This window comes from Anolis carolinensis, chromosome 2 (assembly GCF_035594765.1).
Source record: "Anolis carolinensis isolate JA03-04 chromosome 2, rAnoCar3.1.pri, whole genome shotgun sequence".
NCBI lineage: Eukaryota > Metazoa > Chordata > Lepidosauria > Squamata > Dactyloidae > Anolis > Anolis carolinensis.
In genome coordinates, this window is record NC_085842.1 from 33,284,202 (window position 1) to 33,386,070 (window position 101,869).

At 42.6% G+C, this 101,869-nt stretch overlaps 1 protein-coding gene across 2 annotated transcripts; it reads right to left on the bottom strand.

The window, feature by feature from the left end:
* Positions 1 to 425: 425 nt before the first annotated feature.
* On the bottom strand, positions 426 to 91,865 carry lhfpl4 (LHFPL tetraspan subfamily member 4). Of its 2 annotated transcripts, XM_003217911.4 has the most exons (4): positions 91,031 to 91,861; positions 13,158 to 13,394; positions 8,486 to 8,502; positions 426 to 4,269 (listed from the first exon to the last, which is right to left on the bottom strand). In XM_003217911.4, the coding sequence occupies exons 1-4, from the start codon at positions 91,434 to 91,436 to the stop codon at positions 4,261 to 4,263; spliced, it is 669 nt and encodes a 222-aa protein (XP_003217959.2). In that variant the 5' UTR covers positions 91,437 to 91,861; the 3' UTR covers positions 426 to 4,260. The 2 variants fall into 2 exon arrangements, with proteins under 2 accessions (XP_003217959.2, XP_008103755.1); XM_008105548.3 differs by lacking the exon at positions 8,486 to 8,502 and having other exon boundaries at positions 91,031 to 91,865.
* Between the last annotated feature and the right edge of the window lie 10,004 nt (positions 91,866 to 101,869).

A 101,869-nucleotide genomic window follows, 5' to 3' on the forward strand; every position in this document is an offset into this window, starting at 1 on the left:
CATCTTGGGTTTCCACCTTTAAAATGTTGTTGAATTGAAGTTGTGTTGTAAGTAATGGTTGAATGCACAATTTCTGTTCAGGAAAAATTTCACTCATATAATCTGTATGGATGGATGGATGTTTGTGCAATGAGATTTTTCCATGAAGCCTTGTTCAAAGGCATTGCACTTTGCTCTCTTGCAGCAAAGAGCTCTGAAATGTTACTTTTTTGGACCAGAACTCCCAGAATCTCACAGCCACCACATGCACACATAATTACACACACACAAATCTGACCTGTTTCAAAGTGCTCCTTTCCCCACAGGCCTCATAAATCCGTAGACATAAGGAGGAATCAGCAAGCTGTTGGTACCATGCCTCCCGCCCCAAATCCAAAAGTAAAACAAAAGGACTGTTGTTTTTCCATGAATGCAAGAGGTCCTGGTCCAGTCCAATCCATCTTGAATTTTATGTTTTCTGGTTAAGGTTTTGTGAAACACTGTATCAAACTTTGTTTTTGTACTAAAATACAGATATATATTACAGCTACTGTATTCCTTCCTCCACCAGCCTTGCCATTGTCAATCAGCAGCAATCCCATTTCTCCAACATGTTACACATTTGCATCTTGCCCTCGCCCTCCCTGCCGCCCACCTCCTCCTCCTCCAGCATGGAGTAATTTTACACCCAGGATGCCAGAGAGCCCAGGTAGCCTGTGGAGTTGCCTTCTTCATGCCCCTCCCTCCCTTCTGAGCTCCTTGGTCCTTTCCCAAGGTGTTTTGGACCTCCTTGGAATGACTGAAACCAAAGCAAGATGTGTGAATTATAAAGAGGTCATGTGTACGGATGGACACAACTGGGTCCACAAGATAGGCCAAGTTTGTCTCTCCCTCCCTCCCCATGTAATAATGATTCCCTGATGTTTTGGGAGTCTACATTTTACAGTCCAGCCTTGTGTTTTAATCTGAGTCCCATTGAGTTAAGTAAAGATGACTCCCAGCCCAAGCATGCATGTCAGAGAGTAAGGCCAGTGGCAATTTTTGGTTCTGGATGTAATGGTCTTAGTGGGGACTGCGTCTAACACTGTTCATTTCAAACTGTTCCAAGACAGCTCTACTTCATCTGTGGCCTCTCCTATGAGTGGGTCCCTAGACTTGTGACCTAAAATCTTGCCCTGGAGATACCACTGACAATAGCTTTTGTGAATGGGGATTGGAGCAGCTCAGTCCACATACATTGCCTGCACCCGTTGGTTGCTTACATTCCTCAGTTCGTGTAATTCTGCTCTGGATGTGCTTTAGGACGTCAGGGAAAGAGCAAACGCCTTGAGCTCTTCCAGATGGCATCTCTGCCCTTAGCAGCCAGTTGTCAGTGCATTCAGATGTATTAAAACAAGCTGTAAACTCTGCTCAAAGTGGGATCATGCACTGCTCTAATTGTGAAGGGTCAAAGAGCTCATGGGTTGGCAAACCTAGTGACTTGACCAAGACACTGTTGCTGCTGTGCAAATACACTGATGAAGCATCCTTCCCAAATCCATGCTGGCTCTTTCCCCTGGGGACAAACAAGATATTTTCCTAATTGCCAATCTTTCCACAGTTTAAGAACTGTGTGTGGAAATCCAATAAATGACCATGGTGTCTGGGGAATGGGGTTAACTCTTTACTTCTTTTACTTGCTGGAAAATACCCTCTGAAGCAGCTGTTTATTCTGGTGAGAGGGAACATATTCATCTCAGCATCAAACAGTAGCTTGAGGAGTGGAGGATTCATCAGGGAAGTGCTCTCCTAGCACCAGTCTCCAGCACCGTCTCCCTCCCATTTTCCCAGCAGCTATTAAACAGCTTATGACTCTACCACAGGTCTCGTGCTGTCACTTCATATAGAGGTCCCTGGACCTTAATGCTACATTAGGGTTTTATGCAGATTTCCTTTGCTTGAAGGGTTAGGTTCTAGCACTGTCCAGAGACTTGGTGAGACATCGACTTGTTGTAGGTTATGCACTCCCCAAACTGAAATGGATATCGGTCCACCTCCAGTTATGGAAAAAACATATTTGGATGCAAAAGTAACTAAAGTGCACACAGTGTTTTAAGGGGAATAATGTGTTTTCTGGAGGCTTCCAGTAACAATTCCTTTTAAAGTGTATATTGGAATGGGAACTTTGGGTTGTGTGTGTGTGGACTTCTTAGGCCTCCAGGCAACACAAAATTAGACTTGAGCACTGGATCAGTGGAGAGGTTTGCGGGCTAGTGCCAGTCAACGAGCCACTTGCCAATCTGCAACAATTTTCCAGTTTCCAACTGTAGCCAATGTGCACAAATATGATGCTGGCCTTTTGCTAGTCTGCTGCATTGGATAGCTTAAGAAGCACTGCTTCAGGCTCTTTTTTGTGTCTGTAAATTTACACCATTTGCCAAAGGTCCTACTGCCTGACAAGGGTTAAGTAGCTCACTTCAGGCAGCCGATTTAGGATTTCTCTTAAAACGTTTGACAAATGGTCAATTCAGATTAGTTTTACTAGCATTTGGATTTTCTGCCTTGGCTATTAGAATAAGCTTAAGCCGTGTTGGCATTTTGTTCTGACCTCTCCTTTGGTTACCTGATCTCCCCCCCCCCCCCTCTTTCTCTCTTTCTTGACTCTGACAAAGAAAAAAATGTTTTCTCTACCTCTTCTATGCCCGTAGTGTTCTTGGCTCTGTGAAAAAGATATTCTTGGGGATTGTTGCCAAGGCAGCTGTGCCTTGTGCCACAGCCATATAATGCCAATCCTTACTGTGGGGAGGAAGCTGGGCGGCAGTGTGACCAAGGAAAGGGACACCCCACAGGTTGAAATACTCTGCAACACTAGTCTATGTTTGGCCTCACCTTGGTAGGGAAACTTCCCCTGCACAAGTTTTGACATCTACCTGATCAGGTACCTGATCAATATTCACCCAAAACTGTGGATAGGGGTTAGGCTTTGTTGGGACATGGCTGTCTGGAGGAGCAGACATCTGGGACAGGACATCTATGTCCTATTTTCCAAGAATGGATGGGATGGTGGCAGCTTTTGACTTTTGCTTCTCCTGTCCGTTAGTCCACAACATGGGATATGGTGGAAACCTACTTCTGCAGGATGGACAGGGTCTTAGGACCACATCCTCTCACTTCCAAAGGCATGGAAGTGAAAGTCCCTAATATGCCCAATTTTCTTCAACTCTGTGTCGCCTAGTTGCTTCCACTCAGGAGACAGAGCACCATGTGGTTGAGGTAGGTGGAGTGAGGCATATGCCTCAGAACCAACCTGTGACCACAACCTAGCAAGTTGTCATTCCTGTCCACAGCTAAGAGGAGAGTCTTGCTCCTTACCCGTTACCTCTTTCCTCCCCATGTTCTCATGATTGGGTGGGGCCTGGTCAAGGGTTACATTCAGTGTTTGAAAAGTCTCCCCATCCAAGTTGAGATGCTGGAGCTCACTATAGAGAGCAGAGCCAAAACCAGACAACCAATCCTTCAATCCCTCCACTTTCCCCTCTGTATGCTTGAATGTACGGATGCATTACCTGGGCAGAATGAGTGGAGAATGCAAAGTTCTGGTGGCTGAAATCCCCGAAGAGAAGGGGATTCGGTGCTCACCGTTACCCTGTTCAGAGACGATTTAATTTACACACAAAAGTATATCAAATGGACCAGTCTTAGGTGCTGGGCGGCCCCAGAAGGCTGTACGTACAGGTGAGCAAAGTTGCTGAAAGGTTAAAAATGGGGGGTGGGAGGAGGAGAGATGAGGCAAAGAGGTGGCCCTGGTGGAGTCTATTACAACAGTAGCATCTTGGCACCAACTCTTGATTTTGGGAAGTGAGGAGGGCACTGCAGGGTGGGGAAAAGGGGGGCTGGAACCTGTTGAGAAGACTTGTCTTTAAAAATCCCAGGGGGGCATCATTGCTTTGAAACACAACAGTCGGTGTTCACTTTTCCTTTCCCCCAAAGCGATCAGGTTCATGGTGGGGTTGCATTATCTGTGTGTCAAACTTCCATCCAGCAGCCGATCAGCAGAGGGGAAGGGGGGCATGAGCCAAAGCTGGCGAATCAGGAGGGATGGATGAGTCTCTGGAGGAGGCGCTCGTAGGTGAGGAGGTCAGAAAATTCATAGGCTTTTGAGTTGGGTGGTTTCGTCTTTTGTGTTTCCCTCCCCCCAGTTGGCAGCAGCAAAGGAAAGGCAGTGAGGGAGGTGGGCAGGGATGGAGGGAGGAGTCCAGTCCAGATACCAATGAGTGTTGGGGCCCTCTTGCCTCTTCTACATTATATCCTCTGTGGAGAAAAGACAGAGTGTCAGCGATACATGCTCTGCACAATTCAGGAATAGGCAGTACTAGCTAATTCTGCATGGTAACAAGAGAGCAGACAGGTAAAGTTCTACTTGAGCATGACCCAAATTCGGCATCAAGAAAAGCTGGATCTTTCTTCGTCACATGAAAGAGAGCCTTCTCGGTGGCTGCTCCCACCTTCTGAAACTTGTCTGGTCCCCACCTGCTTTTCTTTCGCTGGTAGTTGAAGACATTCCTATTTAAAATGTGAGTAGGGGTGGGCTTTTTGGGGGCATATTTTAATCTTTCTAACATATTTAAGTGTTTTATACTGTTTTATGTAGTTTCAATCATTTTAATATTTATTGTGCATTTTAGAAATTATTTCTGAAGCCCCCTTGGGTCCCATCCTGGGAGAAAGGTGGCAGACAAATGCAATAAATAAATGCACAGTTTACTGATTTACTGAGTTTCCGGGCTCAATTCAAGGTGCAGGTTATTACCTATAAAGCCCTATATGCTTCGGGCCCAACCTGTCTTTGAGACCTTATCTCTTTCTATAAACTGGCTCGGGCTTTAAGATCGGCTTCTCTCGGTCCTACCACCATCATATAATATAATGATGATGATGATGATGATGATGATGATGATGATTAATAATAATAATAATAATAAAACTTTATTTATATACTGCCCTATATCCTCGAGAGGACTCAGGGCGGTTTCCAACATAGCAAAGAAACCATACAACAAATTAAACATAATAAAGAATAAACATAAAACAAGAACATACAATTCAAAACAACCACAAACCTTTAAAAAAAACCAGTTACAAAATGCTCCATCAGCGGGGCCAGATATGACGACCAGGGCTTCAGAATGGGCAAGGCCAACAATAAAGTGCTAGGCAAGACAAGTGCAACAGAAGGCTGGGAATTGGGTAAAGTGCTGAGCGAGGTCCTAGTTAACAACCTGGGGAGGGAGGCTAGGACTAATCTTGCTCAAAAATATGCAGGAACCACAAAATGTTTGGATCCTTGTGGAAAGAGGATAGTGTAGTGGCTTGTTTGATCTCTCTGGGGAAGGCATTCCAGAGTTGGGGAGCCACCACCGAGAAGGCCTTTCCCTCGTTCCCATCAGCCGTGCTTGTGACGGTCATAGAATCATAGAATAGTAGAGTTGGAAGAGACCACATGGGCCATCCAGTCCAACCCCCTGCTAAGAAGCAGGAAATCGCATTCAAAGCACCCCCGACAGATGGCCATTAAGCCTCTGCTTAAAAGCCTCCAAAGAAGGAGCCTCCACCACGGCCCCGGGGAGAGAGTTCCACTGTCGAACAGCTCTCACAGTGAGGAAGTTCTTCCTGATGTTCAGGTGGAATCTCCTTTCCTGTAGTTTGAAGCCATTGTTCCGTGTCCTAGTCTGCAGGGCCGCAGAAAACAAGCTTGCTCCCTCCTCCCTATGACTTCCCTTCACGTATTTGTACATGGCTATCATGTCTCCTCTCAGCCTTCTCTTCTGCAGGCTAAACATGCCAAGCTCTTTAAGCCGCTCCTCATAGGGCTTGTTCTCCAGACCCTTAATCATTTTAGTCGCCCTCCTCTGGACGCTTTCCAGCTTGTCAACATCTCCCTTCAACTGTGGTGCCCAAAATTGGACACAGTATTCCAGGTGTGGTCTGACCAAGGCAGAATAGAGGGGGAGCATAACTTCCCTGGATCTAGACGCTATTCCCCTATTGATGCAGGCCAGAATCCCATTGGCTTTTTTAGCAGCCGCATCACATTGTTGGCTCATGTTTAGCTTGTTATCCACAAGGACTCCAAGGTCTTTTTCGCACACACTGCTGTCAAGCCAGGCGTCCCCCATTCTGTATCTTTGATTTCCATTTTTTCTGCCGAAGTGAAGTATCTTGCATTTGTCCCTGTTGAACTTCATTTTGTTAGTTTTGGCCCATCTCTCTAGTCTGTCAAGATCGTTTTGAATTCTGCTCCTGTCTTCTGGAGTGTTAGCTATCCCTCCCAGTTTTGTGTCATCTGCAAACTTGATGATCGTGCCTTCTAACCCTTCGTCTAAGTCGTTAATAAAGATGTTGAACAGAACCGGGCCCAGGACAGAGCCCTGCGGCACTCCACTTGTCACTTCTTTCCATGATGAAGACGACACATTGGTGAGCACCCTTTGGGTTCGTTCGCTTAGCCAATTACAGATCCACCTAACCGTAGTTTTGTCTAGCCCACATTTTACTAGTTTGTTGGGTGGTGGGAGCGAGAGGAGAGCCTCCCCAGCAGATCTCAGAGCCGGTGCTGGTTCGTAAAGGGAGATGCGATCACGAAGACAGGGAAGGCCTGAGCCGTATAGGGCTTTATAGGTTATCACCTGAACCTTGAATTGGGATCAGCAGTTTATCGGCAGCCAGTGGAGCTGCTTTAGTAGGAGCGCTATATGCTCCCTGTAGTTAGCTCCAGTTAGAACTGCCTATCTTTGAACCTGCAGAAGTTTCCAGGCTGTCTTCAAGGGCAGCCCCACATAGAGAGCATTTCAGTAATCCAGTCTGGATGTAACAAAGGCGTGGACCACCGTGGCCATGTCCGACAAGGTACAGCCACAGCCGACGCACAAGTTTTAGCTGTGCAAAAGCCTTCCCGGTCACTGCTGACACCTTAGGATCAAGCATCAGCGCTGAATCCAGGAGGACCCCCAAGCTGCGGACCTGCACCCTCAGAGGGAGTGCAACCCTGTCGAGTACAGGTTGCTACCCAATACCCCGAACGGCCCCATGACTGACCAGGAGGACCTCTGTCATGTCTGGATTGAGCTTCAACTTGTTAGCCCTTATCCAGTCCATCACAGCTGTCAGGCACTGGTTTAGGGTTCGGGAAGCTTCCTTGGAATTCAGTGGAAAGAAGTAATAGAGTTGAATGTCATGTCTGGCTGGACCATGTGGACATAAACGCAGCACCACAATGTATGTGGCAAGGTGTGCGAGACCACATCTAGAGCCAGTCTGGATCATTTCTGCTCCAGACTGACTGAGGATTTACAAGACCATGTAAACTTACAAGGTGGTGGTGGTGGTGTTGATCTCAGTTCCACCACCTTCACAGACACATTTGGTGAAGGCTTTGTGGATTCACCCAGACTGTGACCATTCAATGCAATTGAAAGTGGTTTTGAATAGTAAATCCTGGGTGGTGATTATACAAACCATAGAGCACTGATATTTATTAAGGGCTTTCTTTCATGTGTTTTTATGAGAGTTTGTTGTTTGGCCACCGCAGTTTGTAGCTAGCCTCAAACTGCATTAACTGATCAGTGTAGATGGGTACTGTGGAGGTCCTTTCTATGGGAAGTCCAGTTTGCCCTTCCTTCTCTCTTTTTGCTGGCATATGAAATATCTTCATTTAGTCAAGCTTTTAAATTGTGAATATTCATTATGGACCTTTTACATATGTTAGTGGTGGATTGTTTTTTAATCTTTTAACTCTATTATTGAAATAATAATGGTAATAATAATAATAATAATAATAATAATAATAATAATAATAATAGATACCTCAATTTTCTCTCAAGACTGGAACTCAAAAAAGCAAACCTTGATCTTGCCATTTTATATAAGAGGCAACATTTTATAACACCATTATATATAATGGGACTTGTGCATCTATGGATCTTGGTATCCATGAGCAGCCCTGGAACCAAATCCGAGTTCATACCAAGAGGCCTACTGCATTTAAATTATTGCAAGCCACCTTAAATCTCATTTTGGGAGACAAAGAAACAAATAAAGAGTGTTGAATGGACAACTGTAACCCTGGGGACCATGGGATCCAAGGGTTGGAGCCACACAAGCCAGAGCTTCTGTGACGTGTGACATCAATTCCATAGATAGTAGAGAGAGACAGACAGGGGTTGAGACAACTCATTCATGTGCATCTATTCTGCCTTTCACTCACTGCACTTGCACTCAGTTTCACACGAAACTTTTTTCATACCCTTCTCTCTGTCACATTCGCTCTCGTTCATGTACTTATTCATTCACACTGATTTTCTCAGCCACACGTCTTTCTTCTCCCTCTGGACAAACAGTGCTACAATCTCCTCTGGACATAATACAGACATGTGAAGGTGGGACATGACAAAACTAAACTAGGACGCCCCACATACACTAAAGGGAGGAGGGTAACAAAGAGGAGGCCACATCAATACATAAAACTTACCGCAGTGCCAACAAAATCTGTTGAAAATATAAAAAGAGAAAATTAGGATGCCATGCTGTTGTGTCAAGGTCCTCTAAGGCCCCATCTACAGTGCCATATAATGCACTTTCAGAATGTGGGTAAACTGTATTGAACTGGATTATATGGCAGTGTAGATTTATATAATCCAGTTCAATGCAGCTCAATCTGCATTATGAGTCTACGGCTGGATCTACATTGCCATATAATCCAATTTCTGAATCCAGATTGTCTGCTTTGGACTGGATTATATGAGTCTACACTCTCAAATAATCCAGCTCAAATCATGATGGCCTTGAGCTTCTAATCCCAGCAAATATGGAAGGCTGACTGTATTTCCACACTCAAGGGTTTCCTCAGTCTCCTGGCTGCCATCTGGAACATGTCATAGTTGTGCCACAGGCTCTCACGGGATGTTACCTGGGATAGTTTGCCTCCTGGCTGGTCCACTCTGACTTCAGACCTATCCCATGCCATATTATTTAGAAACAGAGGCTGTGGAATTCACTGAGCTTCACTCCTGGTAACTATGGCTGAAGCATGTAGTCTTAGTTTAAATTCAGTAGCTCTGTACAGTCGGCTGGGATTAAAGCAGGCATGGGCAAACTTCTGCCCTTCAGGTGTTTTGGATTTCAACTCCCACAATTCATAACAGCTTACTAAGTTTGCTGGTGTCTGTTTTAATGAGTTTGTAAAATTGCACTGGAAGACCTAGAGATTCCCAGAGAGGTGTTCTCTTTAGGAGTCTCTAGGACAGTGGTTCTCAACCTGTGGGTCCCCAGGTGTTTTGGTCCACAACTCCCAGAAATCCCAGCCAGTTTACCAACTGTTAGGATTTCTGGAAGTTGAAGGCCAAAACATCTGCGGACCCACAGGTTGAGAACCACTGCTCTAGGTCCTCCAGACTAACTGAAGGAAGTTGACAATGGAGGACCTAGAGATTCCTCTAGAGAATAATTTTTACCATAACCATGAATAATAAAACCCACAAAAGTCAAAACTGCAAATGCTTTACTGGATAAGCACTTCTTTTATTCACGTAGCCCCCAAACTTGGGCTTTCTAATGATCTTGGACTACAACTCCGAGAAGTCTCAGTCAACTTGGCGAACCATAAGGAATTCTGGGAGCTGAAGTTCAAAACAACTGGAAGACCAAAGTTTGGGAAACACTACCTACAACTCTAGGACTCTAGGAATCTGAGCCTGGCTACAAGGATCCTTTCACACTGCACAGTTATGGCACAATAACTTTAACTGCCATGGATACATCCTGTAGCATCCTGGGATTTGCAGTTTAAGGAGGGTTGCTTAAAAAACCATCTGGCTGAGAGCTCAAGTACCTCAATGAACTACATAGGATGTAGGGCTAGCCACAGGGGGAGGTGGGTAATAAAATAAGAATAAGAATTATTATTATTAAAGGCCCCACCTACAGTACCATATAATGCAATTTGGAACTACTGTACATTATATAGTCAGTAGAGACACATATATCATAGTTTCACTTCAGTGAACTGCATTATATGAGTCTACACCAGGCATGGGCCAACTTTGCCCCTTCAGGTGTTAACTCCCAGAATTCCTAACAGCCAGGAGGCTGTTAGGAATTGTGGGAGTTGGAGTCCAAAACGCCTGGAGGGTCCAAGTTGGCCCATGCTTGGTCTACACTGACCATATAATGCAGTTTCAAATATGGCAGTGTAGATGGAGCCAAATTGAAATCATAACCTTAAAAGAAGGGAAGCAGCAATAGAACAGTAATAGTAATTCATGGCATCCTACAGCCAGCACATCCATATTCTGGAAGTTGTAGTAAAAGGAGCAACTTTACCAAGTTCTGATTTATTTCCAACAGGACTTCAAATCTATTACATGTTGGATATGACTGGCACCTCTTCAGCCGGGCTCCTGTTGCTCCAACTTTGACAGCAATTTAATCTGCATGAATTTCATAGTTGAGGCTTCCAGAGCAGGAAGACAATGGCAGGAACATGAGAGGCTGCCACATACTGAGTAAATCTACTGGTCTTTTTTAGTTGCTATTGTCAGCTCTGACTGACAGTTACTCCTCAGGTTTTCAGGCAAGAGTCCCTCCTTGCCTAACTAGAAGAAGCCAGAGACTGAACCTGGTATTTTCTCCATGTAAAGCATGTTCTTCCCAGCTAAGCCATGTCCCTGGAGCAATCATTATTACCAATTACTTGTTGTAAATCAAGCTTCCATTAAAGGCCTGGAGGCGGATTCTGGCTGGAATGCTGGGGACTGATAACTGTATGGATATCATGCCCGCTCTTTCTTTCTTTCCTTCTTTCTTTCTTTCTTTCTTTCTTTCTTTCTTTCTTTCTTTCTTTCTTTCTTTCTTTCTTTCTTTCTTTTCCTTTTTTGAAAGGAATGGGAGGATTTCTCAGAAAGCTGGCATGTGGTTAGAGCAGACAAGGGCAAACTTGGGCCCTCCAGGTGTTTTGGACTTCAACTCCCACAATTCCTAACAACCTCATGTCCCTTCCTTTTCCCCTTGGCCGCTTAAGTGGCCAAGGGAGAAAAGGAAAGGGTCTGAGGCTGTCAGGTGGGAGTTAAAGTCCAAAACACCTGGAGGGGCCAAGTTTGCCCATGCCTGGGTTAGAGTATACATTCCTTCTTTGCAAAAGTCCTGCCAAGGTTCTGGTTTTTAGGGGTTATCAGGTAGCAGTAGGCGAATAGTTAGAGTGGCCTTGTACGCTGCCAAGAAATAGGACAAAAAGAGGCATGGATTGTATACAAAGAGCAGATGTTAATGTGCATATACAGCTAGGACTTAAATAGAAATACAGTCCAACTCTCCTTTCTTGGAAAGCTTGGAACCAGCAACCAGATATGTCTGCTTGCTCATTCTCCTGCGTATAGACAAGGGGAGGCCAATAGCTGCTCTCCTTTCTTGTGATTATTTGCCTTTAGGCCAAATGTGGACCAGGCAATCTTTCAGATAGAAGATGAAGGCAACTTGTCTTCTGATGGTCTGGAGACAAAGGGTACTTCTGTAGAATTAAGCTTGACATCACTTTAACTCAAAGCTATGGACTTGTGGTAGTTGTGGTTTGGAGAGGGCACCACCAACATTTGAGCAAGGAGGCTAAACATTTTATAAACTAGTTTCCATGATCCCATGGCATTGAGCCATGGCAGTTAAAGTGATATCAAACTGCACTAATGCTACAGTGTAGATCTACCTAAGGCAGTGGGTCCCCAGATGTTTTCTCCTCCAACTCCCAGAAATCCTAATAGCTGGTAAACTGGCTGGGATTTCTAGGAGTTGTAGGCCAAAACACCTGGGGACTCAGAGGTTGAGAAGCACTGACCTAAGGACATGAACAAATAGATTCAAATTACAGGGAGATCCTCCTAAGCATTTTGAATGATGTCTTGATGGTCAGGATTCTTTCCCAGTGGAACAGACAGCATCAGAAAGGATCTTTGATGGCCTTCAACAAAGGTTGGGTGGCCTTATTTTGGAAATGCTTTAATGGCCTATATCTACATGGCAGAAGATGGACTAGATAGCCTTTTTCCTGAGAGTCCAAGCTTCCTTCTCTTCTCCACAACATACACTCATACACAGTGGATTCATGGGTTTGTTGCATATTCCTTGACATCCACACAGTCTGGAGGTAGGGGAATCCATCTAAATCAGTGGTTCTCAACCTGGGGTCCCCAGATGTTTTTGGCCTACAACTCCCAGAAATCCCAGCCAGTTTACCAGCTGTTAGGGTTTCTGGGAGTTGAAGGCCAAAAACATCTGGGAACCCTGGGTTGAGCACCACTGTTCTAAGTGTTTCTTTTGATCTGGTTGTTGCTGGCCAGGTAGAGGACAGTTTCACTCATCTCTTGGTTCCCTCCCAGCTTTACTCTTTGACTGTTGCTCCAGCATTTGGGTTCCTGCTGGCGAGGCTGCCTTTCCTTAATCTGAACAGATGGTCCCAACCCGAAGGCCAGGAGATTTCTTCTGATTAATTACATTTCCAATTAGGCACCTTAGGCTGTCCTGGCTTCAACCCAAGCCCCAGCAAAACCAGGGGAAGTGAAGCAAGTAAAAGCAAGGACCTGCAGCTCCAGTTCCACATGCTGCCGCCTAACAATCCAGGGATGTAGTTACAAGGGATGGGGGAAAATTAGAGTATTTCCTCTTCAATCACCAAATTTCTAGCATTGCAGGAACTTAAAACTTCAGTTGAGCATTTAGATACATAGTGTAGGTATCCAAAGTAATGAGGTACGAAATGCTACGAAGGGAACGCAAACACACACACACTCACACAAAATATGACTGAACAATGTTCAGTGTGTTGTTTTCTGCAATGTGAGAGGACTGAACAGAAATGCTTATGGGGGGGATATCATTTGGGGAAATTCCCTCATATTCTTGCCCCAGATTTACACTCCTGCTGGTTCTACCACATTTTGGCTGGGTGGGCTATCGAACCTGAAACTCTCCATAAAGGTGTATTAGCAAGGGCTGCAGGAATTACTGTTGGGGGGGGGGGGGGCTACAGCTCCCAGAATCCTCAGATGTGTAATGAACAGCTGGGGATTCTGGGAATCAAAGCTACTCCCAAAAGGAAATTTTAAAAACCCTTCTGTGGTGGGTGGGTGGGTGAAGATTCAGCAGGTATCACTCACCTTTGTTCTCTGTTTTGAGTTCTTCATGAAGCAGGTCGTTCTGCCGATTGCCAAGGACAAAGGCCAGGAAGGAGAGAATGAGGGCATTCAAGATGCCAATGATGGCTAGGATGTAAGCCCAGCGCACAGAGCAGTCACCCAGTGAGTACTTTCCCGTCTTCTCCCCACACATGTCCCTCACGGTCTCTGAGTCCCAGCCATCTGGGAATATCATGCAGCCCAGCACCAGGCAGAGAGCTGGACAGATAAAAGAAACAGGGAAGGAAAGCAGTTAGTATCAGAAGATTGAGGTCAGAAGATTGAGGTTCAGAACAAGGGTTCAGCGGTTTTTTTAAAAATGCAAATATACACAAGACAATGTCCAAAGAGGATCCAAACATGTAGGCAAAACTCTGAAATTCATTGGGGCACTCCAAGATCCATCTTATGCTTGCAAAATGATCCCTAGTGCTTCTTCCTTTACTGAACCCAGCTTGGGTATGTCATTTCTTGCTCCATGTATCCACTGGTCAATGTAAACCCTGTAATTTATCTCTTCTGAAAAAGGAAATGCAAAATGTGGTGAAATGCAAAAGCTTAGTTTATCCTGGAAGAATTTAAAAGAAGCATCAATCCCTATTCAATCCACTGTGGCACCACTTCTGGCCTTCTTGAATGCCTGGGTGGGGAAATCATAGTGGTGGCCATGGATGGTTGGCCCCAAAGTAGGATAGGTGTTTTCTCCTTTCCACAAAATAACCCACAATTTACCTGCAGGCCATATCAAAATCCATAATTTTGGTCCCAAAACCTGCCTTTGACTTATAGTTCTCATCCCGGTACATAAACAGATAAACACATACATTTAGGGTTCCAACTCTATTTCTGTCACCTTTTACTTTTGCTTCTCATCTAATGTAGGAGACCTTACCAGTAGCACTGCTCTCATCAGCATAGCTTTTTGCCTTACAGGAACACCCAATCCCATCATCACAGAAAGGTAGTACATTGGTAAATGTTAATTACTCAACTAAAATATATATTACTTCCAAGAAAATTTGTCGTTTATTTCTCTCTCTCAATCTCTCCCCGCCCCCCATACACACACATAAAATGGTAATTCCTATATCAATGGAATATGGAATCAATTCTAGATTTTAATCTGAACTTTAAGGAGCTATCCAAGGTGTTCAGCCCTATTCCCCAAATAAGTACAATAGAGTGGATAGTTCCTTTACAATGTGGACTAAAACCCAGAGTGGATTCACTGATTGGCTGATCTTGGAGCACCTAGGCCCCTCTGCAACTGCCCCTCAACTAGGAGGATTGGAAAAAACAAAGAAAGGGTGGCCAAGGACACTCTTGTCTCTGCAAATCCAAAGGCCCTGTGTTTCAACTCATGAGCTTGGCCTCCAGGGCATCCTTGTTCCAGAGCAGTACAGGTGTGATCAAGAGTCTCTCCAGCAAGGCTGTGTATAAACAGAATCCCCAACATGTGCCTGAAATAACCCAAATTCTTCTCTAATAGGAAACTGAGTTCTGCTCCCCGCCCCACGACCAAATTATATACACATCAAATACATTTTCCATGCACGTGTGCACATATTCTCATGCTTGCTGGAGGGAAGAGTAAGGCACTTTTCTGAGCATTCGCATCTTGCTACCCTCTCATCATGAGAAGCCTTGCTAAACTCCCATGGATGCTTTCTTTTGGGTACTCCTTTTATATCCATAAGGGTTAGAGAAGTTATTTTTAAAGGATAGAGATGAGCATCTCAGAGTGCTGCATGTGTAATGATGTTGCAGATGGATATGATTTTACAGCAGAGCTCGGCAAATTGTGGCTTTGCATTCACCCCAGGACGTGCTGGCCATCTCTAATGGAAATTACTGTTCAAAAAACATCTGGAAGGCCACAGCTGCTGAACCTACGTCTATATCCGGTGGCTTTGCAAGACAGAAACCCCGTGATACACTGCAAAAGTATATTTTTCAGTTGAAAATAAGCTGAAAAATACTCCCTAAAAGTGACTAAAACTTGTTTTATGTGATTTTATCTGAGTTGGTTGAATAAGTGTTGGTTTAATTCTATTTTAATATTTATAGTAAGTAAAGGTAAAGGTTTTCCCTTGACATTAAGTCTAGTCATGTCCAACTCTGGGGGTTCGTGCTCTTCTCCATTTCTCAGCTGAAGAGTCGGCGTTGTCCATAGACACCTCCAAGATCATGTAGCCAGCATGACTGCATGGAGCACTGCTACTTTCCTGCCTAAGTGGTACCTATTGATCTACTCACATTTGCATTTTTTTTAACTGCTAAGTTGGCAGAAACTGGGGCTATCAGAGGGAGCTCACTTCGCTCCCTGATTCGAATTGCCAACCTTTTGGTCAGCAAGTTGGAGCAGCTCAGCGGTTTAACCCACTGCATCACTGGGGGCTCCAATATTTATAGTAAGTTTAAATAATTGAATTGTTTTTAATGTTGCAAGAGCTGCTTTGGATCTTGAGCAAGAGAGGAAAATAAGGTCGTCGTCATCATCATCATCATCATCATCATCATACACCTTGGCATACACACAAGCAAAAGATTTTGAAACAGTTGAAAAGCAGCTCACTAATGCCTTGAAAGATCTCTCCAGCTACTACAAAGAGAACCACCTGAAGCCTAACCCTGCCAAGACACAAGTGTGTGCTTTCCACCTATGTAACCGCGAAGCCAACAGGAAACTGAAAGTTACTTGGGAAGGCCAAGAGCTCGAACACTGTTTCCATCCTAAATACCTTGGTGTTACCTTAGATTGAACACTAACATATAGGAAACACTGCATGAACACCAAGCACAAAGTAGCTGCACGCAATAACATCCTGCGGAAACTGACTGGCAGCGCATGAGGAGCAGACCCACAAGTAATAAGAACATCAGCCCTGGCCTTGTCTTTCTCAACTGCAGAGTATGCCTGTCCTGTTTGGCACAAGTCTGCCCATGCAAAGCAGGTGGACATACCGTGTTTCCCCGAAAATAAGACAGTGTCTTATATTAATTTTTGCTCCCAAAGATGCACTAGGTCTTATTTTCAGGGGATGTCTTTTTTCTCCATGAAGAAGAATTCACTTTTATTAGTGAACAAAAATTGAACATTTTATATATACTGTACAGTAGTTGTCATCACAAACCAGCATGACCAGACAAACTGTGAATCCTATCAATAATTTCTTGTTACTACCAATATTTCCATGTACAACACTCTATGGTACGTACATTTACCGACCCTGCATGCTCTGGTGTTCTGTTTGGTGGGCATGTTTCCAAACAAAAACTTTGCTAGGTCTTACTTTCGGGGGAGGCCTTATATTTAGCAATTCAGCAAAACCTCTACTAGGTCTTATTTTCTGGGGATGTCTTATTTTAGGGGAAACAGGGTAGCACTGAATAAAACATGCATAATCATCACAGGATGCCTTAAACCTACACCTGTTGATAAACTCTACAAGTTAGCTGGCATTGCCCCTCCTGACGTGTGACGGGAAGTTGCTGCTAACGGTGAGAGAAAAAAGGTTGAACATTGTGAAAGCCACCCACTACATGACTATCACCCTCCTCCCACCAGACTCAAATCAAGGAAGGGCTTCATGTGAACCACCACTCCTCTTGATGTTCCTCTAGCAGCAGCAAGGGTGTCTCTCTGGGCAGCTAAACCTGGCAATTCTAACTGGATCGCCCCCCAAGAGGGTCTTCCTCCAGGGGCAAACCAAGAATGGGCAACTTGGGAGTCCCTGAACAGACTCAGAAGTGGAGTGGGCAGATCTAAAGACAACTTGGCAAGGTGGCACTACCTGGAGGAATCCTCCACCTTGTGTGACTGTGGAGCTGAACAAACAACTCAGCATATGTATGCTTGCCCACAATGCCCTGCCTCATGTACGGAGGAGGAGTTGTTTAAAGCTACAGACAATGTGGTTGCTGTTGCCCGCTTTTGGTCCAAAACTATTTAGTTGCTTGTGATTTCTTTTATTTATTTATTTATTTCCATTATTTGAAATGTATTTGCTGTACAATGCTTTTGACACGAAATAAATAAACCTTGGCAACACTGGATATATATGATAGTTTTTAGATATGAAAAGCACTCACAATTTTAGGACGCACCCCATTTTTAGAGATGTTTATATGGGTGGGGGATGTGTCTTATATATATAAAAATATTATTATTATTATTATTATTATTATTATTATTATTATTATTATTATTTCTTACTTGCCTCTCCCCATGGATCAAGGCAGAGAACAACAAATAGACAAAACATTCCTAAAAAAATTCATAAAACCAGATAAAACACATAACATCCGTGTAAAAGAACATGTAAGGCCAATACAGGTTGACCCCTTATATACTTCCACAGCTCACTTCCTGCAGTCAGTCTGCATACATCAAATTCAAATTCAGTCCATGTCCACAGGAGGTTGATGTTGCCTCCTGCCATAGTGATACCTGGCTCTGCATCCCTGATCCCTCTGTGAGCATTTGGCCAGCGTCTTTCTGCCATTTCCTACGTGCAACGCAATGGGAGCAGAGGAATTTCTGCCTTGACCTGAATGGAGGAATGCTGCTGGCATATTAAACCTGCCTTTTAAAAAGGTGTGTAGAGCCCAGACAGGTCTGTGAGTCATCGCAGCTATTCTTAACTTGAGCAGATACTTACATGTGCATGCAGGTACAACACAGAGTGAGAGGAGGAGGAGGGGGGAATCTCTTTAAAAACCTTTACCAAGAAAACTTGGGCAGAGGCGGAGAAGATGGGATGACAGGCAGAGTTAGACTATTATTATTTTAAAAAATCTTTTGCGGCAGCTCTCATTCTTGAAGATTGTTTTTTCCTCCCGCTCCTAGCAATAATAACAGGGAATTTTCTCTTCCACTCATTCTCATTGTGAAAAATGAGACACCAGTGCTGTTTTCCTAGTGTACACATCTGTATTTTGACTGTTCACATTTGATATACTGAAATGATTGATTCTGTCTGTAATTTCCATGCCATGAGTTGCATTTTACCTTTAATTTTAACCCTGTGTATAGGAAGGTGGGGGTGTATATTATAATTCAATAACAACAAAAGCAGTGGTTGATCCTTAGTAAATGATTATGCCATTAATGTATACAGTCTACACAAGGACATATTAACGGGGTACCTGGTCCACCATCTGGTGTGGTGGTTTGAGTGGTCGATTAGGACTGGAGAAGCAGGGTTTAAATTCTCGCTTGGCCATTGGCATCCTGACCTAAGGCAAGTCACACACTTTCTGCCTCAGAGAAAGGCAATAGTAATTTCTCCTGAAAAAATTCTGCCAGGAAAACCCCATGATAGGCTTGCCTAAGGGTCACCATAAGACAGAAATGATTTGAAAGTCACACATCAACAACAATAACACCAATAACCACAACAGAAGGCTAAAGTTTACACATAAAGGAAATGCCACCCAAAAAGGTCAAGAGAATTGCTGAATGAACTGTGCAGTATATATGAATTGGCTGGAAATGGGGAGGTAGGATTCCAGAAAATGGCAGCGAAACACTTTACTTGAGCAGGTCCCTTTGCCTCACAGAGAGCAGGTGCTAAATCCAACTCATTGAGATATGAAAACTGCAAGAGAATATTGCAATTGCTGCTGGCCAGTATTGCAACTCGCCATAAGATCCAACCAGTCCATACTCCAGGAAATAATGTCCGGCTGCTCACTGGAGGGAAGGATATTAGAGGCAAAGATGAAGTACTTTAGCCACATCATGAGAAGACAGGAAGGCTTGGAGAAGATAATTATGCTGGGGAAAATGGAAGGAAAAAGGAAGAGGGGCGGACCAAGGGCAAGATGGATAGATGGTATCCTTGAAGTGACTGGCTTGAACTTGAAGGAGCTGGGGGCGGTGACGACCGACAGGGAACTCTGGCGTGGACTGGTCCATGAGGTCACAAAGAGTAGGAAATGACTGAGTGAATGAAGAAGAAGATACCTCTCTTCTAATTTCTGACCATTGAGCAGTAAAAGAAGATCTTGGAGAAACAGACTGCTCAGACCCAGCAGATTTTTGCCTGTCTTCCTTCCCCACTGGGAAAAATGCAACTGCTAGAGCAATCTGCCAACAAGATTCTTCTTTCCATTCCTTATATTTCTCTCTAGGCTATCTGGCGACTCTCCCACTTTTGCTCCCCTGCAGCTGGTATCCAGGAGCACACAGCCTCTGCACAGTGTGGTTCCCTTTTGCCTCAATGGCTAAAGATACTCAGATACATCCAGTTTTAGGCAGATGCAACTGGGCTGTCAGAAACTGACTTCCCTCCTCACTCCCTCCACATGACAGCCTTGGGAAAATGCCTCACAGAAGGTCAAAGGTGACTGCTCAATGAATGGCATGGTATACAGTATATGAACTGGAGGAGAGAAGTGCTTTCCTTCATAGAAGGCAGAATGCTTCTGGGAATGTTGCAATTTGAAGTGTGGCTATTTGGCATTCCAGCCACTATACCCTCCCTCTGATTTTTTTTTCTAAATATGTTTTGTATGAATTTGTTGAACACAACTCTACCCTTTTATGTTCCTGAGCTTGGACATGAAAAACCACAGAAAGTAGCAAGCCCCATTGAAAGGAAGGACCTCTGGCCCATGAATTGTGCTGGAGGACCTAGGAAATACCTAAAGAAAGTATAATTTGTTGGATGTAGATTAATGAAACCATGAATACAGTATTAGTTCCTTGGATATGATGGTTATACTGTGCATACGTAAAGAAGCAAGTCACCATTGCATTGAATTAAAAAAAAATCCAGACAAATCTGTATCTACAATGAGATTACAGGGGAGGATAGAATATGAGGGAAAATAATAGCTAGGGATAATTATTAACAAATCATTGGTGTGTACTTAACTTAATTCATCTGGAAATGAAAATTGTGGGGTTAAGGGAAAAGTCTTTTTAATTCCCTTTGCTGTTGCAGTCTTCTGATGATTCCATGCAATTGTTTTGACACTCAGTCCTGAAGCGGGGACAATTCTACTACTGTAGACTAAAGATAGGCTTCAATGGCTGCTTACCAAACCCTTGAAGCATTTTCTACATGTATACGTCATTCCCTCACCATTCAAGTAGACATATTTTGGGAGGTGGTGCTGGGGCAAAGATGCCCAATAACATTTATGCCATGATTGGGCTACTAAGAGGCGGCCCACAAACCTCCATTCTGGATTTACCTATTCTCCAGACCAAAAGACATTTAGAAGCTGTTCCCATTTTTCTTGGGTATTGCTACCTCCCCATTTCCAGCCACAAAGTAATTTATCAATGTATGGTAGAACTAAAATATCAGCCCTGCAGTATCCTGCCAGGTGGGTCACAAATCTGCAAATGATAACTTTGGCCAAAGAAGCCAATTATGTTTTTAGTCCCCGGCTTACTAATAGTACTGGTTGCAATAGATAGTTTGTTCCAAGCATCCGTATTTCATAGGATTTCGCAATTACAAAGAAAAAAGTGCACATGAGCAATAAATATCTAATGCATAAATGGTAATTTGTACCTAAGGTTTATGTGATCTGCACAGAATAGAGACATCGATTTTTATAAGGATGATATCAGGGTCTGACACTGCTGCCATAACATCTGATGGGGTGGCCCTGGGCACATGATATTGCAGTTACAGCACTTCTAGCATAATACAAATGGCAGAGTTCAGCCAAATAATACAGGCCATAGGTGAGGTGTCAGCTATTGTCAAAATGGAGTTAATCAGGGTAATTACAACAGACTGGCCTAATTTGTAATTCTTCCTTCATGCCAGCACTATGACTCATTTATTTAAAGTATTAGGGGGAAAGTGGTTGGTAATCTTTGGTCCTCCCCAATGTGCAGGATTTCAAATCCAGAAGCTCCAGCCAATGTAGCCAATGGTTGGGGATTCTTGGAGTTTATGTCCAAAATATATGGAAAGGCCAAAGGTTGCAAACATCTCATTCAAATCAACATTTTTAAATGGCGGAGAACCATGTTATTTCTAGGGATTACACCAGCCTTCTCTAGGCTCCCTGTGTCAGTGACATGGTTTACCACCTTCTCCTTGATGCCATCAGATCTTGTCCCCTTTGTCAACTCCCATCTGAGGCTTCTCCATGTAGAAGGGAGGCACAGAATCCCATAACATTCTCTTCACGAAACAAAAGGATTTAGCCAGTTCTTGGCAGAGTTCCTCCAAGTGCCAGCCAAATCCCTTCATACAGAACATACTGTCCCATTGTTGGCTCATGGCCTTATGTGGACTCTTATCTCACCTTTCCAATCCATTTGTATGGATACTGATCGGAGAGAATAGTAAGTTTCCCCCTCAAGGTTATCTCACTTGCCAACTAAGATAGCAAGTATTGGAGGTGAGTGAAAATCCCAGTGTTATCACTGAGTGTACCCACAGTGGCAGGACTCCCTCATGTTCTGATAGTCATTTCATTTAGGAAGGTGATCTATGCGGGAAGGCTCTCAGCTTCAGAAGGCTAGAGAATCTCCAGGATACTTTGAGAATAATGCAAATGATATGAGGGATGCATTCTGTCAATAGTCTTTCTGACTCTTCTACAAGGGTAGTCTTGGAGAGAGCATTTCACAATATTCATGTCCAGATGTTGTTAGAGAATGTGCCCCTACGGCCAAGTCCCTTCCCCCTGGACATGGTTGCAAATGACATTGGAATTGAAGATGCTACAAAATACTCCAGGCTACTTCTGTCATCTGTGATTCTCCAAAGTTGATGATACATCTAAGGGCCATTTCACACGACACAGTTACAGGACTATGACTCAACTTGAACTGTTGTGGCTGCATCCTATGGAACCCTAGGATTTTCAGTTTATGAAAGTATAATAAGAATTTTTATCCAGAGAGCTCTACAGCCTCTGGATAATTACACCCTTCATACTTGGTTAATAGACATTGGTTCTTTCTCTAACCCCGGGTATTCCATGGAGATAACACACACACACACACACACACACACAAATACTCCACTTGCTTTTACCACCATCAGATCCTCTGAAGATGCCAGCCACAGATGTAGTCAAGATGTCAGGAGAAAATGCTGCTAGAACACGGCCATACAGCCTGGAAACCACACAACACTCCAAAACAAAATGAAACAAAACACAGCTATGAATAATCAAAACAGTACTAAAGTACTAATGCAGTTAAAGATTGATGCAAAACTGATATGCTTCTATAATTAAATTAGCATGATTGAGATGGGATGGCAGGATTTTGTGATAAAGTCTGTGATCCTTCATGAAGGGAGTGATTAAGCAATCTCCCTACATACCAACTGAATTCCTCAATCCAGATCAGTAGACTTTTCATTCAAATTACTTCCACCTCGCCTAAATTAATCTGGAGCTTTTACATCCACATTTCCAAACTGCCTCCAGTTCCAGTAGAGTTCCAGTAGGTGCCACCCTTGAGGCCACCTACCTCATCCCAAGTACTAGCATCAGCCTCCATCCTTCCATTGCCCATGTCCCTGCAGGTGGTGATCTTAATGGGACACCAGTGATTAGGAGTTCATCTCCTAATCGTATTATCCACAGCTCAGCTGAGCCATAATATCAATCTCAGGGCTTAGCCAGAGATGTTCTTAGCATGGGAGTGGGAACTGGCTATGCTGTCGCACAACAATAACAACCTTTCAATGACTCGAGCTTGGAGGCCAGCCTGCCGATAACTCCAGGATTTATAAAAAACACAATTACAAACATTTAAGATATAAAAACAAACAAAAGGGCTTGGAAGGAACAAATTACATATGATTTTATTACTTGACAGGGAAGGCAAGTGAAAATCCCAGGAGCAAACAGGCACATCCAGGGATATTGTACTGCTGCATCCATGTTAAATGATCAAGTGGTAGACTACTCACTTCTGTAGCCTTTTCTCATATCAGAATCACATCAACAACTCTGTTCACAGTTACACCAACTTTGTTGCTCATTTTAATAGTGTCTATATGTTGGATATATGCTAACCCTGTGCATTCCATTGGGTTTGCTTTGGCAAGGAATACTCACAAGTGTTGTTTACCACTTCTACCACTTCCTTTCTCTGAAATATAGCCTTCAGCACCTGATATTCATTGTCAGTCTTTCATCCAAGTACTAACCAGGGCTGACTCTACTCATCTTCCAAGATCAGACAGAATGTGGGACCTTCTAGATATGGAATCATAGAACCATAAGAGTTGGAAGAGACCTCTTGGCTCATCCAGTCCAACCCACTGCCAAGAAGCAGGAAAATTGCATTCAAAGCACCCCTGACAGATGGCCATCCAGCCTCTGCTTAAAAACCTCCAAAGAAGGAGCCTCCACCACACTCCGGTGCAAAAAGTTCCACTGCCGAATAGCTCTCACAGTCAGGAAGTTCTTCCTAATGTTCAGGTGGAATCTCCTTTCCTGTAGTTTGAAACCATTGTTCCATATCCTAGTCTCCAGGGCAGCAGAAAACAAGCTTGCTCCCTCCTCCCTATGCATTCCCCTCACATCTTGATACATGGCCCTCATCATGTCTCCTCTCAGCCTTCTCTTCTGCAGGCTAAACATGCCCATCTCTTTAAGCTACTCCTCAAAGGGCTTATTCTCCAGACCCTTGATCATTTTAGTTGCACTCTTCTGGACACATTCCATTAATATAGTCCACCTATTAATAGATCTCTTCCTATTTCAGACTTCTGTAGACACATGGTTTTTTCTTGTTCTCTTTCTCTCTTTTTCTATTCTGTCAGTTATTCGATATACTGCATTTCCACATTGCTATCAAATATGCCTTTTCTTATTATTTTTTATGATTTAAAAAAAATGTATTATGGTATATCCTGTCCTCTATAAAGATCTCAGGGTAGTGTGTTATACACCCTTTTTAAAGCAATATAAATAACCATGTTAGTTTCACAGACTATAAAGAATTAAACAGTTTAATATGTTTTTTAAAAGACCTGTTAGACCCAGTTTGAAAAAAAAACCCAGAAACTTTTATAAAACCAATTAGGCCTTAAAGGCTTTTCTAAATAATCATGTTTTCACCTGCCATGAGAATGACAGCAACATCAGCCTCCAAGGAGAGAATATGCTATAATTTATCACAAGTGTTATATTTATATATAGTTTTTCTTCCATGGTGCAGTTAAAGGTGGCATCCATGAATTTTCTGGGTTGCTGTCCATCTATATTCACATATTGAAATAACAGTGATGATATTTCATCCTCGAGTTGCTTAAGTTTCATCCTTGCCCTGTTTAGTTTCATCAAAGTGAACATATTTTTACCTTTGTATCTAGTGTGATATTGGTTGTTCACATAGGAGAGTAACGTAATTGTGCAATCATTTCTACAGTTTCTGTTATTCCCATTTTATTTTTTGAAATTGGAAGCTATAAAGGTAGAGCATCTCTTTTCCAGAATCCTGAAATCTGACATACTCCAAAATCATCCAAATAGGTGGCTAAGATAGTGACACCTTTGATTTCTGGTGGATTGAAAGACATAAACTTCTTTTCATGCACAAAATTATGTGTAAAATATTGTATAAAATCATCTTCAGGCTATGTGCATAATGTTTACATGAAACACAGTTGAAATTTCTGTTTATACTTGGGCCTCATCTCAAAGATATTTCATATGTGCACCCTTGTGCCGGCAAGGCTTCTGATTTGAAGGTTTGGTTGCTGACCTGCAGGTTTCTGGTTCAAATCCAACTCTGGAGATGAGGGAGATGAGCTCCCTCTGTCAGCTCCAGCTCCATATGGGGACAGAAGCCTCCAACAAAGATAGAAAAACATCAAACATTCAGGCATCCCCCGGGCAATGTCCTTGCAGACAGTCAATTCTCTCATACCAGAAGCGATTTGCAGTTTCTCAGGTTGCTCCTGACCCGAAAAAAAGTGCATGAATGCAAATAGATACTCCTAAATCCAAAACAAAAAAAAATCAAAAAAAAATCAGATGCTTCTGGTTCTAAGCATTTTGGATGAGGTATACTCAGCCTTTACTGAGTGTTCCTAATCTGTGGGCCATTATTTCTCCTCCTTAATTGTTTACAATTTTTATTAGAATTTGTATATATTTTTGTCAATGTAATTTGAATCAGCCGTATTGGTATGTGATCTATTTCTGGTGATTTCTTTTATCCCAAATACCTTAGGAGCAGCTTTTAATTCACTTTCTAAAATGGTCATCCTTTCATCTCTTCTATATAGTTCTTTAGTGCATTGCTTCTATTTTCTTTTTCATCCTGATCATATAATGTACTCCACTATTTGTCATGTATCACCACTCCTCTTCTTTTAAATTTCCCTTTTACTTTTCAGATCCATTATTGTCTTCTTCTATTTCTGGGCACAGATTATTATTATAATCATGTTCTTTGTCCCTATGCGAGAGTCGCTGACCAGTTGCCTGGACATTTTACTTTTGCTTCTTCCATGTCCTTAACTGTTTGAAGTCTTTTATCTGTCATCCATTGAGAATCTTCTTGGGTTTGGGATAAAAATATATTATATTCTTTTGCATTCTTCCCTGAGATCTGTGATCTGAATCCAAATTATTGCTAGCTTCCTGTCAGGGCCGGCCCCACCATAGAGGCCACGTGAGGCGGCCGCCTCGGGCGCAGGTCCCCGGGGGGCACCGTCAGGCTTCCCCCGCCCCTGTGGGGGGGCGCTTTTCCCCACCCCCTGCGCGGCGCCGGCGGGGGGGGGGGCGCTTTTCTCCACCCCCGCTTAATATTTTAAATTATCTCCGGCCGGCCCTGCTTCCTGTCAATTGGGCTTAGTAGTGCAAGTTTGTTCTTTAGAATCATAGAGTTGGAAGAGATCTCATGGGCCATCCAGTCCAACTCCCTACCAAGAAGCAGGAAAATCGCCCGACACATGGCCATCCAGCCTCTGCTTAAAAACCTCCAAAGAAGGAGCTTCCACCATACTCCTGGGCAGAGAGTTCCATTGCTGAACAGCTCTCACACTTAGGAAGTTCTTCCTGATGTTCAGGTGGAATCTCCTTTCCTGTAGTTTGAAGCCTTTGTTCCCCATCCTAGTCTCCAGGGTAGCAGAAAACAAGCCTGCTCCCTCCTCTCTATGACTTCCCCTCACATATTTATACTTGGCCATCATGTCTCCTCTCAGCCTTCTCTTCTGCAGGCTAAACATGCCCAGCTCTTTAAGCTGCTCCTCATAGGGCTTATTCTCCAGACCCTTGATCATTTTAGTCGCCCTTCTCTGGACACCTTCCAGCTTGTTAACATCTCCCTTAAACTGCAGTGCCCAAAATTGGAGACGGTATTCCAGATGTGGTCTAACCAAGGCAGAATAAATGACCTTCTCCATATTTGGCTTCTAATTATGTTTTCCATTTGATTTCTATATTGGCCAACCAATGACATCCACACAAACCAATCTATTTGGTTGCCTGAAAAATGGAATTAAAATAAAGTTGGCATCTTATGCCTCTTAACAGGATGCTGGCTGCAATGTAGTTTGGCTTGCAAGTTTGTATAATAATAGAATCACAGATTTGTAGGTAACCCCAAGGGTCATCCAGTTCAACCCTTTTTTGCCATTCATGAACATCCAATCAAAGTATTCCTGACAGATGACCATCTCCAGAGATGGAGATTTCACTATACTCTAAATATTTTTCTAACATTTAGATGGAATCTCATTTCCTATATTTTGAATCCATTGTTCACAGCCTGTTTGGTAGAGTCTCTTTTCTCTGGAGGTTTTTAAGCAGAACTTGGACAGTCATCTTTCAGGAGTGCTTTGATTGTGTATTCGTGTATGGCAGAATGGACTGGATGGCCCTCAGGGTCTCTTTCGACTCTATGATTTGTTACCTAAGATACATTTTATAGGTCTTTTGTGTATGCAAACTGGAGGATTAAACCTGGGACTTTTTGCATGCATAGCACGTACTCACTCACTAAACCATGTCCCCCTCCATGCACCTTGCCTCTCCATCCTCTATAATTCTATTCACTGTTATCCATCAGTAGAAATGAAATGGGCAAATGGAGAAAATGTGTGCAAAATAAACAAATGCCAAGTTCCTGTAATGCGAAACATCTTGCTGTTTTTCTGTTTTTGAGAGAACGTTTACATATAGTGCTGCTCTAGCTCTGTTCCGACAAAGCTATCATTTTCCTGATCCTGCAATTTCCCTCCACAAGGTGTTCCCAAGGTGTGTGTGTGTGTGCGCGCGTGTGTGAGAGAGATAGATTCTCCCTACTCCCCCCCCCCCCCCAACACCTTTGACTTGATTTCTTGATGATTCAGCACAACCAAGCTCCTTTCTCTGTTGGCAAAGAGCTGGTTATAAATGACTAAATAGATCGCTCCACCTCCACCACACATACACAACACATACTCTTTTGTGTTTTGGAGTGATGGCAGCCAAGTTAGAAGGTTGCATTGTGCAAACTTTGCTGTGGTCATATTCACCCCCAATGCAATCTCTTTTCCTGTTTTCTCTGATTTCTGTTTCTTCTCAAGCGCAATTCTCTGGGGCGGGGAGTGGGCAGGGAACAGACATCAATGCGATGCTCCCTGCCTGGCTGCAGTCAGCACAATGTCCTGGAAAACATTTCCCCACCTCCCTGCAGTAAAGAGTGACATTTACACAAACAGAAGAGAAGAGACTCACTGGATGCCTGCAGCATAGGTGGCAGGGAGATGCCAGCTGAATTGAGGAGGGTGTAGAGATGGAGGGATACAGCCCTGCCAGTATACTACTTCTTCTTCCATTCCCATTTCTTCTGTGGCATGCAAGTGACTCCAAACATTCACTAGCTACCATAGGAGAAGGCACAATGGCCACTTAACAGCAATAAGGTTCAAAATTGTAGAATGCAATGCTAACACTATTTTACAAACAAAAGTAAATCAGGTTTGGATAATTGCGGTAGGTTTGGGGGGCACTCTTCTATCCCTGAAAGCTACCAGAGACTGCAAAGACTATGCCGCTTAAAAAGGAAAGAAAGAATTAACCAGAATCCTATTTCTGCTTTTGAAAAAATGTATTTTAAAATGTGAAACAGTGCAAAGAACCCCCGCAGCCTCTTTAAAAAGAGTCGCTTCTCCTGGAGGCTCCCAGGAGAGAGAATTCGCTTTTAAACAGGCTGGAGCCCTCCTTCCTGCTCTGTTTAACATTAAACGCATTTTAGAAAAACAACTCCTTGCAGTTTTGTGGAGAGGCAGTTCATTCATTTCAGCCAGCAAAAGAGTAATCTGGGGAACCTGAAAGTGTCAAGGACCACAAAAGCAGCCTTGAGGGACACATGCAGCCTTACGGCTACATTTTGCCCAGCCTGACTGTAACTTGATCAGTTGTTCTGTCCCTTCTTGTTCCCCCATCTCCACCTCAGGTTCCTCCTGTGGCTCTTTGGTGCTATTTAGATGTGTATATAAGGCTCCCTGACTCACAACCTGGGTGTGAGTTTTCAGTTTTTATGGATTATCTTTAGGCTACAGACATGGTGCAAAGTCTCCTATTTTGGTGGTCACAGTTCCAACTAAGAGGAAAGGGCTGAGTGCAAATTTCTGGCTAACTTAGGTGAGCACCAGCTTCCAAGGCTTTATTCATACCTAGCTGCAACTTGCAAACACTCTCCAAAGGCTCTGGTTACTGTACAACCCCCGTATTTGTGGGGATTACATCCTCAGACTTTGCATGGCTATACATAACCACAGATAATAGTTATCCCCTTTGAAATGTAGGGATTCTGGCTCAAGAATGTCATAGAGCTGCACTGGGGGACCTAGAAAATGTTTACAGCTGGTGTATTTTGTTGTACATGGAAAAATGAAACTGTGGACATTGGTCCCATGGATCATAATGTATTTACTTAGCTTACTCATTTCCTCTGAGTTTTATGATGCCAAAGCTCACCCTCTGGCCTGTGGAGAATCTACTTTCTGGCTAGAAGCAGGGAGACTAGGTTAAATGTTCCTAATCCCATCCCTCAAAATAAAAGGGAAGGAATAATCCTTTCATTTCATTTTTAGACTTTATCACATGAGGCTGATAAAGCACAATTATGAAAAGATAAAAATGCCTCTGGTTGGTGCTTATTGTTCTATGTTGCTAGGATTGTGATTGGGTCGTCTGTTTTCATTGACAGGGAAAGCCTATCAATTAATCTAATATCATTTCACTTCACTTCACTTCACTTTATTTCTTAATTAGTCGCTCTCCACCAGAGTGCTCAGAGCGACTTACAATTTAAAATATCATTCCACAATATAAAAATATTCAACATGAAAACATTCAACAGTGACTATTTGGCAAATTAGATCTGATTTACTTAAATGCACAACCAAACAGCCAAGTCTTGAGCACTTTTGCAAAAGGTCGCAACTCCGACATTGCTCTAACATATGGAGGCAATGAGTTCCACAGGATTGGAGCATAGGTCGAAAAGGCTCTACGCCTTGTAGCTTCCAGGTATACCTCCCTAGGTCCCAGTACATATAGGAGATTTTCCTGGGAGGATCGAGGTGACCACTGATGAATAAAAGGAATGAGGCGGTCCCTAAGATATAATGGTCCTTGGCCATTTCGAGCTTTAAATGTTAGGATCAGTATCTTGTAAGAGATCCGATGTTCTATTGGTAGCCAATGCAGTTGTTTCAGAATCGGTGTAATATGGGATCTTATAGATGATCCCGCTAGCAGCCTGGCCGCCGCATTTTGGACCATTCGGACCATTGCCTTCGGAAGGCCGGCATATAAGGCGTTACAATAATCCAACCTAGTGGTGACTGTTGCATGTATTACCGTTGCCAATGCTTCTGTCGAAAGGTAGGATGCCAATTTCTTTGCCTGGGGAAGATGAAAAAAGGCCTGCTTACTTATAGCAGTGATCTGGGCCTACATTGTCAGCGATGAGTCCAACACAACCCCAAGGCTTTTAACAGTAGCAGACGGAACCAGAACTTCCCCATCGAAATCAGGCAGTGACTGGATTAACTCGGTGGCTGGCCGGGCCAGAGTATCTCAGTTTTTGCGGGATTCACTTTTAGTCTACTCGCTCGCAGCCAACTCATCACTGCTTCCAAACATAGCTTAAAGTTCTCAGAAATCGTGGTTGTCCCAGGTTCGAGATGCAAGAGTAGCTGGGTATCATCTGCATACTGGTAGCACTCTATGCCAAAGCACTAGTCCAGCAAGTGGTCGGACGTAGATGTTAAATAACAGGGGTGAAAGGAGAGCACCCTGGGGAACTCCACAGCAAAGGCAGGACTGTTTCTTCCATCATTATTTATTGTGTAATAATTTCCTTCCTCTGCAGTCTTGACATTTCGAGACGGAGAAATGTCATGCAAGAATGTTAGAAGTGTGTGGCTGCAGAGTTGCAGCAAAATAGGGGGGAAGACACTGCATGCATCCACTGGTGAACATTGGTAATACATGAGGTTATGCAGTTCCAGTGAGGTAAATAAGTAATTTTTCCAATTATAGTTATGTTTCCATTTGCTTAAACATCAGGATTGCCATGAGACAAGCTGGTGTGATAAAGCCCTTTATCTGGGAACAGCCCTTTTAACTAAGATTTCTTCCTTAATTTCTAAACAGGGATATATTCTTTGTGAGCATTGTTGATGAACAAGCTATAAAGAACGGTGGTTGGTATTTATTGCATAGCACTTAATGACATTACCAGGAACTGCCCCCATGTCTTTGGAAACCTCAATGCCTGGGACACTCATCTACTGGCAGTTCTTTGTGTACACTAGCAGGCAGTTAATAGGCTATATTTCTACAGGGTGCCACTCCTAAACGAATCGATAAGTATAACAACAATAGGAAAAGAACACTGGCCAAGTCCAACAACATCTAAAGAGTTGCAAGATTCCCAGACTTGATTTAGAGAACATGCATCTTACATTTTGTAAGAAACCACTCAGTGAAGCTTGCAACATCTAATAATCAAGCACAGTGATAAATATTTCATAAGCAACCTTATTTTTAGATAGGTCAATTGTGCATGTGCCTTCAAGTCAATTCTGACTTATAATGACAAGAAGGTGAATATATCATAGGGGTTTCTTTGCTAGATTTGTTCAGAGATCAGTTGCCTTTGCTTCCTCTGAGGCTGGATCTATGCTGCCCTATATACCAGGATATGATCCCAGATTATCTGGTAGTGTAGACTCATATAATCCAGTTCAAATCAGATAACCTGGGATCTGATCCTGAGATATAGAGCAGTATAGATCCAGCCTTACTCAAGGTCACCTGGTAGATCTCCATGGTTACGTTGAAGCCTGATCTCTAGAGTCATAGTCCAATGCTCAACCACTATACCACTCTGGCTCTCATGGTAGTTTGAGCTAATTTAAAAGCAACTGTGAAGAATCTCGACAAGTTCTTTGGCATTTGTTAGATTCCAAAGAGTTTTAAAATGGGAGCAAGATGATAGTGTTATATTGTTTGTTTTGCCACTGTAATGTACTTTAGCTGCACCCTATTTGTTGTTGATACATGCCTTCTCAATATAACTTTGACTTGTGGTGACCCTCTCCTAGGGATTTCTTGGCTAAATTTATTAAAAGGGATCTTGCCAATGCTTTCTTTGAGGTTGAGAGGGCATGACTTGCTCAAGGTCATTGAGAGGGGTTCCATGGCAAAGCAAGGAATCAAATCCTGATCTCCTGTAGTCCTAGTCTAACACTCAAATCTCTTTATGATCCCCTAGAATAGATATATTGACTGAGGCAGCTGCCACACTCTACCTAGTGGTAGGACCTGTCTTATTCTGAAATCAGAAAATCCACCAGAAAATAATCTCGATACTGCCGCTATACATAAAGAAAACATGCCCTGGAATTCTCCCAACCTTATGCCCCAGTTCTGACTTACTAGGTGGCAGCAGCTATAAACAGAGGTGTGTTGTCCTGTTGACTGGAATGTAGCAGATTGATATTTTCACCCTGTTTCATGAATGTTCTTTAGTGTGAAGAAGAATTGTGATCCTGTTTCTGATTGTTAGACCAAAGATATTGCTCACATGGGGTGAGTGCTATGTCCTGAGTGAAAGTACAACAGACTTTCACCGCTCACAGCTGTTGCTGCCTGGTAAATCAGGATTAGGGAACTTTTATATTCTTTACATTTTCCTTACACTATTGAATAAATAGGGATTGTAAATACAAATCAGTTCTGAATGAGTTACGTTACTGGCTAGAGTAAGTACTTCTCTCCCTGACTCCTCCATTAAGAGGAGATGCCAAGGAAGAACTTTGCACAACTGCTCTCCTTAAATTGTGATCCTTCTTCTCTCACAAGCACAAATAGACATAGGTTTTGCCAGAAGAAAGTGTATATTGAGTATCCCTTACCTTAAATGGTTGGGACCAGACATATTCCATTTTTTTCCATATTTTGGAACACGTTTGTTTGCATATACATAATATCTTGGAGATGGGAACCAAACCTAAACATGAAATTCATTTACTCGATGTACTCATGCACATTGTAAGTCTAGAAATAAGTCTAGAAAAATCAATCCAAAAAAACCTGGGTCAACTTGTCGACAGGTCAGGTAGTTAACTCTTATGTATAAAAATAGAACCATTCCCTTCTCTGAATAGAGTGGCAAAGGGCAAGCGCTTACTTTATCATAGGTGAACCTAAAAGAAGCACCAACTCCTTCTATTATCTCAACTGTGGTGCCAGTTCTGGCCTTTTTGAATGCCTGAGTGAGAAAATGGCAGTGCTGGCCAGAGGCAGCTTGCCCCCTGAAGCAGCATGGTGCTCGTCTGTGGGATGAGCCTTGACCTATTCAGGGGTCATCTCAAAATCCATAATTGTGTCCAAAAAAACCCCTGCCCTTGATGTATACATGAAGTTGAGTTATAAATGAATGTATATATTTCATATAAACCTACACGCATAGACAGAAGGCAATTTTATACAATGTATTAGAAGAACTTTGTACATGAAACAAAATTTGAGTATACAGAACCATCAGAAAGAAGAAGTGTCACTACATCAGCCCCCCATTTGGATGACCTTGGAGAATGTTGGAGTTTGCAATTCTGTATAACTTGTAATTAGTTGTATTAAACTTGTAGCAGCCAAAGGACAGTTAAGAAAGCAATCACTGCTCTCTCAAGTGACTGAAACTGTCCAGTCATCTCTAGCCATATTTTTCTGCCTCTTCTGCCTGCATGAAGTTCTTCCTTTCTGTCTCTTTCTGAATTCTATTCATCTCTTGAGGACGTCCAAACACATTCATTTACATTCACATTGCCTGGCACACCAAGGCCGAGGTACTGGGTCTGCTTCATACCCTCTCTTTCATAAACATACAAATATAGACACAACCACATATTCTTTTCAACTTAATGGTTGGTTTTATGACCAGCATGAATCATCAAAGTGAAAAAAAAATTAGGTCCAAGAGCAAATCAAGCTTGAACTCTCACTAGAAGCCGTAATGACTGAACAGATACTATCATACTTTGGACATATCATAAGACAACATGGCCCACTAGAAGAATTGATACTGTTCCATAAAGTGGAAGCTGTGGGAAAAGAGGAAGACCACATCACAGATGGATTGATAAAACTACTCCTGAGTTTACAAGACCTGAGCAGGGTTGTTGATGTCCAGGACTCTTGAATTGTCATAAGGTGAAGCCACCAAGATGGCAAATAAAACCCCCCAATACCATAGCTCTTACAAATTCTGACTACAGTCAATACTATGGGCAGAATAGTTCCCTCAAATGATTCCCCACTTCAATACATGCTTTATACTGACACGTCTGAGGGTGGGGAAAGGGAAAAGGATTGTAATCCTTTTCTGTACTACAGCAGCGCCACAGCATATCCCCTTCCCCCCACAGCTGCAGTAACCAGTTTAAAACCTCACAAAAGTTCTTTTGCCTTTCTTGAGATTCCTGCCAATTTCATTTATTACAGGATTGTGAGCTCTGCAACTTTGATTACATTTCTGTATTGCCTAACAGTATTATGGGCAGTTCTCAAAATGAAGCTAAAAAGAGAATGTGTAAAAACCAAGCAAACAATATTAAAAAGAACACAGCATAAATATAAAACCAAGGTACAGCCTATAGCACAGCAAAAATCTAAAAAGCACTAACATCATTAGGAAAAAGAAGCATACTCTTGGAAGAATAAAAAGGCCTTCGCCTGACAATCTAAGGATAACCACCAAACAAACCTGTCTGGGAAGATCATTGTGGGTTGCCATTAGTGGAAAGACATCCCTCCTCAATAGTCTCTTCTTTCACCTCACCTCATTTGCTGGAAGATCTAGATGACCTCTTGAAGGTCTCTCATTCATGCAGCTATGATATGTCAAAGCCAACTTAACAGTAAGAACCACAAACACAACTCCAGATGAAGCCCCTGAAGACAATCATCTTTTTATTCACTTTCTTCATGCCATACATATTATTTTAAAAAGCTTGTAATATCCAACATAAGCCCTACTGAAAGCATATTTCAAAACCTTACTACGTTTGATTACCCTGTTTTCTGCACTTTCCCCATCCCTTTTATTTTTTGAGTTAGAATGACCAGAACTGTATACTCCATTCCAACTGCAGCTGTATATGTATGATTCCGAGTCCCTCTTCCCAGTCCTCCACGTTTCCCAGCGTGGCCCGGCTGTAGCGGAGGCAGAAAAAGGAGCCTGGCTGCTCTTCCAGGCTCCTCTTGCCGCCCTTCCACCGACCACCCTCACCCTTTTACTCCTCACTCTCTCACCCACCCACCCACCCACCCTCCCTGCCTCGCTTGCTCACTCACTTACTGGGCGGAGCAACGTTCCTTCTTCCCTGGCTGCAGGAGCAGAGGCAGCCAAGGCAACATGGCAGGCACGAAGCAAGGGGCCCGTCGGCGCTGGTAGGAAAGGCTTCACTTTCCCTAGGGCTTGCAAGGGGGAGAAAGGCCACTAAACTATTAAATAATGTTTAAATATTAAAATAAAAATAGTGTCTCTACTTCACAGATTTTCACTTATCGTGGGTGGTCCTGGAACATAACCTCCGCGATAAGTGAGGGAACACTGTATTTATTTATATTAACACAAAACCTCAGATGAGAACAAATGGTATATTGATTTGGACACTGGGAGACAAGGGTTCACATCCCCCTTGGCCATGGAACTCACTGGGTGGTCTCAGGTAAGTCACACTCTCTCAGCCTCAGAAGAAGGCAAAAGCAAATCTCCTCTGAATTCTGCCAAGGAAACCCTATAATTGGTTTGCTTTAGGGTTGCTATATGTCATACATTGCTTGAAGACACATCACAAAAACAGTATCTTCCCTGGCTGCATCCCAGAACCAGGACCACATTGAAATGGGTGATGAAGTGTCATTCACGTTCTGCCTGTCTATCCCAAAGGTTTGTTGCGAGGATAAGGGTGGTGATAGGGAGGATTGGTGAATAATTAAGAAAAAGACAAAACATGCGCACTCTGTTCTAAAATCCTTGGAGAATGGGGTGAGTAGCCTGTGGACCTCCAGATGTGATTGGACTGTAACTCCTTTCAGTCTCAGTCCAAATTAGTCAGAGGTTAGTGATGATGTGAGCAAAGGTTCCACAATATCTTAGACAGCCATTTGTTTGCTATCTCTGTCTTGAGAAGTCTGCATCTCAAAGGAAATTTCATTTAAAGTAAAGGACTTTATCACAGAATGCTGATAACGCACAATTATGAAAGGATAAAAGCACCTTTGGTTATGGTTTATCACACAACGTTGTGTCTGTCCCATAGTTACACTGTGCTTGAGTCTTGACCAAATCTTCACTTTTGACAGGAAAAAAATGAATTCAATATAATTGTAGTTTGACTACTATTTCTTATGCTATAGTGTCCTTCTGCTGCAGTCCTAATATTGCAAAAAAGAGAAAAGTCTAATAACAACACCAAAACTGCAACTGTGCAATTGCGGAAAAACAATACAGTATGCATGTGGTGAGTAGGGCAAACACAGGCAGAAAACAGGGCTGTGTGGATCACTGATTGTGGGAATTCACATAACTAAACTATCAGCATAGTGCAATTGCATCAAGATGTGAAAGTGATTGTTCCAATAATGGTATGTTCTCTATTTGCTTAAAAAACACAATAGTGATGAGACTTCATACTGGTGTGATAAAGCCCTACGCTTCACTGAAATCGGGTAAGTTTTTTTGTTTTGTAAAGCTTTGATGGCTGAAAGCGTGGAGGAGTTGAGGAACCTGCTAACCAAGGTGAAAGAAGAAAGTGCAAAAGCTGGGTTGCAGTTAAACATCAAGAAAACCAAGATTATGGCAACTAGACTAATTGATAACTGGCAGAGGGAGAAAACGTGGAGGCAGTGACAGACTTTGTATTTCTAGGGGCGAAGATTACTCCAGACGCAGACTGCAGCCAGGAAATCAGAAGATGTTTCGATATCACCAATTGTATGAAAGATACAAAAAAGATATGAGGGTGGGTTTCGCAACCAAAAAATCAGAATTGGAAAGAATATGGGGAAAGGGAAACAAAGGGTTAATCTCCAGATTATACAAATACATATTAAATTACAACATGGAGAACAACAGAGTCAAGACAGTAATGATATCCTGGGCCAAGGACTTAGGTAGACCAATAGAATTGGATAACCGGGAATACCTATGGAACAAAGAATTCAAATTTACACTCTTTGTATCAATTAGGGAGAATCAATATAAAATGTTTTATAGGCGCTTTATCACCCCAGCAACATTGGCAAAAATAGACAAATCACAACAAGGTATTTGCTGAAGGTTTAAGAAACAGAAAGGGACATTCTTCCATATGTGGTGGACCTGTGTGACCATACAGGCATTTTCGGATAAGGTAATCAAGGCGACAAATAAAATGCTATATAATAAGATTTTTAAAAGCCCAGGATTGTGTCTATTAAGTTTACACAGAGAAAACAATAATCAAAAGGACCAAGAAATATACCAATATAGCTTTGCAGCAGCAAGATTGACCATAGCCAAAGACTGGAAAAGGGGGAAAAGGCTTAACTAAAAAGGATTGGAGGGAAAGAATGCAGGAATATATGCTAATGGCTAAACCAACCAATAACAGGAGGAACAAAAGTAATGAGGACTTTTTAGAAAAATGGAAGTTGGCCATGACATATCTGAATAGAGAGTCAGTAACATAGAGGAGCTCTATTAGGAATTTAGGATTACTATGAACAATGAAAGATAAATTGGCTTAAAGGCTTCATAGTGCTTCAGTGTTGGAAGTCATGGTGAAGGGTGTACTGGTGTGGGGAAGAGGTTTTGTGTGGGATAGGGGTTTTGGGGGTGTGTGTGGTCTGTCGTGTATAATATGTTGTGTTGTTGTTGTTTAAATGTTATGGTGAACTCTTATATTTAATTTTTAAAAAAATAGGTAGAAAGCTTAGATTGAAAATAGTGAATAACATATAGAAATAGCAAGTCTATATGTTTTAAGTTAAGTTACTGATAATAATAGGTACTCAATGTTAGAATTAACTGGTTGATTGACTAATGTAGATAGGCATGTATACTTCAAAATTATTGTTACCTGGACATATCTGCTATGATTTGTTGTTCTATTATGTAACATAACTACAATAAACTGTTTACCCTCCAAAAAAAGAAGATGTTTACTTCTTGGGAGGAGAGCAATGACCAATCTCGATTAAATAGTGAAGAGTAGAGACATCACATTGGCAACAAAGGCCTGCATAGTTAAAGTAATGGCATTCCCCATAGCAACCTATGGATGCGAGAGTTGGACTATAAGGAAGGCTGAGCGAAGGAAAATAGATGCTTTTGAACTGTGGTGTTGGAGGAAAATCCTGAGAGTGCCTTGGACAGCAAGAAGAGCCAATCAGTCCATACTCCAAGAAATAACGCCCGGCTGCTCACTGGAGTGAAGGATATTAGAGGCAAAGATGAAGTACTTTGGCCACATAATGAGAAGACAAGAAAGCTTAGAGAAGAGAATGATGCTGGGGAAAATGGAAGGAAAAAGGAAGAGGAGCCGGCCAAGGGCAAGATTGATGGATGGTATCCTTGAAGGGACTGGCTTGACCTTGAAGGAGCTGGGGGTGGTAACGGCTGACAGGGAGCTCTGGCGTGGGCTAGTCCATGAAGTCACAAAGAGTCAGAAGCGACTGAACGAATAAACAACAACAACAACAACAACAAATTACTTAGGGATGGGGCAGGGCAGGCAAGGAACTGTGTATGGATATAGTTAGCTTGGAAGGGTTGATCGAAGAAATAGCTTCATTTGGAGGACATTAGATTAAAGTCCTGGCAAAAGTGGGATTGCTTTGACTGCCAGAGCCCATTGCAGAGCTAAATAAAACAGTCAACATCAACCCTTGAAAAGGCAAGGCTTTAAAACGGCAACCAAATTCACTGGGCAGGACAAAACCTGGGTCTTCTCTGCATCCCACCCATGGCATTCCCTTGCTCAATGTGGTCTTGCTTTCTTGATGCCAATGCAGTGGAGAGAGCATTTGGGTTACTAGAAAGATTTTCTCTCTCCAGGTAAAATGCCTCTTAATCCGTCTCTCCATGGCAACAGCATGCAAGCTGAATGGCCACAGCCAACATGGTGCAGTCTCCCACCTTGCCAGTCTTTTTGCCACTCCAGAAGCGACTTGCAGTTTCTCAAGTCGCTCCTGACACGAAAAAAAAGTCTTTTTGTTACTCTCCTGATTTCTGGCACTTTAGTCACCAAAGACATGGAGACATCCTGGTGACTGTGACTATGAGGACAATCAACCGAGCTACTCCTTGCCCCAGGGATCTGCTTGTTTTCACTGCTTTATCAAAGAGTATTAATTTTAAAGTGTAGAAGCACCCTAGGTCATGATCCAGCCTTCCAAATCTTGGTCCCAGTTCCACAAACGCCTTTGATAGTTCTGTTCTGTCTTCCTAAATGTCTGAAATTCTAAACAGTTTCTAATTTGGTATCTTTGGAGTCTCTCGGTGTAGATCTTATTACAAATGTCCCACTGAAGCCACAGAAGAGAAGCTCCGGGTGTGTGAAAAATCTGGCTCTAGGATTAGGAGAGATGTCCAACGCAAGAGAAGGAAAAGACTACAGACCTAGTGAAGCCAGCTGAGCCACAGCAGGGGGACAAATTGGGAGAGTAACAGCCCAACCTCCCTGTTCTTCAGGGTTCTTTGAAGCATCACTGCCTCAGCCCACAACGGGAGTGCTCTGGGCCAGTGCAGTGAGACATGACAACAGCTACCTCTTTTAAAACCTGAGGAGTAGCCACACAATTAGGCTGTGGGAGCTGTGGGCAGTGACCGGAAAAGTGTACCTGGTCACTAACAGAAACAGCAGCAACTTCATCTCTTGAAAATCAACACTGCGTTGTCTAGTACAAAGACTTAATCTCTCACTTGAGACATTTTGGTTGATGCTAGGAATGGTAGTATCTAATTGTAGCTTCTTTATTTTGTTCCCTTCTACAGTGAGTGCATCTACATTGACCACTTAGGATGGTGCAAAGGCAGATCAGCCCTGTGGTGCCTAATTGTTGCATGGCGCTGATCCAGCATAACCCAAGACAAAGACATTTAATTCAGCATTCTTCCACGTTAAGCTACCTGTTTCTGAGTTTTGGTTGCGCCCTGTGTTAGGGGCAGTCAAGACAGCTGGCTGAGTCCCAAGCAGAAATGGCAACAGCTTCCTTGACAGCCATCCTGTGCTTGCTGAGCTCAGGCATCCCCTTCCCCCATGTCAGCTACGACAAACATACCTACCTGTTCCAGGGCAGTCTGACAGCCATCAGCCTGGTTGCGTCTTCGTTAAGGAAGCTGGGCAGGGAGAGAGGAGGAATTTCTCCCTTCCCCGCCAAGCCACCTTAGCAAGAGCATCCCGAAGAGAGAGAAAGGTGTGGTGTCATAGCTGTCACAAGCTGAGGCTTGGGAGGAGAGGGGATCTCTTTTAGGGTTCCTGCTCAGCAGCTCTGAACCATGTTGCCTCCAAGATCTCTGGTCCATCCACCAGCATCCTGTTCAATTGTAAAATAAGTAGGCATTCCTATTTCCAAGTTTTAAATAGAAAGTCACACAATACTCAATCAACCCATTAGCATCTGACTATGTCCTTGCAGCCAGACGTGAAATCATTACATCATCTGTTGAGGTCTGCCAGGGTCCTTCGGGGGTCTCAGCAGATTATGTAGTCACTTAACATGTGGCTATGGGGACAATGCCAGATGCTTCACTACTCCCCCATCACTCTCTCCTAGAGATGCTGAATAGCCAGCTGTACTATAGTTCTGCATGGAGAACAACTACATATGCTGTGACATGCAAGAATCCAGCCCATGTCTGCAGGGGACAAGCAGAACAGTTGACAGTCCTACAATCCCATGCTTAAGAAATGAGGGCCTCTTAGTGCTAGCTATTATCAGAAGTTTCTTTCACCTAATAAGAGATAGTTCCTCTTTGACTTTAGACTGAACTGCAGTAGGTAGGTGAGAGCACTGCTCCCTCAATAGGAATTCATCCCCAAAATGATTTTTCTTTTAGTCCTCAAAATTAGAATATTGCAGAGAAAGACACTGAAAATCATTTCCACCTAAATTCTTACATTTTTATTTGCGTTTTCTTGATACCTTTGACCAAAACTGTTATTTAGATGCTCGAGCTGGAGTTCTAAATACTCAACTGAAGGTTGTCATTTTACATTACTGCAGTGCTAGAAATGTGGGGACTAAGTAAAAATTTCTTTGAGGCAAGAGTTTTCTTATGAGGGAAAATGCCTCAGGTCCTCATCCTATAATTACATTGTGATTGGCCATGGTGCTAGCACTAACAGGGAGCTGCATCTAACCAATCTTCCAGAATGCCCTTAAATACAACTAGATCATGGAATTATGAGAAATTAAGAGTGGCTAGCATTACAGTTTGAGTTTCCCTTATCCAAAATGCTAGGAACAGAAGGTTTTTAGATTTTGGAATATTTGTATGGATGAGTGATGAGAGAAAGGAGGCTGGTCAAACATCCAGTGCCCACTGCATTTTATCTCAAGGGGTTCTGATATGGGAAAGAAAAGAGGGAAAGGTACCCATTTACACAAGGCTATCACCACATTCATCACCCTTTTAACGAAGTAGCCAAGAAAGGAAAGGAACAATGCCAAGGAGTTTCCCATGCCACACGCCACTACTGGTCAGCACAGGATATGTGACTAGCTTCCTTTCGCCAAAGACGGAAATGGGCAGCTGGCAGCAAAAAGTTTTAGTTTTTGGAATATTTTGGATTTCAGATTTTCATATAAGATACTTATGCTGTATCTGCTTGATACCACTAGGATGGTGGGGGCCTGAATGCTGCTAAAAACATTTGGCACCCCTTGACACTCTGGGTCCTGCTATGGCTTGAAGTGCTCCGTTTTTGAACTCTAACTCCCAGAAGTCCCCAGCCAGCATGTGCCTTGGAGTCCTAAAAGAAAATCTGAGTCTGACGTCTAGAAAGCAGAGAGAAGATGCATCTACAGCGTAGAATTAATGCAGTTCCACTTTAACTATTATGGCATAATGATGTGGAAATGGAACAGGGTGAGCTTCCACTGTTAGCCCTAGCTCCTGCCAACCTAGTAGTTCGAAAATATGCAAATGTGAATAGATCAATAAGTACAGCTTTGGCGGGAAAAGGCAAAAAGATGTTGCAAGTGGTCATGCCAGCCAGACGACCAGGAGATCTCTATGGACACAGGCTCCTCGGCATGGAAATGGAGAAAGAGCACCTCCCCCAGAGCTGGAGATGACCACCGCCTACAGAGCCAGAAATTAAAGGAGTTGCCTTTGTCTTTATGTATTTGTGTCTCATTGTATGTCATTTGCAACAAAGCATTGAATGTTTGCCTGTGTCTGTTTATATACTGTAATCGGCTCTGAGTCCCCACGGGGAGAAGAGTGGGATATAAATAATAAGCCCCAGTAGTGATTGGCACACTGGGTGCAGTGCCTAAAGACCTAGGCCTGCACTTAAACACAATCGGCGCTGACAAAATTACCATCTGCCAACTGCAGAAGGCCACCTTACTGGGATTTACACGCATTATTCGCCAATACATCACACGGTCCTAGACACTTGGGAAGTGTCTGATGTGTGATCCAATACAATAGCCAGCACAGTGTCTGCTGTGGACTCATCTTGTGTTTCTAATAATAATAATAATAATAATAATAATAATAATAATAATAATAATAATAATAATAATAATAGGTCGGTGAGGTGTCAGCATTCTTTGGCAGAAAAGGATAAAGACTTTGCAAAACTCATGATTCCATAACACTGAACCGTGGCAGTTAAAGTAGTGTCAAACTGCATTAATTCTACACTGCAGATGCACTCAGAAATAGACTGAAGCCCCATGTACAGTGCCATAAAATGCAGTTTAAAGCTGCATTATATGGTCAGTGTAGACTCATGTAATGCAATTTAATGCACATAAACTGCATTATATAAGTCTACACTGAAGCTAGGCTGCTGCTTATCCTTCGGATTTAGTTGAAGCTGCTTTGGTGTGGAAAGGAAGGAAAGGAGAGCTTTCCCGCTCTCTTTTTCTGCTGCCTTGCCTGGATTTCCTCCATTTTTTTTTTTGCTGCCACCTTTTCATGTTCCTTTGGAGAAGGAGAGAAGTGTTTCTCTCTCTCAGTGCCTTTTCTTCTCCAGCTTTGCAAAACAAATTAATAGGAGGGGATAGGGTTTTATGAGTCAGGCACAAACAAAGGGAGCCGGATTTCAGCAAATTAGAACGGGGAGGTTCTTTGTGACAAGATGCCAATCCCCATGGTGGAAGGTGCACTTTGCTAATTTGGAGCATCTTGAGGACGTCTCTATGTGTGTGTGTGGCTGTGTGGCTGTGTCTGGAGAATCGCAGTAGGACGTCAGAGCCAAGCAGCAGCTGCACAGAATTGGCAGGCCTGCACCGCAGGGATTGCAGAAGCGGCTGGCAGCCAACCAAGACATCTGCCTGGCATCCCCGGAAATCGAAGCAGAGCCACAAACATCCCCTTGGGATGTACCCCAGCCACCACCCATGGCAGACATTTCAGGGAAATGCACAGTGTAGTATAGGGTGGCATTCATGGGAAGTAAAAATCCAATTGAAATTGGTGGGAATTTATTTCAAAGAAACATACTTTCCCCAGCCCGATGATTCCCATATGTGATGAATTACAATGCGAGTCTTCTACGTTAGCCCAAATCTATATGTAACTGAAGGAAAGGAAGGAAAGAAACAGATATATTCAAATTATAACCAACCTATTATGCTTCAGGCTGTGAATTGTGAATCACTAAAAATCTTTTTAAGGGAACGTTCTTTCAGCACAATTCTATGCCTGTTTATTCAGCAGTAAAGTCCACTGAGTTCAATGGGCTTCATCCCAGGAAAGCATGTAAAGGGCTGCAGCTTTATTCAGTTTCCCGATGAAGTGCGATTTGTGGCACATTAGGTTTCTAAAATTCATCTATACAGAACTTTAAAAAACCACATTTGTCATTGTGGAGCATTTCTACTGCTTTTAAATGACAACCATTGCTGGTTATTGTTGTGTGTCTTCAAATTGTTTCCAACTCTCGACAACCCATGGAGCTTTGTTGACAAAATTTGATCAATAGATTTGCTATTGACATCCTTTGAAACTGCGCGAGTGTGCCATGTCTAAGGTCATGTTGTGAGACTCCATGGCTAAGCTGAGGATTTGAACCCAATTTCTTGCAGGGCCCTAGTCCAACATTAAAGCTGCCACACTGCCATCATTTATATGACATTTTTCACATGTAAAGGGATCCATAATCATTGTTGTGGGTGCTTTACCTTTCGTCACAAATAAGGTAAGTTGTTATTATTCCCATTTTAAAGGGAACGGAAGCTAAGAAGATGGGACCCAAGTCTAAACACGAAATTCATTTATGTATCATATATGTATCATTTATGTATCATACACATAGCCTAAAGGTAATTTTGTACAATATTTACTATAATTTTTGCAAGAAACAACATTGTGTACTTTGAACTGTTAGAAAGCAAAGATGTCACTGTCTCAGCCATCCATTTGGAAGATTTTGGAGTATTTCCAGATTTTAGAATTCTAGATAAGGAATGGTTAACTTAAAAATCAACAGACAATTTGTACAATTTTAACAAGGAAAGTCAAACAACCAGCTATTCACATCAATTAATCTGAGAAAGTAATTAAATAAGCAGGGGAAAGAACTTTTGAATTACAGTCTTCAGAATATTTATTTCCCTCTTACCACCCAAAATGCATGTTCTTGCATCTGGACACCACAAATATAACTTTCAAACTATTGAAGTTTGTAGAAAACAATACCAAATTCACTGAGGGTTTCCATTCACACTTTTCTATATTTCCCTTCTCCTCCCTTTGATCTCAGAACGAGTAGTATGAGATATTGTTCCCTGGTGAAGCAAACTCTGGTAGCTTGAAGGCTGGGGAAGCATGGAAGAAACAAGTGTAAACAAGCCCTAAGGCAGACCTATCATGGAGTTTTTTCAGCATAATTGTTTGATGGGAGTCACCCTAAGAAAACGGACTTGCCCAAGATCACCCAATAGGTTTTCATGGCAAGGATTTTAATCCTCATTACCCAACCACTACACCATGATGACTTTATTCACAACATTGAAAACTATGTATACTAGATAGATAGATGATAGATAGATGATAGACAGACAGACAGATAGATATTTCACCAATGGTTTAACAAGCAGTAATTTTTTTCAGCTGGTTAGAAAATGAGCTCCACTCCTGTTACCTGCAAATTCCCCATATACCTCATACTCACTGCACAAAAAAATGAGAGGGTGGGCACTGAGTATGAAGTTGTATGCCACTATGAGCAAATAAGGATGGCGGTTGATGTGAGGAATTATGTGTATTATATGAGTGTTCAGAGCTCAACCAAAAAAACAAAGATGCTGCGATTATGACTAAAGGAGAGTCACTTCAGGTCACTTTATGACTAAAGAGGGTCCCCAGAGTTTTAGCTAGCTGGACTGTTCTTCTGCATCCCGTGGCTCCTCCCGCCTCCGCCTTCAGTGCATATTGCCAAAACGACCTTTTAATCTCTGTTCTATTAGGAATGGGGTTGCAACCCATCACGTGGAGGTTTTAGACTTTTAAATGACACATCTGTTAATTCTGCACCCAGAACATCTGGAACTCTAAAAGTCACTTCCTTCCACAGTAATGTAGTTTTTTTTTACAGCTAATGCTTACCCCTCAAGCCACAACACCCCCTCAAACCCCACAATCTCTTTTTCCTCCCCCAAGGGAACAGCAGGAGAAAAGGAAGGAATATATATATGGCATTAGAGAGCAGGGGGAAGATGCCTAAGAAGATTCAGAGGACTCTGCTTTGAAACATTCAAGATTAAATGTTTAAAAAGCAGACTATTTTAAGAGCTTCTGTTACGATTACTTTTCATGCCATATAATAAATGGAAATGCAGATTCTTCAGAAGCAAAAACACATGGGGTCTGAACCACAGGGAAGAATGATAACATAGTCTCCTTGCTTCCGTGCCAACCCTCCCTAGGTGGTATTCCTGCCTGTTGGCAACAAAAGATGTCTTTGCTATAGTTCTGTATGAAAGCAGTAGATAAGATCCTCAATTCTGATTTGGATGGATGTGAAAGTTGCACAGTGAAAGAAACTAACAGGAAAAGAATAAGCTCATTTGAAATGTGATGCTGAAGTTTTGTGGATTTCACAGACTGCTGAATAATAATAATAATAATAATAATAATAATAAGAAGAAGAAGAAGAAGAAGAAGAAGAAGAAGAAGAAGAGGAAGAAGAAGAAGAAGAAGAAAACAACTTAATTTCTAGACTGCCCTCTCTTCCCAGAGGGACTCAGGGTGGTTAACAAACATATAAATGGCAAACATTCAATGCCACAATTTCTTCATTAATATCAAAAGTATAAAATGACATTAACATACACGTTATAATAAAATGAGACCTAGAGCAAATAAACTCTGAACCCTCCTTAGAAGTAAACAGAGTAAAAACTAAGGCTGCTATACTTTGGACATATCATGAGATGGCATGACTCATGGGGAAAAATATAAATGCTTTGTAAAGTGGAAGGCAGTGGGAAAAGAGGGTGACCACATCATAGGTGGATCAAGGAAGTCATAGTTTTTAGTTTGCAAGATCTATTAAGCAAGACAAAGTTGATAACTGGGGATCTTGGACTGGATCTACACTGCCAAATCATTTATTTATTTATTTATTTCAATTATTTATACCCTGCCCTTCTCACCCGAGGGGACTCAGGGCGGCTTAAATAATCCAGTTTAAAATTAGGATTAAATGCATTGAACTGGATTATATGGCAGGACATTCTGAAACTGCATTACATGGCAGTGCAGATCCAATTCTGAGGATTTCCCATTCACAGGCTCACCAAGTCAAAATCTACTTGATGGCAAATGGCAACATATATGTGGGAAGTTCATGGCAGCTTTTTTACAGGATCAAATTTCTTGGGAGAATTGAGAATAGAACTCTTAGGCTCTCTGTCATAATACACTCTTCTCTCAACTTGGCATCTCCTGAGGCTTTGAAGGTGAAATTAATCTGAGACAGTGCTGACTGGAGATATGGATTTTAGATATCAGGCCTGGGTAGGGCTGTAATAATCTGTTTAGAAATGTACAACACAAGTACGTAGATGTTTTAGGGATGCAGAATTGCAGACAGAATTGGTACCAGATTCTAGGACCTTTCAAACTATAAATTTCTAACACTTTGATTCCACTACAACTGCCAATGGCAATATCTTGTGGAGTCCTGTAATTTGCAGTTTAGGGAGGGTTATTTAGAATAATCAGGCAGAGCTTTTGTGGCTCACTAAACTACAGTGCATCCTGGCTTCATCATTATGAGTCTGGCTAGGAATATACCCAGATGTTTCTTAGCTTCCTCCTGATAGTAAATGTTGGGCAGGAGGTGCAGAGAAAGAAAATGTTCCCAATGCAGGAGGAGTGGTGTGAGGCAGAGTTCCACTTGGCCAATATTTATGCTCAACCACATGATGTAGAATTCCAGTTTTGGGCTGTGTGCCAAAGGTAATAATCACCAATAGGAACATAGGACATAGTTCCATGGTATTTTGCTTTGATCAGATCCCACCTGGAATACTGTGACCTGTTCTGGCACTACAATTTTAGAGGGATATTGACAAACTGGAACGTGTCTAGAGAAGAGCAACTAAGATGGCCAAAGGTCTGGAAGCCAAACTCTATGAAGAGCAGCTGAGGGAGCTGGGTATGTTTAACTTGGAGAAAGAAGGTTGAAAAGTGATATAGTAGCCAAGCCATGTTTAAATTTTTGAAAGGGTGTCACATTGAGAAGTGAGAAAGCTTGTTCTGCTCTGGAGGCTAGGACACAAAGCAATGGATTCAAACTGAAGGAAAAGAGATTCCACTAAATATTAGGATGAAATTCCTTATTGTAAGATCTCTTGAACAATGGAGTATGATACCTTGAAACATGGTGGAGTCTCCTTTTCTGGAAGTTTTTAAACTGACGCTAGGTGGCCATCTGTCAGTACTGCTTTGATTGAGTATTCCTGCATGACAGAATGCAGTTGGACAGGATGGCTTTTGGACTAGATGGCCAACTGTATTATTCTATTAATATTTAAATATGCTTGTTGTAAACAAGCTAAGCAAAACTCTAACTTACATAGACATAAGCGTCAGTTATTTGGGGAAAATTAGGCCATGGGCACTGGTTATGCTGGTGGTAGAAATATGAGATTCATTATCAGTTGTATTATTTTAAGAGCTGCGATTTCTTATCGCAGCTCCAATGTGGCCGAAGAGGTTCTCTCACAAATCCTGCAACAACAAACCAGGGATAAGCTTGCAGCACTGCCTAGTTTGGAAGAAGTCAGCAATGCCATCAGCCAACAAAAAAACAACAAAGCAAGCAGACCTGATGGGATCCCTGCTGAAATCTTCAAAGAGGGTGGACCTGAGCTGATACAACAATTCCACCAGCTCATTGAAAAGGTGTGGGTGACTGAGAAAATCCCAGCAGACTTCAAGGATGCCACCATCATCACCCTTTTCAAGAAAGGGGATGGAACAGACTGCAGAAACTATCGCGGTATCTCCCTTCTAACCTCCGCTGGGGAGACCCTTGCAAGAATCCTTGCAAACTGCCTTCTTCCTGTTTCAGAAGACACCCTCCCAGAATCCCAGAACGGCTTCTGCCCCTCCACAGGAACAGTGGACATGATCTTTACTGCACGACAGCTGCAAGAAAAATGTAGGGAACAAAATCAACCTCTGTACATGGCATTCATTGACCTTGCAAAGGCATTCGACACAGTGAATCGCAGCGCTCTCTGGACCATCCTCCAAAAAATCGGGTGCCCTGACAAATTTGTGAACATCCTGCAGCTCCTCCATGATGACATGATGGCAACAGTCTTGGACAGCAACAGCTTCCAAAGTGACCCATTTAAGGTGGAATCAGGTGTCAAGCAGGGATGTGTTATTGCCCCTGTCTTATTTTCCATCTTCATCGCTATGATACTTCACCTTGTTGATGGGAAGCTTCCCACCGGAGTGGAAATCATCTATCGGACAAATGGCAAGCTATTTAACCTCAGCAGACTGAAAGCCAAAACCAAGGTCACCACAACATCTATTATAGAACTCCAATATGCCAATGACAACGCAGTCTGTGCGCACTCGGAAGAAGACCTACAAGCCACTCTAAACACCTTTGCAGAAGCATACAAGAAGCCCGGCCTCTCATTGAACATCAAGAAAACCAAAGTGCTCTTCCAACAGACACCAGCCAATCCTTCTGCAATGCCAGGAATACAGCTTAATGGTGTCACACTAGAAAACGTTGACCATTTCCGCTACCTTGGCAGCCACCTCTCCACAAAAGTCAACATCAACACTGAAATACAACACCGCCTGAGCTCTGCGAGTGCAGCATTTTTCAGAATGAAGCAGAGAGTGTTTGAGGATCGGGATATCCGTAGAGGTACCAAGGTGCTTGTTTACAAAGCCATTGTCCTCCCAACCCTGCTCTACGCCTGCAAAACATAGACGGTCTACAGACATCACACTCAACCCCTGGAGCGTTTCCATCAGCGTTGCCTCAGAAAAATCCTGCAAATCTCTTGGGAAGACAGGAGGACAAATGTCAGCGTGCTGGAAGAAGCAAAGACCACCAGCATTGAAGCGATGCTCCTATGCCATCAACTCCGTTGGACTGGCCATGTTGTCCGAATGCCTGATCACCAAAGCAACTACTCTACTCCGAACTCAAGAACGGGAAACATAATGTTGGTGGGCAGGAAAAGAGATTTAAAGATTGGCTTAAAGCCAACCTTAAAAACTGTGGCATAGACACTGACAACTGGGAAGCCCTGGCCCTTGAGCACTCTAATTGGAGGTCAGCTGTGACCAGCAGTGCTGCAGAGTTCAAAGAGGCACGAACGGAGGGCTTAAGGGAGAAACGTGCCAAGAGGAAGGCCCGTCAAGCCAACCCTGACCAAGACCGCCTTCCACCTGGAAACCAATGTCCTCACTGCAGGAAAACATGTAGATCAAGAATAGGTCTCTTCGGCCACCTAAGAACCCACCCCCAAGACACCAGAGATGGAAGACAATCGTCCTCGAACTACGAGGGATTGCCTAAGTGAAGTAAATATTTTAAGACCTTCACAAATTTAGTAAACCAATTGTGGAGGGAGGAAGAGAACAATTTCCGTAGGTGGACACAACTTTTGCTCCTTGCTAATGGCAACAAGGGGTGGAGGGGGAGTGACAGTGGCCACCTACACTAGACAGCTTACAGAATAATATACTTATTAATTTATACATTTGATTGATCATATAATTGTCAGCTTTATATAATGATTTCTGTTGGTGAGCTAACCATGCTTTTTTAATGAGTAACTACTCAGATATCATTTTGCTTATTCTCCCATTGGCAAAACTTGATTGAACAAATGGAGCAACCCTCCACACTTGAAAAAAAAGTAACATAGTAAGGAGCCCATGCTCTAAATGCATAAGGCTCCAGGTTGAGATCCTGGCATTTCAAAAGAGATGAAGTAGACCTTTGTCTGCTTAAGGGAGTCAGTGCTTCCTTTATTTTTCCAGGATGGGCTAAGCTTTTGCATTTTGCCATTCTATTCAGAAAAAGGGTTGGGGTTTTTTTGGTAAGAATTAGGGCATTCACATGGACCCGTGGATAAGTCAAGCCAGGATTTTGAACTGGATTTTTTCACAAAATTTTCTGGACTTATGCATGAGTATATAGCATGCTGGTGGAGGCTTGCTCCCTTTTTTAATTTATTGTGTCAGAAGCAAATTGAGAATACAGTTGTATATATGTATAGAGAAACCACAAACAAGTAAAAAACCTGGCATTATACTAAATTTCCTTTGAACAGGAGCTGGCCACTTTAAGTGCTTCTGGTGTCGCTGTAAGAAGGTCCTCCATTGTGCATGTGGCAGGGCTCAGACTGCATTGTAGTAGGTAGTTTGTGGTTGTTCTACTCGATACTCACATGGGGACTATGCTTTGTAGCTCTATTTCTTAAGATTGGCTCTACATCTCGAGGTCCCAGAGCACAGTCTGTTCAGTGCCAAGTAGCTTAGTCTTCTGTGTGTCCAGGGGAGAGTTTCTCATCTAGTATCAGCCACTGATTGAGCTTCCAGGTTTTAACCTGCCACTTTTGGACTCTCGTTTGCTGAGGTGTTCCTGCAAGTATCTCTGTAGATCTTAGGAAGCAATTTCTTGATGTAAGGCATTGACTTACTGGCTGATATCCAAACAAAGGATGGGCCAAATATGTCAATGTTTTCCATAGAATAGTAACACATCCTGGTGTCTCCTGGGCAATGTCTTTGTAGACGGCTGATTCTCTCACATGAGAAGCAACTTGCAGCATGCAACCAAACAAACTTGCTTCCTGGCAGTGTGCTTATTAGATTTTGACCAATGACAGCTTGTTTTAAGAGTAGGAGAAATTCTACAATAGTACTATTTAAAATTTAAGAATATTGAGCAGAAGTGTACAACCAAGGTTGCACCTGGTAGAGGTCTCATCGCTATAGTCCAGTGCAAAACATGGGGAGGGGAAGTTATGATCACAGCAACAGTGTCATAATCATGAATAAGTAGTTATAATGATTATGGAGCAGTTAACAGGTGAATAAATCTAGGTAACTGTTCCATCTTCACAATAAAAACGCGCTTGATGACCTTGGACAAACTATACTCTCTCAGCTTCACAGAAAGGTAATGACAACCCTCCTGTGAACAAATCCTGCCAAGATATCCCTGTGATAGGCTCACATTTCAGTCATCATTGTCACACAACAAGATGTAACAAAGAACACTGGTCATGGTTTATAAAGAGTTAAAAGTTAGAAATTTGTATTATGAGCTAAACTCTGCTCTTTAGATATTCTTCCTCTCTGCTTTTCAGTTTGGGCTGCATTCCTTACCTAGAAGCATGTCATTTGTCAGCAGGAAGAAATAGGGTTTTGGCATTGTCATGAAGACTACAAAGGATTGGGTGTTTCCTGCTAAAGTATAAAATAAAAGCATAGCTTTAAATGATTTGAAAAGATATCTATTCCAAATGAACATTTCACTTGAATTTACTATATTCATAAACGTAATAGCTATTTTACAACTTTTATTGAGTCTTGGTGGTAAAGTATGAAAATAGCTTTAGAAAAATAGAAATAGTGCTTTGCATGCTATAGTTAGCTGGTTGGCAAGCCACCTAGATGGGAATCCAGGAATAATACCTGATTTTTCTAATGTGTGCCCGGTTTTTCCAGGGTTTCCAGGCAAAAAAATCAACCCAACAACCAACTGCTTTCCACAAGAAAGTTGCAACTGCTTAATCAGTCCTTTATATTGGGGCCGGGCTGTGGCGCAGCTGACTAGTAACCAGCTGCTATAAATCACTACTGACCGAGAGGTCATGAGTTCGAAGCCCGGGTCGGGTTAACCCTCCGACCATAAAAAAAAAAAATAGCCCCGGCTTGCTGTTGACCTAGCAGCCCCGAAAGACAGTTGCATCTGTCAAGTAGGGAAAATTTAGGTACGCTTTATGCGGGAGGCTAATTTAACTAATCTACAACACCATAAAACTGCTCATGAGGAAAAGAAGAGGAAGAACAGCCACCAATGGATGGTGAAGCAACAGCTCCCCCTGTGGCCGGAATCGTGAAGCTGGAAAGATGTTAAAAAAATGCCTCTGTGTCTGTCTAAAACTGAATGTTGTTTATCTGTTGGCATTGAATGTTTGCCATATATGTGTTCATTGTAATCCGCCCTGAGTCCCCTTCGGGGTGAGGAGGGCGGAATATAAATACTGTAAATAAATTATATAGCACTGTCAGGACCCAGGCTGCAGAACACCAATAACCATGCGCAGAGACCAGAATCTATCTAATATCTTTATTAAGGAAATATATAAAGTCAATAAAAACAAGTGTAGAATATAGTTCAGAAGTAGACCTTTCAGGAAAGGTCAAACATAGTCCAGGAAAATAATGTCCATATGCAATATTAAAGTCCAAAGTTATAATCCAATAACCGAAACACACACTTTGCCAAGCAAAGTGTGGGGAAATGACAGGGTCCTTTAGTCCAATGGAACTTGACAAACAAGGCTGGAAGCAAACTAGATTCTTGGCAATCAAGGCTTGATACGTGGCAACAAGAGGCAAGAAGCAAGGGCTAGGTCCGTGGCAAGGTCCGTGGAAACAAGGAAAGCTTGATGCTAGAACAAGGTCCGTGAAACAAGGCTTGGAACTTGGTCCTGGAGGCAAGGAACCGGAGTAGCGTAGTCCACACACGATCTCACTCCACAAGGTGACGAATTGACTCCACCAGGATTTCCTTGCGGGTAAACACCTATATAGGATCTTGTTTTCCTGCCAAGGAACACTTTCCCTGGGGAACAAGAAACAAAACCCATACTGTGTCCAGATGCATGACTCCTTAAGATTTCCCAAGGGAAACAGGCTTAATCAGCTAATTGTCTGGCAGCAATCCTGACGCTTCTGCGATTCGCCTCCCTAGCGCCTCTATCTTGATTATAATAATCCCGGCGAGAAAATGGGGGAGATTTCTGCTCAAGGCTTGTTTGGCTGACTTCTTGTGGGCAAACATCTTGCAGGTGCGAGGGCTCCGTTTCTGGCTAAAACGGTGGGAAACCCAAGTTTTCCTCTTCATCTGTCACAATAGTACTAGGAACGGGACTACATGGCCCATGAGTCATCACAAGCACAAATTAAATATTGCAAGCTGTTTTGACTCTCAGCTTTCAGAAAAGGGTGAGATACAAATAAAACTAGGTCTAAATACTCCAAAAGCATTAGATGCCATCTGATCTTGGAAGCTACGCAGGCTCAGCCCTGGTTATGACTTGGACAGGACATCTCCAACAAATATCACATGCCATGGGCTATATTTTAGAGGAAGAAACTGGCCAAACTATATCTGACTACTTTTTGCCCAAGAAAACCCAGTTAAATTCACGTGGTCGCCATAAATCGATAGGTGATTAAAAGCACACACACAAATAGAGCAGTATGATATAATATAATAAATTTAAAGCATTTCCTTTGATTGTCCAACAAGCTAGAAAATAGAGAGGTCAAGATAAGACTATAAGAAAAAGTATTCAAAAAGGGATTTAAAAACACCTCCTAAAGTATTTACTTTCTCTTTGTCCTTCTTCTGAACTTGTTATATGAACAAGTTTGTTTTTGGGATGGAATCTAAAACTGTGGTGTCTAATATTGTATCAAAGCCATGCTGACAAAAAATACACCAGTAATGTAATCTCTGGTATTCATAACAAGTTTTCTGAAAATGTGACCTTTACATTGCCCGTTATGTAAGGTAGCACGTTCTGTGCATGGAGGAGGGGTGACAGGAAAGGTTTTTTTCTGTTCTCTTCTCCTGGGCCAGTCCTGTCATTTTCTCCACCAGCAAATAAGGAGGAAGAACAGGTGGCCATTATGTACCTCCTCACCATAAGTTTAATTTTAAAATGTAGCTGCTGACCTAGTAAGAAATACTGGCAACAGGACAGATTTGTCATCCAAATAACGTAGTTTTTCAAAGCTCTGGCTTCTATTGTCCAATGTATAAACATCTTTCTTTTCGATGTGTTGTCGAAGGCTTTCATGGCCAGAATCACTGGGTTGCTGTGAGTTTTCTGGGCTGTGTGGCCATGTCCCAGAAGCATTCCTTTCCTTGGACTAAGGCATATTCCTATGCTTCTAGATTACAATACGCACTGCTTCCTTTGCTTCTAACGCTTCTTGTCTTACAACACTTTTTAAAAATCAGTAGTCTTTTCACATTTATGGTGGTTAGAGATGTAGGACTACTGTCAAAATGGACAATGCAATTTTTTTAAAATGGTGAAACACATGTATAGGCATCTCAAGGTCCTCCAAGATCAACTTTCACTCTATGGTCAACATCCATAGAATCAGGATGCAAATAATATCTGCAAAAGTTAAACCCAGAAATGTGGAAGACTTAGTGTAATAGACACACCTTCTGAAACCTAACTCTGAAAAACAGGATGGGAAACCTTTAGGAGGCATGGACAATACACTGTGGAACCCATGGAAGTTGCAAAAATGGTTAAGGCAGAGGAATCACTGTACTTAATCCAACAAATGTGGCTGTTTTCCAACTGCTGATATATGCTGATATGTTCCATCAAATAGATTTTTATTTATGGCGGTCCAATGAATGAGAAGCTTCTAAGAGTCCAAGTCATGAATAACCCTGCTTAGGCCTTTTAAGTTCCTTTCATGTTCATCTACCTGCAAGGTAGTCTTCCTCTTTTCCTACTGCCTTTATAGATGTTTTTTTCCTCAGTGAATCACGTCGACTCATGATATGTCCAAAATACAACTGCTTCACCTTTTCATCTTTTCCAGTAAGATTAGGGTCCAGAAACCAATTATTATTTTCCAAGTGAAGAATGTTGTCTTGTGATGTGTGCAAAGTACAAGAGCATTTTGGCTTCTAGTGTATTTAGACTAAATTTGGCCTTTTGGCTGTCCTTGAAATCCATAACACTTTCCTTCAACACCACATTTCAAATGATTTTCTTCCCATCAGCTTTTTTCATTGCCAGCCTTCACAACCACACATTACTGCTGATATTAATGTTGAATTAACTTCTATTCATGGCAACCTTATGACTGAAAGACCTAGAAGACATTGTTATTCATACTTTTGCTCAGGTCTTGCAAACTCAGAGCCATGGCTTCCTTCATTGATCCCACTCCTCCTTAACACAGCCTTCGTGTTCACACAGCCTTCAACTTCATGAAACATTGTCATCTTTTTAATGAGTCATGTCATCTTATGATATTTCTTAAATATGACACACCCTTACATAGAAATTTTTAAAATGCAATGATATGGATCATTCTGACTTCAGTACAGCATGACCCCAATATCTGCTGGGGATACATTTTGAAATTCAGCTTGAAAACAGGAAAAAATGATAATAGTAAACTTTTTTGAAATGAATAATTAAAAGGGTACCTACTCTAGGGATTTGCTAGATCCCACAGTACCACTTTGGCCCTCCAGGTGTTTTGGATTTCAACTCCCACAATTACCAGCAACTGGATGAAGTTTGCCTCTCTACACATTCAAACAGGAAGCAGGGAACCACTCAGATGGTGAATCCTATTAAATGGCCACCTGGTGTGGTGGTGATTCCCAACCTTTGGTCATACAGATGTTTGGGGCTTCAACTCCCAAACATCCCAGTTGGCTTGGCCAATTATCAGTACTTCTTGGACCTGAAGTTGAAATGTTGGGAACCACTAGTCTAAGACCAAGAAAAAAGAGGCTCAGGGATCTGATCTGTTTAGAAACATCATTGTTATTGTATGCCTTCAACTCATTTTCAACTTATGGCTTCAACATATGGGCTTTTCTGAGATGGAGAGCATGTGATCTGCCCAAGGTGACTCATGGCCAAAAGTCATCTATCAGGTAGTGGTCTGAATGATGGACTGCAGTTCTGGATGCCAGGGCTCAAAATGCTGCTTTGCCATGAAAACCCAAGCCCTGGTCCCCAGAGTACTAGTCTAACACTCAGACCATTATGGTGGGTAACTTTTAACCAGTCATTCTCCTCCTCAGTTCAATCTACTTTATAGGGTTACTGTGAGAATAAGATGCCATGGTGATAAAAACTATGGTCGCCATCTTGATTTCAATGCTGTCTGGGAAATTCTAGAAACTGTCTTTCAAACAGTATCTTTTCCAAGTTTTGGTTTCCTTGGTAGCAAGGAAGGATAGGAATTAGAGAGCAAATTAGCAGTTAAGGTAGTCCCCTACCAAGGGAGTTAATTCAAGGAGAAAAGTAGGCAGAACATTTTGACCTGGGGCTATGATATGGAATATCAGCTGGAGGAGAAGGGAGAGATGCACAGTTCCTAGAAGTAAATCAGAGTCTCCGCTGGGTCACCAAGACATAGAAGGAGCAATTAAGGGAAAAATGCATACACGCTGGAGAGTGATTACTTTGCCCTCAGCCACAGAGGACAGAAAGAGCAAGAAAGCTTTGTTTTTCCTTCCTGAGTGACAAAATCAGAATCAGGTGTTAAGCAGTTGACGCTGAGCAAATGAGAAATAAGCCAGCAACAAGTCACGGAGGCCCAGAGGGCAAATCCAGGGCGTTCTGAAAGAACAAGCAAGCGGCACAACCTTCCAATCAGTGTTCTTGGCCCCTGTGGTTTTGTAGCTGCATGATGGGGAAAATAATGGCCCTAGCTTTTTACACAGCACTGACATTGCTTTTCTTTCACGGTGCAACAATGACAGGCAAGGGCAGGCATCTCTATAATGGTAGCCCTTGTTGGCTTCCTTCCCTCTCCTCCCCCATCAACATCCAGTCTTTGTCAGTTATAGGGCCTTTTCACATTACAGGTAGATGTCTGCACTTGCTGGGTTTAGAGGCACAGGGCCCCTGCAAAAGTGAAAAACCATGAATAAATAAATGTTTTTTTTTCAATCTGAAAGAACACCTCTTTAGGAATTGCTAGGTTCTTCAACACAACTGCAGTATTAACTGGTAGCTGGCCATAAAAGGACACTGGAGAATTTGATCATATTAATCAAATCTGCAAATAATTACCGTAAGTCCCCAAAAGTCAAATCTGCAAATATGGAGGGCCGGCTAGACAGTTAAGTGTACAATTCGCAAAACTTAGTCCAATGCGCTAACCGTTACACCACACTGACTTTCTCTCTCTAATGCAGCCATTAATCCATACTAGCAATGCTAATGACACCCTCCCCCAGCCAAATAGTACCCTTTTAGGGGTTTCCAGAGATTTACACAAGTAAAAAACGCAGGCACTGGAGCCTTTTGGATCAACTGATATGGCTGTTGTATTAGGATGGTGTGTGACATTATATTTTAGTTGGCCCTGTCATGTTGCACAATCATAAGATTATGAACCCACTTTAACTACCATAGCTCTGTCCTATGGGATCCTGGGGTATGTAGATTAGAAAGAGATAATCTGAATTCTTAGCTTCTCAAATGACAAACCCAGGATCCCATGGGATATAGCTAGGACAATTAAAATGGAATCACAACACTCAATTGTGTAGTGCAGAAGGGTTCCTAGTCTTGACTGCACTTTTTTCCAGGCAATGTCATACCCTTATTTTGTAGAGATTATATATTATGATTGCCACTGTTGACACATTTTTGAGCATTTGTATAATGTCACTCCTCGACTGATCAAAGTTTATTTGAAAAATGTTTTGTACAGATCTGAAATAGATGCATCTTTCCTATCTCCCCTTTTCAAATGTGCATATTTTTCTGGAGACAGTTGTGACCATCTGGGAACATGAAGATTCCACAGCACAAAGGCAGTTCAGGGAAAACAAACTGAGACAGATCTTGAAAAAATATTGTTTGGAATTTTATCTTCCCAGAATTCTATTTACAAAAGCAAACTTTCTAAGCTTTGGCTAAGATACGTCCGTTGAACTTTGAATTGTAATCAGATTCCTCAGCCAACCCTTCTGACTAGAAAGGCCCCACAGGTATCAGATCTGGAATTACCCAGATCTGGAATTACCCTATGAAGCCAAGCATTGCCAATCGGATAATCAAGATAAATTCTTCTAGTCAGTTACAGTTTCAGACACAATGTTTTAACTCCATGGGAAACTGCATGGAAAAGATGGCATTGCCCACTGATACTACTTTTCAGCATGCAAAGTCAAGACTGGACCAGACAAGACTGCCAATAGTCTGTGGTCCAAACTGGGAGGGCTCTTCCTATCACAGTGGTAGAATGTAATGTCCCTTTTGGTAGGACAATGAAGCCTACCAGAAAATTCTAAACACAGTGGGCCCTTGGTATCTGCTGCAGCTTGGACCCAGGACCCCCTTTCCCCCATGTTTATCAAAATCCATGGATGCTCAATTCCCATTATATATGGTATAGTGACATAGAAAATAGTGTCTCTTACATACAATGGTAAAATCAAGGTTTGCTTTTGGGAATGTATAAAAATACTTTCACGTCATGGATGGTTGAACCTGGGCATGCAGGGTCTGTGGCTACAGAGAGCCAACTGTATTTGTCTCTGTTTCTGTTGCCCTTGCAACCACATCATCACTTGCACAAGCATTTTGGATTGAAAAAATGTATTTTCCTTATACATAGCTGCACCTGAGGTAGACAAAGACACTTAGTTATGTGAACTTCTTGGATGCAAATACGACTACCAACACATCTTATTTAAACAGTTCATCTGTATATGGTATTTTGGGGGGGGGGGGGGGAGTGATCAACATAGTTATAAGGATTTTTAAAGATGCATCTATTGATGTTCAGAAACAGTCATCTTATCATAGTGAAATAAATATTTATACTTGGACCTTTTTGATTTTGTCTTTCTTGGTAATGGTTTTTACCATTTTAATTTTTTAAAACAAATATTTATAAGAAAAATAAAAATTAAGCGCACCATTCTCAGTGACTCCTCCAATCCAAATTAGGCAGAACCAGGGCCGTAGCCAGAAAAAAATTTCGGGAGGGGTTTTGAAAATTTCAGGGGGGGGGGGGGTTAACCCCTAGCACACACCCCTCCCCGCTACAAACCTGTCAATATCTGCTTGAAATAGTGCCTGGAGGGACTCTTAATGTTTTGTGTCTCATAGACTTAGCATGGGGATTTGGTTAACCAGTTAAATTTCATGAGTAAACCAGGTTTTTTTATAACCTGAAAAATTTCGGGGGGGGGGGAGGTTGAACCCCTAAAAAAAAAACCCTCGCTACAGGCCTGACCTGTGACTGGAATTTGACTTTGTGTTTAAGCAAAGGGAATTTAAATTCCACCCTCAGCCACAGATTCATTACATGACCTTGGTGTGACAAGGGACACAAGACAGATAGAAAAGCACTGAGAGGGGGATGGAGAATGTCTGAAAATGCTATTAAAAAAGTAACTGATAGGTAGAAAGTAAATACTATTCTTCATACCACGTCTGCAACTATTCTCTCTGACTAATTTCTGAGCTCTGGGCCAGACTCTCAGACTCATTCCCTTCTCTGAGACAGGATATTGTGTTGCACAAGAGGAGATCATAAACAAACGGTGCCTTTGAAATCGGAGAAAAATCTGCAACACTGCAATTTCAGGCAAGCATTTTCTCCCCAACCCAGCCACTTTCTTCTTCTCCTCCCTTTTCCCTCCTGCTCTTGCGGCAGGTTCCCTGCTTCGCTAGCACTCCCCGCTGGGTCCCCAGAGAAAGTGTGCATTTATTTTTCCAATCTGCCCCCCTCACCGCGCATCTCCTTGTCAGAGCAGCCACTGAGAATAAAGCAGCAGGCAAGGGATGCTGGTGGCTTTTTGTTGTTCTTGTCTTATTGTAGTTGTTTTTAGACTGTGGTGCCAATTCTTACACGTATCGTAGCTACTTCCCCACCCCAAATCCTTCTCCAAAGGCTATGGTCAAGTTCCCTAGCATCTGGGGCTGTGTATTCAAGGCCCAGATGTGTTTTGTGTGTGCCCATGCATGTGTGTGTGCGCGTGTGTGTGCAGGGCTCTAACCCTGATGCCAACTGCAGAGTGAAATGCTGTTGGTCTGAATATAGCAGTAGGACAGCAAAGCTGGCTGTTCAAAATCTATGCTGATTTTTTTTCCTCCTCTTTCGCTCTTCCATCTCTGTTTCTCCCTCTTTCTCTGAGGTCCGATTGCCAGCTGTAATCATCCAAGTCTTTCAAGTCTTTTACTGCAGAAATAGCTGCCTGACCTCCCTATGTGCCTGCAATGAAGCAACCCCCTTTAAAAAAAAAAAAAAAAAAAAAAGATAAATAACAGGGCTACAAAGGAAAGCTACCAGCAAAGGGGCTGACATGACTCACCTGCTGTTCCTAATATATTATAGGCAGCAGACCTCACTGATTACCAAGTACTGGAGACAAAGAACCTAGTATGGGCTGTAGTTTACTAGCTGAGCACATACTAGGAATGCAAAATGTCCCAGGTTCAGTTTCTAGTATGTGTTTCCAGGCTGGACTGGGAGATACTTGGTACAAAAGCCTAAAGCCGTGGTTTTCAATTATTGGCTCTCTGGATTTTTGCACTCTAGCTCCCTGACCATTGATAATGATGGTTGGACCCTGAAAGCGCTAGAGGGCTAAAAGTCTGAGCGCTGCTCCTCTTACTTTAGCAAACCAGTCTTGCTCTTCTTGATGTCCTTCAGATATATCATCATCATCATCACCATCATCATTTAATTACTTATTAATCGCCCTCCATCCACGATGCTCTAGGCGATTTACAAGATAAAATTGTAAAAGATAAAAATACATACATACAAATATTGATAAAATTAACATAGATTAAAAGCTCTAGTATATTGAACATTTCTAGCCAGAGCAATTGGAAGGCACTGGGTTGGAAATGTTGGTATAGACCAGAATTCAGCCTTGTTGGGTCTACTGTGTTTAAGGGTGCATCTACTCTGTAGAATTAATGCCGTTTAACTGCCATGGCTTAATGCTATAGAAATATGGAAGTTTTATTTGGTGAACTCTTTAGCACAGAAGTCTAAAGACCTTATAAAACTACAGCTCCCAGGATTCCATATTATTAAGCAATGGCAGCTAAATTGATGTCAAACTGCATTAATTCTACAATGTAAAGGCTCTCTTAGTAAGCCTCCAAGATTCTCCAAAGACTAAGAACAAAAGGAATTCAGGAGCAGGATTTATCTGAGCTTAATTTGGAGTATCAAAACAGGACAGAGTTCTCAGCATTCTTTCATAGAATACATTTCTAGTTATCCCAAATTCTCTTTATTTCAGAAATATAGTTTAGAAGTAAAGGGCATTTTGTTTGTTGTCAACGAATTGGTAGTTAGAAACTTTACCAGTTCACTGCAAATCACCAGTTATCTAACAAATATATCCAGACCTGCCATTAGCCATGTAGACCTGTAGTTCCCAACATTTGCTTCCTCAAGGTGTTTTGGATTTCAGCTCCCACAATTCCAAAGCTAGTAATCTGGTTGGGATTTCTCAAAATTGAAATCCAAAACAACTCGAGGACCAAAGGTTGGGAACCATTGATAGACCCATGGCTGGCTCCCACTTTTAGTCTTTCATAGATTTTACTCTTAAGTTCCCATAAGCCCCTAAGAGCATTATCAAATGTCAGAGGGCAAAGATTGAGGCTCATTGCTCTATATCATATGGAACTAGTGAGAACCAAGAATCTGAGTTGATAGAAGACATAAATGAATTTTTTAATACCAATAATATTTAATTCTGTTTTAATGTTTGTATATTTGTAGATTTTAAACTGTATCAAAATGCATTTAATGTAAGCCGCTTTGAGTCTCCCTGTGGAGAGAAAAAGTGAGGTATAAATAAACATAAAACATAAAAATAATTATAATTTTTCATGTTAATGTGGATGGGCAGTTTTGCTAATATATCTCACTGGTCCACCTTTGCAGGAAATCCCAGCTGGATCTAAGTCAGTAGTATGAATCAGGCAGCCTTCCAGAAGTTGTTGGACTGTGTATTCCAGTCTTGCCAGCTATCAGAGTCAATGTTAAGGAATGTTGGAAAGAATCGTCCAGCATCAGGATGATTGCACAGTTCCTACCATTGAACTCAGTAGACCACCAAGCTGCTTTAGCACAAAAGTTTGTATATTTTTAACATGCATGTCCAGTTCTGTCAAACATATCCTATAATTGTTCTGTAGTTCACAAGACTTGTTCAGAGAAACATATAATTGTGGTGACCCTAAGAACTGGGCCGCTGGGAAATGATATCTTCAGTCATGGAGTAAATCACAAAGAGGCACCTGGCGTCTCCCAGAATTGCTAGGCCATGCTTGTTTGGGAATTCAGGAAATTTTAGTACAAAAAGCAGTGTTTCCAAAATCTGGCAAGGGAACAGGCAACTGGCAGCACAGTGTGCTCAAATCTACCTCTCTGAAACATCCCTATTGGTTTCCACCAGGGCAAGCCCAAGGCATTCTGCTGCCCAAGTCATATGACCCCTTCTCACTTGCCTCCCAGGGGGAACTGCATGAAAAACTAGCTATTCTAACACCTTTAGCAGAAAATTCCACCAGTTTTTCATGGTGCAATTTGAAATACAAAAATAACTGAAAGGGCAGAATTATTTGATGCTTCTTGCTAATGCCTAAAATCTGTGTTAGGTTTAGGTTCAGAGAACCAGAGTAGCTGTCACGACCCAGGCTACAGAGCACCAATAACCATACGCAGAGGCCAGATTCTATCTAATATCTTTATTAAGGAAATATATAAAGTTAGTAAAAGCAAATGTAAAAGATAGTCCAGAAGCAGACCTTTCAGGAAAGGTCAAAATTAGTCCAAGGAAATAATGTCCAGTATGAAATATTAAGGTCCAAAGTTGTAATCCAATAACCGAAACACTCACTTTGACAAGCAAAGTGAGGGGAGATGACAAGGTCCTTTAGTCCAGGAAACTTGAGCGAGTCTAGAAAATAACTTGATACTTGGAACAAGGCTTGAACGTGGAACAAAGGTAACTAAGAACAAGAACAAGGTCCGTGGAATAACTTGATAAATCCGTGGAACAAGGCAAGGATTGATCCTGGGAAACTAGGCAAAGTCCGTAGATAAACAAGGCTGGGAACCAAGGCGAAGGCTGGATAGCAAGGCAAGGCTTGAGCAGGAGCGAGGCTTGAACCGGAGCGCGCTGTCCAGACACAACTCGCTCCGTAGGCTGACGAATTGACTCCGCGAAGTTACTTCGCGGGTAAATCACCTATATAGAGTCTAACTTTTCCCGCCGAAGCAGTTCTCTGGGAACCAGAAACGAAAGCTAATCTTTGAGACCAGATGTTTGACTCCTTAAGGATTCTCACGAAAAAGGAGACTTAATTGGCAGAATTCTTGGCTGCTATCCTCGCACTCCTGCGCGAAGCAGCTTCCAAACCTCTCTGTTGTTTACAAAACTCCCGGCGCAAGAATACGGGAGAAGTAGGCTCTGGGCTTGTTTGACATACTTCTGGGAGACAACTTTCTTGCAGGTGCAAGGTTCCCAGATCTGCCTGGGAAAGATCTGGCTGAGAGGAATCCAGTTCAGACTGGGAAGGTAAAAACCCCAAGTTTTCATCTTCATCAGGAATTACCATGTCCTGAGCAGGACTACAAGGCCCATGGGTCATCACACTATCCCCCTCCTCAAGGCCCCTCCCAAACTGGGGCCCTCTCCCCGAGGCGCGAGGTCGCGGTTTGGTGGGATAGGTCTGATGAAAGCGACGGGTTAGCTCAGGAGCATGGACTGTGGAGGCGTCTTCCCAAGAGCGTTCCTCAGGGCCAAAACCCACCCAGTCAATGAGATATTGTAGGCGGCGGCGGTGAAAGCGAGAATCCAAAATGTCCTCAACCTCGAACTCCTCCTCCCCATTCATCAAAACAGGAGGGGGGGCCGGTTGGTCTGTATCAGGACGCACACCATCCGCCGGAAGGAGCAGGGAACGGTGAAACACTGGGTGAATGCGCATTGAACGCGGAAGTTGGAGTTTGAAAGTCACAGGGTTTAATTGCGCCACCACTGGATAGGGGCCAATGAAACGGGCATCTAACTTCCGGCAAGGGCGGTGGGAGGGCAGAAAGCGAGTGGACAGAAAAACCCGATCTCCTACCTTGATTTCGGGGCCCGGCTGGCGATGTTTGTCAGCGTGGCGTTTATAGTCCTCCTTGGCTTGGTCCAGTTGCTGGAGCAAAAGTTGTTGTACCGCTGTGAGTTCCTGCAGCCAATCCTCTGCTGCGGGAACTTCTGAAGTTTCAATGACAGGGGGAAAGAAACGTGGATGGAAGCCGTAGTTTGCAAAGAACGGCGTTTCTTTAGTAGAAGCTTGAACTCCATTGTTGTAGGCAAACTCAGACAGTGATAACAGAGAAGCCCAATTGTCCTGTTGGTAGTTTACATAACAGCGAAGATACTGCTCCAAAGTGGCATTGGTGCGCTCCGTTTGCCCATCTGTTTGGGGATGATGAGCTGAAGACAAGCGAGAGTCTATGCCCAATAGTTTTTGTAGCGCCTTCCAAAAACGAGAGGTGAATTGAGATCCACGGTCTGTGACTAAACTCTTGGGCAATCCATGTAGTCTGAAAACATGTTGAAGGAATAGATCCGCAGTCTCTTTGGCCGTGGGGAGGCCTTCGCAGGGAATGAAATGGGCTAACTTGGTGAAAAGGTCCACCACCACTAAGATCGTGGTGAATCCACAGGAAGGTGGTAGGTCAGTGATGAAATCCGCAGAAATTATTTCCCATGGGCGAGATGGGGTAGGAAGGGGGTGTAAAAGCCCTGAGGGCTTCTCCCTTCGTATCTTGGAGCGCTGGCATACTGGGCAGGTGTTGACATATTTTTCCACATCCTTGCGGATCTTGGGCCACCAAAAATCCCTTAGGATCAGATGCATGGTTTTAAATAGTCCGAAGTGTCCTGCTGGTTTGCAATCATGACACAGACGAAGCGCTTTTTCCCTGCCCGGTCCGGGTGGGATATAAACATGATTTCTATAGCAAAGCAGCCCATCCTTAAGCGAAAAGGGAAAATGCAGACCTTGGCGAAGTTGGTCCTGCGCCCAGGCATCTGCTTGCTGACTAGCCCTGATTTCTTGAGCACAGAGGGGTCCTGGAGTAGGGGAAGTAGAACCAATGGGAATGGATTTGGTGTTCCCCACTGTGAGCGTGGCAAAGTTCTCGGGTTGTAGTAGTTGGGATTCAAAGGTCTCCTTGCGTCCTGCAGCGTATTCTGGTTTACGTGACAGGGCGTCTGCTTGCTTGGTCTGGGCTGGGGTCACATAATGAATCTGGAAGTCAAAACGTTCGAAGAATAAAGCCCAACGTTGCTGCCTCTGATTTAGTTTGCGGGCAGTTCTTAGATGCTCTAGATTACGATGATCAGTGTGGACTTCAATGGGAAATTTGGCCCCTTCTAGCCAATGTCTCCAAGTTTCAAAGGCTGCCTTTATGGCCAGTAGTTCTTTTTCCCAAATGGTGTAATTCCTTTCTGGTGTGGTTAGTTGACGAGAGTAAAAGGCACAGGGATGGAGGTGATCTCCCACCGGTTGTAAGAGTACAGCCCCAATTGCCACATCTGAGGCGTCCGCTTGCACAACAAAAGGGGTTCCAGGATTTGGGTGCTGTAGAATTGGCTGGGAGGTGAATAGTTTCTTTAGTTGCTGGAACCCTTTCTCTGCTTGATCAGTCCAGCGGAAAGGCTGCTTTCCACGGATGCAGCTAGTGATGGGGTCGGACCAGCGGGCAAAATCTGGAATGAACTTGCGGTAATAGTTCGCGAACCCCAAGAACCGCTGCACCTCTTTCTTGTTAGTTGGCGCCTGCCATTCCAATACTGCTGAAACCTTGGCTGGATCCATGGAAAGCCCTAGAGGCGAGATGCGGTAACCAAGGAAATCTACCTCTTGTAGATCAAAGGCGCATTTTTCCAGCTTGGCATAAAGTCCATGGTCCCGCAATCGTTGTAACACCATTTTGACGTGGTTCTCATGTTCTGATTGTGATCTAGAAAACACCAAAAAATCGTCCAGGTAGATTATCAAGAACCTGTCTAGATAGTCCTGAAAAATGTCATTGACAAAATGCTGGAACGTTGCGGGAGCTCCGCATAAACCGAAATTCATAACTCGGGACTCGAATAATCCGAATTTGGTCTGGAAGGCGGTCTTCCACTCGTCCCCTTCCCTGATGCGAACTAAGTTGTAAGCCCCCCGAAGGTCCAGCTTGGTGTAAACCTTGGCTCCTCGAAGCCGATCCAGTAGATCCGAGATTAAGGGCAGGGGATAGCTGTTCCGCTTGGTGATATTGTTCAATGCTCTGTAGTCCACCACCAAGCGTAGTTCTCCTGACTTCTTCTTCACAAACATCACTGGGGAGGCGGCTGGGGATTGAGAGGGTCTGATGAATCCCTTGCGAAGGTTTGTCTCTATGAATTCCCTGAGAGCTTCTTGCTCTGGTTCAGTCAGGGAGTAGAGATGCCCTCGCGGGATCTGGGCCCCCTCCACCAAGTCAATGGCACAGTCATAAGGTCTATGTGGGGGTAATTTTTCGGCTTCTTTCTCATTGAATACATCCCAATACTCGGAGTACTTCTTTGGCAAGGTGATGATGGGCTCGGTGTCCGTGGCATGGCAGACCTTGGCTACGAGGCAATGGTTTTGGCAGTACGGTGAAGCAAACTGCAGTTCTCTGTTGGACCAGGAGATGTTAGGGTCGTGGAGAGTCAGCCATGGGATTCCCAAAATCACAGGGAAATGGGGAACCTCGGTAACAAAGAAGGAAATCTCTTCCATATGTTCCCTTATCCACATCCTGGTGGGTTCCGACCACTGACTTACGGGGCCCGTCTTGAGGGGGCGGCCGTCTATGGCTTGCACCACACGGGCATTCTTGAAATCATGATATTGTAATCCCAGAGAGTCGGCATACTCTCTATCAATGAAATTGTTGGTAGCTCCAGAGTCTATCATGGCGTGGATCATGACGGGTCCCCTTTTTGCTGACCATAATGTGACCACGAGAAGGAACAGGACCCCGGTTGGCGGCTCTTGAATGGATTTTTTGACCGGGTTGGCGAGCCTCTCTACACCCGGTCGTTGGCTTCCCCCGCCGGCTGTGTGCCAGTCGGCTCAGACGCCTTCGTCTCCGTGGAGGACGCCGCCGCAAGACGGGCGGCAGGCTTCCCTTTGGCTGGGCACTCTCTGGCGAAGTGGCCCCCGTTCCCGCAGTACCAACAGAGGTTTAAGCGTTGACGACGGGCCTTCTCGGCGGCATCTAGTCTGGGACGCACATTGCCCAACTGCATCGGCACTTCCTCGCCTCCTCTGGGGTATGGGGTTGGCGGTGGGGGTCTCCACACTGGACGTGGCTGGACGCTGGCGGGAGCGGGGGGTTTTGCCCCGGCTCTACTGCCCTGGCCTCGAACCCACTGTTTCCTGTTGGCAATCATGACTTCAGCCCGTAAACATTGATCAATGAGTGCCTCGAGGGTCTGGGGAGGATCCACCTTGGAGATTTCTTCCAGCATTTCAATGTTGAGACCCTCCCGGAATTGTCCTCTGAGGGCTACATCGTTCCAGCCGGTGTTGTGGGCCAGCACTCGGAACTCGGCTATATACTGAGACATAGGTCTGTCTCCTTGGAAAAGGCGACGGAGTTTGTGACCGGCTGCCTCCAAATTGTCCTCGATTCCCCAAGTCTCCTTGAGGTGGTCCAAGAAGTGTTGCGCTGATCTTAGGTGTGGAGAGGCTTGGTCGAACAGTGCCGTCGCCCAATTGGCCGCTGGCCCGTCTAGAAGACTGTAAACCCACGCCACTTTGATGTCTTCTTGGGGAAACTCGGCATCACGGGCCTCTAGATATGCTTGACATTGGCGACGGAAAACATGAACCTTAGAAGCTTCTCCAGTAAACTTGGTAGGCAACGCCATGGCCGGGAGGCGGATTCCGCGCTCCCGCAAGCCCTTTATTTCTCCATCCTGGGCGTTGAGTCTGTCGCGGATGCGATCCACTTCGTCCTTGCTGATGGTGTAGCTCAGTGGCTGCCCACCGGGCACGGTTCCGGTAGACATTCTGGCCGAGGTTAATTGGTGCTTAGGGTGGCGGAGTCAAACTGTCACGACCCAGGCTACAGAGCACCAATAACCATACGCAGAGGCCAGATTCTATCTAATATCTTTATTAAGGAAATATATAAAGTTAGTAAAAGCAAATGTAAAAGATAGTCCAGAAGCAGACCTTTCAGGAAAGGTCAAAATTAGTCCAAGGAAATAATGTCCAGTATGAAATATTAAGGTCCAAAGTTGTAATCCAATAACCGAAACACTCACTTTGACAAGCAAAGTGAGGGGAGATGACAAGGTCCTTTAGTCCAGGAAACTTGAGCGAGTCTAGAAAATAACTTGATACTTGGAACAAGGCTTGAACGTGGAACAAAGGTAACTAAGAACAAGAACAAGGTCCGTGGAATAACTTGATAAATCCGTGGAACAAGGCAAGGATTGATCCTGGGAAACTAGGCAAAGTCCGTAGATAAACAAGGCTGGGAACCAAGGCGAAGGCTGGATAGCAAGGCAAGGCTTGAGCAGGAGCGAGGCTTGAACCGGAGCGCGCTGTCCAGACACAACTCGCTCCGTAGGCTGACGAATTGACTCCGCGAAGTTACTTCGCGGGTAAATCACCTATATAGAGTCTAACTTTTCCCGCCGAAGCAGTTCTCTGGGAACCAGAAACGAAAGCTAATCTTTGAGACCAGATGTTTGACTCCTTAAGGATTCTCACGAAAAAGGAGACTTAATTGGCAGAATTCTTGGCTGCTATCCTCGCACTCCTGCGCGAAGCAGCTTCCAAACCTCTCTGTTGTTTACAAAACTCCCGGCGCAAGAATACGGGAGAAGTAGGCTCTGGGCTTGTTTGACATACTTCTGGGAGACAACTTTCTTGCAGGTGCAAGGTTCCCAGATCTGCCTGGGAAAGATCTGGCTGAGAGGAATCCAGTTCAGACTGGGAAGGTAAAAACCCCAAGTTTTCATCTTCATCAGGAATTACCATGTCCTGAGCAGGACTACAAGGCCCATGGGTCATCACAGTAGCATAGTGTTTTTGTCAAAGGTCAGACGCCAACTGAGAGCAAAATATAGTTTATTTAATTAACAATTCAAAAACAGTTCAGTAAATTGTCCAGAAGCTTTAAACACTTAATTTTCAGTGTTATTAAGCAGTCAAAACTGAGAAAACGCCAAAAGTGCAAACTGGCGTATAATCCGGAATATCCAGAGATAAAATCCGGATTAAAACTAAAATGCTTGAACTCAGCTCAAAATCACAAAACAGGCTCAAAACGGCTAAACACACAAAGGTAAATAGTTCCAAGGACCCAAAACTTCCCCAAAATCCAGAAGTACAATAAAAATCCCAAAACTAAAGAAAAAACCCAAACTGGGCTAAAGCTCTTCGCCGAAAGCAGCACAAGCAAGCAAAGCAGGAAAACGCTGAAGAGATAGCGGCAAGCCGCTGCGGAGTCAAAAGCCAAGCCGGGAATTAAAGGAGCATAGCGTTGTGACGAAGTCAAGCCGGTCCAAAGTTGGGATAAGGAAACAGCGCCAGAGTCGAGGACGAAGCCAGCAGTCAGCAACAGTAGATAGCCATGGAGATGAGAACGATACCAAGCCGAGTTTGGGAGCGAAGAGATATGCCAAGTCGAATTCCAGTCCAAGGTCCAAGGGGTGAAGTTGTCACAATAAGGTCCACATCACGGGATGGCACAAAAAGCCAAGACAATGAAGGCGAACAGCAGATGGGTTGCAAAGTCCCAAGCCAGTCTTCAGAATCACGTACAGGAAACCCAATGGCGCCCAGCAACACCTTGCCACACGCAAAGAATAATGGCCAACAATCCCCAATTTATTTAGGTTCCTTTGGGCGTCCAAACCTCCAACGCCCTAGGGTCAGGTGTCCCAAGTTCCTCATCAGAATCTGAACTCCAAACAGCCAACACCCTAGGATCAGGCATCCCAAATTCCTCATCAGAATCAAGATCACCCTGTCCACACCCAACTCTATCCACACCTGTGGAACTGCCCTCATTCCTCCAGGTAGACCATGTGGGGTCTACTTCTGAAGATACCCAAGCCTCTCCTGCATCCACAGCATCCATGGACCCAGTTTCCTCCCCAAGATCCTCCGGAGCCCGTGCCCAGTCTATGCCAACTTCCTCTGCCACTACCGGTTCCTCAGCATCCATTTCCACCTCAGGATCCCCTTCCAAATCCTCACATGAATCCTCCTCAGAAGACTCCCCATCTAACTCCCTGATTCTCTTCCAGCGAGCCCTCCTTGTGAGGGTTCTTCCTTCCCCTCCTGATCCCACCATTATCACTCACAGTCTCAGAATACCCATTCACAACAGTTTTTGAACTAGGACTACTCAGGAGCCCTGCTTGCCTATGGGAAATCCACTGGGTGACCTTGGATAAGTCAGGCTTCCTCAGCTTCAGAGGAAGGCAAAAGCAAACCTCCTGTGAATAAACATGGCCAAGAAATCCCTACAATATAGTCACCATAAGTGGAAAACAACTTGAAGGCACACAGGCACAAAATCTGTTTCCTAAGGTGCTTGCCCAATGGTTGGGCTGGCTCTTTTCAATGACAAGCCCATTTGAAGTATCTTCCCAATATGCAAAGGCAGGTGCAATGCCATATCCACGTCCTTTAGATACCACTTCTTTTCAATAGTTGTTAACTGGGTCAGCTTTAATGGCTGCTGTTTTGCTACCATAATTCCTTTAGTTTCAGGAATTGTTTTGGGGAACTAAACCCAATGGTTTGTGCCAACCAAAATACACCTACTGCATCCACGGGACATGTTAAGCCACCACTTTGTACAAATCCCAATTGATTAAATGAATCAACTATAGTTGGGACTAACAATTGGATTTAAGCCCACAGTCCAAAATGAAATTTTTTACAAGATTAAAACAGAAAGAGTTAAAGTAGCACACAAAGCCTCTGATATTAAAAAGCACAAGGAGGAGAATCAGAACAGAGAATAACATTTGTATGCTGCTGACCTATAACATCCTCCAAATGGTTTGCAATAGATAAACAACCTGTTTAATTATAAAATGAAACACTAAACCGCAAAATGAAAAGCAGCATAAATGCAAAACCAAAAAGCTTCACCACCCTAGAATGCTTGTTAAAATGTGCATGCCCAGAATGCTCAACGGGCTGGGATGAATGCAAAGCTTTTTGTTGCTAGCTATTGGTTGGATTTATAATTTGCTTTTCTCCCAGATTGGAGTCCCTTTTTCTGCCAAAGAATGCTGGTGCCCCACCAAACGACAACTCCCGGGATTCCATAGGATTGATCCATGGAAATTAAAGTGGTGTAAAACTGCTTTAATTCTACAGGGAAGATGCACTTGTAGTCCAACATTCAAACCATTATGTCACACTAAATCTAATGCGAAGATGCTTAGAATGAAAAACAACATACACTCAACATTGGTTCTTCCATGAGTGGGATGCCATTAAACAGAAAATACCTCATCCCAACAGTTACCCATATCACTTCATTTGGAGAAATCAGGGTCTCTGGCAATTATATGATTTAGATAAATAAGAAAACAATTTGACAGTACTTTGGGAAATCAGTTCCAAACTATATAGAGCTTTAAAGGTATTTTAAAAAGTTTAAATTGACCCAGAAATGAGGGGGAAGCTATGGTGTGATTTTCTTGGCAAGATTTGTTTAAAGGTTTGCCACTGTCACCCTCTTAGGCTGAGAGAGTGTGACTTGTTCAGGGTCTTCCGGTGGTTTCCAGGGCTGAAAGGGGATTCCAACACCTCCGTCCAAAATTCAAACTATTACACCATGCTGGCTATCATGCATGCTATTCTTTCTCTTTTGCTCAAACTGTATTATTTGCATTCTTTGGCCGATGATGTCACCTCAGCAATTAGAATACTTGTGAATACTTTATGATAAACCTAAGAGGGCAGGGATTGTCATGGCACAACACAAGAAAGATTTGGCTTCTAATACTTTTGTAAGAACATACATTTCTCTAACTTCAGTCTCAAATTGGATCTACACTGATTTATAATCCAGTTTCTGAATTCAGATTATCTGCTTTGAACTGGATTATATCAGTCTACACTGGATTCAGAATTGGATTACATGGCAGTGTAGATGGGGCCTCAGTAAACAGAAAGTATGAGGGCAGGGAAGCGGGAGCAAAAAAAAAAATCTTATCCTCAGTTCCCTATAGCTCTGTCCATACTGCCCAGGCGTGGTGGTGCTCTGTATAATATCCTGCCTATATCAAAAAGTAAAGACTGCTTTTTCAGACCACACTTTGAATACTTGGTGGACACTAAGGGACATGATAGTCATGTTTAAATATGTGAAAGAATGTCATACTGAGGAGGGAGCTAGCTTGTTAACTTTTGGGCACCACATGTTAACTTCTGGGCACCACATTTCAAGAATGACATCAACAAGCTGGAACATGTTGAGAAGGGCAACCAAGAAGGAAACCCTATAAAAACCAGCTTAGGCAGCTAAATAAGTTTGTGGAAACTAAGCCCTATGATGAGCAGCTTAGGGAACTGAGAATATTTAGCCTGGAGAAAAGGTGAAAGTTGATACAAATGCCATATTTAAATCCCTGAAGGGATATGATGCAGGAAATGGAAGCAGCTTCTTTTCTACTGCCCAAGTGACTAGCGTATGAAGCAATGGATTCAAACGGCAAGAAAGTACATTCTACCTAAACATTACCCTGATGGTAAAAGTTGTTTAATAGTGGAAAAGAAAGCATAAGAAAGTGATGAACTCTCCTTCTGAATCTTTAAATAGAAGTTGAGCAATCATAATACAGAAATGTTTTTGTTGTATATTCCTGTACAGTAGGGAATAAACTAGATGACCTTTGGGATAACAATTAGGTCTATGATTATATGAAGCAAAAACATGCAGCTACTCTGTGTTTCTGCTCCAGTCAATATGCAATATACAGAAGCTCAAAACCATAGATCTCCCTAACATTTGGAACTTACTGGAGCTTACCCAATGCCTAGGGATTTCCTTCTGACAAGATTAATGGGAATACTTCTACAGCCTTACCTAGAGAACATAGCTATTGATCCACCTAATGCACTAGTGTCTATATCAGGGGCAGGCATGGTTTTATCAGAGTGAAAAGTGACTCCTTTATCATTAAAGGTTGTGTGGATGAGGGAATTTCAGCAGGGGTTGCTTGTGACCTGGTTGTGTGACAAGCAATGACCACTGAAATTCCCTTTGCTATGTAATCATTAAAAATACAGAGACCATTTTCAGTCTTGCAGTTTTCACTTTGGCAATGGGTGGGTAACATATAGTTGACAGGCTGTGTACATACATGCTGGTTATTTTTGTGCCAACTTGTGGTCTTCTTTTAGCCATGTCTGCCACATTCACACTGTTGGAAAACAGCGATGCCACCACAAAACACCTTCTCTTTGGCATTACTGCCCACTCCAGAAAGGAATTAGACAATCTGCCCTCTTTAGAAGAGGATACTATGGTGAGAATGGGCACTCTGACATTTTCTTGCACCACAGAGCTGTCCCTGTAAATTAGGAGGAAATCTGGTGTAGCTGGAGCCTTGGATGTAGCAGCTGAAATCCAGCAGAAATCGTGGCAACTCAATGGCTTATGTGCATCCAGGTCAGCTGCCACATACCCGACATAAACAGCAGAAGTTGCAAGAGTTACATAATGTCTTTTGATTGCTACTGCTTGGAGGCATCTGCCTTGAAGTACCCCAGGGTCAAGCTGCTTGTCCATTTAGCCCAGTGCCATTTGCTTTGACTGGCAACAATTTCACAGAGTATCAGGCAGAGGGGAGACCTTTCTCACCATCTGCTACCTGCTCTTTTTAGTTAACAATGTTCAGGAATCAGTGCAGGATCTTACGCTGCCGATTTTTTGTGTTTTGTTCACAGTATCCCTATATCCCACCCTTCTTAGTGTGGCCCAAGACAGCTAACAAGATAAATCATTTAGAAAACATCAGAAATAACAATTTGAAGAATAAGAGAATGAAAAATCAACAGCACTATAAATATCACAGAGGTGGAAGGTTTGCATGCTGGTTGAATCAATGGTGCTGCAGATAGGATGGATGGACTCCAATGCCCTTTATATTATTCCTGCTCATGTAGCATACTGTCTGGGGTCAATGGTAGTGGAGTCCCACAACTGTTAAAGGCTACGGGGTCTTTTCCTCAGTAAATCTTACAGTACAAGGACTTCCCAAACAGGAGTATCCAATCACTGTGAGAGTCAGCATGGACTACGGTTCGACCATAGAAACTCATAGGGTGAACGATGGGAAGTCACATTCTCTCAGCCTCAGAGAAAGGTAAAGGCACCCCCCCCCCCGAAAAAAAATCCAAGAAACTCCCATGATAGGTTCACCTCAGGGTCACCATGAGTCAGAAACAACCTGCAGGTACACAATGATAGCAGCTGAATGCATGTCCTCTTCCACTGAGTTACACTCTTTCCCCATTTCTTCTGGATCAAAGAGTATAACTTTTGGTAAAGAGCAATGATAATGGGAAGCTATCTTGTACAGGGTCAGATCATTCATCCATCTAATTCAGCACTTCACTTATTCTAAGTGGTTGTAGTTCTGTACTTTCTCTCTTTCCAACTCTTGCCACTTGGGAATCTTGACCCAAAGACCCACAGCTCCTATCTATCTATTTATATACTTTACAGGATGTATTCAAAGACCCTTTCACATGATAAGGTATATTTTTAATCATATATAACAAAATTTTAAACCAAAATAGCAATGTTCTCTTATACAGGATGAGGTTTTTTATCCCGAAATCCAAACTACTGTACTTCAAAATCTTTTTGCTACCAGCTGCCTATTTCCATCTTTAGAGAAAAGGGGTAGTTGCATGCCCAGTGCTTTCTAAGTTTTTCCTAAAGGTGCCCTGGTGGGAGAAAGATAATGAATAATACTTTTCAGCTATTTTGTGATAAGGGGAGAAAGTATGCTCACAAGCCAAGGAATCATTTGGAATATCTCATTTTTGTAGGGGGCTTGTGTAAGTGGACTTCTCTTTCCCCCATGAGGGCTCCTTGAAGAAAAACTCAGTAGACATTAGACATGTGATAAGCCCTCCTTCCTCCCTATACTACATTCACTATATATATTAAAACACAGGCATTTCAAAATCCAAAAAAATTCTGGTCCCAAGCATTTTGGATAAGGGAGCCTCAACTTGTAGTGGCATGCAAGTCACTCAAAAGTGAAACATTTTTGAAAGGAAGGGAAATACTGAGTAGTCAAAACAATGCCTTAATGTTAGACTGTGTTAAGAGGATTGTTTCTTGTGCCCACTGTAATGTTAAAAAGTGTTGTGTTCATTAGAAACATTTGTTAAAATGTGATGTTGTTTATGAGAGAAATTATGGTAAAACATGTTTATGGATATCACTTATTTTATGTGAATGAAATAAGAATTGGTTCAGCAAGGGGTGAAAGTAGGAACTGTTGGAGTCAACTGGTGATTGGCTGAATGCTTGATGAGATTCAGAGGGAGACTGTCAATATTAGAGTTAGAGTTAGAAGAAGAGATAGGGATTAGTTAGATTGAGGACAGTTAATTAGGTTCAGCTAGAATTATGAGGTAATAGTGAAAGAGTTAGTAGAGTCAATTAGGATTTAGATGTGTTAAATAAGTAATCTTTAACTGAATGTTGATTAATTATTTTGGCATTATACAGCTATGCTTCTGGGAACACTATAATATTATTGTTGGTTGAATTCAGACACATGATGTCTGTGGTTGTAGCAGTAGTTCAAGGATGGTGGTAATGGCTAACTATGGGGTTACAGGATGAAAGAGTTTTACACAGGAATCAGAAGGACATCTAAAATGACTTCCCAAGTGATAATGACAGCAATGGGACATGTGGAGATTACCATATTTGATGTCATAGTGGGGGACACTAAGTGACATGATAGTCATGTTTAAATATGTGAAAGAATGTCATACTGAGGAGGGAGCTAGCTTGTTTTCTGCTGCTCCAAAAATTAGGTTATGGAGCAATAGGTTCAAATTACAGGAAAAAAGATTCCACCTAAAAATTATGAAGAATGTCCTGCTGGATTGTGTGTTTTCCGGGCTGTATGGCCATATTCTGGAACATGGCCATACAGCCCGGAAAACACACAACAATCCTGTGATTCCGGCCATGAAAGCCTTCGACAACACAATGTCCTGCTGGTAGGAACTGTTAGATAGTGAAATCAATTTCTACAATCCTGTATGGCTCTTCATAGCATAGTATGTCTGCATGTGGACTTTTGCTAAGTTGAACCACAAATCTACCAAAAAGCCTCTGAAGCCCTTCCTCCAGCACTGCCTTTCCTTGTTTCACATGGAACAGGCAGAATCACAGAAGCATAGTCAGGTCTGAAATGGTTATCGCAGCACGATATCTTCAAAGGACCCTGATGGATCTCAGTGCTGCTGCCATCATTTCATATTTGGCTTCTGTGATCCCACCCAGGGGGCTTTAGCAATTGGATGCTGTGGAGGAAACCAATGCAAACTCCCACAGCCCCCCCCCCCAAAAAAAAGACATACACAAAAGTAAGAAAGAAGAAAAACATACCCAAGTGCATGTCCTTATCAGGATACCAAAACCAAGTAACTGGGCTCTGCAGCATTAGAAGTTTCCAAATCATCTCCAAAGGAACCCCCATATTAATTTCATTATGGTAATCTAACCTAGATGTGAGTAGCATATCAAAGACTGCTTCTGCTTGATTTCAAGAGCCACGTTTTTCATGTGATCTCAACACAAAATGACCAGAAAAGCAATTACTAAATATTGTAGTATAGTTATGCTACAGCATTCCTGATCAATGTTCTCTTACCACTTCTCTTCTTACCAATGCTCAAAGGACAGAGAAGACAAAATCCTGTCTGACCCAAGGCTCTGAAACAGTTTGAGGTACCAGACACCTGGAGCATGCCAAAAAAGTACACAGGGAGCCAGGGTTGTATGGTGGATTATTACTCTGGAGACCAGGGTTCAATTCCATGCTCTGCCATGAAAATCCACTGGATGGCCTTGTGTGGGTCACATACTCACAACCCTAGAAAACCTTGTGTCATGGTTACTACACATCAAAGCAACATGAAAGCAAACAACAACAACAACAACAACAACAGACTTTTAGAGCCGCACAAGTATATTTTTCAGCAGGGGGCAAAAGGCAAGATGGCAACTCCACCCATGGCTCCACATACATACAGAAATGAATACTTGAATACTTCCTTACTGCATCATAACTCAGAGCAGCAATACAACCTTGTGGCACAAACAGTTCTACCCTACAATAATAATAACAATAAAAAATAATCTTTCCGTGGTCTGCTTGCCACCACTATCCAGCAGCATCTCATATATTTTACCATCCCCCCTGTCTGTATTTATCACAATGTTTTTGTTTTGCAAAGACATTGTAGTTTATTATAGGTTCCATTTTTTAATACCTGTCACAAGTGAGGTATAAAGCCCCTTCCACACAGCTGTATCAACTCAACCTTGAACTGGAGCATATGGCAATGTGGACTCAGATAATCCAGTTCAAAGCAAATATTGTGGATTATCTGCCTTAATATTCTGGGTTATATGGCTGTGTGGAAAGGCCATAAGAAGCACCAGGGGATGGACTTGATGAATTTGGTATGTAAATGAATAAATGAAGTATACAGAAATATTGGTGTTAGAGTGTTGCTACACTGGGTCCTAAAGTAAGTCCAACTCTGAGTTCCTTTCCCACATTATCAAGTTACCACCACAACCAGTCACCTGATATGAGTGAGAAGTGGAGGTTCGGAAAATGTATTTATCTTTGTATTTGTAACCCCCACCACTACCTCCTCTTTATATACACACAGTTATCCCGCCACATATGGAGGTTTAATTTTTTTTGGATCTGATTATTCACAAATTTGATTTAAATCTCTAGGAATCTCTAGTCCCCCAGTGTGACTCTATAGTCAACTTCCACAGGAGGATCTAGAGAGGAAACTTCTCTAAATATTTGTAGGTACAGTACTTCAGTGCAATTTTATGGTCAACCTCAGGTGGAGGTTTGCTATAGTAAAATTGGAAGATTATAGCTCTTTCTACACTGCCATATAAACCAGATGATCAAAGCAGACAATCTACACTATCTGCTCTGAATTGGATTATTTGAGTCTACACTGCCATATAATCCAGTTCAAAACAGATAATCTGGATTTTATATGCCAGTGTAGAAGGGGCCCTAGAGATTTCTAGAAAGGTGTTCTCGCAGAGAAAAAATATAAAATATTTTATTTGTGGTTTTTCACTTTTGTGGGTGGGGGGTGTTGTGCCCTTATTCCCAGCAAATGTGGAGACATAACTTTAAATAATGTTTATTTGTTTGTTTGTTTATTGGATCTGTGCAGGAATTTGGGAATTATGGTTCAAACAGTTAATTGTGCCTGGTTTTCCATTCTGAGCCAGCTGGAACTCAGCCACCTAAGCAGCTTCCCAGATAACTAGAGAGAAATGCAGCTGTCCCTGGTTTCCGTTGCAGAACTATGCCAAGGTATAGACTATGATATGTGCATATGGCTGTGGCCGTTCCCCTCTCAGTCCCGCTAGCCACCACTTCTGTCATCACCTACTGCATCTTGGTGTGTTCATCCCCAAAGGCTCACAATTAAAGATGACAAGTGGTATCTGTGGAGGAAGAGAAGGTGGGGCAAGGAGGACTCTGGCAGACAGCAGTGCCATGTAAGAACTTGGGCTTGCCATTCACTTACCCAGAAAGAAGACTCCAGGTGTGGGACTCAAATTAGGACATGGTCACCCATTTGAAGATTTCCTCCCCCTCCCCAAAACCACCTCTCTCTCCTTTTTCATCCTAGAACATGGCCTAGCATCTGGCTGTATAATAATCAGCAGGATTTTATGAAGATCCCCAGACCTGAGTTACTTGGGTTTTGGCTTTTCGGTTTTTGTTTGAAGAGGGCAGATGGCTTGGTTTTTCTGTTTGGAATAGCAGAGCATCCTTCCTCTTAATTAGATTCTGCTTCCTTTGGGGGGTAGGGGAGGCAGTTCTTTTGCTGGAGTTTTCTGGGAAGCCCTAATTAGAGCCTTCCCTGATTTGTTGGGCACTAATTAGGCATCAAAGATTGAAAGTGTTTTCAAACAGAGATGGAGGCAACTCAGTCTGAGGTGGCAGTAAACCGGACCCCATTCCGCAGCTCCAATAAGAAATAACCTCAAAGAAATTTGCATTCTCAAAATACTTCCATGTTCCCCCTCCTTTTTGCTAAAGCGATATTTCCAAAGAATACTGATCAGAAACAAAATCTGTGTCCCTTTCTGTTTCCCATCTATGGACAGGTGCTGTTCAAAACACAATCCCACCAGCCAAAGACTGGACACATCAACCCACCTGCCAAAATCAGGTGCACAGTATCCAAAACCAATCAAGTTATTTTATACCAGGGGGCAGAAAGTCCTATCCCTTGCAATAAATACATACAATAATGAAATAAGAAAGACTTCTCTCTTATTTTTTGACTGCTCAAAACTCCTGCCTGAGAGGGCTACCTCACATTTCCTAAGAATAGGGTTGGTCTTACCAAATTAGTCAAAATTATCCTGCTCTCATTATTCACAGTTTGTTTTTTCTTGAAGTCATCTTGCACATAAAGCCAATTACCACTGGAAAAGAATAATGCAAGGTTCCTTGCCACTAGCAGCTGGAAAGATGGGACTAGGAATAGCTCACAAAAGGAATCCCCCCCTTGTTGTTGATTATAGGTCTCATCATCCACTTTCCAATACCGTTAGTTATTAGAGTTTGTGGACGTTAAAATTCAACAGAAACGAACCTGCAGTCAGGCACTAATGGGTTGCTAATGCTGAATTTGCCCCCTGCTCCCCATGTACCTCACTGCAATAATCTGAATATGGATTTTGACTTTTTTCCTTTCTTTTTGAAGGTCTGGTAATTAGTTTTAGAAGGAAAATTAGGGATACTATGGAAAGAGAACCTCACAGGTACAAAAGTATGCAAGTGGGATACTGAACTGCAAATATTACCCTCATCCTCTGCCCAACAACCATGCACACATATATACACACTTTCTTATGATATTGCAGTGGGTCTGCCTTGTAGTTCAGTGTAGCTTGCCATTGATTTCAGGGCAGGGATGTGATATCCTTTGAAGATGGATAGATCCGACTTCCAGTCTGTATATACTGTATATATTCATTTTGTTTCTTAAATCTTCCTTTTATTTTTAAACTTAATTTTATTTTTAAAAATACCTAGCTTCACCTTGGACTACAATAGAATGAACTGTTACAACTCCTCATTTAGATAGAACAACATTATCTTAACAAAACACAATACTATTTTCTTACATGTTTATATGCACATTTTATAGCAGCATTGGAGTTGTCCTGAGATGAAACATGGATGATTAGTGCAGGGTAGAATGAATATTTTCATTTCTATTTCCTCCATATTGATAACCTTGACCTAATATGCACCAAGTCTTTTCCTTCAGGCTGTTATCTCCATGGTCATATTGTCCTACCTCAGTCCTTACAATGATTTATGCAACTGCTAAGCATGCTTTATATATTCTCAGCCACACAAGTTCTCAGACTTTTGTTTACCTTCTGATTAACTGGATGAATAACTGCTAAATCACTCAAATCGGCATATTCTGCAGGACAATTTATCCAGTAAATAAAACAGAACTTTATGAAATGGCTGAAGTGTTATTGCAAACAAATTTGTGTATTTCCCAGCACAGTAGAACATTCAGAAAAAAATACCTGTCCCCTCCTCTGCAAGAAAAAAAATTGTTTCCCTGGTATTTAGGCAAAGACAAATCGCTGCCTTTGGTAGGTATTCGGAAAATAACACTTCCATTGCAGAACTGCTTTATTAACTATCACTGGCTCATTAATCACTTAACTGGTTAGAACAAAGTGGTTAATGGGCTAAAAAAGAGATGTTATCATCTGATAGTTGGACATCTGGCAGGCCATTTTCATATCTTTTCAGCAGTTCTCTTACCTGTGACTCTACCAAATTCTATATTTTTGTTACTTTCCTTCTCTGCGACATCTTTGGAAGCTGAAATTAGTAATTTCCATTATTAATATATTTTATGATAGATTTTTAATACATTAACTGAGGAGGAGAAGGAGGGGTTTGGGGCAAAAGCATGTGGTTACTCAATCCTTGGGGTACATCTACATGTGAAATTAATGTTGTTTGACACCACTTTAAGCGCTATGGCTCCATGCTATGGAGTCATCAGAGTTGTAGTATTTTGAGATCACTCTCCTTCTGTGAGAAAAAGTATTGGTGCCTCACCAAACTACAACTCCCATGACTCCATATCACTGACCCAAGGCAGTTGAAGTGATAACTATGACAAGATTCAATGGCTCTCCCTGTTTAGGGATAGGACTTTATTGTAGGAATCCAGTAAGAATTTACAAAAACATGATATGCTATTTGCCGCACTACAATGTTCAACATTCTAATCTAAAAACATTTCTCTCTCTAACCCTAGTCATTGCATTTTCTTGCTTGACAGGGGCAGTGGGAACAGCATCTATTCCTAATTTAACTTAATTTAATGTGTAGTCAGCCCTCTGTATCCATAAATTTTTCATCCATGAATTCAACCACCCACAGCTTGAAAATATTCAAAACAAAATCCAGAACAAAAACCTTGATTTTTCTATTTTATATAAGTGACACCATTTTACTACAGCATTGTACATAATGGGATTTAAGCATACATGGATTTTGGTATCCATGGGGGTCCTGGAATAAGATCTCACAGACACCAAGGCCTCATTGTAATGTATTAGTCACATTTAAAACCCCTCCTTTTCTCTGAAAAAATGAAGATAACATACATGACCCTCTCTTCCTCCACTTAATCTATACAGCAACCTGTTAGGTAGGACAGACTGATCAAAGGCCACCCAAGTTAATTTCATGGCAGTATCAGCTTGAACCTGGGCTTTCCCAGCCCAGTACGCTTAACTAGTCGACCAAGACCAGTTATTTGCCATTTATTTTCCGAGCCCAATTCAAGGTGCAGGTGCTTACCTACAAAGCCCTGAACGGTTTGGGACCATCCTACCTCCGTGACCGCATCTCCGTCTACGAACCCACACGTTCACTTCGGTCATCTGGAGAGGCCCTGCTCGTGATCCCGCCTCCGTCGCAAGCGCGGTTGGTGGGGACACGAGACAGGGCCTTCTCCGTGGTGGCCCCCCGACTCTGGAACACCCTCCCCAAGGATCTCAGACAGGCCCCTACATTGGCAGTCTTCAGAAACAACTTGAAGACCTGGCTGTTCCAATGTGCCTTCCCAGATTAATAGGAAATCTCCAATACCAAGTCCTATAAGCACTTTATTAGAACTTAGATTGCATATCGCACCCTGCACTTGCCCTATAAGCCTTATATTTCACCTGTCACATCAGCACTTTTAATCTTGTACCCATTACTCTGGCCCGGCCCAGTTTTATTGTGTTTTAGCATATTGTTTACTGCTTGTTGTTTATACTGTTTTAATTGTTTTAATTTGCCTTTTGTTTTGTATTGTTATATTGTGTATTGAGGCCTTGGCCTTTGTAAGCCGCATCGAGTCCTTCAGGAGATGCTAGCGGGGTACAAATAAAGTTTAATAATAATAATAATAATAATAATAATAATAATAATAATAATAATAAGACCACACTGGCTCTTGTTCTGTTCTCTCTTTTGCACTATACGTATTTGCTAAATAGAAACTTAAAACTCACATCAACTCTCTTCTTCTGGCTTCTGGCCTCACTGCTCTCCTAATCCTCTCATCACATCAGGAGGGTTTTGCCCTACAAAGGATCCAAGAAGACTGTTCTGTGGGATCATGTTTATTCCAAAAGACAAATGCGAAAAAGAAATATCATTGATTGTTGAACTACAACTCCCATTATTCCTCACTGTTTTCTATTCTGATGTGAGTTGTGGGTTAATAACACCTAGGGAGCTACACAGTTCTCATGCCTGGGTTAGAATCACATTTCTTTTTGTTTAAACAACAAAGTTGCTTCATTGGTCACTTTAGATTTAAAGCCATTTCCCCTCTATCTGACAGATAAGATGAGGCCAACAAACTCTCCTATACACATTAAAATCAGAGTTTATGAGAGAAATGGACAGCTACAGAGAGGAAAGAGATTAATATTTGAACACACATACACACCCAAGGAGGATGCAATGATGCTTGCAGTGTGAGTGTAAGTGACGTTGTGTCACTTTTGATATTGATTGTGGCTCATTTGGGGGCATTTTATGGTAGGCTTCAGCTGGAGCAAAACTGTTGTGTTTTACAATGGTTTTAAGCCATGAGGGGGTCATTTTTTAATTTATGAGATACCTGGAAGCTGTAAAAGTGGCACTTTGAGTCCTACGCCTAGTCTATAGGCATGTTCGCCCCCAAAGGACACAAACAACACCTCCTGGATACAACCATTTCTCTCTCTTGTTGACCAGAACCCTTTCTTAGCCTACAGAAACTGCTGTACAAGGAACACAAACTATAATATCTGCATTTTTGGTAAGGTAGAGAAAATACTCCTTCCCATAATTTAAAAATGCTTGCCATGGGGAACAGTCAAACCCCAGCAACACTGGTCCATACTTCCAGATTTAGAAAAATTCTAATAATCACAGACATATAGTTTTCTTGGACTGTCCTAAGCTCTTTTTTAGACATTCTCATTCCTGCTAACCAAGCATTAACTCACCGCTTCTTCCCAGAATGCTGAGCTAGGCAGCTTGTCTCATTTGGGATTCAGGTCTTTCTTCCTTAGGCTGGCCTGGCTGCTGGGTCTGAGCCCAGAGCGTAAACTTGAAAAATGCCCTTATAACAAGAAGAAGGTCTTCCTCCATTTTGAAAGGAAGACACCTTCATTCTCCTTGTTTTCATTATACACCTGCTGAAATCCCCCAAAGTTGTATACAGTAATTTCCATGTCTTATTTTTAGAAATTTGGCCCATATGCCCTATAGTGATCAGGAAATCTTACTCCATGTCATTGTGTATGTGCTATCATGACTTCAAAGCTTTCCCAAGCTTTGCAACCAATTAACATTTTCATTTGTCTCTTTCTCCCTTCCGCTCCCTTTAGCAACATGGACAGCGGCAGTAAGGAGTTTGACCAATCCTGAGGATTATGTGTCCAGCTCCCCATGGTGAGGATTTGGTCTTTGAGCTCATTTTAAATCATTAAGTCTTTGAAACATTCATAATTAAAGTCCGAGGAATTTTCTAGTTAAGCCGGAGACAGTTTGTAATCATTTATCTGAGCCCAGAAAAAAAATTACAGGCATATCAGGGCTTCCTTCAGCCCTGATCTGAGCTAAACCCAAGATCAATGGTTCTCAAGATTTTGGTCTTCCAGATTTTTTGGACTTCAGCACATTGATTTCAAGCCAACATGATTTTGACTAAAGGATTATGGGCACTGTAGGTCAAAATATCTGAGAATCAAAGTTTGAGAACCTATTACATGCAATTTCATCAAATATTTTTCTCATTTCACAGCCTATTGAAGATTGCCAGAAGAGAAATAATATTCCATCCCATGACTCATATACATATACATGATGCAACTATATTTCACATGCTATCTAAACAATTCTACTCCAGTACTTGCCACTTAAACCACGGCAACCTGGAACTGCTGTTTGTTCAGTTTTGCAAAGAAAATACTCTGTGTAGACTTAGAAGATGAATGCACATCATCTAGCCATTCCAATGCCAATAGCATTCCCAGAATTCCTTACCACTGGCTGGCTTGGTTAAAGTATTTGCCCCTTTTCTGTCAAAGAGTGCTAGTGCCTCTTCAAATTTCTACTCCCATAATTCCATAGCACTGATCCATGTCAGTTAGTGGTGTCTGGCTGCATTAATTCTACAGTGTAAGTGTCCCCCCCCCCCCATGTGCGTCCACCTTTACCAAAATAATCAGACCATATACCCAAATCCATTCTTTTCAAACATTTTGAGAATGCTCTGTATTTAGGTTTCCATTCTAAGGCATAGAATTAAACTATATAATGAATACAGTTTGACACCACTTTAAGTGCCATGGCTCAATAGTATGGAATCTTGGAAGTTGTAGTTTACTAGGTCTTCAGACTTCCCTGCCAAAGATTGTTGGCACCTCACCAAAACTACAACTTTCATGGTTCCATAGCACTGAGCCAGTGTCAAATTGCATTCATTCTACAGTGTATAGAGGCCCCATGTTTGACCACTACCAAAATTACCAGATGGCATACTCTTCTGGATGCCCAAGCCCATTCATTTCCATACCCTTTGAGGCTGCTCTGCATTTAGGTCCCAATCCAAGAGGGTGAAGTGGTCCCATTATCTCTCATTTAGATTTGAGCTTCTTCCTTTTCCTCCTTGGTATTTGTGCGAACTGTTGGGGGACATTTGGGACTTTTAAGGGGGTGGTAACAGCAGTTCAACCATGGAATATACTGACTGAGAGTGCAGTGGTGTTTCTTTCTCTGGAGGTTTTAATCAGAGGCTGGATAACTATCTGTCAGGAATGGTTCAACTGTATATTCCTGCCTGGCAGAATGGAGCTGGGTTGGATAGACCTTATGGTCTCTTCCAACTCTAGGATTGCCAATATAGGGCTGCTCAATATAGGACTGCACAATATAGGGCAGCATTCCCAACTCAAGGCAACTAGCCATGAACATGATATGATGCAAACTAAAAAACAATATAAGTACTTTTAAAAAAAGAGTGTATATAAGGTCTGTATGTGGTTGTCATGCTTTGGTTCCTACCTGCAAGCAGCTGGATCCAGGCACACATTTTTGATTTCTTTCCTTTTCCTCCTTAGTTAGGTCTGTCTTTATTTGTCTTAATTTGCTTTGAATGGTTGTATTTCAATATGAATATCAATTCAATACTGAGTTGATTGGTATGGTATAGTATGGGAGTATATAATATCAGGCCTATTTTTAATTGCAAACAACCAGAAAATACATTCATCTAGCATTTACCAATCCCTGTGGCTGCTGGGTAACTAAGAGCCTATTGTGTGTGTGTGTGTATGTATGTATATGTGTATGTATGTATGTGTGTATGTATGTGTGTGTGTGTGTGTGTGTGTGTGTATATATATATATATATATATTTATATATATAGCGCCTGCAAGTCAGTGCGGGTGTCATGCTTTGAGAAGGATACTGACAAATAATAGTGTGCCCAGGGAAAGTGACAAGAATGATCAGAGGTTTGAAAGCCAAGCCCTGTCAAGAGCAGCTTTGGGAGTTGTGTATGCTTAGACTGGAGAAGGGAAGTCTGGGAGAGACATGATAGACATGTTTAAACATCTGAAAGGATATCACATTGAGGAGGGGTCAAGCTTCTTTTTTGCAGGAAAAGAAATTACACCTAAACTTTAGGAAGAACTTCCAGATGGAAGTGGAATATGCTGCCTTAGTGGAATATGCTGCCACAGAGTGTGCCGCAGTTTCTCTCTTTGAAGGTTTTTAAACAGAGGCTGTTGGGAGTGCTTTGATTGTGTGTTCTTGCATGAAAGACTGGGGATGGACTACATGGTCCTTGTGGCCTCCTCCAGCTCTGTTATTCTAAACAGGCTGAAGAAACATCAATGGCCGAAGCAAATAACCATAAGCCTCTTCAAGGACTTGAAGAAGTTACTCGTACTTTTTGGAGAACAATATCCAACATCCCCTAGTTCAGATTCATAACTTAAAGCTCTGGGTTGTGATAATAAAGTAGATCTCTCCATAAAAATTTTAATGGCAGTTTATAAATCCAAACAATTCCAGATGGTGAAAGAAGCTAGGTAGCTATATCAAGGAACTAGACTCTCAGTTAACTGGCATCTACCAACCCCAATGGGTGTTGGTTATCTGAGAGTCTACTGTGTAGAACAACAACGACAACAACAACAACAGAATCAGAGAATAACGAAGACCATGCAGTTCAACCTCCTGCCATACAGAAAGACACAATCAAAGCCCTCCTGACAGATGGCCATCCAGTCTCAGATTAAAAACCCCATTAGGAAGGTTCTTCCTAATGTTTAGGTGAAATCTCTTTACCTGCAGTTTTAATCCATCGCTCCATGTCCTAATCTCCAGAGCAGCAAGAAGCAACCTTCCCCCCTCCTCAAAGTGACATCCTTTCAAATACTGAAACATGGATGTCATGTCACCTCTCAGACTCTTTTGCCAAGCTAAACATACCCAGCTCCCTTCAGCTGTTCCTCATATGGCTTGGCTCCCAGACCTGTAATCATTTTGGTTGCCCTTCTCTGGATACATTCCAGCTTATAAAACAGTGTTATTCCAGATGAGGTCTGACCAAAGCACAACCGAGTAGGGCTAGGACAGGCATGGGCAAATTTGGCCCTCCAGGTGTTTTGAACTTCAACTTTCACCATTCCTAACAGCCTACTGACACTAGATTCCTATTGATGCAGCCTAGAATCATATTGGCTTTTTTAGCTGCCGCATCCCACTGTTGGCTTGTGTTCAGCTTGGGATCGCCGAAGACATTGTCCAAGTACTGGATAAAGATGTTGAATAGCACTAGGCCCTTTTGTGGCACCACACTGGCCATTTCGCTCCAGGATGAGAAGGATAATAACAACAACAACAACAACAACAATAAGAGTACACATAAGGCATGGAAGGCAACGTGTGCCTGTCCTGGTTTGGGATCTGATAGCACTGACTGGGCCCTTTTGTGGCACCACACAGTGGTGGAAACTTTTAAAGAGAAGCTGGATGGCCATATGTCAGGGATACTTCAATTGTGCTTTTCCTGCATGGCAGGGGGTTGGACTAGATGGCCCATGTGGTCTCTTCCAACTCTATTCCTCTATGATTCTAAGGCACAGAAGTTAACATGTGCCTGTCCTGGTTTGGGATCTGATAGCACTCGTCCTTTTTGTGACACCACAATGGCCATTTCTCTCCAGGATTAGGAGGATAATAATAATTACAACAATAACAATCACAACATGAATACACATAAAGCATGGAAGGCAGGTCCTTGATAAAGATGTTGAATCGCACTGGGTCCATTTGTGGCACCACACTGGCCACTTCTCTCCAGGATAAAGAGGGTAATAGCAACAACAACAACAACAACAACAACAACAACAACAACAACAACAACAACATGAGTACACATAAGGTACAGATGAGGAGGATAATAATAATAACAATAACAGTAACAACAACATAAATCTCCATTGGTTGCTGATCCGCTTCTGGGCCCAATTCAAAGTGCAGGTTATTACCTATAAAGCCCTATATGTTTTGGGTCCTGCCTATTTACGTGATTGCATCTCTCCTTATGAACCTGTTTGGGCTCTAAGATCAGCCGGGGAGGCCCTCCTCTCGATCCCACCTCCCTCACAAGCGAGGTTGGTGGGGACGAAGGAGAGGACCTTCTCGGTAGTGGCCCCCTGACTTTGAAATGCCATCCCCAAGAAAATTAGACAAGCACCCACTCATAAATTTTAGGAAGGAGTTGAAAACCTGGCTGTTTAAGCAGGCTTTTGATAATGGCTATCAGACAGGACTTTAAATGGTTAGAACTATAATTTATAATGCTGGATACCCCAATTATAGGAATTGGCTGGTTTTATACGGCATTTATATATATACTGTTTTGGAAGGCTTAATAGTCTGTTAAACTAGTTATTTATTCATGTTTAAATCTTTGTGTTATTTTGTTTTTATTCACTGATATGTGATTATTGTCATAGAATCATAAAATCATGGAGCTGGAAGAGACCTCGTGGGCCATTCAGTCCAACCCCCTGCAAAGAAGCAAAAAAAATCACATTCAAAGCACCCCCGACAGATGGCCATCCAGCCTGTTTAAAAACCTCAGAAGAAAAAGCCTCCACCACACTCTGGGGTAGAGAGTTCCACGGCTGAATAGCTCGCACACTTAGGAAGTTCTTCCTAATGTTCAGATGGAATCTCCTTTCCTGTAGTTTGAAGCCATTGTTCCACGTCCTAGTCTCCAGGGCATATTTATACTTAGCCATCATGTCTCCTCTCAGCTTTCTCTGTGCAGGCCAAATATGCCCAGCTCTTTAAGCCGCTCTTCACAGGGCTTGTTCTACAGACCTTTGATCATTTGAGTCACCCTCCTCTGGACACATTCCAGCTTATCAACATCTCCCTTCAATTGCTGTGCCCAGAATTGGACACAGTATTCCAGGTGTGGTCTGACCAAGGTAGAATAGAGGAGTAGCACGACTTTCCTGGATCCAGACACTATACTCCTGTTTATGCAGGCCAAAATCCCATTGGTTTTTTTAGCTGCCGCATTGCATTGTTGGCTCATGTTTAACTTGTTGTCCACGAGGACTCCAAGATCTTTTTCACCTAGTGCTGTTGAGCCAGGCATCCCCCATTCTGCCTAAGTGAGTATCTTGCATTTGTCTCTGCTGAACTTTGTTAGTTTTGGCCCATCTCTCTAATCTGTTAAGAATGTTTTGAATTCTGCTCCTGTCTTCTGGAGTATTAGTTTTCCCTCCCAATTTGGTGTTGTTTGCAAACTTGAGGATCATGCCTTCTAATTCTTCATCCTAAGTCATTAATAAAGATGTTGAACAGAACGGGGCACAGAATGGAACCCTGCTTTTGGCACTCCACCCGTCACTTCTTTCCAGGGTGAAGGGGAAGCATTGGTGAGCACCCTTTGGGTTCGTTCACTTAATCAATTACAGATCCTCGTAACCGTAGTTTTACCTAGCCCACATTTGACTAGTTTGTCTGTTAGAAGGTCATGGGGGACCTTGTTGAAAGCCTCACTGACATCCAGATATGCTACATCCATTGTCTGTGTTATTTATTGTATTCATTTGTTTTGCTGTAAGCCATCCCGATTCCCTTCAGGGAGAAGTGGGCGGGATATAAATAAAGTTTGTTATTATAATTATAACAACAACATGAGTACACATAAGGCATGGAAGGCATGTCCTCGATAAAGATGTTGAACAGCACTCGGCCCTTTTGTGGCACCACACTGGCCAATTCTCTCAAGGATGAGAGTAATAATAACAACAATAACTATAACAACATGAGTACACATAAGGCATGGAAGGCAAGTCCTGGATTAAGATGTTGAATAGCAATGGGCCCTTTTGTGGCGCCACACTGGCCACTTCTCTCCAGGTTGAAGAGAATGTGTTATATTGTTTATTGTATTCATTTGTTTTGTTGTAAGCCGCCCCGAGTCCCTTTGGGGAGAGGGGGCGGGTTATAAATAAATGTTATTGTTATTATTATTATAACAACAACAAAACAACAACAACATGAGTACACATAAGGCATAGAAGGCCAGTCCTCCATAAAGATGTTGAATAGCATTGAGCCCTTTTGTGGCAGCACACTGGCCACTTCTCTCCAGGATGAGGAGGGTAATAATAACCATAACAACAACTAAGGGAAGGCGTGCTCCTGTCCTGTCCTGGGGAGCGACCTACCTGCCAGCAGCTGCATCCAGGCGCAGATCTTGTAGACCGTGGCGGTGTTGCAGAAGAAGAAGAGGGCGAAGCAGGTGATGCAGCCCAGGATCAGCACCATGGAGAGCAGCACAAAGAAGGAGGCGGCCTTGAAGGCGCCCGAGGGGATGCTGCGGAAGTCGGCGAAGGAGCCGCGGCACGTGAACTCCTTGAGGCTGCCCTCATTGCCCACGCAGTAGTGGAAGAGGCCGAAGTAGCCCGGCTTGGGCGTGCTGACGCTGTCGCCGATCCAGTAGGGCTGGATGAAGACCACCACGTTGATGATGGCGAAGCAGATGGTGAAGATGGCCCACAGCACGCCGATGGCCCGCGAGTTCCGCATGTAGTTGTCATGGTACAGCTTGGAGGCCTCCTGGGAGGGCAGCATCCTGGCTGGAGGAGCGGGAAGGGCCCCGAGCGGGCCTCTGTCTCTCCGCCTCACCAAGCCATGAGGCAAAGAGGCTTCTATTATTCCTCACCGTAACAACCACAACACCCCTTTTCCCTTAGTTTTTTTTTTCTTCTTCTTTTCTTCCCCCTCAGGCTCCTCTTTGCAGCTCCGGCCACGACTCCATCTTGGCAAACCTCGCTTGCTTCTCCGAGGCTCTCCTCAGCAGCGCACGCGCACGAGGAGAGCAGGAGAGCGCGCGCCCGCCCGCGAGCCCGATACGTTGGAACGCCGAGCGCGAGGACAAGGCACAAGGAGGGGCGGGATAGGTCTAAAGAGCGAGCGCGCGGGAGAACAGAGAGCACGGGAAGGAGCCAATAGATAGGGGAAAGGATGGGAAAAGGAGGGAGGGTGGGGAACGCGCATGCGCCAAGGCGAGCGGGTCAAGCAGGAGAAACCTAAGGGAGCCGGCGGCAGGCCAGGGTTTCCTTTACCGCGCATGCGCAATGAGGGCAAGGCGATTTCTCCTCACATGCATACATACACATAGCCTTTCCTCAGTGAGGCTGTAAAAGAAGGGAATTAACAAAGTGAATTAATAGTCATCATAATAAACACTTAACATATGTGTGATGGAGTGGAACAAAAAAAATAAAAAAGGAAGAACTAAACAAGCTCCTGGACCACCTCAAGAGCATCCTCCCAAACATCCAATTCACCATGGAAAAAGAAAATGAAGGAAAACTGCAATTTCTGGATGTCCTACTCATCCGCAAGAACGGAAAATAGAATGTTGGTAGGCAGGAAAAGAGATTGAAAGATGGGCTTAAAGCTAACCTCAAAAATGGTGGCATAGACACTGAGAACTGGGAAGCCCTGGCCCTTGAGTGCTCTAACTGGAGATCAGCTGTGACCAGCAGTGCTGTGGAATAAGACAAGGCACAAATGGAGGGCAAAAAGAAGAAATGTGCCAAGAGGAAGGCACATCAAGCCAACCCTGACCGGGACCGCCTTCCACCTGGAAACTGATGTTACTGCAGACAAACATGCGGGTCAAAAAAATGGGACTGCACAGTCACCTACGTACCCATCGCCAAGACACTACACATACTCAGATAACGAGGGATTAACCAAGTAAGTAAGTCATCTGGAAACTCAATCAACAATTGGGCCACACAGTTTACAGAAAACCTACACACACAGATAGATAGATACCTACGTAAAAACTCCAAGCATAACCCAAGTCAAAAAAGAAACACAGAGCCCTGGCAGACCGCGCAAAAAGAATCTACAAACCTCACCTCCTCCAAGGTAAACTGAACTACCTAAACTGGACTCTACAGGCCAATGGATACTCCACCAGAGACATCGGAAGAGCTTCATGGCCAAGAACAAGCCACGAGAGTAAGGACAAAGATCCACCCAGAGGAAAAGTGTTCTTACAATACATCAAGGGAACCACTGACCGCATAGGGAAGCTGATGAAGAAGCACAAACTAGCTATCTACAGACCCACCAATGAAATCCAACAAATGTTACATTTAGCAAAGGACAAGAGGGATCCTCTCACCTCTGCAGGAGTCTACCGTATACCATGCAGCTGTGTTCAAATATGCATAGGGGACCCCAAGTGCAGCATTCCCCAGACACAAATTAAGGAACATGAAAGACACTGCAGACTAATTCAACCAGAGAAGTCAGCCATAGCAGAGCACTTGATGAACCAAGCTGGACACAGCATAATTTGAGAACACAGAAATGCTGGACCACTCTAACAGCCACCATGTCAGATGACACAGAGAAGCCACTGATTCACAAGCATGTGGACAATTTCAACAGAAAAGAGAAAAACATGAAAAATGAACAAAATCTTGCTACTAGTATTAAAAAAAACTCTAAAATTAGGACAGTAAATAAAGAACAACACTCAGAAGACAGGGGGATTTCAGACGTGAATCAATCAGGGCCAGCGAATACCTCCCAACAAAGGATTCCTGCAGGCAGGAAGCAGCCAGGCCTTGAAGCTGCAAGGCTTTTCAATGCTAATCAAGGTGATTAATTGCAACATTCACACTTGCCTCAGACAAGAATTCTTTCTCCCACCCTGGACCTTCCACAGATATAAAATCCTCACCTGCCTAGTTTCCAACAGACCTCACAACCTCTGAGGATGCCTGCTATATATGTGAGCAAAACATCAGGAAAGAATGCTTCTGGAACATGGCCTTATAGCTCGGAAAACTCACAGCAACCCAGTGATTCCAGCCATGAAAGCCTCCAGCAATACATTAAATAAAAATATGTGTGTAGTGGAGGATAATAAAAAAATAAAATGAACAAATATAACAAAATTAGGGTGACGGAGAGGGAAATACACAAATATAATGGCTCAATGTTATGGAATCCTGGGAGTTGTAGTTTATTTATTAATTAATTTATTTATTAGACTTGTATACCACTACTCCCAATTTGGCTTGATGAGGCTCCAGCATTCTTTGGCTGGAAAAGCTAAAGACTTTGTAAAGCAACAACACCCATGATTTCATAGCATTCAGCCATGGCACTTAAAGTGTCAAATTGCATTAATTCTACAGTATAGACTACAGTGAGAGTAAAGTTATAGTTCAGTGGGTTTCAGTGGACCAAGCAGGAAATTAAATCCTGTTCTCTAGAGTCATAGTTTAAGACTCAAATCTCTACACCACTCCAATGACTCAAAATACGATAAACTTCAAAGGCCTTTTCCCCCTCCATGCCTTATTATTAGTATTAGTATTAGTATTTTCTCCCGCTTTTCTCCCATGAGTAGGACTCAAAACTCCAAATGAGATTTGGCATTTAAAACACCATTGTTTGGGTCTCTAACTCCCAGAAACCCTATCCCCCTTGTCCAATGGTGAGGAATTCTGGGAGCTGAAGCCCAAAACACCTGGAGGGCCACAAGTTTGGCACCACTGATTTACAGGAAGAATCAGTAGTACTTGATGAGCTCCAGTGTCAATAGAGCAATTTATATCAAGGTCTTGATTCAATTTTTCAAGGAGCCAATCTTGCAAACAGGTTACAGTCTCTTAAGCAGATCTTTTAAAGTTCAGACTAAAATCCAGAACAGACTTGCCACTTGTTGGATTTCACCACATTTCTTATGGGGTTTCCACCCATAGATAGCCCATAAGACTAAATTGTCATCCCAGCAAATCTCTGCTTCCTGAAAGGAATGGATTGGCACAAGGAACAAGCTTCCTAACCATATACAGGATCATGTCTCTGTCACATCAGGGACAACTTGGTAGGATTTCCATCTATACAGAGTTTTTACAGAGTAAAAAGAAGCATTTATAGTGAGAACACAGGAGAGGACATCCTCAGTGCTTGTTCCCAGGCTTTCCTACTCCCTTCTTTGGGATATTTCCTTTTTGTCCTTCTGGCAGCAAGTAAGTATTTTCCTGTGCCAATAGGCAATTGACTACAATAGACTTTTAATGGTATACTTTCTTGCTGAATTTTATATTCTGACTTTCAATGGATGTTTAAGTGTTTTTAATTCTATAGATTGCTCACTTAAATTTAAAACATAACTTGTGTGTGAGTGTGCATGTATAATTTTTTTGGTGTAAACCATTCTTAGTCGCAATACAAAGGAATAAGTAATCATTAACGTTCCATCATGCCTTTATTGTGAACTTCTTGAAGGCAATTGTCAGGCTGTTTCTGGTTAGTGATTTGTGGTGGCTTTGGGGTAAGGTTTATTAAATGAACTATCCAAGGTGCTGAATTTGTTTAAAGATGGGGTTCAATACCCTGAAGCACTTCTTTAGGCGAGAGAGTGAATTGGCTCCAGGTTTTCATTTGAGGGATAGATGAGCTATCCAAGGTGCTGAACCTATTTGTGGGACTAAAGCAGTGGCGTCAAACCTGTGGCCCTCCAGGCATTTTGGACTTCAGTTCCCAAATTTCCTAGCCTTTGGAGAAGCTGCCTAGGACTTTTGGGAATTGGAGTCTGAAACATTTGGAGGGCCACAAGTTTGACACCTCTGGACTAGAGTTTTTTAGCACTTTTGATAGCTGCCTAGTACTCAAAACTGTAGTTGTATGCATATATGTCTAAAATAAGTCATAGAAATCTGATATCTATCAGGTCAGTCCATTGATCCATTTAGTCAGCATCTGACAGGGAATCTTTCACATTAATGCTAACAACTGGGACCTGCTGCATACAAAGCTAGTGTTCTGCCTGTGAACCACAGCTCCTATTCCAATTCCCATCAAGGCTGGATCTGGCATGAGTCAGAATAAAATGTCTGCTTCAGTTCCAAATTGCCAGTTATTAATTAATTATTATTGCATTGCTACAAAAATGGAAAGACATGCTCTGCTGCAAGGGCCAGAACAAATGGTTTCATCTTTGAATTTTAGGGGATGGGCAACTTCAGGAGGCAAAATGTTTTCAGTGACTCTGATTGTTGTTTTTGAGTGTCTTCAAGTCATTTCCAACCTACATGACTCTTAGGCAACTTATCATAGGGTTTTCTCAGCAAATTTTGTTCAGAATATGTTTTCCATTGCCTTCCTCTGAGGCTGAGAGAGAGTGACTCACCCAACATCATGCAGTGAGTTTCTTTGTTGAGCAGGGATTCAAACCCTGGTCACCAGAGCTGTGGTCCTGAAATCACTTTAAATTCTGCAGTAATTTCACAGAGTTCTGAATAAGCCGCCATAGGATTGTACTTGCATTGGACTTTCTGCCAGATTTCATAATACTATTCTTGTTCTAGTGTCCCTTTTTTAAAAGAAAAGAAGAAAAAGATAAATTTAATCTTTGCATTAGCCATTTCTATCTCCTGTTCTGAGAGGGAAAGATAAGATGGTTCAGGATTAACATATGTACACAAGAAAGGGAAGAAAAAGCTATTTAATGTATTAATCAATTATGATTTTTTATCCGACTTTCCCGAGGAAAATGAATTGCCTCCCAAAGTGGCTTGCAGCAATTAGAATTCAATACACCAGGCAGCTTGCAGACTCCGTACATAACTGGGGGGAAAGACACAGGCCCTGCCCTCAGGCTTACAGACTGAATGACAATATAAATAATGGAAAGGGCACAGGAATAAAAAAAAAGGCAAAGCAAAAGGAGAGAGCAGTCTGACAAAGCCAAAATTGTGTCAGATTACACAAACTTGGTATCCCACCCTTCCTCCAAGGATTTTGCAGTGGTTTATTAGGTCCATACTTACATCCTCATCTTGTGTTTTATTTTCACAATAACCCTGGGAGGTTTGTTAGACTGAGACCTCCTCCAGGCTGGCCTAAAGCTTTGGGTCTGGCAAAAAGTTGAACCGTATTTATTGAGATTCTTCAAAATCCATATGCTGGACCTTCTGCCCAAGTTTATTCTTCATGAATTTCCAGAAATAGTGACAACTTATAAAACCTCGGCACGAGGTATATTTTTTCCTGTCCAAGGATATTTTTAATATGGATAAGGCCTAATTCCCACATCTATATTCATTGCCTTGATTCTTCCTATATTTCTGTGAAGCCCCATTCATGTTATACTAAATGGTGTTGTTATCTTTGCTATCTCTGAACTTCCTTCCATGCCTACATATCCAACTGTTTAATACCCACCACTTTCTTTTACAGCCATAGTGTGAAAGTGGTAAAGCACTTTAACAGTATGACACTAACAAAAACATTTAAAAATTAAATGTGTGAAACAAGGAACATGAGTTACTGGGGTGGACATGGCAGAAGACATTAACTTCATGGAGCTGATGACAGGTAGAGAAGGGATCCCTGCCCACACTACAGGTAACCACATCTTAAGCAGGAAAAAGTGTGGATGAAACCCTGGTATATTTAAGGTATGACTTATTGGAGGTGCATAAAACAATATTTGCCATTGATGTTAATTTATGACAACTCTATGAATGAGAGACCACAAAGTATCCCTTATCATCAACAGCCCCACTCAGGTCTTGTAAATTCAGGGCTGTGGCTTCCTTCATTGAATCTATCTACCTCTTTTTCTACTACCTTTTGCATTTCCAAACATCATTGTATTTTTGAATGAGTAGCTGATGTATGATGTCCCAGCTTAGCCATCTTAGCTTCTAGGAAGAGTTCAGATTTTGTTTGCTCTAGGACCTATTTATTTATCTTTTTTGACAGGCCATGGCTTTTGTAGCATCACTTTCCAAATAGTTGATATCAACTTTTTCATTGTCCAAGTTTCACAACTATATATAGAAATTCAAAATGCAGTGGCATGGACAATCCTGATCTTGGTATTCAATAATGTATCTTGAATATCTCGTGCAGTGGGTTCTTCTTAGCTGCCATTTCAAGTATTAATTTTCTTCTGATTTCTTGACTAAAGTCTCCATTGTGATTCTTTACTATTACAAGGTATCTTTAACCATTTCAATGTCTTCTTTGTCTACATTAAAGTATTGTACAGTGGGACTTTGATGAGACCACTGGAGGAAAACTGTGGTTTGATTCCAGGATTACTCATGGATACCAAATCTGTGGTTGCCCAAATTCCATTATATTGAATAATAAAAAGGTGTAAAATCAAGGTTTCTTTTTGGTTTTTTGAAAATATTCCCAAGCTGTGGAGAGTGAAATTTATGAATGTAGAATCCATGGATATGGAAGGCCAACTGTAAATCATCTCTGGTCATTATTTCTGTTTCCTTGATGCTCAGCTGTAAGCCTTATCTTCTACTTCCTTTCTTGGGTTTCTTCAATAGTCATTCCAAGTCGCTGCTATTTTCTGCTAGCCGTATGGTGTCATTTGCATATCTTAAATTTTTTATATTCCCTTCTCCAATTTTCATGTCTCTTTCCTTCACATCTAACACAGCTTGATAAATGAGCATAATAAAATGCAGCCTTGCCTGACCTCCTTGCCAATTGGAAACGGCGCTGTTTCTCGACGTTCTGTCCTGATGGAGGCCTGTTGCCATGAGGCCATGCTTAGAAGGCATGACATCCAGAAACAGAACAAGCTAGCATTTACTGGAAGTACTATACCTACTGAAATAGTGAAGAGAAAAAATGACAGTCCTACAGCCTCCAGTGAGCATGAATGATGAATATTGATTCTCATGTATTCCTAGTTCAAGGCAGGCTGTTCTGTCCTTGGTGCAACTTCTCAGTGATCCTTCATTTTAAATACAAAGGATTCTTCCTCTTGCTGCTGCAGTCCCAGGGCATCTGGCCAGCTGTGCCATTAGCCAGAGTGATGCATTCGCTCTGATGGCAGATCCTGGCAGTATTGGAGAAGATTGCCAGATGCCTGTCCTGCAGTTTCAGCCTTCAGGTATGGAGATGTAGGACAGTCAACAGGTCTAGTTTTGAAGAAAGGTTAAGCTGCCAGCACAGTTTCCTTCTGTGTATGAAAAGTGAGGGGATGCCATCTTGTTCTTTCCATCAGGCAGTTCTGTGTTATTTCTTTAGAGAACCAGGGAAATCAACTCCCTTAAGCTTCTTGTTCCCTTGTTAAGGAATAGGAACATGGGGTCTGGTAGGTCTTCTCAGCATTGGCTATGCAGTTTGGCAAATCTATTGCCATTAGCGAGAACCAAACACAGCTGGAATCTCACCTCATAGTCTCATATGTGAGCTGAATAGGGGAAAAGACAAAATGGAATCAAGTGGTGTGATCGAGGTGACCACCCTCCCCTCCAGGACTTTGTAAAAGATAGTTCAAAAGTCAAGACTTTATGTTCTATATTCCATATATTTATAGTAGAAGGTGATTGAGACTTTTTTTACTGGAGTTTACTGTGGATTATCCCTGCACTCTGAGGCAAGAGATAACAACTTCATGAATTGTAAAATCATGCTGCTAAAACTCCACTTTTATGAATTTCCATATTGGGTTCCCCAGATGTTATGAACTTCGTTCTTATCAGATATTTTCAATTGTTTATATCATTCATGATTCCCCTTTATGCAATGTAACTCACTTTTATGGATTCTCCCTTATTTCCATGAAATCCATCTATCTGCCTATATGTATTTGTACTCTTTAGGATCCCCGGAAAATATGTATTTTTCCCAGCAGGGTTTATATTCCAACTTTATTTTATTTTTCATTTTATTTCATATAATTGTCAAATCATGAAATCAAATGGGAAATATTTTGACCCCAACATGAACCCCAGTTCCTATGACCCAGGCTTCCCCTTCCCAAAAACAAAAGGTGATTCGCCCTCAAGGCAAACATTGTCATATCTCCTCCAAAAGGACACCTCAGGAAGGCGCCCTGCTGAGCCCATCACCACCCATCCCTACTTCCACCTCTGACACCCCAAGACATATCTGAAATCTGTACCCTTGATTGCTGTCATTAATCCCTTTAGAATTCGGCCGGGCAAGATTTAATCCGACCCTTCCTGCTCAGTCACTTCATTGTTCCAATAACTCCCGCCTTCTCCTCTCTGATTGGCCCGAGTGGGGACAAAAAGCAGCTCCCTATTGGGCCAACAGAGCAAGGCGGGAAACGAAAGCCCGCCTCGTTCAACCCTCTAGCCTATCCGCGATCAGATGGGCGGGGGAGCGGGGCGGGAAATTCAAGGGGCTGTCAGACTGAAACATTGTATAAATATGGCTTTATTTTGGTTATATGGTACGCTAGTAGGCTGAATGATCGCTACTAGTGTCCTTTTCAGCTGAATCGCTCAATAAAGACTCCTTGGCGGATTTTCCTTCAACTTTGGCGGACCTTCTTCATTTCGGCTCCAGGTTGTATTGTGGCTCATATTCTCCTATTGGCTCCGCCAAGGTCCGTTCTCTCAGGACCGGATCGGCTCTCTCCTTAAGGGGCCCGATCCCCTAGAAACGCGGTCGACAACAGTGGGATGGCTGAATTGGGGATTTGAACTCTGGTTTCCAAAGTTGTAAGACAATGCTCAAATCACTACACACAATACTCCTCTGTCAAGCCTACAGACATTAATAATATGGTGAAGCAGCAGCTATACTTATACTGAGAAATGCTGAATCAGTTACTTAAAGACAGAGGTGCAAATACAAGTGGGACAATATAAGGAGTCTGCACTGCAATAACATTTTCCTTCAATCTTCTCCTCTAGACTGCAGTAACTTAAAACTTCCATCAAAATTTTAGACATTTGAACAATTGTTAGACATGCTGACTAGGGAACTCTGGGAGTTGAAGCTCAAAAAAAGAAGCTTTACAAAACTCTTGAACTCGGAATTATGTAGAAGTGAAAAACCAAAATCAACCCAAATAAAACAACCCCCCCCCCCACTGCCAAGTACCCCAAAGAATGTTGAGTGATTTTAGCTCCACAAAAATTGCAGGTTTGGAAGCCTGGTGTGTTAAGGTCCTCAAAGGACTGAATAAGTAACAGACGGGATGAAGGCAAAGAACAGAGGTGTTTATTCACCTTGGCCAAGTGTAGATGTCAGCAGAGTTTGCACCCCAAAACCTGACATATTTCAATGCAAACAGAAAGAAATATTTATAGCACTCTGATAGCAGTTTGAAACAAAGGACTTAGCCTTCCTGGTTGCTGATTGGTCCAGATTGTGGCCAGCTATGATCTGCATGCTGGTTGAGAGGGATGTTGTTGTTGCTGATTGGTTTGGAGATAATTTTACTAAATTGCTGTTGCTCGGTTTGAAGATTTGTAACTGTTACTTGTTCTGCTTCTCATGGGTGTAGGAAGAGAAATAATGGGGTTAGGTTTGAGACAATGGGTGCTAATGGTGATAGTTTCCCCAGCCTGAGTGAGGACAATGGCCCATGGTGGTGAAACAATGGGTGTTAGTCAGCCTGAATGGGTTCCCAGGAGGAGGAGAGAGGCAGGGTGTTGGGCAATTTCTGTAGCCTTTGGTTTGGCTCCATTGTTAGGTGCACAGAATAATTATCAGGGGTCTGTTCCTGCTGCATGAAGGGGCAATGGGGTTTTCTATGTCCCCCTCCCTCAGTGAATGCTTGTGGAACTTCACAATTGTACAATGAATTTATGAGGATGGGTCAAAATACCACTAAAGTACACTAGCTTTTTGGGATGTCCATAATTCTTTTGTAAGCCAAGAGGTACCAAACAAAGCAAAGTTTTAGGCAAAGTAACAGAACAGCTCTCAAATTTGACCTGATGCTTTGGCCATGAGTTCAACACTTTAAATCCAGCCTGAATGCTGAGATCTCCACACTGAATGCTGAACCACTGGTGGGTGTTTTGTAAGTGCCTGAATAGTCCTAGCAACTCTTTCTGGGACAGGAAAGCAGTGACAGACCTAGTTCTAAAAACTAAACTTGGAGCTGTGAACATGATAGTAGGAGTCTATACATATTTTGAATACCTGGTGTTTTCAGGTCAAATCTGTCTCTTACTTTGGGGAAAAAGCATAAGTTTCTGAGTCAGCCTCAAGCAAAAATACAAAAAATA

What these genes read in the sequence shown, in the direction of transcription:
- lhfpl4 (XM_003217911.4), bottom strand. Translation starts at nt 91,436, where the DNA reads ATGCTGCCCTCCCAGGAGGCCTCCAAGCTGTACCATGACAACTACATG. An exon ending in CTGGATGCAGCTGCTGGCAG is followed by an intron (nt 13,395 to 91,030) that starts GTAGGTCGCTCC and finishes TTATCTGTCCAG; the next exon opens with CTCTCTGCCTGGTGCTGGGC.